At 43.8% G+C, this 144,179-nt stretch overlaps 2 protein-coding genes across 2 annotated transcripts in view; one reads left to right on the top strand and one right to left on the bottom strand.

The window, feature by feature from the left end:
• Positions 1-55,904: 55,904 nt before the first annotated feature.
• SLC7A14 (solute carrier family 7 member 14) lies at positions 55,905-110,978 on the top strand. The gene is made up of 7 exons (XM_045788634.2): positions 55,905-56,208; positions 75,182-75,418; positions 77,101-77,318; positions 85,945-86,091; positions 88,674-88,882; positions 91,174-92,051; positions 103,803-110,978. The coding sequence occupies exons 1-7, from the start codon at positions 55,905-55,907 to the stop codon at positions 104,123-104,125; spliced, it is 2,316 nt and encodes a 771-aa protein (XP_045644590.1). The 3' UTR covers positions 104,126-110,978.
• A 22,947-nt stretch (positions 110,979-133,925) lies between these two features.
• CLDN11 (claudin 11) overlaps positions 133,926-144,179 on the bottom strand; it is a 15,687-nt gene continuing 5,433 nt past the window's right edge. The window contains exon 3 of the mRNA XM_045788632.2: positions 133,926-135,185. Within this exon, the coding sequence (XP_045644588.1) occupies positions 134,953-135,185 (233 nt within the window). The 3' untranslated portion in view covers positions 133,926-134,952. The remainder of the gene's footprint in view (positions 135,186-144,179) is intronic.

Raw genomic sequence — 144,179 nt, 5'->3', positions numbered from 1 at the left:
CCCGCTAATGACACAGAATTTTGGCAAAAAGCTCCTACATAAGAGGGTACTGCCCCTTTCTTGCAGAGTAATCATGTTTATGTCTGGGCCCCTCCTTTTGCCTTTGTCAGTTTTCCACCATTCAATACAGTGGTGTCCCCCACTCCTTATTATAACACTCCATTTTGTTTTCATCATGGTATTTATCTCTACTTCTTTGTTTTCTCGCTTAGAGTCTGACTCCCTCCCCTAGATTGTAAGCTAAAGGAGAGCAGGAATCATCTCCGTATCATTTGTGGCTATATCTCAAGTCTAGAATATGTTGAATAAATGATTCAAAGCCTCTCATATTCCAATTGGAACAAAAAAACAAGGATATGTACTTTTAAGGTCTAATTAGCGTCATTCTTGCTTAACCCTGGAACTCAGATATGCATCAATTTTTCCTGCTATGTGTGACTCTAAATGCTCAACTACATTTTTATCTACTGCCTTTCTATTTGTTGGCTCATTTATGCTCTGCGAACAGCTGAAAAAGTGTCTGCTGGCTTATAAAGGCAACAGTCAACAGGCAAAAGCTAAGAGCTTATAAGTAAAGGAGTAGGACCCAAGAGAAACCTTATCAGGAAATCACTGCTAAGGTGTAACTTTCTATTGCAATCAATCCAAATCTGTCTCCCAAGTTCCCTTTTCTGCCCTTAGTTAGGTAAAGTTGACTTGGGCACTCAAAACTGGTTCAAAAAAATTATTCGGGGGGCGCCTGGGTGGCTCAGTTGTTAACCGTCTGCCTTCGGCTCAGGGCATGATCCCAGGGTCCTGGGATTGAGCCCCACATCAGGCTCCCTGCTCCACTGGGAGCCTGCTTCTTCCTCTCCCACTCCCCCTGCTTGTGTTCCCTCTCTCTCTGGCTGTCTCTCTCTCTGTTAAATAAATAAATAAATAAATAAATAAATAAATAAATAAATAAATAAAATCTTTGAAAAAAAAATTATTCAGAGTCCCAGAGCAATTTCTGGCAACACTATCCAAAATTCTCTAAAATTTACACTCATCTAAGTAGCTGCTTATAAAGGCACCATTTTTGAGGCAAATTATTTCATGCTTATTCTTCCATCTCTCATGTTTTGTCATGACAACACAGAAGTGGGTAGGAGTCAGAGGCAGCATTTTACCTAGCCTGGACAATATTTTTAAATGATATGTTTAGAAGCACAAGTTGACACCTTCTGGTCTTTTGATCTCTCTAAATATGAAGAGGTCTAGATTGATAACTTTCTAAGGAATATTAAAAGGAAATAAACCAGAAAACTGGACTAGAGTCTGCTTAAAGGTAAAGGAGCTACCTTGAAGTTTCTGGTTTGTGTGAGGATTTTATTGGATTTGTTGGCAGTGGATTAGAGATTCATATCATCATTTAGGTACTGATGAATAACCAGAAATTGCTCTTGGGTATTGAATATTTTTTATTTTGAAATCAAACCCATTTTGAATTTCTAACCCAAATCAATTTTACCTAGCAAAGGCAGAAAATTCTAAACTCTGCTGTCCTGAAATACAGGCACAAACTTATCTCAGATATTAAATACTCATAACCCCTGTGATTGCTGCTAGTGTTGTTCTAAAAATGAAAGGCCAGGGGGAAAATGAGATTTAATCCAGCAATCCATCACAGAGAGTGAAAATGAAAAAACACAATGCTCAAAACACCACACCCCTTGAGTTACATGCACATACACAGACTTACAGAAAGACATTGACATTTTAGAAGCTGCCCATCTTCTGACAAATCCTATCTTCCCATCATGCCCATAATGCATCTAGAACAAATTCAGGGTTTTATTCAGTCCATAATATTAAAGCTTGCATTTGTTCACTTTTTTACCTTTCACAGTGTGTCTTCTCACACATTATCCCATCGTAGCATTACAACGATCTCATGGAGAAGGCAGATAAACATTCTATTCCCATTTGTTTAAAGATTTTATTTATTTATTTATTTATTTGAGAGAGAGAGTGAGAATGAGCAGTGGGGAAAGGCAGAGAGAGAAAGAGAAGCAGACTCCCTACCGAGCAGGAAGCCCTATGCGGGGCTTGATCCCAGGACCTGAATGAAGATCATGACCTGAGCCAAAGACAGACGTTTAACCAACTGAGCCACCCAGGCGCCCCTCTATTTCCATGTTAAAGGTGAAACTCTGAAAGCTTGAGTGATTTGCCAAAGATCATACAATAAGTAAGGCCAGAATCTGCACTAAGACTCAAAATTTCTGATTCTTTAACTCTATGCCTTTCCTGCAATATTTCAGACCTTCTTGGGTTTCCCAGGTGGTCTCACATACCCTACAGGACTCTCACAACCTTAAATTACGGGGATGTCTCAAGACTTCAGACCTGGATGCTGGTCCAAGACAGTAATGACAAGTAATGACAAGACAGTCAGTTTTCTGGGGAGAACCAGAGCCTCTGAACTAGAATCCACAACCTAAAGGTAGATTTGAACTGCTCCATCCTAGGGAGGGGCTATCAGCCAACTAATATTCTTCTTAAACACAAGCCCAGTGAATTTGTTTCCGAGGGTAGAGTGTTACATTTCATTAGCTTCCATGTATTTTGAGGGCTTAGATCAAAGATGCAGGAATTCATGTAGGTACTTTCTATCTATATCAGTCTACTCAATGCATATTTAGTAATTCTTTCTCTGATGAGACCAAACATGCCTGGGTTGGTATGATCTAGTCCTCATCCTTTTGAGTCATAACATAGTTATGGGATACTTACTATAATGGAACCAATGAAAAATATAAGCCTTGTGTCTCTCCTGTCCCATTTCAGACTGGTTATCTCTCTAGCTTAACTTCACAGATGACCCTCCCAATTTTATAGAATATATTGCTTTCTACTGGCACAAATCGCAGTCTTCTTGTTTTCTGAAACTTATTTTAATAGAGACAGGGGAAGAAGTCTTATTTATTGAGTTACAAATATGTGTCCAGCACTGGGGTAAGCAATTTCAAGAACATTATCATTTAGAATTCTCATAACAGTCCTATGAGGTGATCATTTCATTGACGAGAGAAGAAAGAATAAGAGTTAAATAACCCAAGGTCACACAGACTAGAATTCCTGATGGGTCTTCAAATCTCAAACCCACAGTCTTTCCACTCATAAGATGCTGAGAACCAAAAGATAAATTTGACCTACTTGAGCTTTGGAGAAGGAGGAGGGTTTTGTCTTTTTTAGGAAGAGAGAAGAAATCAACCTCTCCCATCCTTTCTTTCCAGTAATGCTGGGGAAGTGGAAGAAATTTAAGAGTAGCAAGGCTCAGCAAAGGAGGAGGAAAGCTTTCAGAGGGTAGGAAGCAGGTCTGGAGAGCCTGCGTTGTTCAGCGCCAAGTCCAGCAAAGGTGGAGCTGCCTGAGGATGCCTTCTCAACACATCGACACTGCAGGCATCTGCCTGGTCCTGCTTTCTCAGGGCAGGGAACGGGCAAGGGGCCCCCTAAGCCTTAGGACAACCTGAGATACTGGAAGCAGCTCCCGGAGGCTCCGTAGGCCATAGCGGAGTTGAGAGTGGCATATGGCTGAGTGTGTGTGTGTGTGTGTGTGTGTGCGCGCGCGCGCGCGCGCCAGAGTGTGCGTGTGTGCGCGCTGGGAGGCGGGGGCGTCTGGAGAGAGGCCTCAGCTCAATAATGTAAGGGGTTGGGCCGCCCACGTGACTCCAGGAAGGCGGAGACAGGCGAGCTGGAAAGAGGACTGACAGGCCGCCTGGAGCGAGGTGGGGAGGGGGGCGAACTGAATAATTGAGGAGCTGTTCAGCAGCAGCGGCTGCCTCCTGCCTTCCTTTGCCACCACCACTCCGCATCACAGTAGGAGAGACAGACTCTGGCGCTGTAAGTGGAGACGGCTAGCGACCAGTCCCTGCAGCCAGTTAATTGCTCCAGCCCTCCGGTGAGTGAACGTCCCCCTTCGCCGCAGTCTGTCCCTCTCCGCAACCCCTGCACCCAAACTGGACCTCCGCGAATAGGATGGTAGCCTCTTGTTGAATGAACCAGGGAGCCGGAGCCACAGGGAGGAGGGTAACAGGAACATGGCGCGGAGGCTGAGGGCGCCCTCCGGGAAGGGGTCCCTTGGAAGAAGGAAGGAGCTGGGTTGGGGTCTCTCCGTGTGTGCCCCGGAATGGGGCCTGGACAGTGTTCGGGGTCAGGGGACGCCAGGCTCGGACTCATGGGAGCGGTCAGGCGGGGTTGGGGCAAATGCAGCCCGGGCGCGGCTGGAGTGAGGGGCAGAGAAGGGAGCCTCAAGCAGTGTCCGGGTCGCCTGGGTCTCCACAGATGCCGGGCCTGTCCTTTCCTCCCTGCCTTGTCTCACACCCGGCTCCCGCAGCTAGATTCTCGGCCTCGGACTGAGCCCACGGAAAGGAAGGGACGCTTTTCCGGCCGTAGCCTGAGGGAAGGGCGGGGACAACGGCTGTCCTTTTACCGGGGAGCAAACTCTTCAAAAGGGCTCCAGCTGAGCCCGATACCCTGTCCAGGCTGGTGCGCTGCGAGGGGCATCTGTCCCCAGAGAGTGGTGATACGCGGCAGGGCAGCAAGAAGGACGTGATGGCAGAAATGTCCAGGGAAGCTCTCTAACCAGAGGGGGCAAGCCCCGAGGAGAGGATTCTCGCCCGCACTTATTCACCCCGTCTGAGCCTCCTCTCTTCCCCCATCCCAAATACATCAGTTTCTTACAAATCCGGTGGAAAAGAGAGTAGGGCAGTGTGGCCTCGCGCGATGCAGCCGCAAACCTCCTTCTCCCACCAGAGTCACCCCCCCACACACACGTGTATTTTATATTGTGATCGAAAAGTAAGATAGAAGTCGCCAAATGACTAAAAGCAAAGGGAAAGCAGAGGAGAGATGGAAGGAAACCTGGAACAGCAGGGCTCTCGCACCTGCTCCTGGTATTCCTCACCCCACTACCTGTGCGAGGCTCCATTCAGAGTCCTGCCTGAACTGAGAGTCTTGAACTGGATGCAAATTCAGAGGAAAAACTTGGGAGGGGGAGCAGGTGGGATCTCGTCGGAGTGGCGGGGCCAGTCACTGGAAGGAGTTGGCCAAGGACCACAGAGTGTAACCCGCCTTCAGGGGTCCTGAAGAACATCCTAGGCAGCATAGAAGCAGGCATGAGCCTGGGCCGCAGAGCGTACTGCCGTAAGCGGCGCTGTCCGCGGTGCTGAAAGTTCGGCGAGGCCGGGAGCTAATACCGCGGGGGAACTGGCGGCTGGCTCACTGCTTGCCAGCATTTCCTGAAAGCAGAAACTGCGTTAGAACCATGTAAGGGGGATCAGGGGGAATAAGCGAGCCGGAGGGACAGGTATAGGTGCTCTGCGTTCCGCAGTTCTCTGCCTTCCCCCAGACTCCTCTTGGAAGGAGGTTTTCCGGACTCCTGGGTAGAGGAGCAAGGAGCGGTGTCACTCCAGAATCCAGCTTTGCTAACTTTAGGTGGCAATAAGACGTGTGGCTCCGCTTTCTATGTCCTCTGTCTGTGTGGTGAATCTTCCCACTGGTGAAGTGTTGGAAAAGCAGTTAGGGTTGTTATTCTGATAAACACTTCCGTGGCTTTCAGGAACCAGAGAACTGTGAGGCTACCAAAAGAAGAGGTTTCATTAATGGAGAAGCTGGGCTGTCTATTCCTGGCTATGGTTTTTTCTCTCTTCAGCGCCCTTCTTCCCCACCACAGATTGTTTACATCTTCTAGACATGGCCCTGCATGGTTGTTTCTTTGACTAGTCTTTTATATCATGGGTAAAATGGGGAAGAATTGAGCCGATTTGGGGAGGCCAAGTTAAGAAAATATTTACTGAACATCTACTACCTCCTGGGTAATATTATCTCATTTAATCTTCATAATAGCTACTAAATATAAATATCACAAAGATTAGAAAACTGAAGTTAGATGTCTTGAATCCAGAGCTTAGATTCACCTTCAGGTCTGCTTAACTCTAAACTCCAAACAATTTTTATGCCCTCACTTTGGCATTTGGCTTTGGATAGCTGTTATTGGAGAATATAGCAAAAGAATGCCAAAAGAGAAAGGTCTACTTTCTTTTTCACGCATGCTACTCTCTTCCAACCCTTTCCTCTTTAATCTGTTCACCCACCCACTGTCACTCACTCCCACAATACCAACTGCTTTTGTGCATGCTGATTGAGATACCACTGTTCACACAACTTGAGCTTTAGGATTACAGAAACAAGTTAGAGGACTAAAACAACAGGCTTTCCTGAAAGAGCAGCAGGGCTTCATGGGATCTGGAGGACTAGGGCTTCATGGGATCTGGAGGACTAGAGCCCACATGTGCTTTCATATTTAGGATTATAGTCTTGAGTTTAAGGGTTGGAATAACCTTAACGATCATTCAGCACCAGGCAGATCATTGTTTTACAAGAAGGAGAATTTGGGGACCAAAAGACGATTATTAATCTAAGTCTCATGATTGGAAAGTTACCATTGGAACCCCATTAACTCGATTCCAAGGACAGTGTCCTTTCCACTACCCTCATGGTGACTTGAATATTCTTCCCTGCTTCTTTCTTTGGTTATCTTTGACAAGAACATCAGCATCAGTAAACTGAATTCAATAAAAACCACAAATACAAACACCTAAAATACAAACACTCGTGTTGCCTACATTTTCTTCCTATTCTTTTCCCCTCTGGTCTCACTGTTTCAGTGTTGTCTGACCCAACACACCTGACCCACCTTCCTCAGCAACAGTTATCCCTATGGTAGCAATTTGCAAATGGGGATGGGGCTATGGCACTTCTCTACTTGCCTTTGTGTTGCCTGTATTTCTTCTTCTATGGTCTCTACCCAAAAAAATAATTTTTCCAAAATAAATTATCCTAAGCATCTTCCTATGTTCTCACAGGTACTTGGAAGAGGCCTTAAAAAGATCTAGGCAGAATTAAATGATCATTATAAGTGCTAATATCAATCAAGTGTGAGGCACTATCCTAGGTCCTTTCATAAATAATTTCATTGAATCTTCACAATTCTGTCAAGTAGATAATTCCATTAGAGGTGGTCCTAGAGTTCTAGTCCACTCTAACATGCAGCAGATCTGATGTTCTATGTATTTCTTCTTGCTTCTCTTTCAGCCCCTAATAAAATCTCAACTTTATTAATTGGATTCTTGTAACCTTAATAATTGCATTGGCATGGAGGAAATTTTTATATTGAATTGAATTGTTCTATCCTGCTTCAATACGTAAATTCAAATTCAAATTCAGTTCGAAAGATAATGTTCTGTTCTTTTATCTCAATATTTACCACAACATATTCTCCCTTCATTTGTTATCCTTTACTTAAAGATCCCTATATACCTTCTTAATTTAATATTAATGTTCTGCTTCAAACCCCATCTAGAAGCGACTAAGGCACAACTCATAACTAAATATATAACTTCTATTGTACCCTCACAGAGTGCTCCTGCAAGGTTGTTATTGCTGGGATGCTCTGGGCCCTGTAAACCATAATCTTAAACTGTCTAGAACCACTCTGCCCAATATGGTATCACTAGCCACATGCACCTATTTAAATTTTAATCAATTAACATTAACATTTAATTAACATTAAAATCTTTAATTTTTTAATCACACTAGCCATATTTCAAGTGCCCAATAACCGTATGTGACTAATGGCTACTTAACTGAACAGTACAGATATAGAACATTTCCAGCATTGCAGAAGGTTCTATTGGACAATGCTGCTTCAGAAAGTGCTAAAAACATCCTCACTGCAACTGAGAACTTGGAACTGGGAAGAGGAACTGGAGACTCTGGTTTGAAACTTCTGCCAAGAAAGGAGGAAAAGCTACTTGTGGCCTAGGACACCCCCAAAAGCCCAAATAGGCTCAAGACAATAAGGCTAGCAAGGAAAGTACATGTCTCACTAAAGGAGCTGGCAACCATGGGATTTGCTTCATATGGATTCCATTTTACCGTGGAGTAAAACCATGAATGGGTCTTGCTGGTTTCCTGGATTCCAGCTTAGAAATAACCTGGAAGTTCTAATTCAAAATTCCAATTTTATACATTATATATATATATATATATATATATATATATATATATATATATATATATATATATCACATATACATGTAACAACATGTATGTGTGTGTGTGTGTGTGTGTGTTTATCTATGTGCATTTTGTCTTAGTAAGAATACTATGATAAATATAGAAAGAATACAGGACTTGGAGATAGTAGTAAGTGTGTCACTTACTACTTGGTAACATTATAAGGCCCTCTAGAGCTCCATTCCTTCATTTGTAAAATGGTGATGAGAATTGCTACACCCATCTCAAAGGGTTATTGTGAGACTCAAAGTATAGGTAAATGAAAGTACTTTGCAGAGAACATAATTGATAGGTAATGATTGATAATCTCATGTAGATATAATATAGTATATAAACAAATAGGGTAATTTAAACTGAATGCATTTCTGAACATTTTTAATCCCAGATAAATATATTTTGCTTTTGTTGTCACTTTTCCCTGAAAAGTAGAATGCTGAAGAAAAATCCTTTTGGTTTTTGAGATTTCTTCTTGGTTAATTTCTGTGAATTGAAATACTGTTTATTGCTCCTGGTTTATTTTATATCACTCTGAAAATTTTCCTTTTTCCAGGAAAAAAAAATACCTAGGAAGTCTCAGTGGTTCTGAAACAGCTTTTACCCTTTCACTAAAATAAATAATTGTCAGTAATTAACCTGTCATGACAATAGTAGTTCAGAAAACAGAAAAAGTATTATTGATATTCTTCAGCATGGGTGGGTGAAGGAGATGATTTAATGAACCACTACCCATCTCATGAATTGATGAGAACAAAAATAATTCTATTTCATGCATTGATTAACCCAAAATAAAAGTAAAGACTATGAGTTTGACTGAATTCTTAAAGTTACATTAGGAATTCTGACCTTAAATAAAGGGTCTTTACACTATCCTTTCTCTAAGGTAAAATCCACTGGGGGTCATAAGTGGAACCTTAACTTACTGACAGGGGGATTGGGAGGCCAGAAGATGCAGGGCACTATGCAGCTATTCTCCACCTCCTCTGATCCTTAATCCACACCTTTTATAGAACAAGGGGCATTGTGGTGAGGTCAAAGGGTAGTTACATAAAGTGACACCACCTGTGTGCCAGTCATCTCTACTAGTCATGTAAAGTGGAGACTTCTGTGTGCCACTTTAGGGGAGGTCAGAAGAAGCCTTCCCATATTCTGACCAAGGCCCACATTAACCTCCATGGGGCCTGGAACATTTAGCCCCAAGGTAGGTCACTGCATGGGCATGAAAAAGATGGAAGGCCAAAGATGGAGTCAATGTTGACAGCACTCCTATGATTTAGCTAACATTTACTCCCAAACCTGACATCTATTCCTTATTCCTAAACCCTGATCTACGGTGTTTATAACTCAAGGAGGAGTGCTTTTTTATATCCCTGACTCGGTCAGGAAATCACAAACACAAACGCAGTTGTGCTTTCTTTAATAGATCACTATTTTGATGCTTAAATGTTTTTCTCTTACAACACAAAAGTTAACACAATGCTCAGGCATTATAGAAAATGAGCCTGCAAAGGAAGCTATCCCATTAGCTTAACTGTATTACATTGCTATTAAATCCTGAAAACTCAATGAAGTAATAATTTTATTTATTAGAGGAGAGGGGCAAAAGCACCCAAGAAATCAAGCTGAGTACAGCTAAAGGCTCTAGATTCTATCTCTGATTCCAGGAGCTCTGGCAAGTTACTTCCTTTTAGAACCTAGTTTACCTTTGTTCAGACTTTGTTAAGGCATGAATGGTAATTTATAAGATGCTCTGCCGGAGAAATAACTGAAACATACTCTCAGTCCCTAATGCTGGCCAAGCATGCCATTCTCAGGCCTTTGTTGCATATGAAATTATATTACTACAGCGAAAATCAGTGAGATTGTCAACTCTGGTCTCTAGTAGCTCATGCTGGCTTTTATAATAGACACCTTTAGTTGGGAATCGTGGTTTATTCATTTCATTGGAATTGTTTGTGTCTCGGAAGGGCTTGGACTTTGGAAGGAGGAAAACACAGTACCTTGGAGCTGAAAAGAGTTTACTTTTCACTGTCTTTAGCTTGGGGGATTTCAGTAATTTTATATCCCAGGAAAGAAAGAGAATTAACAATATAGCTTTGAAACTTGTGCTGGTAGCAAGCAATCATTCACTTAATAAAGTAAGTGAGGCTTGCCTTATATTGGTCGTCAAGGGTGTTTGGAACTCCTATAGCCTAGCACATGAATGCTCAATAAATATTTGTTGAATTCAGGCCATTGTTTCAGGTCAGTTCATGGCATACACTCATCTAGCCAAGAAATGAGTATAGCCTGTAGCATTTTCCTTTAGCAAATAAAATAGGAGACAAGCACAGAACATCAAATCTTACCCTGACAACCACACTTAATAACCCTTCTGGGAGCCTAGGTAGTGAGCGGTGGGCCAAGACAGACTGCTCCTGAGAATTGGGTCTTGCTGCCTTCCTCCAGGAAACAGCAGACACATTAGCCCAAGGGTCTCGCATTTCACTGTGATGAGGCAACTCCATAGAGTCAAAACTTAAATAGAGTTGTATGCTATTTTCCACTTTACTTTAAAGTGATATTTATTATTTCCTTGAGAAAGTATTTGACTGGCCTTGATGATTGTTGCAGGCAATTACTATTGTTCCTAAATTCAGAAGGAGCTTAGTTTAGAATTAAAGCCCATACATTAATTAGAGAGCTGTGACATCACAGTCTGGAAGATCACAAATATTATCCTTTCCCAGGAATAATTGGGCCTTCCTCTAAGAGTTTTAACTGGACATTACTGACCAAAATGAAAGAAAAATAGATCATTCTATTCTAGCAAATCAGTAAGTAAATGCCTAGAATTAACTGATTCTCATTTGCCAAAGGCAAAATATTCCAACCCAATAAACTGTCCTACAAATGAGCAAGCTGGCTTCCATGGCCTGTTCATGTATTGAATTGTTATTTTTCTTTGTTTTTTAAATAATCAGCAAATTAAAAAAAAAACAATTGCATCCAGGTGTTCGAACATTCTGATGACAAAATGGTCTTCATAATTATAAAGACTTCATTGTTCATTAGAGATTATATTTATACAATATATTATTGTGCCAATGTTTTGCAATGATCACATAACCCAACTCTCTCATTTGACAGGGAAATTGAGGCTGAGAACAGTCACCCAAGTTAATAGCGAAGGCAGAAGTAAAATTTGAGCCTCCCCTCTCCTGATCCACTACTCTTTGCATCTTTCAACCTCAGGCATCTTTTCATTAGTCATGAAAACCTCTTTAGTCAATGAGTTTAGCCACCAAAAATTACCAGGGCTACTAGGAATGGGAAAGTATATGTATTTGGATTTCATAGTATTTCCATTTGCACCTCCAGGTAAAAGAACTTCTGAGTCAAGGATAGTCAACAAGTAGAAATTTCATGGGTGGAACTATGAGCCAGAAGAAAAGCATCAAAATCCCAGAATCCTTGTGAGAATCTGGGCAAGGATTTAAGGGATACATTAGCCCTTAAATTAGCCATTATCTTTATCGTCTTCATCTCTAAAACAAGAGGTTTGAATCAAGTAATTTCAGATCCTGCAAGCTTTAACATTCTATGGTTCTGTGAAATGAGGCCAAGGCTTTGAATTATCCATATTCTGTCTCATTCAGCCCATATAATAAAAAAGAAATCAAAATTCTTATTTTTATACCATTATTTATTGGAGGCTCACATTTCATGCTAGTACTTTACTCAGTAACAATAATAATAACAGCACTAATGACCATAGCTAGCAATTATTGACTTATTTACATTTACTATGAGCCTATAATGTTGGTAATGCTAGTATTCCCATTTTATGGATAAGAAACCTGGGTCTCAAAGTAGTTAAATAATCTGCCCAAATTGACAGAGCTTTATGCTCTTAGCCACCATGCATGCTACCTCTTTGAAAAGCACTGGTCTCTCAAATAACTGATGGGCATCATTTATAAGCCACTTAACACACAAGACCCTTTTCTAGGGGAATTTCCATTTTACGTATATTTTCTGGCTAGAAGAGCAATTAAGAGAGTAAATAGAACTTCAGGTCTCTGAATCTGATGAAGCTGTATAGTGATCTGCATTGTCTTTTTGCAAGATGGTTCTTGCCCTTTTGCAATTGATGCCATTGATCCATTGTTTCAATGGGGTTTAGTATTGAATGTTGGTGCTTTGCAAGCTGCTGCATGCATTGAGGATCATTCTGCTGTGTTTTTCCCAGAACGTGTGAACAGCTTGCATTGCCACAGACGATGGTTGCTGGTGCAGGATTCAGCACCTTCTAAGGCCACAGAAGTCACCCTACCACGTCTTCATTTTGAATGGCATCTTCTGGCTTTTGTCTCCACTTTTTGACTCAAAGTAACAACCTAGACAGTTTTTAAGGTAGAGGAAGAGAGAGTTTCCAGAGTGTCATTTCCTGGTGGTGGGATTCAGTCAAAAAAAAAAAGACTAAAACTTCCAAAATCATGTGTGAAACTCATTTTCTTCTCATTAAACCTACCTTACCAAATTAGTCATACTACAATACACCACAGTACCCATCTATTTCACTATATTTCATATTATTTCATACATAAAGGAAGTACAATGGACTTGTACTTTGAATGATATGCAATATTTTCTCATGTGGGTAAATAGAGGGAAAGCCATTGTAGAAATGGGAACAGCATAAGCAAATGCTGGAAATGTGAATATAAATGACATATGTGCAGGCTGATGTGGTTAGTAAGAGACCTGGCTGGGAATGGTGGAAGGTCATATCAGAAGGACTCTGAAGAAACTTGAATGCAGCTGGGTGGATGTATTTATTCAGTCTGAAGTTTATCCTTTGAACAGAGTTTTTTATGAATATTTTAGAAATACCACTGAATTCAGGGTTGGTTCATCGCCAACACCGAAATCATCGAAGTCTGATTTCATGGCTAGAAGGAACCTCAGAAATCATCCTAGCCTTCCCCTTTCTCTATATTTTACAGTTGAAGTAATTAAAACCCAGAAATGCCAAGTGACTTGCCCAAGGTCAGCAGCAAATTAGTGGCAGGACAAAGACTAGAGCCTAATCCATCCTCTTAGCTCATAGCATTTTGTCCTGCTCTGTGTTGCCTTCGGGGATTTTATTCATCTTCTGAACATAATCCAATGCAACACACAATGTGATTATTAAGTATTTATGAAGCTCCAAGTTTCCCATTGCTCACTATTAAGATATAGTTCCTTCATTACAGCCAGATGATAGATAAGACCCTGGGATGCTTCTGCATGAGAGCATTCTCCCAGAAACACAGACAAACATCACACCAAACACATGAGCATGACATTCTTCCCCCGCCTCACACACCCTCCCCTGCCTCCTCATTTCAAACTGCCAGAGATTATAGAGGCACAGTCTGAGCAGAAGGCATCTTAATCTCTGGTGGTTCTGTAAATAATATGCTGTTCAAGCTTGCACATAAATGATCACAGCCTCTCTATTTTCTAGATGAGGTATCCTTCAGAAAAATGAAGTTGCTTGCATACACAGCACATCAGATAAGATTTTAGATCCCAGAGCACCAGACCTGTTTGTAACAGGTTTGAATTTTTCACCCATCTGCACACTCCTCGTAATTTATCCAGGCTTGTGGTCTTAAATTTTATTTCATAGTCTACTTAGTCTGTGCATATTTAGGTTCTGAGATTGGTTATTCCCCACTTCTTTTTCTCTGGCCACCTTTTCTCCACCTCGTATTCAATATACGTTCAATAGAAATCATCTAAATTGACCCACTCATTTTACAGAGTGGACACTGAGAGCCAAAGAGGTGAAGCCACTTGCTCAAGGTTGCACAGTCAAACTGTGGCTAGCTTCTCTGACTCCTAATCTCATGCTATTCTCTCTACACCAAGCTGATGCTTTCTAAGGGTAGATAACACAGCATTTTCCCACTCTCCACCACCCCTGTCCCCCACCCTGTTCATTGCATAACTCCCTAAGGATAGATGGAAATGACTAATTGCACTGCCCGGAATTTCATTCCAAAACCTTATTTAGAATACCCACAACTTATCATTTCCCATGCTATACTGGTCCATCTATCATAGTAAGAAGCTGGTTATGGAGGAGCTTGACACACTTCCTAGTCTAGAGGGTATATATACAATCATTGCAATTGCCCAAGTAAAGATTATCACAGAGAACAGCATGCCCAAGAGGAAAGAGGACAGGGTCCATGGCTCTCATCATTTGATAATAGAGCAAAGTTCATCCAAAATTCATTGTAAGTGGCAGGTTATTAGATTCATAATCCCAGAGACCAGACAGTTGGTTAATTAGATGGAGTTAAGCAATATTGGTAGCAGCCAAGAAAGTGGCTCCCACAACTCCCACGTCATTTCTTCTTTAAGGGTGAGGTGTTTTGCCTGAATTGATCAGCATGGTATGCTTAGTTTAGCATACATAAAGTTTACAATGATAAGTTTTTTGTTTTTAGAAAATCGATGGAATTCACACTTTCTGTTTAAATTCCTTCTGATGAATCATTTTAAGACCAAAAAACAGGTGGTGTTTGAGTAAAGAGCATATTGAAAATAGAAGCAGAGAAGAGGGAAGAGAAATCCAAGAACTGGCTTCTCAGGGAGGGCTTCATAAGCTTATGATTGTCTCACAGTCTGACCAGGAATATTACGTACAGAAACTCAGTTTTATCAGTTCTATCAAAAGTCATCTAGCTCATCAGAAAGAACGAGTTCTCAACATTTGCTACAACATGGACGGCACTTAGCACTTTAATGCTAAGTGAAATAAGTCAAGCAGAGAAAGACAACTATCATATGATTTCTCTCATCTATGGAACATAAGAACTAGGATGATCCGTAGGGGAAGAAAGGGATAAAGAAAGGGTGGGGTAAACAGAAGGGGGAATGAAGCATGAGAGACTATGGACTATGAGAAACAAACTGAGGGCCTCAGAGGGGAGGGGGGTGAGGGAATGGGATAGGCCGGTGATGGGTAGTAAGGAGGGCACGTATTGCATGGTGCACTGGGTGTTATACGCAACTAATGAATCATCGAGCCTTACATCGGAAACCGGGGATGTACTGTATGGTGACTAACATAATATAATAAAAAATCATTATTAAAAAAAAAAGTCATCTAGCTCTGCAGAATCAAGCTATGCCCCCCAAATCCCAAGAGGCTGATTTGTAAGCTAGACGCAATATAGTTACGTGCGATGGGGGAAAGCTATAGAGTGTTGCCCAGGTCATTCCCTTCCTGGTATTAGGATAGCAAGAAAACCAAATGAGCGATCAAAGATAAGCTGTATGTACAAGATAAGGATCAATGGCATTAGACAGTCCCATAAAAGGTGCTATCCAGGCTGCAACAGAGACAAAATTCTTTCAGAGTCCTCCCCAGAACACCTTTCAGATTACTGGAACAGTTGTACCCTTCAAGCTGACCCTCACGAGAGGGTTTTGTTTCCATTTTCCCTAGTGTTGGGGAAACTTTGGTGAATACTTTCAGTAGAAGACAGAGACTTTAGTCTCTATGCAGTCCTCATCTTCTGTTAGGGTATTATTTCAGACACGTTAGAGCTCGTTAATTCATAGCCTATCTCTTAGTAGTTACATGCTAGTCTCCTTCAGGGAGTTCTGGTAGATGTCCCAGTTTAACCACCAATCATGAGTAAACTGCCCTAGGTTTTTTCCGTAAGGTTAGGTTAGGTTATTTCTGTAACAGGCAAATCTCTTGCACTTTGTGCTGGTTCTGTTTATTCTGCTTCAGAGGGTACCATGATCTGACCTTGCTCTGAGGGCACTGGGGTCTGCTTTATCCTTGTCAGTAATCTCCGTGTATGGACCCTGACATTTGAAACTGTATCTGTTCCTCACCCTCAATGCAGAAAACATTCATGGGTGACGATGACTCATCCATAAAATGCCGAAGGAATCAACTCTTGAAAGGTTCTTTGGGTTTTTTTTTTTTTTTCTTAAATCAGACAATTACCTCTGAAAGAGGCCAAATAACCATTTTAACTATTTTTATTCTCCCCTTGACCTGACTGGTTACCCTGCTTCCAAGCAGGCACAAACTACACAGTTTGGGATTCACTTTAAATTCGTTCCTAGTCATACAGACTTTTGACACACTTTCTATTCCAGCATCAGAATACAGAGGAAAAAATATCTGAATGAGTATAGACTGTTGTGCCAGAAATAAATTCCTAATATAGACAACTAAAATATGCCTCTATAGAACTTAGCTGTCAAAATAGAAACAAAGCTTCTCTGTTTCAATACTATCTTAGTGACTACCCCCTAGTTACTGTTACATAGATACTATTGTGCCGTCGCAGTACATTAAGAATCTGGGGAGAACTTGTCCATTGAGCATTATGATGTTATCTCTTTACATATGTGATTCCAATATGGCAAATTATTGAGTGTTCTTCTTAAAGTCAAGGATAACAAGATAGCTACATCATAATTTTTCTGAACAGAATAACTCACATTTACTACTCATTTAATCTTATGAAGTAGGTGTGATTATCCCAATTCTACATATAATGATTATCAAATTTAAACGACTTGCCTGAGTCATTTATGGACAAAGAGGGTTACGGTTGAGATTTGAATGCTATGCCACCTGACACCAGAATCCTCCCCACTGTCCAACCACAATTTAAAAATTCTCTCTGAAAGAGACCAATCTTAATGTGTCTCATATGAGCGGATGGGTAATAAGAATGATTTTGCAGGTCTACATTCATGGTCTTTCAGAGGATTAGACTCAGGGGTCCAAAGATTTGGCATGGGACTTTGGGCAACTCATATCTTTTCTAGGCCTCAGTCATTCCATCTAAGAAAGAGAAAAATAGTGGCTTTTTCGTTAGTTAGTTAGTTAGTTAGTTAGTTAGTTAATTATCCACTTATTCAACAAATATGCTAAACACTGAAGCTACATTGGGAAAAAAACACAGACCAGGAGCTGTTAGTAAAAATAGGAACCACTGTTTAGAATGCTTACTAAAGTAAAAACAATACCAAGTCCCCATTGCTCGTGGCATGGGGATCTTAGGATTGCATCCAAGATTGATTGTTTGAAAAAAAAAAGATTGGTTGTTTGTTTTTTTAAAAGATTTTATTTATTTATTTATTTGACAGTAAGAAAGAGAGCACAAGCAGAGGGAGGGGCAGAGGGAGAGAGAGAAGCAGACTCCCCACTGAGCAGGGAGCCTGATGTGGGGCTCGATACCAGGACCTTGAGATCATGATCTAAGCTGAAGGCAGACGCTTAACCACTGAGTCACACAAGCCCCAAGGACTGGTTGTTTTGCTTTAGTTTTCACAATCAGTGAAGTGATTTGAATTCTTTGTATGTAATTGTCAAATAAACAATATTACAGGCCCAACTAACCTAGTGCTAGTTATTACTTATAAAAACAGAAGCCTCAGCATTCCTGTGGATGGTTTCTGGAAGATAGATTTGCCCTAAACTATCAGTGATGTACATTGCATCTATAGACTTAATAAATTCGTATTCTAGAAATTCAAAGTCTGTTTTCATTGCCTACAGGAACTCATTCCTCTCAGCAATGGCTGAGATTATTTGAGGCCCCAAAGCAAGAACATAGTACAGGAAGACTAATAAGCTGTAATGGGAGACTGACAGCAGAAGGGATATTTATTAAACAAATCAGAATGGGGGATTTGAAAGGAAGAAAAATAATTTGAAAGGCAATTTTCAGTTTAAGAGAATTCTAAAGTTTAATATGTTAATGGACTAGAGTATATTAAAGAAATGTTGAATGAGAGAGTAAAAAAGAAAAGTCAGGGGCGTCTGGGTGGCACAGCGGTTGATCGTCTGCCTTCCGCTCGGGGCGTGATCCCGGCGTTACGGGATCGAGTCCCACATCAGGCTCCTCCGCTATGAGCCTGCTTCTTCCTCTCCCACTCCCCCTGCTTGTGTTCCCTCTCTCGCTGGCTGTCTCTATCTCTGTTGAATAAATAAATAAAATCTTTAAAAAAAAAAAAAAGAAAGAAAAGTCAACAAAAAAAAGGAGAGGGAAAGAAATTATATTCATTCTAAGGCACTTTTCCTTAAAATTATATTTTTTTAAGTACTTCCTCTTTAAAAGTCATGTGGAGTCATTTGCTGGGCAGTGAGAAGGGAAGAGACATTTCATTCCCCCTAATCAAAACATTTGCCAGTATCCCAGACTTGAAAGTAAAAGGTACATCCCACACATGAACAGACAATTGGCTCTTTCTCAGTTCTGCATTATTCAATTTGTCACCAATTTTCAGAAGCCACTTGCAAGAGCCATCATCACAAAGCTATTATCTAATGACCCCAAATGTACCAAGCCAAGAGGCCTAATTTATACACGGGAAACTATTTGGACTTTCAAGGTGATTTTTTCCCTTAAAACATGGAACATCGAATATTTCCCAGCATAAGACGAGAGAAAGAAAGAGAAAGAAGAAAGAAAGAAAGAAAGAAAGAAAGAAAGAAAGAAAGAAAGAAAGAAGAAAGAAAAGAAAAGAAAAGAAAAGAAAAGAAAAGAAAAGAAAAGAAAAAAAAATCAAGGGGAAATCACTGTCGTTAGAAAATGAAGTAAATTTGCCAGCCTAATCTCACAGTTCAGCTTGTAACAGGGCCAGTTTCTAGTCAAAAAGTAAGATAATACCCACTGTAAATGTGTAACTCTGGAAATGACTGCATCACATCACTTGGGGTGGTCTATTTTAACTTTACTTTTAATATTAAAGCAAAGGTTTCAGTCCTGGCTTTTTCGGATTTCTTTTAATAAACTATAAAGTGATCCTCACCAAAATTTGTTTGGGGCTCAGCTGCTTGGGTTTTTTAGAGAAGCATTTCATTACAAATTTCTTGCTCTCAGATGAGTAAAACTCATCTCTCCTGGATCTTGATGCAACACTAAAAAAATTAGGCTTTAAGCCACAGTCCGTGGGAGCCACCAAAGGTTTCGTTGCAGAGGCATTGTGACCGGAGGAGTGACGGGAGGTTCTGACAATGTGAGTGGGATAGATCAGGGAAACACAGAGAGAGGGTCAGGAGATTAAACGGCGAAAAAATGTGCAAGAGAAAAAAAAAACATTCCATAGCTGTAGAATCAGGGGCCATTGCTGCTTTTTCTTGGCTGGTATTGAACCATATAACCCAAATCTTGTTTGAGAGGAGCGCGGCTCTGAGGGGACTGAGGAGAGAGCGCCCCTCTCTCCTTGGCTTCACACCTGACATTGGTGGTCCCGCTTTCTCTGGGCAGACTGGAGCCACTCTCCACACGTGGCGAAAGAGTCGGGAGGGGTGGGCAGCCGTGCAGACAAGGGGGAAGCCACATAAGCTTTTCATGCCTGGAACCAAAACAAAGCTGAGTGAAGAAGCAGAACTGGGTAGTGGTTTCACACCCTCTCCAGCTGCGTGTGCCTCAGGTCACACAGGTCCCTTTGCTTTGGGGGCCCAAGACGCCTCATCTACAAGACAGAAAGGCTGCCACAGGTGATTGCCGTGGTTCTTACCAGCTGGAAAATTTATAACTTCAGCAGCACATTATTCATTTAAACATGCATTTCATGGCTCATATTCCACTCAATTCAATTCCAGGGTGGATCACGGTACCAAATTCCAAAGCTCCTATGGGCTGGATTTTCTCACTTTATTTTTCTGCCCTCCATTTCTTGTTTTTTTCCATTACTTCTCTAAGGCAGGATTTTTCCCTCTTCCATTTTTTTTCCTTCTGGTGACAGCAGGGAAGGGCCTGTTTCAATAAGACAAGAAGCTGAGGTCATCTATTTATCCACAAGACAAGGAGGACCCAGGGCCTAAGCAGCCATTTCTTTTCCACACCATTCTGCTGCTGAACCTCAGTCTTCACCAGCAAAAAAAATAGTCTTACTCAGCCTCCCTTCTGACTTCCTTTTTTTTTTTTTTTTTTTTTTTTAATCACTGCTTTCTCTGCCAAACTGCAGGCTTGCAGATGTCCTAGGCAGCTCTTGTTCTCACTGCCGGCAGGCCAAGCCAGGTGATTGTGGTCACCGCCTTCTCCTAGGAGAAGTATTACGGAGGGAGGCGATTTGCACCAGTCTCGGTGTAGTTTTAGCCTGGTGCTAACCATGTGAGATGCCATGCACACATACACACCCAGGGCCAGGGTCCCATCGCAACCGCCTCTATTTAAACTTGGTCTGCTCAAATCCAGCAGCTCAGCAGAGCCATGGAAGTCATGTTTCCCAAGAAAGAACTGGACCTTGAATTAGTGACCTTCTATTCCCCCGAACTACACCTCCTTGCCTTGCTCATCTCAGCAAAGGCTGAGCTCAGGTAGGGTCTCCCTTACCTTGTTACCTTACTTCACCCCCACCTCCAGCCCAGAGCTTCTGCTTGAGTGACTCACTTCCTGTACTAGTCTGGTTCTCTCTCTTTGGAGACAACTGAAGCTGCCCTTGAAATACGGTGAAGAACACAGAATCTCTTTCTGCTGGTCCTCGGAGCCCGCAGAGGCTGGAGATTTCCTGCTAATAACACAAGAACCAGATTATTGATTGCCAGAATCCTTTAAAAAATAAAACACTTGATTCCCAAGAGAGGCAATAATCCTACAAGGTGGACATTATCATCCCCATTTTTTAGATGAAGAAACCAAGGCTCAGAAAGACTATAAAGGTGTAAGAGGCAGAGTGGGGACTCTAACACAGATCCATCTGACGTCAGAGGCCAGAGCCCTATTACTTCTGTGAAATGGTAAACCACTAAAACTTAATAAAATAAAAACCAAACCCAGAGAACCAAAGGCAGACCTCTTGAGTTGTGGAACTACTGCCCTTCACTAGCAGCGTGACCCTGTGCACATCTTTTGGGTTTCACTTCCTTTGTCTGTGAATTGAGAGTGCTCGATCCAATTATTTCTTCCAGCTCCAGCACCTGGGAGTGTGCTTTCTAGTCCCCGTGTCTCTTCCACGGGAGCCAGCAGCTAAAATCTTACCTCAGCATAATAGACTTCTAACGACAGGAAGTGCCACTTCAGAAGCTCTGGAAATGACTCAGATAATAATTCTGTTCTCCAGAGAGAACCTATAATTTATATGACTTCAATTACCCACTGGTCAGGGCTGGCGTAGGTAACAGTCACAGCTGTTTATTCTGCCAGTAGGAGTGCACCATGGCATTCTCTGCCGACACTGAAGCTGGGCTTGATATTTGCTATCCCCTGTTTAAGGAGGTAGTGATTCAAAAGTGAAACGGAGAAAAAAATATATTGCACACACTTTTTTTTAAGATTTATTTACTTATTTTGAGAGAAAGAGAGCACGTGCAAGCATGAGGAGGAGGGGAGGGGCAGAGGGAGGGAGAGAATCCCAAGCAGACTCCCCACTGAGTGGGGGGTCTAATGTGGGGCTCGATCCCAGGACCCCAAGATCATGACCTGAGCTGAAACCCAGAGTCTGATGCTCAACCAACTGAGCCCCCCGGGCGCCCCCACTCCTACTTCTTATGTGAAAACCCATTATAAGAATGCGGTAAAGGTGGATAGAATTATTTACCAGCAAAGATTCTTCATTTAATAAAAGGAATCACCAGGATTCCTCAATAGTGTATATTTAGTCTACTAGAGACTGAATTTGACGGAGAAAGAGATATTAAATCCAATGCTGACTGAATGCAGATCATAATCAAAGGGGGGGAAATGTGTTGTTTAAAGTGAGAAAATGATATCCTGTTTGCAACCGTTTGCTTTACACACAATGCATAGGAACCAGTGTTTGTTAAATTGATGTGAATGTATCTTTTACGTGGCAGGAGGCCCACTGGTGAACATCTACACAGGGGATCTGGGTGGACATTGATAAGGGAGAAGAAAAGGCAGTGGAGACCAGATGTGAGTGAACACCATTTCTGCCTAGAAAAGCATCATGGTGGCAAATAGTGTACTGGCTTAAAAAAAAAAAAAAGGACTGGAACGATGTTGTTAAAAGGGATGATGACATTTGATGCAATTCTTTGCATTAAACAGCCAAAAATGAAGCTTTTTCTAAGCCATCTAGAATAACAATAAGACTCCTGTGGTCAGCATATTAACCATTAAAGAAATTTTGACAAGCGAAAATAGTATTTCTGTAGCACAGCCAGAAATAAAACAATGCCAGAATAAGCAATACTTCCCAGGAGGAATCAGGAAATCTTATTATTGCCTCCACAGTTTACCATGTCCTGACGCACAAACAACAATATAATAGCAACAACATCCATGGATAGACTTTTAAAATTTCTACCATTTTTCACATGGCATTTCTCATTGAATCCACATCTCAGTCCTGTGGGGTAAGCAGAGCAGATATACTATCTTCATTTCATAGACAAAACACATGAGGTCCAGAAAGGAAAAATTGTGTGTCTGCTGTACTAGATCCGTCTAAAACCCTGGCCTTCTGCTTCCTTGTCTGGGGATCTCTCCAAACACCCCAATAGGATCTGAGGCTTCGGACACCCTTAACTTTTATCAGTTTAATTGGAAAACAGCTTATATATTTTATATGAAGTTACCCACACAGCAATTGCCCAGACTGGTGAGCTTGTGGATCAATGAACAAATATTTGTTATAAGAAGCTTGTTAGGTTTTAGATTAACCCCAAAAAAGACTAAAACATGGCTGATGTGCTCAGCAGGCTGACAGTTGTAAGGTCTAGACTGTGAAGGGACTGATGGCCATAAGATGTATTATCAGAAGAAATATTAGTACAAATTGAGGCTCAGAGAATGAAGAGACAGAAGAGTCAGAAGAAAGAAGTGAGAGCATGTTCTCGCAGGTAAGGATGAGAGGAGGGAGAGTTACAATACCCAAGAACAGATCCTAATGCTAAGGGCTTGGATTTGAAGGCCCAAGACAGCAGATTTATGCTCCCAGGAAGAAGGGAGTTGGAACTGAGACCCTACATGCAGCTAGGACCCTCAAAGGACCTCAGTCTCAGTGAAAAGAAGGACTAGAGAAATACCCACTGCATCCCTGCTCACCAAGGAAGCGTGTCCCTGGCCAAAGTTCTGAGTAGAGGGCAAAACATGTCTTGCACAAGAAACCAAAACTTTAAACCTTTCCATGTAAGGGTTTAGAGTCCCGGTTCACACTACTCACATGGTATGAGAATCCTAAGGCTGAGAATTTAACTTAAAAATTGGGCATGGTTACCTGTGAAGCACCAGGCAGAAGAAAAATGAAGAACAACCCTGAGAAATGTACTTCCACAACCCAGGCTAGACAGGATACCCCAGAGAAAACAAACACCACTGAAGTTAGCTCACACACAAAAATCAAAAAACATATAAAGAATACTCCCCCAAGAATCAGAATGAGTAAAAACAAAGAACTAGAGGTTCACATTCCAAGGACCTGATATAACAGAAAATGTGAAGGAGACTCTGAAATAAATGAGTTTGAAATAATTAAAGAGCTGAAAGAAAGGGGGCAGGGAACCACAAAGAAAAAATACGATGGCATGAGAAAAAAGTAAACTGGTTTGAAAAAGAACCAATTGAATATTTAGAAATAAAAAATATGGTCTTGACATTTAAAGCTTAAGCAGATTACACCTAATTAGAAAGAGACCTGGTGAACTGATAGATTTTAAGGCAATTGCTCGAGATGCATTAGAGAAAGATTAAAAAGCTAAATACATGAAAATACCGTTAAGAGACAAGAATGAAATGAGAAGACCAAGTATTTATCAAGTATGCATTTCAGAAAAAGAGTTTAGAGAAAATGTATAGGCAGCAATGTTTGAAAACATAATGTCCGAGAATTTTCCAGAATTCTTCAGAACGCTTAATGAAAGTACAATTAAAGAATATTCTTAGGGAAGAAGGAGACTGAACCCAAAGGAGTAATGAGCAAAGAAAGAAATTGGGAAACTTGTACATAAACCTAAGGAAACATCTACCTGTTAAAAATGAATGAATGAATGAATGAAAATAAAGGATAATTATCAAGGCAGTGGAGTCTTAAAAACAAGGTGGGAATAAAATAGAAAGCAGTGATAATATTGAAGGATAGGGGAAATTAATAAGAGTGAAAGGAGTTAAATCACGTGTTTTATGCAGAAAGTAGGCAAAGATACTGACCGGCTTCAGATTTTTAGTCAATATTTAATCAAATATTTAGTCAATATTTAGTCAATATATTTACAAATATTTAAGTTAATATTTGTAACTTACAAAAATAATATATTCTATAACAATAAAATGAGTAGAAGGGAAAACTTATTCAGTCTAGAGAAAAAGAAAGGGAAGGGGCCAGAGGATGCAGCAAAGAAAAGGCACAGTAAATACACAACACAGTTCAATGGATATAAATCTATTCCAGCAATCCAATAAATATAAACAGGTTAAATGTGCAAATTTAAGGTTCTAAGAGATTTTTAATATTTTATTTATGAGACATACTTGAAAAACATAAAGACACAGTAAGGTTTAACATAAAGGGATAAAAAAATACAATCAACATTTTTCAAATACTGATTAAAAGAGGCTATTGTGGGGCAACTGGGTGGCTCAGCCAGTTAAGCATCTGTCTCTGCTCAGGTCATGATCCCAGGGTGCTGGGATCGAGCCCTGCATCAGGCTCCCAGCTCAGAGGGGAACCTGCTTCTCCCTCTCCCTCTGCCTGCTGCTCCCCCTGCTTGTGCTCTCTCTCTCTGTATCGGATAAAGACATATAATCTTAATATCAGACCAAATAATTATAGGATAAAAACATGATTATTATAAATAAAAAATGGTAATAACATAATAAAAAAGGAAAAATTTACCAGGAATATATCATAAATCTGAGCCTCTATACCCCTAACAACACAGCCTCGAAATACATAAAGCAAAAATTGCCAAATAGATAAAATTCCCAAATGTGAAAAAGTAAATTTTAAAACTTCTGGATCAGTAGATAAGATAAAATCTTTATGACATCAGAATAAAAAGGATTTCTTAAACAAATCACAGACACACACAAAAAACAGTAAATCACAAAGTAAAATATTTAATGACTACATTAAAATCAAAGATTTCTATTTAAGACACTACTTAAAAAAAAAAAAAGAGATGCCACAGACTCATCATAAAATGCTGAGTAAATGCTAAAATAGAAAATAAGACTAGCTCCCACAGCTCATTTCTTCCTTATATATGTAAGAATTAAAAAAAAAAAATGGAGGCAACTGGCTGGCACTATTTTTTACAGGTCAACACTGGCGTTAAATGTGCGTGCGTGCGTGCATGTGTGTGTGTGTGTGTGTGTGTGTGTGTGTGTGGTGATGGTGTTTATATATGTGACCGAGGCAATTTCAGTGTATAGGCCAAAATAATATAAGTCGAACAGATTAGTTGAATATAATTTTTATCAAAAAAATTATAATTTTTATTGTCCAACTGTGCTCAGGATTTTCTTGAAAAAACTTATTGCTATTTTTGAGAAAAATTATCGTTATTGAGAAGAGCTGCAAATGCCGAGCCACTTTCTGATCATGCTATTGTCTTCCGTGAACCAAAATCTCGGTCCATTATGTGCAGATTATGTGGGGCTCTGTAGAGAGGAAGTGCTTGCTTTGTCTCTGGGGAAAGAGGCTCATCTCCCGGTTAAATGATTTCTTTCGGCTTTAGAACATAGGTGTCATTTTAACCAAAAAAAAATTTGCAAGACTCAGGCTGTTTTGAATAAAGAAAATCCAATCCCCATCCCCACAGCTCCATTTTTTTTTTTTTTGTAAAATTTCTCTCCTCAATGACTTGAAAAAGTGGGACTAAAGCGTTATCCCAACTAAATTCTCTTTTAAAGCAAATTTGACATTAGCTATCAAAAGTGGTAGGAAACAGCACTGGAGGTCTACAAGGTCTTATATAATTTTAGCATCTTTCATTTTAGGTTCTGAAAACCAAGCTTCATCAGAAAGAAAAATCTCTTTTAAATTTTTAGGATTCTGTCAGCAAAATAAGTGCATTAGTTGTAAGTCTCCTTGACACCATAATAAAAATAAACTTAAAAAGGACAAGAAAAGAAAGAAAGAAAAGCCGAAGACCTGGGGAAGATATATTTGATCCCCGTAACTAAGAAAAAATTAGTAGAAATCACATGCATTTTTAAATTCCTACAGATATATAAGAAATAACGTAGAAGAAAATGAACAATGATGTGGACAAGCAGTTCACAGAGAAGGAAACTCAGATGGTCAAAACTCGTGAAAAGACCCATTTGATCAAAGGAATAATTAGAGAAACACAAATGAGACCATGGAAGCCATTTCACACCGATCGTATAAGCAACAGTTTGAAAGTCCAGAAACACTAGGTGTTGGTGAGGTTCCACATTGCTGGTGGAAGTACAATTTCACTTAATTTTTTTTAAAGATTTTATTTATTTATTTGTCAGAGAAAGAGAAAGGGAGAGCACGAGCAAGGAGAGTAGCAGGCAGAGCAGGAGAGGGAGAAGCAGGAGAGGGAGAAGCAGACTCCCCACTGAGCAAGGAGCCAGATGCAGGACTTGACCCCAAGACCCTGGGATCATGACCTGAGCCAAAGGCCCACGCTTAACCTACTGAGCCACCCAGGCATCCCTCTGCCCCCACTTTAAAGAACAGTTTGCAAAATCTAGTCAAGTTAAAGGTCCCCCCACCTTAAAGCCCAGCCACTCCAACCACACGTGTCAGGAGACACACACTGCAAGGATATTCACTGCAGTTTTGTGTGTATTCGTGGTGAAAAGAGAAGCAACCAAACTCCCAGCACTAAGAGAATGAAATCAATAAACTAGTGTATACATACAGTGAGATATTGTATCTGAATTACAATAGATTATCCAGACCAAGAGACAGGTAAATCTCAAAAAGTAAAATTTGAGTGAAAAACCTAGTATATACTAGCTAGTATAAACATTTGAGACATTTACGAACCATAATCTATATGGATACGACTTATGTGATTAAAAAAAAAAAGTGTTAAACATCCATAGGAATGAGGCGTAGGGTCTCTAGGATAGTGGCTGTCTGTATGGAGGGAAGATTTGAAATAGGGGGTCCTTAGATATTTTACTGCTACCTTATTTTTTTTTTTCAGAAAGAGATCTAAAGCAAGATTGTTAAATAGGACTGGTTATGATATTGCTCTCTATACTTTCATATACGTGTGAAATATTCATAATTTGTACTAATGTTATTTTCATGTATTTGTTTTCAAAATTTCGTTTCTCAAGGAGAGGCACCGTGCTTGGCCCCACATCAGAGCAGGATGGTGTCAGTGAGGTTGGCGGGATTATAGAAAAGTCTTCCTAAAAATTCACGAGAGTGCAGTTTTGGAAGGCACAGAACCACGGAGACAGATGGGGATGGTAAGAGCCTCGGGCACCCCAGGGGGGCTCTTGCAGACTTCCATCAGCCCAGTCCTGGTGGTGCTTGTTTCTTCCGAGACTTGGGGTCCTGGCAGCATCAGCCACAGGTGCTGCATGCATAATAGAAGGAAGTTCTTCCTCCCGGTGCTACTGATCCAGATGGATGAGTCAGCCAGGCCAAAGGGGTGGCAACAACTGACCGGCCCTTCTCGTCTCTGAAATGCCGGTGGACTGAAAGGGTGCAGTTCTGTTTGCTTGTTAATGACACATTGTGTGAGACCGGAATCCTAGTAATAATAAAGTCAACCCCAGGGTGGCCTCCCAAATTCAAGAAAGAGAGAGCTAAAGAGGGAGGGAGAGGGTGAGGGAGAGAGAGAGATGGAGGATGCCAGTTTAATCCATTTGCTTGTTTTTTAACTCAGGTATTCGAATTTGTATTTTTTTCAAAATCTGTGGCATTTAGTTAGGACATAGAGTAATCAGTGTTAATGAATGGATTAATCCTTTCCTTGAATAATGCAAACTACTGAGTACTCAGGGATTAAAAAAAAAAAAAAGATTTGCCAGAGAAAATGAAAGGAACAAAAAATTACTCTGTGAATGTTGCATGTCTTACATAAAAATAATTTAAAAACTGTTGACAGTAGTCATGTTAAAGTGATGACTATAGGTTTTTTCCTACTTTCTAAATTTTCTATAGTGACAATTATTACTTTTATAGTAACAAACTTTTTAAGAAAAAGGGGTAGCCTTGCATTTCTGACACCAATTAGTTCTACTGATTAAAAGGAATATATCTTTTCTGCTATCCAGAAGACAATTTTATAATTGCTTAAGGAATTGGTTTTAATTTAATAACTACCTTTCCAAAAGAGAAAAGAATCACATTCTATATTCTACCCCAGCGCAAATTTAAACCCTTTGAAACTACTAATGTGGTGTTTAAATAGGTCCTTTATCAGTATCAATAGTTGCAATTGGTAAGAACATATTAATTAGTATTTTGTGAAGTACAAGTTTAGAAAGCCCTGTCTGTCATTTGTGGGTTTTGTGAACAGACTTGCGTGCATTGGAACTCCTATATAAGCCTCCGAGACAGTCACTTGGCCTGGCAGCTACTAACATGAAAACCAACAGTTCACATCCTTCAGCTCAGCGGGGCCACACACAGGGAAAACTATTTATAACAGGAAGAAATTGCCACCCCTCAGTTTAAGGTGTAAGGAGAAGCTGAAACCAGCCGTTCTCAAACTATAACCTTATACTTATAGCCAACGAAAAAGCCCCGTCATTGAAATTCAACTTTGTAATTCCCATTCAGAATGACATTGTAGGAAAAACATCATGTTTAACTCTGTCATTTGACATTTTTCATACGAAGTGGGTGTGTTTCCTATTTGAATTTCAGCCACGCAGCCTTATTACTGAGCTACTCACATCTACCACGGTGATCTGAAAATTAAACTGGCTATTTGCCCAGATACCTCCGTGTACAAAACACAGCAAGTTAGAAGTAGAATGGGGATTTAGAACTTAAGAATTGTAAATCTGAAAGGGAATTTAAGCAGTTAATCCCTCCCACCAGGCTTTTTCCTAAATTGAAAATAGAGAACTCCTGCCTCAATCAGGTTGTCGAGGTTCCCCATTGACATTGACCACGGGACAGGGGACACTGAAGTGCGCTGGGGGGGCTCCTGGATTCCCAATGCATCCTTCTTACCCCCGGTGTGTCATACAACCCAGTTTCTCCTTGACAATCAGGTCCAATCAGCTCAGTCAAGATAATAACCCCCTTCTTTCCCTTTCGATTCAGAGGCATGAGTCTTGCCTGAGATTAGGAGACTATTCAGTGGGAAAGAGAGGACTAGAATTCAGGGCTCTTGCCTCTCAACAGTTGATAATAAACAATATTTCCTGATGCTCTACATTTTCTAAGCAAGTTCCATGGAGTATCTCATATAATCCTCATAATAATACTTCTAGGGAAGATGCTGTTATTATCCCCATTTTACAAAAGGAAGATCTCAAACTGAGATGTGACGAGTTCAGGTTACAAGATCACAACAGCCGGTCAGTGACAGAGCTGGGATTCGAATGGAGGTAGTTGGAGCCACATCTCTGCTCTCCTCCACTAGGTCAGATGCTCTCTTTCGGTCCACGTCCCCCAGTCCAATGACATTTCCACCACACAGGCTAGAAGCCTGTGTACAGTCCCCTTCACCGCCTGCGCCAGCACCCAGCTGACACAAATCAGTGCTTGTTAAGAGTTTGGTAAATGGGATTGAACTCTAGGTGACAAAATGGGGCAACTCCAGACGCCTGTTCTTAAAATCAATATGGAATGACATAACTCAGAGAGAGTCACAAATGAAGGCTGAGTGCAAACTTCCTGACCTGAAACCATGAGATTTTAAATAATAAGAAGGTTGGTTTGTGGGTTTATTTGGGTTTGGTTCTTTAGCACTTCCACTGCTCTGGGACCGTACTAAGCACTCCAGGTAACTTATCCCATATTAATTGCTCACAACTACCCTGCAAGACGGGTGCTATTATCCTCTCAATTTACACACCAGAAAACTCAATCTTGGGGGGCTGGAGTAACTTGCCCAAGACCACCCAGCTAGTAAATGGCAAAGACAGACTTTTAACACAGGACTATCTTATTCCAATGCGTGCACTTTACTACTGTAAATATAAGATCTGTGTAAACCCAGCCACTTTGACTTTTTTCCCAAAACTCTCTTTATCAGTCTGTGAATATAAAGATTCATGTTGGGCACTCCCATCCCCAATCCAACTGTTCAGAGGGGTCTTTGGGGCCCAGGGGCTAGAAAGAGGAAGCCACAAGGACAGTGACAAGCTCCCTCTCCAGAGCGTGGTTGGGCTCTTTCCTCCGAGGTACAAACAGGACGGATGTAGGCAATGCCCGGGCAGCAAGCATTGACGTTGCTTCTGACTTGGCCCTAGACCTCCTTAGCCACGCTTTCCTCCCTTCCTGGGCCCAGCCCAGCCAGTCTGCCTCTGCTGGTAGGGTGCCTACGTCACCCCACCCTGTTCCCTGTGCACTTGGGCTTAGCTGGGCAATAGACTGCCTGCCATTGCGTGGCTTCTGGGAAAGTGGGCTCCATGTTCCAGAGGATAAGCTTACCAGTGAACCCCCATCACACATCACATAAGAAAGTTTAGTGTGGCCTACGCTCAGGAAGGAGAAAAACCAATTCACCCCTGAAAAAGCAGGGAGTTAGCACAGAATGCGCTTAACAGAACTGTGCTCCGAATCTACCTGGAAGCCACTGGAAAGAACAGGCAGTGAGAACTCACAGGAAGCCTGACCCGTCTCTCCAACTGATTAGGATGGAGAGACAGGTGAACAGACAGGATTCCTTGAGGGACCAGAAAGATCTCATGAACACTGTTTTTAAATGAGACTCCCATTTTTTCACGTATTCCTCTGGGCTCTTATAGGACCTTCCTCTTGTTTTTCTCCCCAGTGCCTCAGTGGTTTTAATTTTACTTTTGTTACAAAGGTTGTGACGGGAGTGGGGGAGAGCCTGGTAAGCTATATTTCAGCAAGAATCATGTGGTTCTTTAAATTATTTACCTGAAATACCAATGAACTGGTTTCCTTTGGTGTGTCTGTGTCTGTCTATGGTGGGGCAAAATCAAAACCTGGTTCCTCCGCATTTTCTGGGGAGTGCCCAAATAGCCCCGTGTTCAGATTCTGCTATTAAAAATACACATGCAGGAAACAGGCTTAGAGGGTGACTCACCATTTAGTGTGCTGTTATTGAAAAAGAGGATTAATGCCTTCTTTGAAGAATAACCCTGGTATATCAAACTTTAGTGTCACCATCCAGAGCACATGATGCCTACATGATTTATTAAAATGTGTATTGCAATAATAGCTATGACAATTAAAACCCTCTATTACAGTATCCCATTTGGTTTTTCCGTCAACCTGCAAAGTAGGCATGATTAATAGTGTTTACAGAAGACCTGAAATCCAGAGAGGCTAAGGTACTTTGCCCAAGGTCATATAAAGGAGAAATTGAGGCGAGGGCTGATGGAATGCAAACCCCGTGGACTTCCCAACTTGTCATACTGCCTCTCAACAGCTAGACCCCGTCTTCATACAGGTTGCAAGCCATCCTGAGCCCCATGGGAAACTAGCTAGCCATACCAAAAAGAGAGAGAGAGAGAGATCTGTGATCACAGCTATTTGTGTATATGGTATCTTAGATAAGTGTTATTAGCTCAAGTCTGAAGGTACAAAAACCATGGCATGTCATTGCTAAGAGGTAACATAGTTCAGTGCTTCATTTTACAAGCAAAGGAAACTAGTGAGGAAAACTGAGACCCAGAAGGTGAACTGCCTTTTACTTCAGCCAACATTTGTGGTGCACCTGCTCCAGACAGACCTTCGTGCCACTTTACACAGGCGAGGCACACGTTTAGTAGGAGAGATAAAGCAAATATGCCAATTATTAGATAATAGGTAACAGAAATGTAAGGTGTCATCTTTTTGGAATCTCTTCTAAACAAACATCAGAAATTTATACTCATCAAAGAATTTGTATGCAAGCAAATCCATTGTACCATTATTTACAATGATGATGATAAAAATTGATGGAAACCTAAACGTCTAACAACACCCGACAACAGATGGGTGATTAAATAAATTATGGCACAACTATATAATGGAACACTGAACAATGATTCAAATCACATTTTATAAGAATGTTTGAATAATCTGAGCAAATGTCCAGGACATAGTAATAAGTAAAAACACAAGACTAAGATATTGTATATACAGTTCAAACATAATTTTGGACCATTTGCACCAAAATGTTAACAGTGGCTAATTCTAGGCAGTGGGATATGGGTGATTATTTGCTTCTTTATACTCCCTGCATTTTCCAAATTGTCTACAATGAATATTATGAAAGCGTAACTTTCATAATTAGCTAACCAAACAATATATTTTTCAAAGGGCTTGGCAGCCTCTTCAGACATTACTTTCCAACTGGAGACATCTGAGAGTAATAGAATATAAGACTGGAAAGGCACTGGGGCAAATAACCTGCTAAGGGCATGAAGTTCAGTCTTTTCACATCAAAGGAACCGTTGAAGGTTTCTGAGCACAGAGGTGATAACCAGGGCTGGGCTTTGGGAGCAGTGTCTGTGCTGGGGCCGAGGGTGGGGAGGGGAGAACTGAAAGCAAAAGCTGATCTCACTTGCTGTTAGAAGCGGTTGGAATAGCCGTGGCTCATGAAAGCTGGCATGATGAGGGCTGTGGCAAGAAAGGAGAGGGCCATGCCAGGGACACCGCACAGGCCTAGTGCAGCTAAAGGAAAAGCGCCCGCAGCGAGGAGAAGGAAATGATGACTATCAGTTAAGGTACATTTTCAACATGGCACCTTGGATTTCGTACTGGACAAATGAAATGTAGACACAGAGGAGAATACGTTGAATTAATAACCTTTACAAAAATCATTTCTCCTCAGTTTAAGAAGCCAGGAGCTGCCATCTGACTCGGTTAATTTTGTTCTGGTCATTCTGAATTGCATTACTGACGTCAAGCCTGGGCAATGCCAGCTGTAATAGAATCAGGACTGTAATCACTCCTAGCCATGCCCAGCACAGTCCCAGATGGAGAAGAGCCGACAAACTCTGCAACATTCTTTGTTTATACTTTTCATGATCTTGCTTTTCTTTTCTTTTTCAGCTTTGAAATTCACAGTTTTCCCCAATGATTGACTATCAGAGTCACACCAAGGAGGGGTTAAAAAAAACTAGAGAGAAAAAAAAAGTTACCGAAAGCATGTACGCCAGAATATTCACAGTGCCATCTGTAGGCAGTAGAATTCATGATGATGGTGTTGCTTCGTTTTATTTAGCCATATTTTTAAAGACTTTTTCAATTATTGTGTATTAATTTTGGAAAGAAAAAAATAATTTAAAGTGTCGAGTCATGCAAAAAAAAAAAAAAAAGTTTAACAGTGGCTTAGGCATCAGAGCTGGTGCAGGGGGATTGGTGTCCAAGGTTGACTCCAGGGCCAATGTTTGCAAACAAGTCACTTAAACACAGCAGCTGCCACTTCAGACAAACTTAGTCTTCCAACTGTTTCTTCGTAGGGACCTCCGCACTATGGCTCCTTTTGGATCCCCAGGGCCTCCTTATCTCTCCATGGCCTCTGCTCATCTTCCATCAGACATTTCCACTGTCCTTGAATATCTTACATGAGGCATTTGGGTTTTAAACTGCCTCTTTCCTTTATAAAACAAAAAGGCTTTACTCTGTTAGAGAATTTCTAGTATTTAAAAGACTTTCTGTTGTTCATGATGATAATGATAAGGCAGGGGGTGGAGAATGTTGATGTTTTGAACCAGGAGCGTCCTTCCCTACCACATGAAATCACACATAAAGACTCCCATCTATCTTCTCAAATAAAGGCAGGCACATGATATAAATAAATGGCCATAAGTCTTCATGAGCTGCAGAGCTAATCAATATCTCAGGAGACCTGGGGCCATAAGAACTTATGGAAGCACGGCAGATTCATTCTTTCAGTCAAAGTTCACTGACCCCAACAATATGCCAGGCAGTGCGCTCGGCATTGAGGTGGACCCAGGGTTGCCAAGACGAGCAAGGCAGGGCACTTACAGCCAGCAGCAGAAAGAGAATCCAGCTCTTGCATTTCAGAATGATAAACGCCAGAATGGAAGTCTCTCAAAGGCATTTTTGGAGCTCAAGGCAGGGAAGCACCAGCCGGAGTGAAGACCCACAAGTCTTCCAGGGGAGCTGATGAAGCTGGTCCCAAAGAATGAATGTGATTTCCAAAGAGCTGCCGGTGTGCCCAATAGAGGGGCAGTGTCTAGTGGCCAAGCCGGTTCCAGAGGCCAGGGGCATGCCGGGTTGAGCATTTGAAGGGTAATGGAGCCAACGGGCCAGGTTGAACAGCTTGAACTTCACCTCACGGGGCATAAGGAGTCACTGAAACTTTCAAGGAAGGACTAACCTGGAAAGACTCATATTTTAGGTGTGTAGGAGATGGGCTGAAGAGGCAGAGAAAGAAAGATCCTGAGGAGTGCAGAAGGTGACTTTAAAGAAGTGGCTCTCAAAAGTGGCATTACCTTTTGAGGGTTGTTCTAGATATTTACGAGACCTTTTAACTGTCAAAATGGTTGGGGGCGCGCTGACGTTTTGTTAGATTCTAGATGTATTGCAATGGGCAGCACAACCCCACACAAGGAAGAATTGCCTTGCCTCCCACATGACTTTCAAATGTTCCACAAAACCATCATACAGGTGAAAACCTGTTAATAATTGTCCGAATCCGAACATAATTCCATTATATATGTAAATGTGTGTGCAAATTTTATATGTGCTATAGATGTATAGATCAATAGAATAGAATTGTGAGTTCAGAAATAAACCCTCACGCTTACGGACAATTGATTTTGTCAAGGGCACCAAGGCAATTCAAAGCGGTAAAAATAGTCTTTTCAACAAACGGTACTGGGGCAACTGGATATCCACATGCAAAAAAATGAAGTTGGACTCCTCTCAGATCATATACAATAATTAATGCAGAATGTATCAAAGACCTTTAGTTTTAAACTATAAAACTCTTAGAAGAAAACATAAGCAAAAATCTTTGTGACCTTGAATTAGGCAATAGTTTCTTAGATATGACACCAAAAGTATAAGCAATAAAAGGAAAAAAGAGGTGATTAGACTACATTAAAATCAAAAACTTTTGCAATGCAAATGACATTATCAACAGTGTGAAAAGACAGCCCATGGAATGGAAGAAAATATTTGCAAATCATATATCTGATAAGCGTCTAGTATCCAGAATATATAAAGAACTCTTATGATTCAATAATAAAAAGACAAATGACCCAATTTTAAAAATGAGCAAAGGATTTGAATAGACATTTCTTTAAAGGAGATACACAAATGGCCAACAAGCCTGTGAAAAGATGCTCACTATTTACTAGGGAAATGAAAATCTAAACCACAATGAGATATCACTTCACACTCACTAAGACGATTACAGTAAAAAAGATAGACAATAACAAGTGTTGATGAAGATGGAGAGAAATTGAAACCTTCAAATATTGCTGATGAGACCATAAAATACTGTTGCTGCCTTGGAACACGGTCTGGCAGGTCCTCAAAATGTTAAACATAGAGTCGCCATAGGACCCAGAAATCCCACTCCTACTATACAGCCAGCAGACTTGAAACCATACATTCATACAAAAATCTGTGCACAAATTCTCATTGCAGCATTATTCATAATAGCCAAAAACTGGAGATGACCCAAATAACATCAAGTAATGAGTGGATAAACAGAACGTGGTATAGCAATGCCACGGAATTTAATACAGCCATAAAAAGAAATGAATTTCTGATACGTGATACAATATGGATGAACTTTGAAAACATTATAAGCGAAAGAAGCCAGACACAAAAGGCCACATATTAGAATATTGTATTTATACGAAATGTTCAAAATAAGCAACTCCATTGAGACAGAAAGTAGATTAGTGTTTTCCAGGAGTTGGGGGAAGGAGCGATAGGGAGTAACTGCTAATGGACATGGATTTCCTTTGGAGGAGGGGTGATGAAAGTGCTCTGAAATTAGGTCATTGCGATGGTCCTACAACTCTGTGAATATGCTAACAATTGCTGCATTAGACCCTTTGAGAGGATGAATTTTGTGGCATGAGCATTCTACCTCAATTTTCAAAACTTGTATGTGCTGAATTTTTCAGAAAAGCGACTAACGTACAAATTAAGGAAAGATGGCATTAAGTTTAATCTGGAATTTTACATGAGCTGTTCTCCATTTTACAAAATCACTTCACGCCTAAGCGCTCGTCAGTAGCCTTTGAATCACCAACACTCCCCCTTGATCACGTGTGGCTGTTGAGATCACAGGGACTCTAACGCATGGCTGCAAGTGTGAGCACTTCATTATGGAGTGTGGAGCATTTACAGTCGGCAGAGCATTTTTCTTATAAATTAATTGCCCTCCAGGCCTTCTTCATATTACAAGTGCACTGTACTGATTTGTCTTACATAATACCTGTGGACTGATTATATTATCTATGAATCTCATGGCAGGATAGGCATAGATGTAATGCCCCGTCGCGTTCCCGTGGGATGTCTGCTGTAGTAAAAGGTGGCAGTGGGGCGAATCAAATAGACGTCCGTTGACCCATTTTCAGATCAACCCCTCATTCAACGCAGCAGTCGCAAATATCATTTAATTACAGCCCCAGGTCTTCCTCTTTTCCCCTCTGCACAAAAAATCACCAACAAGTAAAACCACAGCAAGCCCAGCTTTGGCATTTCCCTAGAATGAAGCTTTCACCCATCAGGTCTCTGCCCCCGAAATTATAAAGATTTCCTTGTAAAGGGCTTAAATTGCTTTCCTGTCTTCACTCTCGTTCAGATTCCCCACCCCACCTCCGTGAGTTTGGGAGTAAGCTGCTTTTTGCTGATTGGACTACATATATTTTATCTGCCTGCTCACATTTAAAAAGTAAAACATGGAAGTGACTGGGGTAACCACTGTGTATTCTCGGAGGATGCGATCTTCATGTCACTGTTCAAACTAAGTGCCTCTTTCTAGGACGTCAGGTGAGGGTAACTGTCAGGAAAATTTCTGAAATCATACTAAGTGTCACACTGGGGACACTTAAACAAATGTCCTTCATGTGGGCTGAGAATAAAAGCTGTAGAGGAGGAGTCTGGATAGGTAGGGGGGCTGGCCTGCTGTCCTGAAGGCCAGGGCCAGGTCTACCTCAAGCTGTGTCAACACTGAATGAGTCACTTTCTCTCTCCAAACTGTTGTCTTTTCATTTGCGAGATGGGGAGGTGCCTGCACTCCTTGCCCTATGGCCTTGGGACAACTGAATGTGAAAATATTTACGAAGTGTCTTAGAAGGCATGTCTACTCATTCATTCTTACCTGTGTCCTGAGTGCCACCTGCTTGCCAGCAGCCCCTGAGCACCCAAGACAGACACAGCCCTGCCTTCCTGGAACTCAGAGACTAAAAGGGCCACAGACTCTAATGAACAAGGACACAATTCATGTATTACAAGGAGTGCTCGCTGCAAAGGAGAAGTGCAGAGTGCTACAGAAGTTTATAGTGGGGGGAGAGAGTCCGAATTCACTCCTAGATCGGAAGTGACGTGCAGGGTGAGGCCTGGGCATCAGCAGGAACAACCTAACCAGCAGTTCCAGTCTGGTCTATGATTTTGTTTAAAATAGTGATTCTTGGAGCCCACTCCCAGAGATATGGATTCAGTAACTCCATAGATACGGCTGAGGAGCCGCGTTCGTGCTTTTGCTTTTCGAAGTTTCCTACGTGATTCTCATGTGCAGCCAGGTATAGGACAACTGAGCTAGGCAAAGAAGGGGAAGAGCAAAACAGGCAAAGGGAACAGCTAGTGCAAAGGCCCAGAGGTAGGACGGAGCCTTGCTGCTAGATGCAGACCAACTGTACAGGCACAGGCATCTTCTGGAAGCTTCTTAGCAATGCAGAATTGCAAGGCGTCTGGGTGGCTCAGTCGGTTAAGCATCCAACTCCTGGTTTCAGCTCAGGTCTTGATCTCATGGGTCATGGGATGGAGCCCTCTGTCTGAGCAGGGGCTCAGTGGGGAGTCTGCTTGGGGATTCTATCCCTCTGCCCTCCCCCCTCCCCCGCTCTCTTTCTCAAATAAATAAATAAATCCTTAAAAAAGAAGAAGAAGAAATGCAGAATTGCAGGCCCCATCTCAGACTTACAGAAGCAGAAACTGCATTTTAACAAGAGTTCAGGTGATATTTGCGTACATTAAAGTACCCAGAGGCACTAGCTAGAAGAAGGCAAGAGCTCTGGCTTATATGTCTTGGTATTCTTAGCACCCAGCACATCTTAGGCCCTCTGTAAATGCAGCTTGAATCAAGTTTTACAGGTGCAAATTTTTATTTTATGGTATCTACCCATTCAGAGGCCGTTAAGACTGATGGGAAATGGGCACAGGTGTATTATCCTGGGAGCATGTCAACTGGTGCAATCTTTTGAGAGGACAGTTTGGCAAAGGCACCAGAACACCAAAGATGCACACCTATTAACTTGATAACCCCACTCTTAGGAACTGAGAGTGAGGGTCATACAAAAATGGCTGCAAAATGTATGTCCACTGAGGCATTGTTTATGAGAGCAACGTAATGAGAAGATCTTCGATTTCCAGTTAAAAAAGATTAAACTAAGTATTGAATATACCTAAAATGAGCAACTCTTACAGCTCTATAAAGTGGCACTTATCTGCATTTACTGTCATAGAATGATACTTCTGATACACTAATGAAAAAAAGAAAGAACATAAAATAGTGTCTCAATTTTGTAAAACTGTGTGTGTGTGTGTGTGTGTGTGTGTGTGTATTAAAAAGAAAAATACTTATGTCTAGAAAACATTCTAGAAAGTCATATACCAAAATAGAGTTCTTATCTCTAGTGGAAGGTAATGAGTGGTTTTAACTTCTTTTTTAGACCTCTCCAAATTGTCTGAAATTATTTACAATAGGTATAGATTGTTTTGTTTATGAACATTTTCCTGTTCATAAAAGAAAACAAACACCCCCCCAACACACACACACACACACACACACACACACACACTTCAAAAAGTAGAAGCTACTCTATTGGGCTCATTGAGTCACTGCCGAAGACAGCGAGGAGGAGCGGGAGGGGGAGGGTAGGGGACTCCTGACAGCCTGAGGCTGCTGCTTGCTCTATATGGTGGCCTCAGCCCTGGCTGCGCGCTGGGATCGTCTGGGAACTCTCCAACATCACCAGTGCCAGGTTCCCACCTCAGACCAATTAAATGTAAATCTCTTGGAAGTGAGACTGGACATGTTATTTTTAGAAGCTGCCCAGGTGACTCAAATCCTTCTAAATGATTCTAAAGAGTCACGAACCCTTGGGCGTCCAGCTTGACGACCGAGGAGATGTGTGCATCACCCACCCGCATGCGATAGTACTCTTAGTGCTATGGCTCTCACCGGCAATATTAGCTCAAGTCCAGCCTTTACGGTGAAAAAGAAAAATGATTGCACTCGTGAGAAACTGATCCAAATCACCTTCTAGAGTCGACTGTCCATCTGCCTGGGGGGCCTCCCCTCTGATTGCTTTCTAGGTGGAGGCATAAGGAAATAGCCCAGCTTGGCAGTGGGATTGCTCCAAGAAGTGGCTTGCAGGTCTGAGCGGAGTAGAAAGAGCCTCTGTTTAAATAAACTAGTGCTGGATGTCATATCTTGAGAAATTATAAAATGCCTTCTTATTTTTCTCTTCTGTTGTATTACCATATGAACAAGTTCCCTCTAAATGAGTCAGTGGAAATGAGAACACTAATTTACATTAATGTTCTGGATTTCTAAGTGCCATCAGGTTGGCTGCACTGGCATAGCTCAATCATCATTTGAGATTCCCCCAAGTCCAGGGTATGTCACAGGGGAGTTAGAAGTATCAGGGAGACCCAAATACAGGTGCCCTTTCGCCCCATTTTTATAATGTCCTGAAAGAGTCCTGCCTCTGTCTCTTCTCAAGCTGCTTTCCAACGGACTCCGACTTTCCAGGTCATTGGAAATACTGGTGTGCTCCTCCCCACCAGGAAACACTAGATTCTGCCTCCTTCTGTCTGGGACCTGGGTGAGTCTTTGTTTCCAGATAAGGCAGTGATCACATCTTGTGATCAGATGGGCAGGCTGCTATCTGACAAGTGACAACATTTCTTCTCTTTTGAAGCCAAAAAGGATTGTCTGGGTGCACCAGTATTTGAATTTGCTTTTTCTTTGTTAAACAGAGTTCTGTTTTCTGTGTTCACGCCCAATGGTTAAAGTGGGGTTTCCTATTCAGATAATTCCTAAGTCACTAATGGAAGGTAGATAAAGGCAAATCAATGAAATGTTAATCTTTGTTGAGAGACTACTGGGTACAAGACACTATGCTTGGCTCACCACAAGATACCATAAGGTTGGTTTATTCAAAAGCACGCTTAAAAGAAAGTGACAATCTTCTAAATTGTATTATTTTTCTTTAATGATTGTATTTTTTTTCTTTAATGATAATATTAGCCAACCTAATTGGAAGAAGTTTGGGGAGTAGGAGAGTAAATAGCAAAGCTTCAAGTAGATAAAACTTTAGTACTTGTAACCAAAGGCTGTTTGATTCTGCAACGTATATTTTGTTACCAGTGATGGGAGAATTGGGGTGGGTTGGAGAGAAGAATACGAGAGAAGAAAAAGACAACAAAAGAATAGCTTGGGATAATAAGCCTTCAAGAATGTTAAGAATGAATACACCGCTTACTAACAAGTTAAGCTATTCCACTTGGGCCAATTAGACTGCATGGGGCCACGCCAGCCCCACCCTGCGCATGTTGCATGACGTTCTGCCGCCACGTGCTACTTGTCTACTGTTACTGCATTCATAATAGAGGAAGGGAAAAAGACTTCGATAAGGGTGAAGGAAGAAAGATAGGCTTTCGGACCCTATTTGGAAAGAGATGCAGAGCCAGAGGCTGGGGTGTGCGTCTCTGGTGACCAGACCATGTGCATTAGAGGCTGGCATCCTGGCTTTTCCACATTCTAGCTTGGGTAAATGCCCTAATTTCTGACACTCAGTGTCCTCTTCTATAAAGGATACCACTACCTTTCTGATGTTATTTTGGAAGTTATCAAGTGCAGACTCTATAGCTTCTAGCCACATGTGGCCATTTAAAGTTAAATTAATTAAAAGTAAATACAACTTAAAATTCATTCCGTCAGTTGCATTAGGCACATGTCAAGTGCCTGATAGACACTTGTGGTTGGTGGCTAGCAGATAGCACACGGAGCAGACAGCACAAAGAACATTCCGTCATCACAGAGCTCTACTGAAGAGGGCCACTCTAGGTGGTCCACAGCTCCGAGCTACACCGCCTGCACTCAGAGCTCAGCTCTGCCATTTAGTAGCTGCATTCATTGCTCTGTGCCTTAGTTTCCCCATCTTTAATGTGGAGGTGGCTAAAGATATTAGTGAGAGTAGTGTTGTTATAAAAGTAGTATAAGGGAGACTAGGTGACTCAGTCAGGTAAGCGTCTGACTCTTGATTTTGGCTCAGGTCATGATCTCGGGGTCTGTGGGATCGAGCCTCGCATTGAGCTCTGTGCTGGGCATGGAGCCTGCTTGAGATTCTCTCTCTCCCTCTGACCCTACCCCACTTGCACTCGCTCGTTCTCACACTCTTTCTAAAACAATAAATAAATCTTTTTTTTTAAAGTAATATATATAAGTGTGTGTATATATACATATAAATATGAACGACATGTGATGCTATTATTTAGGTGAGGGTTACCCAAGACAAGGCATGGGCGGTATCTGGCTCGTAGGAGGAATGGGCAGATATTCCCACCTGGGGCGCGAACACAGAAGGCAGAGAAGGAAGACACCCGTATTTAAGTACTGCGATTTGTATTTTACGTACATGACCACTAAACCTCTCCGTTTTTAGCATCACAATAAGAAACTTTTTTTTTGTCTATTTAAGCCTTTCTCTACTGGAAACAGAATGAGACTCAGAATCCAAAATAATAATGGAAGCTGTTTCAAACCTTTGACGTGTCTGAGGGTAGTTCACCCCTTTCTACTTGGAGATTCCTCACTAACTGAATGGAATGGGGGTTCCGGTCAGACCCAAACCACAGGCAGGAAGGACTTACGTGCTCAACCCTTGCCTATGGCAGGCGGAACCAGTTAAGCATTCTCGATACCAGGCTCTGAATGCAGAGGCTCACTTGTTGGCATACTCCTCAGCTGTCAAAATATAAAACGCAATTTGGTATCTCTCTTTCCCCTTGGTTCTGGAGAGACTGTGCTTCTTACAGATAGAGGACCACGGGCTCACGGACCTCAATGATGCAGAGCATAGTGCAGCGGCCTCTTCTCGGGCTGACTCTAAACAGCAGGCATCATGGCCTTCTCCAGGCATAAAAGAATAGGTCAGATTGGGCGGGTGTCTTCTCGGGGAAGGAAAGAGGTCAAAGACACCAGAGCAGCAGGTGCACCAGCCTAGCTTGGCAAGGGGACTGTACGCTTTCAACCTGAGCTGCAATCTCAGGGAGGGTAACAGCCTCAGACAGGTCAGCGCCACGCGCGGGTCAGGTGCAGAGATGGCCCAACAGTCCAGGAGGACCTGAAAGTCTGCAAACCATCGGACACTCTACCTCAAGGAACATTTGTGTTCTTGTTCATATTTGTCAAGCAAATCCTCACATTGCTTTTTCAAGTCTCTTGAACCTTTGGGACCACTCTTTCAGCAAAGACAGTCCAGGCAACAAGGCACAATGGTTTCTTGATATTGACTCACACTGACCAATACATAGTCACAGCGGAATCTCATTCTGTGATTCCATGTACTAGTAGACACCGTATTGAGAACTAAAAACGTACCAGTTTAAGGGTATTCTGGGGGATGTGTTCTTCCTTTTAAAATCCCGTTACATTGAAGAAAAAAAAAATCACAAGAGCTTATTCCTAGAAGAATGATAGGAAGCCACTGTCCAGCTTGCATGTGACACACCCATACACACACACACACACACACACACACACACACACACACACACACACCACACATAGCTCTCAATGCTATAAGATGAAATCCAAATCTCTTAGTGATGAAATGAGAGTGTTTTGAGAAGGGGGACGTAAACAACTGTGTTGAATGCCTCTGACAGCTCAGGTGAGAGGGATGAGGGCTAAAATATATTCGTTGGATTTAGCACCATGGAAGCCATTGATGACCTCAGCAAAAGCAGTTTTGGTGGCAAGACAAATGGGTAAGGCAGAATGGAGGGGCTCAATGGCTGACAGATATAAAGAAGTTGAGATAGCCCCGGGGACAGGAGCTTAGGTATGGCCATAGCTAGAGAACGCATGGTGTTTGGATGAAGAAGACTGTTTTTACTTGTTTGTTTTATAAGATGAACATAGTAGAAATAATTAGAATTTTAACAATAGCCCATGAAATTATCAGAATTAGTTGCTTTTGGGGAATGATCAACCTGGAAAGAAAGAAAACCAAGCTATGAGAGGGGCGCCTGGGTGGCGCAGTCGTTAAGCGTCTGCCTTCTGCTCAGGGCGTGATCCCGGCGTTGTGGGATCGAGCCCCACGTCAGGCTCCTCCGCTATGAGCCTGCTTCTTCCTCTCCCACTCCCCCTGCTTGTGTTCCCTCTCTCGCTGGCTGTCTCTCTCTCTGTCAAATAAATAAATAAAATCTTTAGAAAGAAAGAAAGAAAGAAAGAAAGAAAGAAAGAAAGAAAGAAAGAAAGAAAGAAAGAGAGAAGGAAAGAAAAGAAAGAAAGAAAAGAAAACCAAGCTAAGAGAAAGCAAAGTCTTAGGACTGAGGTATTTGCCTTAGGGGTGGATTCTATCTTCCCAGCAGGGAGGCTGGCCTGAGCTTTGGGTAGCAACTGGGGGAATCCCCCCTCCAGGTTTCTGGTGATCCAGACTTGCTGTGTGAAGCTGATTCTGTAACCAAGTCCCAGCTTTCCCTGGGCCTGAAAATTCTATCTCCGAAGCGAAAAGAATGGTAATGATAATGGCGAATCTAATTTTATGAAAGGAACAGATCCTAAAACAGTTTTCCATAATAAAGATGCATAGACACGAAGCGTAACTACAGAAATCAAGGGTATCTCTTCAGGGCCAGAAATAGGAGCACACGCATGGTTCTGGAATCTTCTGTGTTCTGTTTTGCTTTTTAATTAGGTATTTCTTTTCTGATTTTAGAGGAATACATGCTGCCCACAGAAAAAAAATGAAATAGAAATCATTCCTCTAGAAATCATTCCTACCACCACAGTTAGGTCCATGTTTTTAACATTTTGGCACACTGCCTTCAGAAGGAGAGAATGAAATTGGATCTCACACAGTACTCAGTTCTATATCCTTTATTTATAGCAGCTTTTATTTAATATATCCGGAGTAATTTTTGTGTCATTAAGTATTTACAATCATATTTTAATTTTGCTTCATATTTTATTCTTTGAATAGCTCATAATTGAACCCTATCCTTAGTTTTGGGCATTTAGATTGTCTCCAGTTTTTACGACTATACATACTATTGCAATAGATGCCCTTGAAAAAATATTTGCACCTGAATATTTCCACATGATAAATTTACTTTCCAAAAACATTTATGACAGTTTACACTCCCATCATCAGTGTATGGAAGCATCCCAACATCAGCAATGAGTAGGGATTTTTTTAACCTTTGCCGTGTTAATAAATGAAAATGTCTCCCTTTTTTGGCATTTTTTTTGAATACTTGTGATAATGGACATATTGTCTCCTATTGTTGAACATTCATATTTGCATGAACGGTTGGTCTTTACTGTGCTCTGCAAGGACTGCATTCAAACTCCAGAACTTGCGGTCTGGAAAAATTTGAACTCAACAGTTTGGTAGCAAGCACTTTTCAGCTGAATAACTGGTAGGTTGGAAATTCATTTCAAAGTCCGCAAATGAAAGCTGGCATTTTTCTGTGAATCAGTGCTGTTGGCATTGAAAGATGCGCTCCCTGCATTCAGGTTTCCTAAGGAAATGACTGAGAACAGTCAGGAAAAGACCCCCCCCCACCCCCGGGCTGTGGATCCAGAACGTACCCGGTGGGCTACAGACTAACCAACACTGTGCAGGCACCATTCTCAAAAGAGGCTCAGAAGTTAGACACGAATAGTACACCCACAGGGCAAAGCACATCTCTATTTTTCAAAAACATGTTAAATTCCCAGGCTATCAAAAGTCTCAACTATTTTCCTCCCAGATGGAGAAAAAAAAAAAAAGCAATGAAGCAAACTAAAAAGTATACTTCTCTTCTATGGTGCATACTCTATAATTTAGGAAGTTTTTGCTGCTCTGATTGGGTAAAAGACGGAGGTCTGCCAGTTGCTGCATGGAACGTCTGTATCAAAAAGTGCAACTCTAACCTTAAGTGGTTTTTAATATTTTAATATCGTGTGTGTTTCATTTGGTTTTCTCTTGCCTTAATGAATATAAAAGAATCAAAAACATAGAGAGATAATTTATTTATAATTAGACATACTTACTTATAGATAATATAGAGAAGGGATTTGTGAAGGCATTTAACAAAAAGAGAATTTTCTCATTTGTAAAATTTGAGACTTGGACTAATTGATTTCTCAAGTTTTGTGTTCTGTGATTTTATGCACAAAGAGTAATTAATAAAGAAAATCATTTTACGTTGCAATAGATATCTCAAGATCGTGAGGATTATTACAAACTACTATTATAAATTATATCTTTTATTAGGAAATACTTTGTGCCCAACAGTTGTTTAAGCACTGTGGAGGAATCTTTTTTCTACAAATATTTATTGATTACCCGCCATGTGCCAGTCCCTGCTGTGGTCACTACGGATTCAGCAAAGAACAAAATGGACAAAATCCCTAGCTTCAAGGAGTTTACAGAGGGAGAATACAGACAATGAAAACAGAACAACAGAAATATCAAATAGAGATAAATTACTCAAAAATAAGTAGATAAAAGGACAGATGGATGGATAGATAGACAGGAAGAAGAACACAAGGGAAAGAGTACAAAAAACAGGGCTACTTTTAGCTCAGCTAGTTCGGGAGGGCCCCTCCCTGCAGGGCGACATCCCAGCTGAGACTGGAATCACGAGAAGGACAGGGCCTTGCAAAGACCTGGGGCAAGAAATCGCAGGCAGAGGAAGAAGTACAACCCGTGAAGTTACAGGCAGTTTGCTGTGTCTCAAGAGCAGAAAGGAGGACAGCATGGCTACCCCGAGGAGAAGGCTGGCAGAGACGAATGCAGGGGTGAAGTAGACACCAGACTGTGTAGGGCCCTGGAGGCCATCGTAGGGGGTTTGGATATCATCTTCTTTCAAAATTGGAGGGTTTTAGGGAGACCCTCGTCCTCAAGTGTGTGACAGTCTGTGCAAAGCAACTGAAAAATACATGCTGACTTGGGGGTTCCGTGGGAAATCAGAGAAGAGGAGGCCCAAGTGGTGAGCACACATTTCATGACAGATGGAGTATGAGCTGGGTTCCAAAAGAACACGAAAATGTGGATGGCTGTGAGGGAAGGTGAAAACACAGCAAAAAGAAAGGCTGAGAAGTAAAATCATTGTAATCAGTGGGGAGACTTACTGTATCACACTAGCTGGTCACTTCCGTGGCAGGCCCACCTTCCCGGCCAACTCAGGAGCTCCTGGAGGAATAGGGCCATCTTCTTCCTCCTTCTGTCCCTGCATCTTGCACACATGGTGCCAGACATTGACTACCTGCTCCGAGCCCATCAAAGCAGATGGTGTGTATTGAGAGCAGTAGAAACGAAGAGTCGAGTGGGGCTGAGCGTGCGGAGTCAGGCTTTGTGAAGAGCTGGAAGTTGATGGAGCGTGGAAAATGACCTACATCGATTAAAATTCAGATTCTGCCCACTTGTCTGTTTGTGCCTGTATCACATAAAAATGGCCATTATCAAAACTTGAACGGTCCACTTGAAATTATCTGACAAAATGCAGACTCTTTAGAAGAGTAGAAATGTCCTTTGGGGACCGTGAAGGGAATCTTAAAGAGACAGGTGACTGGCCTCCAGAAGAACTGAATCCACAGGACGAAAGAGTCCTGGGTATCGTGAATGGAGAACAAAACAGTTTCAAATGTGAGCTCCACCCCCAAAGGCGCCAAGTCCGTGATCCGGTTATTGATTGGTGTTTAGGGGAGAGCAGCTGCAGGGATGTACTTACGGAAGGATTTTCCTGAGCAACCCTGGGGACGCGAGCTGGTTCATCACGTGAGCTACAGCGTTTGGGAGACTCCTACCAGAGCCATGCTCCTCCAAACTGGGGTGAGCAAATGCCCACTGCGGCCAAGCCCCCAGGAAGAGTTCTGAGGTACATTAAGCACCCCTGTCCATTCCCTTAGCGCTTGGAAAGAAAAATATATTTTAAAGGAACATTACCACATAAAAAATTGGACAAATGCCTGATTTTCCTTTGGGGATCATCCCAAGCCTAGCATGGAAGTGATATCAGACAAAGAAAATGTAGGTAGCTCCATTCACCTTTTTTTTTAATTTAACTTAATTTTATTTAAATTCAATTAATTAAGATATAGTGTATTATTAGTTTCTTAAATACAGAGCAGTAGGGAGGGCCTGGGGTGGAGGAAGGGAGACCCACATCACCACGTTACCTGGTGTGTGGCCTTGGGATAAGTCCCTTCAGTGCTCGGGCCCGGAGCTCCTCATCGGAGAGTAGCTGGGTGAATTACGCTACTAAGGGTATTGAGGAACAGTGGGCAAGTGTACTTTCGGTTAAGTTTTTGTTGGTAAGAAGGAGAGAAGATGCTATGCTGCTGGCTTTGAAGATGGAGGCTGGGCGCCCAATTCCTGATACTCTGTGCCTTGTAGTAATTTCTTTCATGGCCACAACAGCTACCATTGACTTAAGCGCATAGTAGAGACTCATTAAATACTTTTGGCAATGATTAATTTAATGCAATTTCTTAAATCTTTCCTAATGGCATGGAAAAATTAACTGATTTTCTTGTGTGATTTGTCCCTTCAGAAAGAAGTGTTCTCCCAATAAAATCTGATTAGTGCAGAGTTTTGCATTTCCCTGGATTCTGGTTTTGTTCAAACCGCCATATGTACAATGAGTAACACAGGACCCCGCACAGAGACTGGAGCCTCTGGGCGTGGGATCAGTGGGAGGAAAGAGTGGAAGGTGACATCAGGCTGTGATATCCTCTCTGACTGGGGTGTTGGAGGAGAGATGTGGTATCGCAGTGCTGAATAATCGGATCTCCAAACAAGCTTCTCAATTCTCCCACTAAGTAGATGCCAGGCATTTCCCTGAGAGTGTTTTCACGGCGGTTTCTGCCAAATATGTACACAGATAATATTCTCAACCCCTGAAGTGTTGACAAACAGAGAAGCAGAATGGGACACTTTTTAAGCAGAAATGTTGTCCCAGACCAGGTAAAAATCAATTATCTTCATAAGGTTAAACACATATATATGTTTATTTCTAGCAAATAAGGTTAGAATGACTTCCTATTGTTTTGTTGTGCTTGGTGTCAAAAGCAGATGAATATTGTATTTATCCTGGTCACTAAAGGAAATCAATATTCATACCTTTACAGAATTAATTGTGGAAGTACAGGAATGAGCACATCAAGTCTCTAAGTTTACCTATCAGGTGCACAGGCTTCTGCCCATTTCAGAAAAACCAGCCTCAAAAAAAAATTGTAATACAATTGCTTTGCCTAGTACATAGTAGTACATAGTGAGAGAAGTTAGACTCTTGTCACAGGTTTTCATATCCTCCTTTATAAGAAAAGTATGCAACCTCACCCTTTGCCACGTGACTTACCTGTCCTCAATGAAAGGACTATACATCCCACCCCATTAACTGAGCTTGGTCATGTGCCTCACCTTAACCAGTAGAAAATCTGTGGAATTCCAGTTCCAACCAGAAGCAGAAGAGGCATCATACATTTCCACCAGTCCCCTGTCCTTGGCCTGTGCCACAAAAGAACAGCCTGTGTCAGGTGGCGATTGCTCCTTTAGCCTGAATCTCATGTCTGAGAAGACATGTGGAGACTCACCGTCCACAGTGAAGAAAAACCTTGAAGCCAATCCACAGACTGGAGTAGAATCATAGCAAGAGATAAATGTCATTGTTGTAACATATTGAGATTTGATGTCATTTGTTACTGCGGCAAAAGCTGATTAATGCACTCAATGACATTTTGGAAACAGAGAAAGAAACAACAAGATTTGAAAAGGATGCTGAATTAGAACAACCTTTCTGCTTAGCTACTCATTTATCAAAGATCCAGACTCCCCTTTAGAAACATTCCAAGCGAAACAAAGCCAGCTATGCCTCAGATTCTGCATACAATATGAATGGGGTTACGTGTTGTAAAGTAATATGGTAGGTGACCATAAAATACTGGAAGTGGGTTCAATCAATCCAACATTTCACAAAGACTAACTGGGAAGATTAGCGATCTGAAAGTCAGGAACCCTACTTTTGAAGTCAACAGTACCTCTGAGTCAATTTGTCAGGAACCCCATTATATAACTTAGGACACACACACACACACACACACACACACACACACACACACAGAGCTAGACTGATCAAAAACATCTTCTTTACTGCTTTGTCATGGTCCCAAAATGTCAACGACGATAAACTGCAGCCTGCCCGAGAAGGATAAATCAAAACGTGCTTGATCTGGAAGCTGTACCATGTGAGACACGGCTGATCACTGAAGAAATCGAAGATGCTTGGTCGGGGGCTGCTAAGACAATGTTAGTTGTCTTCGAGAGCATGAAGACTTCCTGTTAGCAGATTCACCCTAATCTGTATACAAACAGAGAGCAAACTGGGGACGACAGGAGAAAGGTCTCAATTCCATTTACTAGGATGTTCTGTTAGGGTGGGGCAGACCCTGGGACTCAGACACCAGCATAAAGTTTTAGTGACTGACGGCAAGCGAATCCACAGTCAGGGCGCAAACATAGAGCCGTTATCTGGCAAGCTGGGAAGGAATAGAAGAACAACAGAAGCGAGGACCTCAGCAGAAATTCCACCGTCCAAGACTCCGGCTGTGTGAGCCGCGTAAGTGGTGGGCGTGAAGGTCAGAAGTGGAGCATGTTTTCAGGGATAGGCTGGTGACTGCAGGTGAACCCACCACGTCCTAGCCACCTCACGGCGTGTGTGCATCCTGCCGAGAAAAGTCAAGGGCGTAAAAGAATGAGAAGAGGTGTAACACCCAAAGGCCCAAGCAAATCTGCTAAGAAGCCCATTTAGATAATGAAATACAGGAAAGGAGAAAGCCATTCTCTACAAGCATGAGAAAGACAAGCACAAATCCTTGGAAGGAAAGTACAGGGCATACGGTCGGCAGCCAGAAGAAACCCAAGGGAGTTTCAGCAGAGAAAAGCTCTGGGTGAGGACTGGGCAGCAGGCCAAGAGTCTTCTGAAAACTGCCTAGCGAGGTGGAAGTGGTGGAGGGGGTGTCAGCAGTAGGGGACAAAAAGTCCTGGTCAGGGAGCAGGGTGATGCCAGCTAGTGCCCCCATGGCCCACACGCTGTGCCAGGCTGCGCTAAAGGCTTCCCACTTGTTAACTCCTATGTTCCTCGCCACAACCCTATGAGCTAGTACCATTATTATCCCATTTTACAGATGGCAAAACTGAAGCACAGAAAGTCTCCACCCAAGGTCACTTAGCTAGTAAGGGCAGAGCCAGAATTTGAACCCAAATGACTTGACTCCTGAATTATGCTCTTAACCAGGAACCAGAAGCTCAGCCCAGAGGAGAAGAAGTAGGTGGCTAATGGGGAGGAGGGTTAGCGCTGGACCCCACGATACGGGGGGGCCTCAGAAGGCTCCTCCAGATCCTGCAGTCACCAGGTGGGGCTCATCAAACCAGGCACCTTTTAGTCTAACTGTAAGCTCGTTTTGCCAGGGGACATTGATTAGAAGACGCTTGCAGCAATCCTAACTGTCCACCTCTGTGAAGCGGCTGCTTCTATCAGCCCATGTTCCCTGCTGTTCCAGATGTTCCAGCAAACGCTGGACAGCTATTCTCGGGATGTCACGGAGGGATTTTTGTAATCCCTTGGTGTATTTGCAAAATCAAGCCGGAATGATTTTGGGCTGTTTACTGTTTTGTTAGCCTTCGTTTCCTTCCTCTCCTCACCTTCAAAGGCAGGCTCCAACGTAATTCGATAATCCTACCTATTCAGTGACTTCTAAACCATGGTTATTTTCACCCTGACACAAACCTGCTTTTACCATCATGACACTTGGAGTCCGCTGAACCCTCAAGCACACTGGCAAACACCACAATGATGACTCGCCCCTCCCAGAGGCCCTGGAAGCCTTTCTTAGTTATAGCTGTGAAGTATTTTGAGAAACTTGAATTCAAGTGCTAGAGAAAGCACAACACACATTTATTGCTCATCTTGGAAAGACAAGAGCAAAGAGCTTCCAAAACTATCTTTGATTAACATAATCCGAGGGTAATGAATATGGATATTGTCAATAGTCACTTAGAAGCATGTTTTCTCGTACATTTTGTTCTCTCCAGTAAATTTCCAACCAAGAAAGAAAATGCCCCAAGTCCCTGTTTGCTTCAATAAAGCAAACACTCAGAGGAATTACCCAGAGGGAATAGAGCCAGGAAGGAACGCTCACCACCCTCAACTGTGTTCCAGTTGGTTCTCTGTTTTCACCACGCTTCTGCTTACCTACCAAATAAAAGCCAGCACCGCCCTAACAAGCCTGGTTCATTTCTCAGCGTCCTTGTGACAGTTTCTGATGAAGGCTGGTCAGACAAGTATCCCAAAGGGGGCACCACACAGCATCCCCGGTCACAGCTTGCAGGAGACAGCTGCCAAGAGGCCCAGCAGCCAGCCCAAAGAGAGAAATAGGAAGTACCTGCCAGACTTGCGGCCCCATGTGGGAAACGACAATGTAGGAAGGTTCTCCAGAGAAACAGAACTAATAGGACATCTGCAGATACATATGAAGATCCGGATTTCTTACAGGAATTGGCTCCCATGTTATGAAGGCCAAGAAGTTCCAGAGTCTGCTGTCTTCAAGCTGGAGACCCAGAAAAGCCAGTGGGGTAATTAAGGCCAAGTCTGAAGGCCCAAGAATCAGGGTGGAGGAGCCAATAGTATAAATCCCAGTCTTCGTCCAAAAGCTCAAGAACCAGGAGCACCAATGTGCGAGGATCGAAGCTGGGTGTCCGCCCCAGCACAGTGAATCCACCCTTCCTCTTTCTGTTCTGTTCCGGCGCTCGGGGGACCAGAGCACGCTCACCTACAAGAGCAAGGAGGATCTTCTTTCCTCAGTCTACAGATTCAAATGCTCATCTCCTCCAGAAACCCTGTCGCAGACACACCCCGCAAGAGCGTTTCACGAGCTAGCTGCGCATCCCTCAGCCCAGTCAAGTTAGCACCTAAAATCAACCATCGCGGGAAATACCTGGTTTTCCACACCCAGCGCTTTAGTCGTCACTGGTGGCGTGTGGACCCAACAGTGCCTTGCTAGAACCTCTGGGGGAGCCTTAAAGAATCCTTATCTCTGGGCCACACCTCAGGCCAATTAAACTGGAATTTCTGGGGTGGGAGCCAGGCAGCAGTGTTTCTGGAAGAACCTGGGCGATACTGGTGTGCAACCAAGATGGAGAACCAGTCACTGCAAAGGGACCAGGAGATCAGAAAACCCTGTGACCATCCCCAGGAAGCCGACGGTAAGGCCCCCACATGTACCACTGCCCTGCCCTGACACGGGCCCACTCTCTTCATTTCTGACACAGGTGACCTGCGAGGCTCTCCCTGGCCCCCTGACAGTTGTCCCCCTGCCCCCGTGTCCCCTGTCCTCGAGCACAGGCCCTGACACAGGCTGCTGCGTAACTGCCTTAGTGACAGTTCTCCGCTGGCTTGTCTGTCTCCGCAGTGGCGGGTCCACCCCACATGCACCTTTTTACTCCATCCTGGAACTAACTTATCTTTAGGACGTGATTCTTCGGTCAACTTCACAGCAGCTAAAATGAGCTTTTTAAAATGTAATTCACATCATGTCACTCACTTGAATAAAACCTTCCAATGGCTTCTCACTGGGCTCAGAGTGACTCAAGCCCTGTCTTGGCTTGCAAGTCCCCTGCAGGCCAACGCTGCACACCTCAGGCAAGAGGGTCAGGAGGAAGGACACCAGCTCCGCAAGCAGGTGTCCCAGGGTCAAGTGCTGGCGCTGTGGGCTCCTCGACTCTGGAGAAGTTACTGGACCTCTCCCAGCCTCATCTCTAAAGGCGGATTTGTTGTGAGGATAAGATTAGGGGGCACACAATATTATAGTCTTTCTTCACTGAACATCACTGTGTATGTTGTCTGATTTTTCTGCAGTAGACATGTTATCCTTTATAATAAGAAAAACAATAAAAGATAAGCTGTTTTTAAGATTTTATTTATTTATTTATTTATTTATTTATTTATTTATTTGACAGAGAAAGAGAGCACGAGCAGGGGGAGCAGCAGGCACGGGGAGAGGGAGAAGCAGGCTCCCCGCTGAGCTGACAGCCCAATGTGGGGCTCCATCCCAGAACCCTGGGATCATGACCTGAGCTGAAGGCAGACCCTTAGTGACTGAGCCACCCAGGTGCCCCCAAAAGATAAGCTTTTCAGGAAAAAAGCAAAAACAAACCTTATTCCTTCCATTTAGATGTTCATCACCTCCCATTCTAGACTGAAAGCTCCATGCGAGCAGGAACCATGTCTTTGCACCCCCACGCCTAAGAGCATGCCTGGCATATAACAGATGCTTGGTATACGCTGGCTGAGTTGAAATTAAACAGATATGTACATTAATTTATCACAAGACCTCAAGAGCTCAGGCAAAGCAATTGTTCTTGCAGCCTCCCTCCTATATATGTGATACATTGTCTCACAAATCTGGAAATCTTACAAAAAAAAAAAAAGGAAAGAAAGAAAAGATAAAAGCCTGCTGACGCTCTAAACTTTTAAATAACTCTGCCATATACAATGGCACTATCCAGCTGTCCTGACAGTTAAGGTGTTACCAAGAATTAAAACACAGCATGAAGCAACACTGTCAAATCTAGGAGGAAATTAAACCAGTAGGTCCATCACCCAAACCCTGTGACCCAAACTGCTTCCTTTCGCCTGATTCTTCTAATTAGGTTGTGTTTGCAAAGCCTTTAGAAGCAGACAAGTGCAACATTAAGTGCTAAGTAGTATCAATTAATAATATTGGTAGATTTCATGGGCTGGTATTTCTTGTAAATGTAAACATCCTAGGCTTGTTAGCACAGTAGTTGGAATCAAAGTTCAGCTATACCTTAGAAGGTCTTTATAGAATTGAATAAAGCTCCTGACTTCCAAAGAAAGTAGCTTCGTATCATCTTTGCATTCTCCAGCTTGTCGAAACTTTGGAGATCATCTAATATAGTTCTCAGCTCTATCAAGCCCAGCACCTCTTTTCCGTAATAAAGGTTTTGTTAGACCCCTCCTTTAAAACCTTGAAGCAAAAGGCATGAATAACCTACCTGTATATAACGTACTTGGGTATGTAAAGACTCAGGCGAGCACACAGGGAGCTGTCAGACGCTTTTACAGTTTAAAGAATCATGGTCAGTGTACCAGTTCCAAACGGCAGGCCGTCACAGGTGTGCTGCATGGGAGATGCTGTACCATGGGTGGCGTTGAAAGGGGGATTGAGTTTCTGAAGCAGTGAAGAATTCCTTTTTGGTTCCAAACTAAAGAATTTACAATCATCCTTCCATTTACTCTACAGTTTCATTCCTGGAAAAGTCGATGTACTTGTATATTAAAACCATCCCTGAAAATCCCGTGTGTTTATACATAAAACAATTAGGTTTTAGGTTTAGATCATCATAAGCAGAATTTTCATCTACAAGAATGTCTGTGAGATCATTGAAAATTGGATGACACCATCCCACCCAGTTATCATCTCTGGGTCTTACCCACCAAATGCCAGGAACACCTCGTCTTCCTCAGTCTTTGAGAGGAAAAAAAAAAAAACACTCAAGACACTTTTCATTTTATTTGAGAGCAAAGTTCCAAAACAACCCCATGGGGTGGGATTGTCCCTCTTAAAAGTCATAAATCTAATTTTACATCTTTGTATTTTAAAAATGAGGATGTTGTATCCCCAAAGTATATGCCCCAAAATCACAGATCGAGTCTTCTAAGAAGAAGCCAGGTAAGTCTGGGCAGAGCCAGGCCAGGTGAGCATTTTCCATGTGCCAGGCATTGTCTTAAGCTCTTTTTAGACAATAATCTAATTTTCACGTCAATACCAGGTAGAAGGCTTTTTTAACCCCATTATACAGTTGAAACAGAAGCACAGAGAAGTGAGGTAACTTACCCAAGGTCCCACAGCAGTAAGTGGCAGACCCTGATTCAGACCATCTTCAGAACAACTCGGGGACAAAGCGCAAAGGACAGAAGGTTATTTAGGACTGGAGGTAACACAAAGGGGGGAAACGCAACCCTCCTGCATTGTGAATGCACAAGATAGACCTGTTCAACCAATTCAGTATATTGACCTCCAACCACGCCTCCAAGCGATCATTTGTTCCTGCCTGGTCTCATCTTCTCCTTTCTTGTGTTTTTCCTGCAGACATTCATGCCCAGGAGAAGGCTGCTTTGGGTCCCGCTGGACCTTTTCTAAAAAGGAGATCCCTATTCACTAGATGAGTTCCAGAAGCATCCATTAAGGCGCCCATAGAACCTCTTCCATCAGTTGACCTTCACCGTAACCCCTATCACACAGGATGAGTGGCTTCCTTGCCTCCCTGGACCCCCGGCGGGTGCAGTGGGGGGCCGCCTGGTACGCCATGCACTCCAGAATCTTGCGCACCAAACCAGTGGAGTCCATGCTGGAGGGAACAGGGGCCACCACGGCCCATGGCACCAAGCTAGCCCAGGTGCTCACCACCATGGACCTCATCTCACTTGGCGTCGGCAGCTGCGTGGGCACGGGGATGTACGTGGTGTCTGGTCTGGTGGCCAAGGAAATGGCAGGACCTGGTGTCATCGTGTCCTTCATCATTGCAGCCGTTGCGTCCATATTATCAGGTAAGTGTCTCAGTACAGTGGAAGGCCTGTGGACAGTGCACTGCCGGTCTGTTCCAGCTCATGCTGCTTCTCTAGAATATTCAGTGGTGAGACGGGTGAAGGGTCGGCAAAGGGGTCATCGGGCTCCTTTCTTGCCCTGACTTCCAGGGAGTTCAACACTCAACTGTAGTCGCCTCCTTTTCCTTTGGTTTTTCCATACAAATAATTATTCTGGTGTCTGACCACCTCCCAACTTCTCATTCCTTGTCACGTCCTAATGGCGCCATTTTTATCATAACTCTCCCTTTCAACGGAAGATAGGTCAATCCCTTTGTGGGAAGGTGGCTATAGCTAGGATTATAAATAATACAGAAAGGCTGGGCAGAGTAGCAAAATGACAAGTCACTAAATCTGATATGATTGGGATTTGATGAGCCCAAAACTGGCATTGTGACCCCCAAGCAGGAGGAAACCAAGGTAGGAAACGTAAAGCCATCTTGAGAATCACAAAGCACCATCTGCCGCAAGCACTCCGACAGACTGTATTCTACAGGGAAGTCCAACCAGTGCCATCTCTCTCCTTGGGAAAGAATCATAAAACTCATTTTTTAAATAAGGTACCAGGACTTACATATTGATAATTTGTGAAACGGCCCTCTTATTTTCCTTTTCCTCTTCCCTCCTTTTCTCTTGAGCTGTGATCCACAGTATCTTCCCAGGAATAGGTCAATAGACAATAACTTGAAAAAGAAGGAAAAAGAACACATCTTGTTTCTTAGCGTTGTATTGCAAAAGCATGAAGTTTTGCTGGGTTTTAGGTGGCAGGTCACGTGGGTCAGCTCATGTCCTGGCAGGGAATGTCATGGCCTCATCCAGTGCTTCAGAAGCAAGAATGCTAGCCTGTGTCGGGATTCCTGTGTAGGAACGCACACCTTCACGAGAAAAGTTCTGCACGAATATTGCCTACAGACTAGCCGTCATCCACGGGGGACGCACAGCCCGTGAGCACACAGCCAGCAAGTGCCCTAGTTTATATCTGACATCTTTTTAACTTAATGAGGGAAGTCATTCCAGACGGATTTTATTTTATCTCTTGTCAAGGTTTACTTCCCTGTTGGTTGTACAACTATCCCTTTTCCTGAAGTCGTCTCTAAGATGACTTTGTGACTGAGGCCAGCCAGAATTCTCCAATAGCCCCAACCAGAGCCCAGGCCAAAATAACTTGTGCTGAAGTTAGCATATCTATAACAGAAGCCTCCAACCAGGCCTCTCATTCTGTGATCCTTTGTCACTAAACTAAGGGACGTCCGCCTCTGCTGTCTTCTCTCCATTCCCGTATCATCATGCGGGTATTGCACCTCCCCTGACAAACTTCCCACCACTCCTCCGTATCACGATAACCAAACTCCCCTCTACCTTCAGACTTTTTAATACGTGCTCCTTTCTCCTTCTGGCCTTACGAAACCTGGCTCAACCCTGAGGACACCATTGAAAGTATTGAGAAAATGCACTAGGGCCATACATGTGAAGCCAATGGGCAGGATGTTTGAGATGGAGGTGAGATTTCAGAAGTGCTACAGTAATCAGCGATCTTAAGATGAGACTTGGAACCTGGCTCTGCCACTGACTGGGTGTGAGACCTTGAGCGAGGTCCATAACTTCTCTAAGCCTCCGTTTCTCCACCTTGAAAATGGTCATCATAATATCTCCTTTGCAGATGCCTGGGTGCTGCAGTGTCTGGCACATAGCGCTGCGTGAGTGGTTGTGATTATTGTGTGCCAAACCCTGCAATCGGAGCTTGTCTAACATTACCACATTTAAGACTCGTAACATCTTCGTGCCACGCCTGGGTGGTGCAGTCGGTTGAGCGTCAGACTCTTGGTTTTGGCTCAGATCATGATCTCAGGGTTGTGAGATCAAGCCCCATGTCGTGTCGCGTCGGGCTCCATGCTCAGTGTGGAGTTGGCTTGAGATTCTCTCTCCCTCTCCCTCTGCCCCTCCCACTGGTCCTCTTTCTCTCTCTCTAAAATAAATAAATAAATATTTAAAATAAAAAAATAGATTCATAATATCTCTTCAAGGTAGGTTTTATTATCTCCAGTTTTATATATAAGAAAACTGAAATTTAATTACCAGAACTTAGATTCAAATTTGTTATACCAACAACATCTTTCAACGTTGACTATGAATTTAAATCACTTAGGGAAATTTTTTTTTCTGAAGAATGGTTTGGGGGAAGGGAGTCAGCTTTATTGAGTTATAATTACATACAGTAAAATGTATCCTTTTAAATATACAACTCCACGAGCTTGACCAACACATACAATTACGTAACTTCCACCACAATCAAGATACAGAAGAGTTCCATCCACCCCAAATAATTCCTTCATGTTACCTTTTTCAATTTTCCTCTCCTCCACTCCCACCCCCTGGCACCCACTAAACTGCTTTCTGTCCCTTTACTTTTGCCTTTTCCGGAATGTTATATAAATGGAATCATTCAGTGTATAACCTTTTGAGTTTGGTTTCTTTCACTTAGTATGATGCATTTAAGATTGATTCATATTATGTATATCGGTGGGTTGTTCCATTTTATTTTTTTTTAAGATTTTATTTATTCATTTGACATAGAGACAGCCAGCAAGAGAGGGAACACAAGCAGGGGGAGTGGGAGAGGACGAAGCACGCTCCCAGCAGAGGAGCCTGATACGAGGCTCGATCCCAGAACGCTGGGATCACGCCCTGAGCCGAAGGCAGACGCTTAACGACTGCGCCACCCAGGCGCCCCGTTCCGTTTTATTTTTGAGTAATATCCCGCTGCACGGATATACTGCAGTTTATTTATCCATCTATTAGCTGAATGTTGAATTGAATTGGTTCCAGTCTGGGGCATTATAAATAAGCCATTACAAATATTTATGTACAGGTTTTTGTGTGAACACGAGCTGTAAGTTCTCTTGAGTAAATATCTAGGAATGTAGGTTTAACTTTATAATAAACTGCTAACTCTTTTCCAAAGTGACTGTATTATTTTTCATTCCCACCAGTCACACCTGAGAATTCCAGTTGCTCTGTTCCTTGCTAGCCTTCAGAATTGTCAGGTGTTGCTTTTTGTTGTTGCTTTGTTTGTTTGCCATTTTCAAAGGTGTATAATGATATTTCAATGTGGTTTTCATTTGCATTTCCTAATTGTTATTTTGAGCATCTTTTTACGTGTTTATTTGCCATCCATCTTCTTTAGTGAAGTGTTCAAATCTTTTGCCCATTCTTTAATTGGGTTCTTCATTTTCTTATTATTAACTTTTAAGATTTTCTTATATATTCCGGATACAATTCCTTTATTACATATATGATTTTGTAAACATTTTCTCTCACTTTGTGGCTCGTCCTTTAGTTTTCTTTTAATTCCTGTATATTTCCTTTTAAAAATGCTGATGTCCTGGCTCCATCCCCAGAGATTCTAATTCAGTTGGACTGGGGTGAAACCCAAGGAATGGTACTTTGTTAAGAGCCTCAGAGGATTCGAATGTGCAGCCAGGGTTAAGAACTACTCTATCATTGGGACCAAAACTCAACTCCTGCTCCAGCTATGATCTACAAAAAGAGAAAGCATATGTTAGGATATAAATTATTTGGTCAGCAGATTCTTAAGATTTTCTTGGCCCCATGGCATCATCCCCTGTGCCATGCAAACCAGCTTATACCATGAAACAAATCTCACTAAGAGAGAGAGAGCCACACCCTCTACAATTTGACAAGAGCCAAAGTTACAAGGACCTCCCAAGCCCCTCCTACCAGTCATGCCTCAACACCATAAACGCCCACAGCCCTATTGCAGGTGGAGGGAAACTTATCAGAGAAAGCAGCCTGTGCAGTAACCTTTACCCTCTGCCCATAAGGTCTTATCTACTCTTTAATAGTTCAGCAGGCCACAACCAGACCCCATGCCCATACCAAACCTAAAAATCTCTTTGAATACACCAGATTAAATAAACAAGATAGGGCAAATAGTTTTTCTTCCTGATTCCCACCTACAACCATGCTGAGAGACTGAGGGACGGAAGCCGTTTGGCTTCCAGAGGTTGTCTAATTCTCTTGACTCAGGATGAAACACAGAGCAAAGCCACCATGCTAGTGACATCTGGCCACTCCAAGTTTATTTCCAGTTCTCTTTTAATATTATCAAATTTGAACCTTACATAGAATGTAGGTCTGAGTGACTCCTAAGGTCATGCACATCCTACAATAGCCCTTTTGGCTTGTATCTCAAATGGTTTTGGTAGGGATGAAGAGACACTGTGCTTACAGGGCATCAGTCCCCAGTCTGATGCCAATACCAGTAAGTTTTATCATCTACCCATGAGAAATAGTTGACAAAAATCTAATAAGATGTGCTTCAGTAAAGACGTATTGTGTACCCACCATCTACCAGTTCTGGGGCAGTACCAAAAACACATAAGAAATTGTTTCTACTCTAAAGGACCCATTGCTTATGGGTGGAGATGAACACCCAATCTGGTGGGTAAGTATGGCAATAATAGTAGTAATAATAGTAATAATAGCAGCAGCAGCTACCATTTACTGAGCACTTACTGTGTACCAAAAGAGTTCTGAGTGCTTAACACATTATGTTACTTAATCCTCACGTCAACTCTATGTGGTAAGTGGTGTCATTATCCTCACATTACAGATGAGAAAACAGAGGCTTGTGAAAAGTTTGGTAACTTGCTTAAGGCACCTGATTGCGAGGCAACAGAGCAGGGAATGGGGTGAAAGCAGTCTGACTCCAGAGCCCACATGGGAATCACTTTGCTCATCTGCTGCTGTATTAGCAGATTAGGGTCAGATTCAATCGCACGCAACAGAAAACCAAATACAACAGACGATTTCACTTCTTTCTTGTGTAGAAAGAATCTGGGGGGAGGCTGTTATTGTGGCTCTGCAGTTTTGGGGACTCGGGCCCTTCCTCTTTGTGCTCTACCATGGAGGATGCTTGGCTTCCATCCTTAAGGTGACTTCAAGATCCAAGATGGCTGCTGGAGCTCCAGTCAGTGCATCTGAGTTCCAGAAGGCAGGAACAGAAAGTTGAAGCAGGTCATTTCCCATATTTCTGTCCCCTTTTTACGAAACTTTTTCATAAGTCCTTCTCTAGAACTTACATGTAAGTTATCTCTATAGATCCTTCTCTATAACTTACCTTGGTTGAAACTGGAACACTTGGCCACAGCAAGTGAGGATATGAAGTGTCGTCTTCTGATTGGGTACATTGTCAACTCCAGTATTACAGGAGCTCTGTTGACGGGAAAGAAAAGGAAAACTGGCTGTCACTGCCACATTGATAGTGGATGCACTGCCCCGAGCCCTCCAGCTTGCTGAGGTCAACTTGTTCTGAAATATTGAAGTAAAATTGGTTCTGATTGCCCGTAATGTACAACTGGAGAATCTAGAGTCTCCCTCAACAACTGAATAGGGAACTTTTCCTAGTTCTGCCAACGCTGAGTCGCTGCTCCCATGAGTCTCTGTCTCCAACTCTCTACAATTTCATCCCGGTTATTCTCCAAAGACTATTGTCCCCTAGCTATAACGGTCCATCAGGATCATTCATTAAACAAAGTAGGTTCTTAGAGGAGGGACTTGGGGGCCAAGCGGGAAGGTCTGTCCAAGGGGACAGGCCAAGAGATCATTCTGCCAGCAGAGAAGTTCAGCGACATAACCAGATCCGTACTGTAGTAACATGGTGGGGAGAGAGTAGAGGTGGAGACACTGGTTATGCACGTATTGCACAGAACAGGCAAGAGGTTAAGATTGGAGATCAGAAGGAAGCTTAGGATGGAGAGGGTGTGGGCACAGGTGGGCGAGGGAGGATGTGGCAGAGGGATAAATGCTCTCTAGCTGAGAAAAGACAGAACAAACGCAAGTGTTTTTGAAATAATGTCATTAGAATAACGGATTTACAACACAGTTCCGGTGACAGAAAGTGAAAGTAGAAGCAGAAAACCCTAGGAAAGGGAAGGGCCATCCTCATTTGCTCGTTGGCATCATCAGGTGAGACCATGGGAGCTGCATCTCTGGGGAGGTGGTGAGGGGAGTAGTGCTCTGCCAAGCCGCAGGCGGGGCTCCCCAACCTCCTCCCTGGGCTGGATCTTCACAAAGCCTAAGCAGGATCTCCCCATTGCAGTATTCATCTCAGGTTGGATTTTCATGACCGAGGAAGATTTCTAAAGATTGAGTCTATTTAGATAGTCTGCTGAGTTCCCTTGTTCTGTTTTTCAGAATAGACCATTTCCCCTCCTCAAACTGAAGCCAGACTCAAGAGATGAACACAGGAGTGTTGACCCTTTTGCATCGCTGGTCGTTCTCAGTGATCTAGGATCACTCATTCATTCCACAAGCTTGCCTCCCTTTGTTCGCCCAAACGTATCTGAGCACTGCTCTAAACCACACTGGCGGTGGGAGAGGCAGAAACACTGGAAGTGTAGAGAGGAAATGCAAAGATGAACAGATGCATGCCCATCTTCAAGCCTCTGGAAAACTAGCTCTCCCAAAATATTGTCCAAACTCACAGCTCTATGTCGAAATAGCCATAATGATAGCAGCTACCCTCAATGCTTGTAAAGTCTCTAAGACATAACCTAATAAGCACTTGATAAATGTTAGTCATTATTATTGTTGTTGTTATTATTATTACTAATCCAATACTGTGCCCCAAGCACTGTGCATTTAATGCTCTCAACCTCCCTACTGGGTGACTATTAGTGTCTGCATTCTATTAATCACAACAGCTAGACCACTGGGGACTTCTGATGTGCCCGGCACCAGCCACACCAGCTGCACACCGCTGCATAATCCACCCAGCAAATCCTACAAGAGAAGGGCCATTATATACTGATTTTGTAGGTGATAAAACTGAGGCTCAGAGAGGCAAAGTGACTTATCCAGGCCCTCAAGGCAGTCAGCGGCCAAGGTTGAACCTAACTTTGATTCTGCCTGGCTCCAGAGGCTATTACCGCCAAGCTGCCTCATGCAGACACATGCCCCCAAATTTAAGAATTCATCAAAGAGAGTCAAGTGAATCAAGAAACCCTTCACTCTTATTGGGCTTTCAAAAAAGCCTGTAGCTCACTCTATTTTATTGATGGGTTGAGCACTTTTCTAGATCATAACTTCTGTAACCCAGGTCATGAAAATGCCTTCTAAGCTCAGTGCCTTTCTGTCACCTGTCAGCAGTGAGAAGGGTGATGTGCAGTTCATGTAAGTCTTCCATATAGAGCTGGGTTGACAGCCCTGTAGGAAGGATGTCAGTCACCAGTTCAGAGAAGGTGAGCTCATGTTAATAAAACTTTACAAGTCTCTTAATTGCTGATTCTGAAATGAGCTTCCTCCGGCAAACCAAGGAGAACCTGGGCTCCTTTGACGTCTTCTACAGCACCTGGTAGAGTAGACAGGGCATGCAAGTGCAGCTAGCATGGGGGGGGGGGCGCCCAGCCACCTGCTCCGGGCTCAGCATCAGGGCAGATGTACTGCAGAACCCACGAGAGAACTCTGAGACATCCATGCAAAGAAACCAGACAGGCACGCGTGAGATCGTCTTGCGCACTGCAAGAGACCCCAGGGCCGGGGACAGAAGTCGGGACACCGGAGCCCTTGTTCCAGCTCTGTTCCTCGGCAGCTCAGGACACTTAGGCAAGTGGCTCACCTCTTGACTTCAGTTGCTTTTTCTGCAAAATGAACAGTTCAAATTCGATTGCCTGTAGGAGGGTAAAAAAAGAACCCAGGGAGGGGAAAGATTTGTATAGAAAGGTCCAGTGTCTCAACATTCCACACACACACACTTTCCAACCCCGGTAGCATCCGGGCGCCAGGGGCAGTCAGCCCCCAGAATAGATCCACCCCATTCAAGCCCTGCTCTGCCATTTACAACTTGCACGACTTGGGAACTGTACTTAACCTAGACCTTCCCAAACAGGTTGCCAAAAGTTACGGGTGTGCCACGGTATTGATCCCTCAGCCCTCAGCACAGCTGGGAGGTGGCAGAGGCCCAGGCCATCACGGCCACCTGTGAAGGGCCTCCCCCTTGTGCATATTGACCTGCTTCTCGTAGCCATACAAATGTGACCATTCTCTGGGTGTGTTCTGTCAGGCGGGAAGGACTGGGAAGTCCCAATAGCCCGTCTAGATCTTGGATTCATCATCTGTAAATGGAAATAATAAGTTTTGCATCATAAGCATCTCGTGAAAAGTGTGTATGTAAAGGGCTCAGGAGAGCCGGCGCCCATGGCATAATGCTCAGCACCGTCTCCTCGTGTTCTTGTCAGCACTGCCGCACTGTCGGCCAGGTCTCCAACCTAACCAGCCTCGATTTGTTCTCAATGCGAATGAGTGTCCATGCTTCAGATTCCGAAGCCCCTTGGTGCATACCTAGCAAAAGACCCAGCGGGCCTGCCCCCTACTCACCCTTTCACCAGACGACCTTTGCACAAAGAGTATTCTTTAGGGTCTGAAGGTATTGTCCCTAGAGGAATTCTCACCTCTACCAGAATAGCCCCCTTCAAAATGATTGTGCTTTTGTGCAAAATGATTGCACAAAAAAACGTGCAAGGAGGCTACGCCTCAGAACACAGGTAAATGAATAGATCTAACCACACATTGTGGTGAGTGCTGTAAGGACATTAACCAGGCTCCCATGACAAAGTGCTCCTTCTGGAGAAGTGATATTCAAGCAGCCTCAGCTCTGTGCACTGAAAAAGGTGCTCGAAATGAGTAAGGCATGACCGCCATGAGATAAAAGCCCATGAAGAGGAGTGATGTCCTCACCCTCGGGGGCCCGGTACGAAGCCGACTTGTGCACGGCGGCTCAGGAGCCTTGCACTTGCCCAGCATCCGCTCTGCACACTCAGTGCCCCTCCTCATGTTGCCCTCCCTGCACGTTGGCCCTGTTTGGGGAAAAAGTTGAGATGGCACCCCTCTTCTATGCGGGCTGTCTCGTGTCTCTAGGAAGGTCCTCCACAGAGAACAGATCCAGGCCCATGAGAGATTCGCCGTGTCTCACGCCCCAGGCATCTGCTGGGAAGGCAGCCCATCCCAGGGGAACCCGGATCCACCTGTCCGTCAGACCGGCTGCGTAGCCACAGAGGGCTGGAGCGTGCTCTCTCAGCATTCACCTTTAACCCCAGCCACAAAATCCTCAGGGCAGGAGGGATGGCTTGGTCCCCTCACAGGAGCTTCTTAGGTCTGTCCTTGTTGGCCCCCCTTTCATCGGCTTTAGAATTGGGGGCACTGGCTACTCCTGGAGAGTGGTGAGCTGAAAAATATCTGGGTGCACGAGAATTGGCAGCTGTCACTTTACTCCTGTTCTGTCCTCTCTGCACAAAGCCTTTCTAGCCCAGCTGTCAGAGTCATCTGAACGAGGGGCTGGAGGCCTCCTGAAGAAAGGTTGAGCAAGAAAACGGGAAATTTCTCTCCACCCTCCCATTTCTAACTGGACCTGCAGAAGAGAACATATGTTTCCAGATTAAAGATTTCAAACCTAAGAAGGAACTTTCCCGGGTTCTGATTTAGAAGGGAATTGGGCACACCTGGGGCTTGGTCTAGACTCCAGATGATTTCTGATATCCCTGCCAATGCTGAGCCTCTAAAACCTTCCACCAACAATTCTTGCTTCCAACCCCTTTGCTCCCACCCACAAGGCAAATGCTCCGACATAAACCCTCGGGAGGCTACTGCTACGAAAGCCTGTGCGATTCCCTTACTTCCTCTGTACTAATCACCATCGCTCCCGGTGGAGGAGTGCCCACTGCATGTCAGAGCCGTGCATGTGTTCCCTCACTGACCCACAGCAACCCCCAGCAGAGATCACCGTCGCCACTTTCCAGATGGGGAAACTAAATCTGTGAATCAGATGCCTTACTCAAGGCCACAGTTAGTACTAATTGTAGCTGTCATTTATTAAACACTTGCTGTGTGCCAGGCACTGGGCAAAGTGATCTGTGTGCAATATGTCACTTAGTTGTCACAACCACTCTCTAGACCTCTCTCCAGAGGCTGGGTGGCTCCCATGACACTCACTGCTTCTCCTAAAGCAGAGACGGCCTGCTGATGGTGCCCTCAGCGTTCGCAGACAGCTGACCTGAGCATGAGGTGAGAAAATGTATACAATGGGCCTAGCATGGATAGATGCCCCCAAAACAGGTGCTTTTCTCTTTTGTAACATCTCCCTCCCTCCAAGACTGCCTTTGACATTGACCTGAGATCACCTACATGAAAATGTTGGGAGCAGAGCAAAGGGCACCCCCAGCCCACCTGTCACCACAGCGAGGAAGAGGGACCAATCTAGGTCAGGTGGACTCCGGGAACAGCGAACCCTGTGTGTCATTTAGTTGAAAGCAACTGCATGAGCATGATTATTGGTACGTCCTCATCACCATTTGATAAAGCAATAAGATAAACTAGGGAACACTAACGAGGACATTAACAATAGCATCAGCAAACGATAGAAGACTGTAATTCATCATGCTGTGGGAATCGTTCCTTCGACAAGCTCTGAAATGCTTTCACAGAAGGAGATCTAGAGAAGAAAGTAAGCAGACAGGCTGGTCACATTTAATGAGTAAATTATTAAACTTCCTTGACCTGTCTCGGGGTCCCTTCCCCTTCCTTCCCGTGCATGTGTTGATACGTCGGTGCTCTGGTTTGGGGACCTTGCGAGCCCTCTGTTCCCTACCCAACTCAATTGGAGCCCTGTCAGGTTCAGTAACGAATAGTGTCACACACACACCCTGATTGCTGATGCCGCCCGTCCCCTAAATGCAGGCTCTAACTGTCCACCCAGGGCCTGCTTTGGCAGAAAAATTATAAGTCTCTTCTTAGATGCAAAGAAACAGGTGTTGCCAGACAAATTGCTTTTCTTCCAGACGCATTTGTTAAAAGTGCCTAGGCTTCACTGGCAGGTGATGGGGTGACCAAGCTGACTCAGGTAGACGAGACAGGGAGCAGGGAAGGGAGCAGGAGAGAGAGCCTGATGGATTCCTCCTGGGGAAAGAAACGCCCAATTTTCTTGGCTAATCAAGAGCATTGGGAAGAGGACACTGGTGCAAGATGGCAGGCTCCCACGTGCCAGGGGGCTGAATAGAGGGTTCTGAGAACCCACAACCTGCTTCTCAGGGGGGCCAGCAGTGATGGGGTTACTTCATTACTCACCATCTGGAATTCAGTGTCGCAAACAAAACAAATGTTTCCGAGAGAATTCACACTCTATTTCTCCCTGAGGCCCTGTAATTTCTCCTTACAGCCCACTCCCAGTCCACATTTAAGCAGTGCCACCAACCACAGCAGTATAGACAACGTGTCTTAGCCCTGCTGTGAACTTATAAACAGAACAAAGATGTTTTATGAAAACTAATAAAATGAAAAGGAAAGGAGTAACAACCATCTCAGCAAAATGCTCTTTGATGAGGACTTTCTTAAAGACATGTTTGGGCCTAATTGGTGGGGTGCCCTGGTTCAGTCCGATGGCTGATTCCATCCTAGTCTGGGAGATGGCAGATCATTGGCATTCAGGAGTAACTGACCTCATGACTGAGAATCACTGATAGATACAGTATGTTTGAAGTAACTGCTCAGGCCTGCTCTCTGTGACCTATGGCCAGTCACCCAAGACAGCCCGATTGACCCCCTGAGCAGCACTCCTGATGTTACTGATCCCAGAGGCCTGAATGAAGCTGCAGTGTTGGCAAACTGTCCTCTTGGAGACCCCCCTCCACCCCTTCCCATATCTCCTGATACGCTCTTTCCCTAGGGAAGTCCTTCTGGCTGTCCTAAGACCTTACTTCAGAACCCAACTTTGCAGCTCTTTAAAGCAATTTGTGTATTTTCCCCCCACCCCCTGCAGCTAATATCTCCTTTGTTATTTTATTGTAATTGTTGGTTTTCTTGTCTGTCTTCTCCACTGGACTATAAGACCCACAACAAAGGAACTGTGTTCTTCCTCTTCACCTTTAAATCTCTGAAAGCTAACATAGGTGCGTAGAGATGGAACCTGATAAGTGTTTTGGATGAATGAATGAGTTGGAAAGCTCCCAGAACTGCGTCTCAGAAGGCTTTGATTCTAGCCATTAATCTCTGTCATTAATCAAAGGGGCAGCTTCAGGTCTGGGGCTCCGGAGCATCAACCACCAAGAGAACATCCCCACCGGCAGCTGACACCCGTCCCCACACCATGCTCAGTGCAGCCCCATGAGTCCACAGAGGAAGGTCGGAGCTTTGGGGAGAATATGGGCTGAGAGGGATCCCGAGCCTCAGGCCTCCCACCCACTCCTCAGATAGAGCCACCTTGCTTCTGCTTATTTATGTATGAAAGTCTCAAATAACACTACGTGTGCAAAAAAGGGTTTTACAACCAAGACAAAGCTTTAAAACTATAGAGGTAGATGAACCAGATGGGTTTTTTCAGCTAGATTTCCCCAATTTATTAAAAAGGTTCCACTTCTTTAATCACTTGATCCCAGTTCACCTCTGCAGACTCATCCTCCTCGATCCAAAACAGCCCACATGTACCACTCCAGCTACCCCTCCACCTGCCTGATATCACCCTTTCCCATTTTGTTTTACTTGGAAAAACCCAGCTCACTCTTCAATGTGCGATCAGAAGCTTACCCCTTCATCCCTACTTCCCAGGAAACAAGGACCGTGCTATCTAAAAACTGCTCACCCCACTGGGCTCCCAGAGCACCTCATAAATACTATATAGTATTAGATACTGGCTATGTGGAATCTGTTTATTAAACTCTTTCCTGATTGGAATATAGACGCTTCAAGGTTAGATCTTTGTCTCTGGTATTCACTTCAGTGCCTAACATAGTAGGCACTTAACAATGTGCGTCACTTAGGGGTGTCTGGTGGCTCTGTTGATTAAGCATCTGACTCTTGATTTTGGCTCGGGTCATGATCTCAGGGTCATACGATCGAGCCCCGCATCAGCGTGATATCTACTCGAGATTCTCTCTCCCTCTCCCTCTGCCCCTCACTACACTTCCATGCTCTCTCTCTCTCTCTAAAATATAATAAAATAAATAAAATATTTTACAAAAACAACAACAATGGGTGTCACTTTAAGAAAAGAAATTAGGAAGTCAGAAGTTATTGTAAGAAATTGGTATGTTAGTTGATAGGTTAAGGACTTAGTAAGTTAAACTACACGTTAATGGAAAAACCTCTATTTAAGTAGAATAACTGGCATTCAAGTGTGAATAACCTCTAGATTTAATCTTTCCAGGTGGAAGTACACTTTTAGAAAGTACTTGGATATCTAATGGCTTTCTTGAGTGGAATGTGCAGGGAAATGCATTTCTTGAGTGGAGAATCCTTCTGTTTCACCTCCTCCCAGGTGGATCTTTCTCTTTTACACCCTCTCAGGGGTGGAGGAGATGGTTCTAAGAGAGTAGAGAGCGCCGGGGCAGGCCATGAGCGGAGGAAGGCACAAACGGTGATGATCTTGACTATCAGAGGCACCGTACTGGGCACAGTTTGGAAAGTTCAACGTCACATGTGGGTCTCTGGGAGCATTTAATGTAAGGCTGGCTGATTACACCTGTATGTGATAGAACCACAGACTCCCGGAGTTGGAAAGAAATTCACACTGAAAAGGACCAAATTTCTCTGAGCTCCAAATCGTACATCATTTAAGGTACACAAGAGGAGATCGATAGAGAATATTTCAATATGGAATCCCCTTGGTATCTTATACCGACCCTCTTTTCAATGTGTAAATCCTAAGTTTGACTGCTCTTTAGGCTGGCAGTTTGTCAATTTAACCAAAAACAGTTCTGGGTATAGAAATAAACAAAACACTACGGATGTGACAAAATGAAAAGAAAGGTATGTTTACAATATACCTAAAGAGTGGATAATTTGAAAAGGATATCTGAGTTGCAGGCTATGAGAAATCACTCCATTCCCTCTTGTTCTGCTCCAGTGAATCCTCTGTATTTCTCAAGGATCTGGGCTTACGATCTCCGAACAACTCCACTGGAAAACTTCCACGCCATGGTCTCAGCAGGCAGTCACTCATGGTGGCCACCTGTACCCCGACATTGCACTTCATAGTGATTTTCTCCAGCTCTGCAGTTGTACTTTTGGAATCAGTATGTCTCTCCCTCTCCAGTCACTTGATGGTTAGCCAAGGAATGCAGAATCTCTTTGATAATAGCATAAGGAAAATATGACTAGGAAGATAACCCCAGGGAAAGAAATTTTTTAAATTGAGTAGAGGCTATTTATAAATTTTTCTCTCGTTCAGAATAGTGATTCTCCGCCCTGGTACACCAAATCAACTTTAGGTAATAAATACTTTGAAATTCTTCCTTTGCTACACTTAAGTGCAAATGAGATAGTGCTACCTTCCTACACACTTAATTTGGTGGTTTTTTTATAGTCATTAAAATTATATTTTATTTTTTTAAGTTTTTATTTAAATTCCAGTTAGTTAACATACCAGTGTAGGGGGGCCTGGGTGGCTCAGTTGGTTAAGCATCTGCTTTCGGCTCAGGTCATGATCCTGGGGTCCTGGGATGGAGCCCCACATCTGGCTCTCTGCTCAACAGGGAGCCCCCTTCTCCTTCTCGCACTGCCTGCTGCTCCCCTTGCTTGTGCCCTCCCCCCGTGTCAAATAAATAAAATCTTTAAGAAAAAAACATACAGTGTAATATTAGTCTCAGGTGTACAATATGGTGACTCAACACTTCCATACGTCACCCGGTGCTCATCACAACTGCCCTCCTTAATCCATCACCTATTTCCCCCATCCCTCCACCCAACTCCCCTCTAGTAACCCTCAATTTATTCTCTATAGGTAAGAGTCTGTTTCTTGGTTTGCTTCTCTCTCTCTCTTTTTTTCCCCTTTGCTCATTTGTGTTGTTTCTTGAATTCCACATATGAGTGAAATTATATGGTATTTGTCTTTCTCTGACTGACTTATTTCACTTAACATAATATTCTCTAGTTCCACTCATGTCATTGCAAATGGCAAGATTTCATTCTTTTTTATGACTAATATTCTTCTTTGCCCACTCATCAGTCGATGGACACTTATACTGTTTCCATAATTTGGCTATTGTTGATAACGCTGCTATAAACATTGGGGTGCATGTATCCCTTCGAATGCATGTTCTTGTATTCTTTGGGTAAATACCTATTAGTGCAATTGCTGGATCATAGGGTAGTTCTATTTTTAACTTTTTGAGGAAACCTCCACTCTCTTCCAGAGCTACGCACTTAATTTTTTAAAAAATCAATATGCCCTGAGTATGGAAGGTAAATGAAAGAAAGGTCACTTCTGGTAAAAATAATATTTCAGTGTGTGGAAACTGGGACATAAGTGCAATAGGAGATACAATGAAGTCGTCAGAAGTCTGCTGTCGCTTCCAGACCTGCTGTGAGTGCAAACTCACACAGGTGTGCCGTTTGATGTTCAGAGACCATGAGCCATGTTGCTCCTGATGATATGGGTTTCCAAAATAATGGCCAGCTCTTGGTAAATTCCAAACAAAACAAATTGCAAACGTCCCTCAATTTACCCAGTTGTTGCAGCCTTGGAAAATTCAATGTATATGAAATCATGAAAAAAAAAGGGTTAATATATAAAATGGAGATAGACTCAGGCCCAGAAATTATAAACAGGTCTTTATAATGTATAAACCTGTTCTTATAAACAGGTCCACTGGGACCCTCAGAAGTTATGGAAGACATAGGACAATGCCTCATTCTGTGGGACAGCCCACACGGCAGAACGTCTAACAGTAGAGGCTCCTACCCGCGTAATGCCTCAAGTGCCCACAATCATCACGAGAACGATGGACACCCCCACAGATTTCCAAAATTCCCCCGAGGCGACAGCACTACTCTTGCTGAGAACCACTGGTTTGCAGCATTTTCTCCATGGCTGCCCCACTGATTCAAATGACTGAGAGTTGATTCTAACTCTGGAACCAAAAAATGATAGCACTAGAAGGGACCCTAAACTTTATGTATCTGGACCCCCCCCCTTTATCCATGTTAGGTAAGTAACTTGCCCTTAGACCTCAGTTGTAACATGACGGAGGGTAAAAACCATGGTTTCCCTTTCTTTGGTTTTTGTTTCTTATTGAAATTAGAAAGATACCTTTGAATACGTCTCTCTTATACACCAGACATTAGGAAAAAGTTGAGTGATTGGCATTTTCCGGTTTTTCTCAGGACCTATGGGGTTGAAGTCTCTTACCCCTTACCACGGGGCTTCAGCGCCAGGCTGCATACTCTCTAGTGCCCACTAAAAGCCTGGATTCTTGCATACAAATAAATCAGAAAGATCCAAAAATAAAATCCTTTACAAAGTGTCCAAAAAATGGTCTCTAGGAGCAGAAATTGTCTTACCTGGTTAGTGTCTAACTGATTTTCCCACTATTCTTCCCAAACTCCTGCTACCAGAATCCAAGCAGGACCTTGCAAACTAAATGACTGACTTCACAGCTCCTGCACGGTGCCCAGCTCAGGGCCTCTGGCTCTGCCTCAGGACAGCATGCACGGGTTCCTTCACCAGACCTCAGGAAGACTTGGCTATTTGCCAATTTCCCTGGGGGAGTGGGTTCTGATGGTGAATTGGGTATTTTTGCATCTAATTTGGCAAATCAAATATTGAGGAGAGAACCATGGATTGCCCAAATTTCATAATACTGACTCTCCAAATCAAATTTACAATCAAATTTAATGCCAACTTCAAAAACATTGGCTGAGAAACTTCGATTTACAAGCCTCGTGCATTATCAGAAGTAAAGAGGTGACGAGAAGAAACTCATAGGATATAAGAATTTTGGGGTAAAGCTGTGGATCCTACACCAAAGAGTAGAATTAGAATTGCCTCCTAATCCCTTCGTCATACCCACTAGAAGGGCACTAGTGTGTATCTGCGAACCCAGCTCTCTCTAGGAGATGAGAGCACGAAAGTCCTTCAAGTTCTCAGGTCCTCATACTCGGGGCTTAGACACTCTACACCTTCCTCACGGAAAAATTCTCCAGCCCTTCCTTCAGAGACCACTTCCTCTTAATTTTAGACTCACTCTAACAATTTAAACATCAGGTGTTGAAAGCAGAGATTTAGAAAAGGAAGTGGTCTGCCTGTTCGAGGTAATCCCTGTGGCAGCAACAAAAAGAAACAACTGGCAGTCTGACCTCCAGGAAGGAGATGGAAAACTGTTTTACAAAGGGGTAGGGGGGCTGACATAGGAACTCAAAATAAATGGTGGCCTAGGTTATTCAGTGCAGAGACGAATGGCTTCGCTAACCCTGAGAATGTCTCCGTATATGGAACAATATAGTAATTGATGTAAAAGAAAAGTAAACTATGCCCAATATATCTAGCAGCAAAATTCATAAAAGTCAATGAAACAGATAGAATCCTAGAGTGTCAGAATAGGAAGACCCTTAAGAGAGCATCCCTAATTTCTTTATTTTACAAAGAAGGAAACTGAATATAAAGGAATGAACAAGGTCAAGGCAGAGTTGAGACAAGAGCACAGCCCCGCTGGCCCAGTGCTCCTTCCACACAGACACCCTGAGAGCTGACAGCACGAAGGGGTGGCAAAAGAGATATTGCCTCACCTTTAATCATTCATGGTGTCCTGGCTTCTGACATCTCTGCTTTTGCTTCCTCGCACTGATTCTACTCCTTGATTTGTGATGAGAAAACCTCAGGATTGGCCCTTAAAACTGGGGACTGAAGGCAAAGTTTACTTTGAAATCCTTCCTACATCCCATTCTTGGTGTGTTTCCTCCAAGCGGTTCTGTTTGTCATCCTACTTGGCACCCGACCCAATGGCCTCACACCCAGAGTCCCCAGCATGACGTAGGAAATGCTCCCAACTCCCAGAAGTTTGGCATATTCCCAGTCTCTTTCTAATTTGATCTATGATTCCATCAAGGAAGGAGGGAGTACACTAGTGTTTTTCAATTGTAAGTGGAGAGCTCGTGAAAATGTAGATTCCTGGTCCTTACCCCTGAAATTATGATTTAATAGATGATTGTAGTGGAAGTGGGTCTTGACCCACTTTGGAAAACACATGGCTTCTACTTACCTCTCCAGGCTCGTCTGCCCCCAGTCACTTCAACGCCCACCCCCCTCCACTCAAATACTCCAGACTGCCTACCCACCACGTTTTTGCTTCATGTTCCACCTTCTTTGTGCAGTTAATTTCTCCATATACCTCAAAACCAGCTGATGCACGTGTCTCTCCTCCCTGCTTTCTCTCTTCCTATATATCCCCGCATTATTGAATTTATACAGCCCATGACGGACACTGATTTCTTGGTATATCTCCCCTTGAGGTCAGGGTCATATCTCACTTGCTTTTTTATTCCCAGCACTTAGCACCCTGCCAAGCACATAGTGGACACTCTATAGTGTTCATTAAATTATCTTTTCCCCATGCTAAATTTCCTTGTAAAAACTAGTCGCTTACTTACATATGTATTTTTTATCTACCCCACCCCCCATATATAGTACAAAATCTTCACAGATCACTTGAACTATCATCCCCAAATGGGGAGCAACTTCCAGAATATGTACAAATGAAAGAGAAGAATGTTAACATAACATAACCCTGGTGCCATCAGGTGTGGGGTCACAATGACGTAGGCCCACTAGGTCATTCAGGATCTCTGACACCTAAGGAACATCACAGAGTCACATACAACAAATAGGAATTTTTCTAAATAAAGAGCAGTTTCCAATCGTTCATTAGAATTAGCTCTGATTTCCTTCCCAGCCAATCAGGTTAAAAGTTTTTCAGAACGGACATTGAAAGATATTAGAATTGGCCTTGAATTTATTCAGATATATAAAATCTCATGTGTTTGTTCTAAGATCGCAGAGATTCCGGTACTTTGTACCCAAGATTGTTACACCTCTCGGTGAAGGGGTTAGCTCCTCTCCTGAAGCCCCCCACCCATGTGTGCTTGTCCCACGCAGGCGTCTGCTACGCCGAGTTCGGAGTCCGCGTCCCCAAGACCACGGGCTCCGCCTACACCTACAGCTACGTCACTGTGGGGGAATTTGTGGCGTTTTTCATCGGCTGGAACCTGATCCTGGAGTACCTGATTGGCACCGCGGCCGGTGCCAGTGCTCTGAGCAGCATGTTTGACTCGTTAGCAAACCACACCATCAGCCGCTGGATGGTAGACAGCGTGGGAACCCTCAACGGCCTGGGTGAGACCGCCATATCCTCTTACCCCAACAAACAGACTTACCCCAACGAATAAATGGGCTCCCCTTTCAGGATTCAATGTGGCAAAATGTATCAAGAGCCTTAAATATGTCTTTTGTGGGGGGCGGGGGGGCGAGTAGTTCTCCTGTGAATCTATCTTAAGGAAGTCATTCTAATTTCTATAAAAGCTTTATATGAAAAGATATTCATCACAGCCTTATTTATAAAAAAAAAAAAAAAAAAAGCCTAGAAACAGCCTGAGTATTCTACAGTGGAGCAAATGGTTGAGTAAGTTGTGGAAGCATATTATGTAGCGATTAAAAGGATGATTGGGAAGACTGTCGTAGTAACATGGAATATGTTCTTGATGTGACAAAGGGTACAAGCTGTATATGCATCACGTTAATAACTACATAAAAATAAAGCCAACGCAGGAAAAATAACTCTAATGAACTTCTCCAGTGGTTTCATCAGATATTTTTAATTTTCATAAATAAGCATGTGTTAATTTTTAAATGATAAAATATATTTTTAAAAGGGACAAAATGGATTCCAGTATGGAAGAAGCCAAGGAGGAATAATATAATTGGGTGAATACTAAATAATCAGAACTTCACGTAACAAATACCAGGAGCTCCATCCATCGCTTGCTCCTGCTTTCCATCCTGATGTCTGACTTTACCCTCTCATATTCATGGGAAGCCAGACAATAGTGGAGGAAGCTGGGGGGTCTTGACCCAGAACTTCCAAGTACAGCTTCTGTGGCTGCATGCTACTCATATGACTTTGGTGTCCCTATCTCAGAAGAACTGATAAAAATGCTGAGCATTCAGATACCATGAGAAGATAATAAGTATGAAGACCACATCTCCATAGTATACAGATTTCACAGAATTTTTAGATCTGGAAAGGCCTCCAAAATCAGGTAGTACAAACCCTTCACTTTACAGATGAGGTCCAGGGAAATGAGGCATTTGCCCAAGGCCGCACAGCTGGTCATGGGCAAAGAGTGCAGCTGAAATTCAGAAGCCTGACAGCTGAGGCAATGCCTTTTCCCCTCTATAGAGGGCAGGAGTCCACTGGCCAACAGACCAGACCAAACGGGTGGGGTGTGTTCACTGCTTCTTTTCTCTGCAACCACATACGCATAAATACAAAGCACACCCTTCTTCCAACAGTTTCCAAAGACATGCATTTTAAAAGTTTCTAAAAATGAAAGATTGCTAGAACGGAATGGAAAATTTATGGACTATAAAGTGAACAACGGTGAAGATAAACCAGTTTTCAAGTAACATGTTAAACCCGTATATACACCATGAATGTCTTAGGACCGTTCTGACTTCAAATGTTCTTTGCCATGGTTCCATAGGTGGTAGTGTCATTGCCATGTCATGTAGACCAATTTTGGGTCCAGGTAATCAGGTCATCTTACCTATATACCAAAAACTTCCCATTTGCAAAGAGACACTTGTGGACCACAGTGTAGGCACACGTGCACACACTTACACACACTTGCACACAAGCACACGTGTGGACACACATGCCCGCACACACTTGTTTCTCCTCCCCCATGACGAACTGATCACCCTTGCCAGAGCTGAGTGCGAATGCCTGATGGGGTGCTGGGAGTCTGCATGGCCCTTTTTCCCTCCGGACAATATTAACTCATGTCTTTGCCACCTAGGGAAAGGTGAAGAGTCATACCCCGACCTTCTGGCTCTAGTGATTGCGATCATAGTCACCATTATTGTCGCGCTGGGGGTCAAGAATTCCGTGGGCTTCAACAACGTCCTCAACGTGCTGAACCTGGCAGTCTGGGTGTTCATCATGATCGCGGGCCTCTTCTTCATCAACGGGAAATACTGGGCTGAGGGCCAGTTCTTGCCCCATGGCTGGTCAGGGGTGAGTCCCTCTCTAAGGCCTCCTAAGGCCCTTGCACATTCTGCCTTCCACCCTGTGGCTGGTCTGAGACATATTTTCAAAAAATGCTGCTGTGTCCCATAGTCTGCATGGCATCTCTTTCATCACTTTTCATCTTAATTTAATTGGAATGCTCTGAAGTGGTTCCTATTTCTTTTTTTTTTTTTTTACTTATTTTACAAACATTTATTGAGACTCTATTTCATACAAATAACCATAACAGATTTGATGTTTTGGCCATCTGAAATCTGCCTGATCCTTTGCTAAGTGCTCTGTATGTAATATTAAGTGTTCGATAACCTTGCTAGCAAGATACTTACATTCTGGTCTTGCATATGAAAAACTCACACTCAGAGACGTCAGGGGACTCACTATTTTTTTTTTAAAGATTTTATTTATTTATTTGACAGAGATAGAGACAGCCAGCGAGAGAGGGAACACAAGCAGGGGGAGTGGGAGAGGAAGAAGCAGGCTCCTAGCGGAGGAGCCTGATGTGGGGCTCGATCCCACAATGCCGGGATCACGCCCTGAGCCAAAGGCAGACGCTTAACCGCTGTGCCACCCAGGCGCCCCTAAGGGGACTCACTATTAAGCACACGATATAAGTGGCAGAGTCAAGACCCAAAGCCAGGACTGTCTAACTCTAAAGCCTGTATATAGGAACAGTTTGGTCCTAGAGAATCCCTCTCGAGTATTTTCAGAGACAGATAGCCCTGGATAGACAAGGCAGTAAAGAAGCCAGAAGAGCAAGTAGGTAGGTAAGGGATGAGTGTCGCCTGAGTATAGAACTAGGGAAACAACAGTTTTTAAATTTAATCGCAGTGTCTGACCCAATGTAGAGAGCCCCACTGAGGTCTAGGTGCAGCTAAGTGGGCACAGTGAGGGCTGGTCATAAATCCCACTCCAGTCGCATGGTTCATGGCAGAGGAGTCCACCTAGTATGGTCTGGGAGTTGGCCAGAGAGTGGGCTGGACCAAAAGGACATTTTCAGATCTCATCCCCTGATCTGCGTGATGAGATTTACACTAAAGAAAAATGGGAAGGTCAGAGTGGCAAAGTCTTAATACTGACAGGTAGTTCTAAATTGTGCCTGGATCGTTTTTCTAGTATGACTAAAATACCTGATGAGTTCATTGAGAACACAATTCAGAAAATTTTGAGCTGGAAGAGATCTTAGACATCACCTGCTTCAACCTCTCATCTGGCAGGTGAAGAAACTGAGGCCAAGGGAGGCACACCTGCCTAGCGCTGGCAGAGAGCAAGTCTGGGACGCCACCAGATTTGCTTTTGCAAAAAGCTCTTCCTTAGACTGGTTTTCCCCCAAGATGTCCAGGGACCAGAAATCCCTCTTGGAGAACACTCAAAATAACTCCTGTCTCTTCTGAACCGTGCCACACAGTTCGATTCAGAGAAATAAGCAAGAGAGCAATTTAAGCCAAGATTTCTAGTCTTCTGCTTATCTGGAAGAATTCCACGGTATCACAAAGTTCATCCCTCCTCCTTGAAATGCATAAATCCTGAAACTGGTCAAAACCAGAAGAGACAAAGAAGCACTGTTGACCCCGTTCTGGATCCTCGAGTCGACATTTTCTTACAATACAAATCGTTCCTTTCCTATCAAATAAAAGAAACAACAAATTACAAGAGTGGCAAAGAAAAAAGTGTTTTTCCGGAACACACTGCATTTTCATCCTAGCACACAAAAATGTTCTCACCATTTTTTTCACAATCTAAGAAATTTGGGGGTCATGGACTTACTGTTAAGACTCTGGCCAACAGCTAACTTCTGTGCTTTCAGGTTTCTCATTCATCAACTGGGAAAACTAACTGCACCAAATGTTTGCCGAAAAGAATAACATCTTGGATGGGTTTTTTTGGTACACATTGTGTGGCTAACAATAGCGATAATTACAGGAGGGAAGAGTTAGAGTTTATCCACTACCTGTTAGGTGCCCGGCATTGTGCCCTGTGAATATTATTTCACTCTTATAACAAAATTTTAAAGCTGCTGCATCCAACTTAACAGGAGAATCTAAGGCTCAGAGAGGCTGGGGAGCTTACCTGGAGTCACTTAGTCAGCGCCAGGACTGAAATTCCTAGTCGGGTCTCTGTGACCCCAGAGCGCTTTCTATTGCGTGGGGTACCTTGTGCGTGATCGCCCCTTACTTCTGCTCTTCTCGAAACCATGTTACATTTTCATTTCCTTTAAGCTTTCACAAAGTCCTAGAGTTTTAGAGCTAGGAGGAGCGCTAGGACATGGTCTAGCCTCTCTTCTTACCTTCAGAGGGGAGTGTAAACCGGCCCAGGCCAAAGGACATTGTTTACTAAGACATCATAGCAAAACAATTTGAAAACATTTTGTAATTACTCAGTTCGTGTCTAATTTTCAAAAATCTCTTAAGGGCTCGCCCAAAGGCACACATTATGGTCTAGGCCCCGTGTAAAGACTAGAAGCAGTTAATCTCTTCTGGGCAAATCCCCTTTGCCCAGGCTGATGATGAACAAGCCTTGGAACCTGTCGCTCTGTGCTTTGTTCTGGGGGCTTTATTCTCTCTGGGGGTCTCCTCTTCCCACTCAAGGGCCCCACATGCCTCTTCAGGATAGTCAGGAATCCACCCCATCGAGGAAGGAACTAATCAAGCCAGCCCTAGGGGCTCCCATTTATACAGCCAGGTTCTCACTAGCTTTTGTAGCAAGAAAAGAAGATCAGAAGTCAGGCATAAACAAAAGAAAGGAAGGATGCTATTCTTAACGTACCATTTGCTTTGTGACGCACTCTTTTACATACACTTTTCACGTAATCTTCACGATGGCCCTAATCTCTACTTTTTTTTTTTTATAATGATTTTTTATTATATTATGTTAGTCACCATACAGTACATCCCCGGTTTCCTAATCTCTACTTTTATATCAAAATATCTTAAGTTGAGAAAAGTTAAGGCTACAGACCTAGGTCGTAATAGAACTGAAATTCAATTCTAGTCCTGGTTGAGTCAAAGTCCTTATTTACTCCACTACGCCCCCCCCCCACCTGGGTTTGGACATACGGGAACAATTGTCTCTTTTAGCACCTTTGGCCTCACTAACCTCACTGCAACCCAACCCTACTGTCTTGAGGTGGTTTGTCACTGGCCACCAAGAAGGTTTGGCCGGGATTTTGCATTTTTCACCGCAAATTCATTATTCCTGCAGAGAATTCAGATATCTGTTCTAGTGGCTGTGACTGAAAGCATCAGCTGAACACAAAGGACAGCCCAGTTTGAGGATGGTGCTGACTCATCGTCTTTCCTCTTTCCTATCTGCCTGGCCTTGGGTTTCAGCACAGTACATTTCCTCCCTAGCAAACTGGCCTGGACCTGTTCTTTCTCAACTTTGTTTTCTGGTCACTTTTCCAGTCCAGCAAGGCCACTTTGTTTTTGGTTCAGTTTTGTTTTTAAGTCAGCTCTATGCCCAGCATGGAACTGGAACTCATGACCCCAGGATCAAGAGTTTATGTTGTACCGACTGAGCCACTCAGGCGCCCCTAGCAAGACCACTTTGAATACGGATCCTAATTTTTTGGGTCTAACGCCCTCTCGTGAACATATCTTCCACCAAGTTAATAAACACACTCCCTACTCTCTTACCTAACGATTGTCAACAAAAGTAAGTTGCCTACGTGGCGGCTGCATGGTCTTCTCCTTAGGGAAAACCTGACCCCTACCCCTGACAAGGGACCTAGTTCAGAGTTCTAATCCCCTTCAGGTAGGATGGGATGAAGAAGATCTTCGTGTAAGAGACGGTTTATAAGGACACCATTACATGACTTGAAACACAATTCTCAAATACTTTGAAAGGGTTAATAATGAACAATCTGTCCTCTGGCCATGGACCCCTCATAAGCTTACTCTTTCCCTGTTCCGACCACATCCTTCCAAAGAAAATAGCTTAAGGAATGGTTTACTCACTTATAGGTTCTGGGTCAAATGCTTCTTTGGTCCTGAAGAGCTCAAGAACAACAAACATTTTTCTCTAGATCAAGTAACTGCTGGCCCTCAGCTGAACCCCTGCTACCCTCTACAGTTCCCCAGCCCCTGAACACTGCTGGCTGTGGAGTCCCTGTATGCTATTTGTCCTTGATGCTATCTTGCGGTTTTTCTTTACCCAAATAAGACACTCTACCCGCACAAATAGCTCCCAGGAAAATGGTCCGTAACAAGTATTTGTGGGGAATGCCGACTGCCTCCAAACAAAGGGAAAGCTGTTTTTCTTGTTCTCCACGTTGTAATTCATCTGCTGGAACCTATTAGCACATTCCACTGTCACTGTGGACAGCTGCTAATAGACCTGGAGCATGAGGGTGGTAGAAAATGCTATAAAAGTTGGAGTTTTGTCTTGTTACCTTGGGAGTGAATTATATAAAGGTGGCTAATTAGCTCTGAGGCATCTGGCAGACTGGCCAAGGCAGAATACAGAGCATTGCCTCACGAATATCAGTAACACATAGGGGGCCAGCTTTTAAGGACTCCACACGCCGACTAGTACCAGCACGCCACTAATGGCAGTGCTTTTGCCAACTAAATAAGCAGCAGTCAGCCCTCCAGCAGCTGAGGCCCATGCTGCTTCCCCACAGAAGCTCTCTAGAGGGACGGGCTGACCTGGATCTGGATCTGGACCAGCTTTACTTTGGAAAACTATTTCTGCTTATGTCATCCAATTAAAAAGTCAATACTATTTTTTATTTATGTAAAACATTTTTTGAAAGTTGGAATAAAATACTAATGAACCTTGAAACACACACGTACACACACTTCACCAATCAATTTCATTCACAGACGCTCCCTCCTAAGTACACACGCATTCTTTCACACACGGAAGGGAATCCTCATCACTAATCCCCGTGGCCAGATCTGAGGTCTGGATAGAGCGAAGTTCAAAGTAGTTTTAGTGGTTGTTAGGGTAGAGACACACCCCACACACAGTCTCATTTCCTGACCCTTTTGTAGTCATCACTCAGGGATCATTTGCTTGCAAGGAAGAAAAACTCATTCATACTAACTTAATTAAGTAAAAAGGTGACCCTATTTGCTAATTTTATTATCTTCTCTTCGATAATCTGTGTATTTGTTCTATATCTTATTAGACCAGGATCTGTTTAATCTTGGCAGGTGTGCTGGGTGTTTTCTATGTGCCCCCACCCCCCCAGATCCATTATCCACCCTTCATACTCTGTTCTATGCTCGAAAAGGCCCCTCACTAGTTGATCCCTGTTGGACTTAGCCAATGGGGCCTTCACTGAAATAATTTCATTTAAACCATCTGAGTTAAATTCTGTTTCCTACCTAATGCAGGGGAACTTCTAAACGCTCTTCCTTTGATCTGTCCTGTCGTCCTTCAACCAGAATAGCTCCCTACTTCTACACAGCGAAGACAGCCTAACAGACACTCTCTTTGCAAACTTTTCCTCTCTATTCCTAACTTGACCATAGTCCATATTCTGGTATCTCATAATTATCAGTAATTGCCATCTGTTCTTTCAGTTGTTCGGAAAACAGTAGCATTTATGCCTTACAAATAATACAGACCCCTATTAATCTTGTTCAGTTTATTACCACAGTCAAGCTTGCATTTTGGGTCTTGCAGTGTCCTCTAGACTCCAAGCCCCAGAGAGTTAAGCTCAAGGTACTTTTGCTCACAACTGTATCCCTATCAGTCGTGGTGCCTGGTACAGGCGAGCAGGTAATAAAGTACATGTCCCGTTCTAAAAAAAGAAACAAGGAGAAGGAGGAATTTCTTTATCCCTTTGGGTTTCATCTGTTCTAGAAAACTTACTATAGTAATAAAAATACTGCTAGTAAGAGCTAATATTTATTAAGCACCTACTATAGTTCGTGACTGCAATTCACTCTATTATCTCATTTAATCCTTGTAACCACACCATGAACTAAATACTATTTTCATCTCCATTTAAGAAAATGAGGTTCCAAGAGGTTAGGAACTTGTTCCAGGTCACCAAGCCTGTATGTGACAGAACCACCCTAAGTCTGATAATCGACCAAATCTGCTCTCCTAACCAAATCCAATGCCTGTCCCCCTCACCCCCCCCCCATATGGCTTTGCGATTCCCTCTGGAGCCCACAGTATACTTCTCCTCCAACTGCTTCATGCTCAGGACGTCAAAATTGGAAGGTGTCCTCCGTGTCTTCCTCTGAGTCTTCTTTCCTTCGAGTTACACATCCCTAGGTCCCCAGTGATTCCTCACACGGCATGGCTTACAGACCTCTCATCTTGTTCTAGTGTAGATATGCCCCAAAGTACTTATTTAAGACACGTCCACCTCCCCCCTTCCTCAGCAGTAAGGGCTGGCAACACCTATGAACTTTCCATCCAGAACTCACCACACTAAATAGGCATAGCGCTGTCTCCCTGGGACATCCTAACTGGGAGTGATACACCATGAGACTGATTGTCATAACAGATCCGTACGATTTACAGGAGTTGTGTGTGTGTGCGTGTGCATGTATGTGTAAGGGAAGAGAAAGCAGAACCGGTTTTCTGGAAGCTGTCTTAAAGCAATACTTTCCTGGATGGGGGCAGTTTAGGGAGTCTGCAATCCCAGCATCTGTTCATCCCTGAAGACCAAAAACGTTCTCAGCAACTGAAAGCAAGCACGTTTCCAGACCTATGAACCTCCGTGAACAATTAAGTGAAATCTGTTTTCTCTCATTGACTGGAGGCCCAAACACTTTCCATTCCCGGAAATGAAGGACTTCACTGAAGTGAAATTGGGAGTTAACTCCCCTCCCAGAAAGTAGCCCTCCAACAACAACTGCTTGTTTGAGAAGTTTTTTTCTACCTGAGTTATTAGAATAGACCAGGAGTTCTTCGATTGTTTTGTGTCATGTGCTCCTTGGCAGTCTGGTGAAGACTCTGAAACCCTTCTAAGGATCGTGTTTATAAATGAATAACCTAATTACATAGGAATTCAAAAGAAATCAAATGTATGTAAATATAGTTATAAAATATTTTTAAGTTATGACATAATAACAATGTGTTTCTTTAATAGTGTGTTAAATACTGGTATCTATGTCTAATAACTACCATAATTTGGAAGTAGCGACAAGCACAAGCAATATTTCAACATCCCTGCAACAATCTAGTATGGAAAAAATATCTGATCGCTGTGAGTGACAAAGTCACAGGTACTGTTCATTACCTTCATCCGTTACTAAAAGAAATGTATGTTCAGTCAGAGGTTAGTAAAGATAAAGATGTAATCTCTTCCCAGCAAAAGTCATAGACCCCCTGAGTTGAATGGACCCCAAGAGAAGAACCCCCAATCAGGGAAATGAAACTTTAGCAACCTAGGGGGGAGACTTGTGAGCAAAACTTTCTTTTGAGGTGTGAGATCTTCAGTTTGTAATATAGCTGGTAGGTTCCAGTACTTAGTACACTTTGTCTTTTACTTATTGAGAAACCAGTGAGAAAGGTTAAGAGTGAAAATTTGGGCACAGGTTATGTGCTTGACACATGTATTGAATTTCATCATTTACAAGCTGTATGCGGAGAAAAGGGGGGAAATGGTCCATTCTACAATGAATCTCATTCCTGGAGCCCTGGCTAGAGCTTTCATACTGCCAAGGCCCTTCACCCTCTACACACAAGTCTAGAAAAAGCTCTCTCACCCTCCCCTAAAAGGACATTACCCAAGCATTCGAAGAGGCACACTTCTTACTTTCAGCTGACACTGAGAATGCTAAGGTGGGGAAACTTTAGTTGATTCTTTGGAAGAAACTAACACACTCTTCAAGGGAAGAGTCTCACTGACATCTTGACTTATCAAGTCCCAACCACTCTTGGAGCCATGCAGGCTTCTGTCCAGCAGACATCCACAGATGTCACTGGATACCACCTCCACAGGCCTTCACCACACATCTTCTCCTGCCTTAGAGCCCAACTAGGTCACTCAAACCTCCAAAGGAGCAGAAAAATCCAACCGTCTCTACCTGTCTTCCCATGAAAGACAATAGGATATCTGAAGATCTGAACATCTTTTATATCATTTCAGATCTAGAAGTTACAGCAGAGAATATCTTTCAGGGGCACTAATGCTAATTTGGGCAGGACAACTTTTTGTGCAGAAGCATTTGAGCCCCGTACACTAAATGCTGAAAATGCATGCCCCACGTCTCTGTGACCATCACAAGTAGCTCCTCCCATTGCCAAACATCCCCTAAGGGAGGTGATACTGGGCCTGGTTGTGGATGAGAACCACTGAATGAAAATGAAGCACAGAGAGGTTAATGAGTTCCCCCAAGACATAGGGAAAGCCAACTTATTGACTTGCTTATAACCCCACTTTTACCAAAAATGATTTGAATGTGTTGAACAACCCAGTTTTCATTTGGCCAAAATTCTCCCTATCTCCATTTTACACATGAGGGAATTGCCCAGGGTGGCACAGCTAGAAAGTACTGGAGATCAGAACCAAATGTTGAGCACAAGTTCCTCCATGTTACTCTCTGCTGCTCAGGAATGTCGCCAGGCACTGGGCAGTTGTCGGTACCACATGTTAGGCCCTGGTGTTGCCCTGACACTCTGAGTCTGAGAAATGCCATTGTCTCACCAGGTGCTGCAAGGAGCAGCCACGTGTTTCTATGCTTTCATTGGCTTTGACATCATCGCCACCACTGGAGAGGAAGCCAAGAATCCAAACACGTCCATCCCTTACGCAATCACCGCCTCCCTGGTCATCTGCCTCACAGCATATGTATCTGTAAGTATTACATCCTTTCAGGACCATCCTGATGGTCTTTTCGTATTTGACCTTAAAATGTAGCTCTGGGACTGGGTCACCTTCTCTCAGGAAGTGGTCCCTTCCTTACACTATCTTGGTGTCTTTATGTACGTGTCCAGGCACCCTCTATCCCCACCCATCCATAACAAGAAGAAAATCAGGACTTCAGACTGGAGACAGGAGCAGCCCAGACCCTCACTTCAGCCTTGGCCTCTGAGTCTCCATCCTCGTTGCCCCCCACACACAGGCTCTGGGAATCTGCCGCTGCCCAGGGGATGGTATACAGGGCGTGGGCTGCTGTCCAAGGAGCTCAGATCATAGGCTGGCAGTAACGGGTGGGTGTGCAAGCAGAAGCATTGTGGACCTCTGTGCACCCTCCTCAATGCTCTTCTGTCTTCTGGGAGCTTCCCGGCAGCGAGAGGCAAGGCTCTCCCGGAGTGGGGAGAGAGAGTACGTCATCCTCTAGAGACACTCTTCCCCTTAAATCTCGGGGGAGATTTCTTTCTGCTGTGGCTCCCTCTTTTTATTCTGGTCCAAGCTTCTTTTTAAGGTTTTCCTCCTAAAGGGAATCCTCAGAAGGAAGCCTTCAGCCTTGTCTTCTCAGGATCACCTCCCTGAGACGATCTTCACACTTGTGATGTGTCGTTTCTCAGCTCCCATCCCAGAATTTCTATCACAGAAATAGTTCCCTCACAGTCAACATTCCCCCCCACCACCAGCCCCTGGCAATGAAAAGAACCAGGTGACAAGCCAATAGGCACATGATTACACAAATGCCCCAGGCCCTAAGGGTCCCACTCACTTCAGTTACCACAAATAGGAAAGAGCCGGCAGCTGGGGACATGCCCTGTCAGCGCTGCTATCCTGGCAGAATAGCATAGGAAAAGCACCTCCTTCCCCAAAACTAAAACAAAACAAAACATCTTTAGCAACTGAGGAAGCCAGACCAGTGCTGGCTTGATCATTAGGGCAAGCTGCAAAAGAAGATTGTCCTGGACACCAAAGGAAAACAAAAGAGCAGCCTTGGATGTGGTTTATGGGAACTCGGCTGTGCCTCACAACTGTTTTATGTGCAGGTCAATTATCACCTCTCCCTATGCACACACGGGCAAGGGGCTTCCTCTTATCCACACCCCAGTTATCCCTGCAGACAGAGTGTTCAGAGGATAGGGGTGGTGCGGGGAGCGCAGCAGAGACACTCTGCTCTGCGTTTTCCCTCTTATTCCTCCCTCACGTAGCTCCCCCACCTCCAGGGGTCAACCCATGGGCACACACAATAAAGTTAATAATCACGATTCCTTTCTTAGGCTAGCGCTTTATAGACTACAGAGTACTTCTGTGCATCTGTCAACTTTTGACCCACCCTGGTCTAACGTGAGCAGCAGACTTAACGCAAATTGCTGTAGGAATCAGTGCCACTCTCCTCCAGCCCACCCCCAAAGGGGATGTTGCAAGGGGTGAAGTTGCTGGGAAACATTCTCTTCTAGAACACATGGCCCTTACCCCTGCCTCAGGGGCTGTATGGTGTTGTGCTGGTCAGCAGGCTGCCATTCCACCATCAGAAGAGCCAAACTGTGGGGCTGTGGTGGTCCATCCTCCCGTCCTCCCTAGCCACCCATGGCTTCGCTGGACGATTTTGGCTCCTGAGGAACATGAGAAGAAGTGGTCTAGAAATGCCTGACCCTCTTCCTTTCAGGCTCTGAACTCCCTTCTTGATGCCCGCACTGGCCTCTGCAGGCTAGGGGAAGCCCAGCCTTATGACCGGTGGCTTCGTTGCCCGGGACCATGAGGAAAGGATGTTATGGCAGATTTATGACATTACGAAGGAAGATAGGTCCTGGGAGCCAAGTGATACCTGGCTCAGCAAAGCCACAGTAGTCTTATAACCCCAGAGTAGAACTGAGTTCCATCCTGATGCCATAATTTGTTTGTTGGTCTGCCTGGCTCCTGGCACTGAGCTACAGAGAAGAAATGGAAATGTGAGTCCTTATCTTGTTCCCATCTGTTAACTGGCTATGGACCTCTGATCACTTATCGCTATCCTCTGATCACTGTTAACTGGCTATAGACCTCTGATCACCTATCTAAACAGCGTTTCCATCTCTGGTCTTTAGGGTGAAAGAGAGCATATAGTTAAGACTGTATGGGACTCTAAAAGTATAAAAGAAATGAGAGTCTCACCCATGTGGGCAGGGTGTCCATGGTCACTGCTAGGCCCTGGCTCCAGGGCCTTGGGCTGTCATTCCTTCTACCTGGTGATATCTGCCCTTCATTGAACTGTCAATGTAGTTCTGCTGTTGGGGGGCTTAAATACCTGCATACTTATTCCTCAGATATGAAAGGGCCAGAGAGAGCTACTGGGGATCATCTGGCCAAGTCCACTAAATTCTAATGGGAGGAGAAGATACTGAGAGCTCTGGAGCCCAAATGACTGGTTAAATTAGGGGCACATGCCAGGAAGTGGCTAATCCAATATCCAGGCCTCTTTGCTCTCCTGTGGGACATCCATCCATGCTGACCGCCCTCTCTCCCTCCAGCCGTGTTTTCTCTTATTTTAACAGGTGAGCATGATCTTAACTCTGATGGTGCCATGCAATGCCATCGACACAGAATCCCCGCTCATGGAGATGTTTGTGGCTCATGGGTTCTATGCTGCAAAATTCGTAGTAGCCATTGGGTCCGTTGCAGGACTGACCGTCAGCTTGCTGGGCTCCCTCTTCCCAATGCCAAGGGTCATTTATGCCATGGCTGGTGATGGGCTCCTTTTCAGGTAAGGGCTATGCTCCATGAAATGTATTCTATTCTGCCATGCTTGTCAAAGGAGAAGGTCAACCTGACTATAATTTTGATGTGAGCGTATGTCACATAGACTATGGAACTTGTCATATATCCTAACAAAGAATTTGAGTGAAAGGAGCGTAAGCCCTGAAAGAGTCCCTCAGTTTGACTCTGGGTCCCTTGATCTAGCACAAACCGATAAGTTCCCCTAACTGCCCCACCCCTCCTGTTAGGCATTGTGTGTTCCTTTGTAAAGATTATGGGTGTCCAACCGTCATGCCAGGTAGCTCCCAGAAGGAAGGACCCATCCCAGGAACATCTTAGGCCTGCCCTCATGTTGAGGCCTGGTAGTGCCCATCTCTCCACAGGCCTTCTGTAGCTGAAAACATTCAAAGCTACCATCACAGGGAGGATAAGACCATCTGAACAGAGCCTAATAACAGTAGCAACAAAGGCTATAATTTATTGAACATTTGTGTATCCTGGGTGCTTTGTATACAGTATCCCAGTTAGTTGTCACAATAACCCTGTTTTGCAGATGAATATAGTAGATGTGTATACTTAGGTGAAAAAAACTTGCCCCGATCCCTCAGCTGCTAAGTGGTGGGGGGGCAGGATTTGAACTCATGACTGACTCCAAAGACCAGATATTTAACCACGCCAATATATGGACTTCCAGCCCCCTACATTGGCCACGAAGTGGTCAACCTGCTCATGGACACAAATGGAATGTGGCCCACCTCTTGGTTCCCAGTGCCCACCATATGAGGGTCTCACAGCAAAGGCATTCTTCAAGTTCACAAAGCAAGGAGTAAAGCATAGAGGTGAAGGAGCTCTCAGTGGTATGGAGGGAACCCCCTCAGGGACTTTCTCTCTACTATCAGCTGTCATCTTACATTTCATTTCCTCTGTATACCCTCCAAGTCAGCACCAGGTCAGAGCTTCCATGTTCGGGAGCTGGACGAGTGGATAAGAGGCTGATTATCATAGAGATGTGACAACTTCACATCCAAAAGATTTTTCTGCTGTCCAAGAAAACTAAGAGGAAAGATCCCCAAGCACAGCTGACAGTCATGTGTAAAACATGAAAATAAAGGAAGGGGACCTGGGTGGCTCAGTCGGTTAAGCGGCCGACTCTCAATTTCAGCTCAGGTCATGATCTCAGGGTCGTGGGATCGAACCCCACATCGGGCTCCATGCTGGGCATGGAGTCTGCTTAAGATTCTCCCTCTCTCCCTCCCCCTCTGCCCCTCCCCCACCTCCACACATCCTCTCTCTTTCTCTCTCTTGAAAAAAAAAAAAGAAAAGGAAAAGAAGGGGGAAATGGAAGAGAGGGGAGGAGGGAGGATTAGGAGAGCAGGAAGCTACTTAGGGCCCTTGGGAACTGCTAAGGAGGCACTTGCCATTCGTTCACGTTGGCTGGTCTTCTCCAGTTGGTAATTGGCTGGCTTTGCCTGCATCTACGAGCACACGTTCTGCATTGTTGTGCTATTTTCCACCTAAGCCCCTGCACTTTTGCTGTAGAGCAGTGCTTCTCAAGTTTTGGAATTCATCGGAATCCTCTGGAGGTTTCCTGAAGCATACTCTGCTAGGCCCCATGCCCAGGGATTCTGATGTAGTAGGTCTCTGGTGAAACCTGAAAATAGGTATTTCCAATAAGTTCCGAGGTGATACTGATGCTGCTGACCCGCGGACCGACCGCTGTTTGGGTGACACAGGTCTAAACCCCAAGCAGGTATATGAATTCTCTGCTCCTAACGTTTTCCCAGCAAAGTTTGCACTTCCATCCAGGTTTCTGACATATTTCCCAAATTCAATCAACCCTTCACGTCATGTAATGAAGTAGGAACTTTAATAAAGAAGTTTGCCTCAAAACCAAGGCGTTAAAATTCTTTTTAAATCATATTCCAGGAACCAAATCCCGCAGTAGGAATAGCAGCTGTAGGGGCGCCTGGGTGGCACAGCGGTTAAAGCGTCTGCCTTCGGCTCAGGGCGTGATCCTGGAGTTCCGGGATCGAGCCCCACATCAGGCTCCTCTGCTATGAGCCTGCTTCTTCCTCTCCCACTCCCCCTGCTTGTGTTCCCTCTCTCGCTGGCTGTCTCTATCTCTGTCAAATAAATAAATAAAATCTTTAAAAAAAAAAAAAAAAGGAATAGCAGCTGTATTGAAAGCAATGAATCCAGAAGTAAACTGGAGGAGCAGGACCTGGAGAAGTTAAGCCATGTTAGAGTCAGTCACCATCTGTAGCTCACTGCTAACCCTCTGCTTGCCTCTCCTTCCAGGTTCCTGGCTCACGTGAGCTCCTACACAGAGACGCCAGTGGTGGCCTGCATTGTGTCGGGGTTCCTGGCAGCTCTCCTCTCGCTGTTAGTCAGCCTGAGAGACCTGATAGAGATGATGTCCATTGGCACACTCCTTGCCTACACCTTGGTTTCTGTCTGCGTCTTGCTTCTTCGATACCAACCAGAGAGTGACATTGATGGTTTTGTCAAGTTCTTGTCCCAGGAACACACAAAGAAGAAGGAGGGCATCCTGGCAGACTGTGAGAAGGAAGTTTGTTCTCCTGTGAGTGAGGGGGAAGAGTTTTCTGGCCCAGCCACCAACACATGTGGGGCCAAAAACCTACCATCTCTGGGAGACAATGAGATGCTCATAGGCAAATCGGACAAGTCAACCTACAGCGTGAACCACCCCAACTATGGCACTGTGGACGTGACCACAGGCATAGAAGCCGACGAATCTGAAAACATTTATCTTATCAAGTTAAAGAAGCTGATTGGGCCCCGTTACTACACCATGAGGATCCGGCTGGGCCTTCCAGGCAAGATGGACCGGCCCACGGCCGCTACAGGGCACACGGTGACCACCTGCGTGCTCCTGCTCTTCATCCTCATGTTCGTCTTCTGCTCCTTCATCATCTTTGGTTCCGACTACATCTCAGAGCAGAGCTGGTGGGCCATCCTCCTGGTTGTTCTGATGGTGCTGCTGATCAGTGCCCTGGTGTTCGTGATCCTGCAGCAGCCAGAGAACCCCAAAAAGCTGCCCTATATGGCCCCCTGCCTCCCCTTCGTGCCTGCCTTTGCCATGCTGGTGAACATTTATCTCATGCTAAAGCTCTCCACCATCACATGGATCCGGTTTGCAGTCTGGTGCTTTGTGGGTAAGCAACTTCCTTTGGAGCCTCGAGAGTTCCCTCCCAAGGCCTTGAACAGCCTTATCCCAAAATTGCCTCCTAGCTAGACTAGGCCTCTCCATTGCAAGAGAAATCTGGCTGGTTCTGTGGACCCTGGCTTTCTTCATTAGAGTCAGTAAAGCCAGTTGTGCCCTTTCTGGCTCTTATGGTCCTGGTCGTTGGTTCTGAAGAATGATGCTAATCAATCCATCACTTCACTGAATACTATTACTGGACATTCTTTTTTTGGATAATTAATTCCATAAAAAAGTCCATGTAAAATGAATCCACGTAATAAAGGGACAAAAATAGCACAGTAAAAGTGAGAGTGGAAAAGTTCAACTGGAATTCTATCTTAGAAACTAAAAATTATGAAACTAAAAGTTACGGGAAAAAAAGTATTTTTCTTACATTTGACAAAATTAAATTAAAATACCAATCATGCCCTGATTTTTTTAATGAGCAAAGTATGAAATAAGTGTGGATTTTTTGGCATAATTTTTCTGACCCAATTATACCATTTAACATCCCCACTTCGTATTGACTTTATAAAATAGTCAAGGTTTTTTCATTTTTTCCCAAGATTCTTTGTTCATCCTTCAATATTCCAGTCATTCTCTTGGGAAGCACCCATCACACCATCAGTCTTACTGATCTTCTCTTCTTCTGTTGATAACTGATATAACTTTGCCAGCCCCTCACCTGTCCACAGCTTTGGGTGTAAATCAGAGATGCTCTCTCTAAATTCACTTTTATTGCCTTCAAACAGTCCTGCACCCTTCCCGAGATTTTTAATTTTCCTTCGTGATCAACTTATATTATTCCATGTTTCTCACACCCAACAAGCCCTGAGTTCATGAGATGGCTGCGGACTGGTGCTCATGAGAACTTGAGAGGGAGGCTGAAGTGAAGCCTAATTTTAAAATTCCTCATCACTATCTTGATGTGCCCTATACAAATTGGTGGCCCTGAAGTCCCATCTACTCCTCGAGGTCAGGAATATGGGTGTTCAGCACAGCGTCCTCTGTGCCTGGAACACAGCATGTGATTAATAAACCTTCCTCTCTGACTACGGTTCAGATGAGAAAAAAGGAAGAGCTGGAAAGGAACATGAGGAGGTGGAATTTAAACTGCAAGCCTATAAGATAAGATTTACATAGAGGAAAGTAAGGGGAAAACAGCGCTCAAAGAAAAGGGCCTGCGTCTTCCAGCAGATTCCTCACTGCTAAAGGCCAGCCTGTGTCTTCTTGTTAACATCCCATTCCAATTTTTCACGACTCTAGAGCTCCTTTGTTAGACTTTCGGGGGAGTTCTTGAGAGAACCCCACTAACTCGTCAAGGTTTTAACTACTTACATGATTTATTCACAATCTCTCTTCTCCATTTAAACATGTTTCCACTGGAACATGTAACCAATGGAAAGGTTCAACCAAAGAAGGGAGAACTACGTATTTGTCAATTGACTGATGGCATAGACACAAAGACAGGCAATTATTCATTCATTCCTCAAGTCTTAAGGCTGGAAGGGACCTTCAATATCTAGTACATGTTACCCACAGTGTGGTGACCATTCCATCAGTAATATTTGGGCTGATTTTAGAGAGTCTAGGAATGAATTTTTTTGAACTTTCAAAAGGATTACATAGTTATTTTACATTTTCACACATACTAGAAAAAATATATATGCTCGCATGAATCTAGTGATTAGTCTTAAATTTAAAAAGTGAGTCAAATTAAAGAAAAAAAAAACATCAGGACTAGTACAGGTGCCATGACTCATAGTCATAATTAACTTAATATAGCCCTTGGCACATACGAGCCATTAGGCAAGGGCTTTCCTCACATGAACGCATGTAACCCTCGCAGTGACCTTCATTTTACAGATGAGGAAGCTGAGGCACTTGATCGAGGTCACATAGCTAGAACTGGGAGAGCCAAAGTTAGAAGTCAGGTAGTGTGGGCCCGGGGACCGTGACCGTGGCCACTACACTAAATACGTGGTATAGAAATAACGGAAGTTGGAGGAACGCTAGCATCATCTAGCCCTCCCCACTTCTCCCTCTCTCAGCTTTACAGATGACAAAACTGAGCCTCTGAAAGGTCAAATAACACGCTCAAGGTCAACAGGAATAACGGGAAGGTCGTCACAGGGCTACTATTAAAACCCAGGGTCTCCACGCTCAGCTCTGCAGCTGGTACCTCCCCACCAGGGTGCCCCTGAGCTCTTCTTATTGCATAGGAAGGTTTGAGATGCACTTTGTGCAGATTAACGCCTAACGTCGGGGCTGGCTCCACGCGTGCACAGCCTCTGCCGTCACACAGGGCCCCACGTTTGGTCGAATGCTCCGCTGCTGCTTCCTTGAATTCTTAACAACTTTTTTGTTTCTTAACAACTTTTTAACAAGAGGCTCTATGGTTTCATTTTGCACTGGGGCCCAAAATTATGTCCCCAGTTCTGCATTATATCTGTGGTTTCTGGAGCATCAGGGGCATTTTGCAAAAGTGGTAAGGTGGCAAGGACCCTTGCCTTTGGAGTCAAACAGCCCAGGTTCAAATCACAGCTCTGCCACCCGCACGTCTTGTGACTTAGCTCCTTTGCATCTCAGTTTACTCATCTGTAAAAATGCAAATAATTCTACTGGTCTTGATCTGGTTGCTCTTTGGGGCTTCAATAAGAAAAGGGGTGCCTGGATGGCTCAGTTGGCTCAGCATCCGACTCTTGATTGCAGCCGAGGTCATGATCTCAGGGTTGTGAGGTCGAGCCCCGTGCTGGGTCGTGCTGGGCTTGGAACGGGCTTGGGATTCTCTCTCTCTCTCTCTCTCCCTCTCCCTCTGCCCCTTCCCCCTTCTCTCCCCCCCAATCAAAAATAAATAAATAAATAAATAAATAAATAAATAAATAAATAAATATTTAAAAAGAAAATACTGGGGAAAATAACATGAATTATTTCTTTCCTGCCTTTCTTTTTAAAATCTAAAATGATCCATTGTCCCCCAGACTAGCTATCACATGCCAAAGCACAGCACGAACCTGTTCTGACTCCGGCTGCCCTCCCGGTTATCAGGCAGAAGAAAACTCCCTGAGAGCCTTTTGTCATCTTGCTGATGGCATAAACTGCAAAGTCGTTCCAGAAACGGAGCCTCCCTGATATGGGAGATGTCACCCTGCAGCCTGGGGCTGGCCAGACAGAGGGCACGGGAGCCCGCAGCTCAACACGCACCCAGCTGCTAGGCACTCACTAATTGCATTGGCGTCACGGTCTTTGAAGACTGGTACGCGAGTGAGCTTTGCCCAGAACGAAGATTCTCAATCTTGACTACGCAGCAGAATCATCTGACTGCTTCTGAAATATTCTGTGCCCAGGATCCCCCCTCAGAGATTTTCTGAATAAATGAGTCCGGTGTGGCCAAGTACTGGGTATTTTTTAAGCCTCCCCAGGTAATTTTAATGGGTGGTCGGGTTTAAAATGATGTAGTGGTTCTCAAACTGTGGTCCCAGACCAGCAGCATCAGTATTACATGGGAACTAGTGAGAAATGCAATTTTTGAACCCCACCCCAGAGTCTCTTGAGAACGATTTAGGTTTTAACAAACCCTACAGATTATTCTGATGCATGCTCAAATGTGAGAACCACTGACCTAGAGAGAAAAATAAGAAGATAATTTGTAAGCAGGGTAAATAATTTAATTACAAGAACTCCATGTTTTCCAAAAACAATTTTTTGCTCATATAAAATGTATCCATCCCACAACCCCAAACTGGCTTATAAAATTTTCAGTGCTTTCATAGAACAAAGATCCCACCTCTAAGCTTCTGCGTCTCCAAAATGTCAGATTTTTCTTCTAAATTTCTCTATTCATAGTATAACTTTCCTGGGGAGAACAGTAGAGATATTTTTAAGTGGAACTTCTTATGAAACATCAGCTACTTTTTAAAAAGATTTACATAGTTAAGCTGAGTCATAACTTGATAATCATCTTGGGCACATTTTTTTAAACCAGGCTTCTCTAAATGAATCTTAATTACAGCATTTTTCTAACAATGTTTGGCTAAGCTTTTGACCTTCAGATGAGCACGACTCAGAGTAAAATAAGGCACAAGTCCCAACAAGATTACTCAGCGCTTGTCTCTTTTCCTTCAGACAAGAGAAATAACACGCATAGCAAGTGTCTGATAATCCCAACAAAACGAGCACAGAGCAGCTTGTTTTCCTTTTCTCTTAGCTGGTTTTGTAAGCTATGGGGTTGGGCAGAGTCTCAGGGAGTCTGAAAGTAACAATGACCAGTGATGACACTACTCAGTGTCACTTTCCAGCTCGACTGTCCCTGTGGGACTTTATTAGAAAGGAATCATCTGGTAGACCAGCTCATGGGCCCCCTCACCCCAGGGGCTACCAAGTAAGGAACAGAGAGTGATCTGGCAATTAGCTTCATAAATCTTCTACTAAAACATAATTTCCAAAGAGAAGACACACCTACGGTCTTTACCTGCACTACCATTTGAAAATCCTTTTGGAAATGGACTCAAAGCAGCCATTGTCATGAAGGAAAGAGGAGGGAAGGAAGGGGGCCATGAATTGGGGGCAGAGAGGGCATCAAGATAAGTCAACTCCTGAGGATATGTCCCATAAATAAGCTTGAAATTCTCTTGTAGGCAGAGGAGAAAACAACTGGCAACTCCATCAAATCAATCATGCTCAAAGGGGCCAAAAAAAAAAAAAAAAATGATGAAGGCCAGGATGAGGATGGCAACAGGGCCAGGGCAATTCCAAGAAAGAGGGGATCACACTACAGTCAAGGCTGCATGCTGGACAGGGGCTGTGCATGGAGAAGATGGCCTGGTGATTCCCGGGGTTCTACGCCCAGCGGCCCCTGCAGTATTGGCTCTCCTTTGAGACAAAAGAATGAAGGGAAAGGGGGCCATGGCAGAGAAAAAGTCCCCAGAACAGGTGTGTGCAATGCTCCTGGAACACACTCAGAGCCATGACAGAGGGAGCACTGCGCATCCTTCCCTCAACATTACATTTCTAAGATTCATCCAAGCTGTTGCTTGCGGTTTTAAGTTGTTCATTCTCCTTGCCCGGCTAGCCTTCCACCGTGATAATAATATACCATTCCAGTGCCCATGGACATTTAGCTGGCTTCCAGTCTGGGACTGCTACAAAGAGAGCTGCTATGATTCTTAATCGTGGTTTTCGGTGGACACATGGACACATTTCCCCGGGGTTTCTGTGGAGTTAGAAGTAGAATCGCTGGCTTAGATTATTGGATTTTTTAAAAATTCCTTTACAAGATTGCCTTCTGTCTCCTGGCAATTATAACCACTCAAATAAAATAAGGGTCCCCAGTTCCATTTTGCAGATGGGAAACTGAGGCATAAAGTAATGTGACTTTATATTTGATCAGTCGGAGAGCCAGGGAGAGAATCTCCACCACCCCCCAACTCCCCATTCAATTCGAGCCTGCTCTTCCTGGCCACACCAGATTAAACAAACCCTAATTGTTATTATAACCAACAGGGCTTGCGGCGGTATTTTAAAAACTAACCAGCAAAGGGGGAGTTGGTAGGGATTGCAGTGGGTGGGAGGACACCTTCTCATTACCATCCAGTCTTCCTTTCTGCATTGGCAAATGTCTGTTTTGGAAAGCTGATCCCGGGGTAGTAAAAATAAAAAAGCCTCTGGGCATAACAAAGTGCCTCAGTTATCTGCGGCGGGCAGGGCTTCCTGCTGGAAAGCGAGCCCCAGGAAGGGTTGCTCCACCCAGCCTGAGGTCAGGTGGCCCACCGCCTCTGGCCCGGAGCCTGTGACTGCCTACAGAGGACAGGAAGCTCCCAGGGGACGCTAGAGATCCGGCAGCCGCTCCTCAGCCAGAGTCCCCACCAGTGGGGTCAGAAATCTGCTGGTACTGTCTGTCTCCAGGTCACCCGGGCTCTTTTTCCGAGTGGGGTTTTTGTTCAAGGTTTTCCCCCATAAGATCCAGAGACACCTCCCCCCCCTCCCTCCCCTCTCGCTTGTAGGTTTGGGGTCATTGACTTAATTTGCACAGATGGACCCACACAAGAAGAGGTAATGGGTGTTTTGCCCACTGACGCTCAGGTGACCCAGCATCTGAAAGCAAGCCTGGCGTTGCTAACCCTTCCCTGGAGGTGCCCGGGTGGGTGGGAACGGCCATCCGTTAAGACTCAGTATATGTAAGTTGAAGCGCCGTTTCAATCACTGATTTATTAAGCAGGTCTTAACCTCTCTGGGATGACGGACGAGAAAGCACTTTTTACAAAGGGTCTTACGTTCACAGAATGTTCTACATAAAGAAAGCCCGTGAAATTGCCAAAGGCATGATTCTTCATCTTGTCTAGCCTCTCTTGGGCACATTCTCCATCAGGGAATTTCTGTCTGGAAGAAAAGCCAATGCCTCCTTTCAAATATTTCCCTTTGCTGCAAACATCCTTTCACAGGACTCACTGCCACTACCTTTGAGCGGGGCTGGCATTCGGCCCGTGTGCCGGCTACAGCCATGTCTGTTTTGCAAATATTGAAACACTTCTGTGCCTACCGCTAACTAGTTGCTGCCCTGACTGTCTCCTCTCCTTAAGATCCATCAACTCAAAAAAATAACTCCAGCCCAGCAGGAGAGTCTCCGAGACGCTGCTGCAACACGAAAGCGAATTCCCTTCTGATTTCGAACACCACATCCGCCTTTCACGCATGACAGCTAGAAGATGTATAACTACAACGCAATGGATCTACATTTTTTTTTTAAAGATTTTCTTTATTTGACAGAGAGAGTACAAACAGGGGGAGTGGCAGGGAGAGGGAGAAGCAGACTCCCACTGAGCAGGACCCCAGGATCATGACCTGAGCCGAAGGCAGATGCTTAACCCACTGAGCCACCTACGTGCCCCTGGACCTAAATTATTAAGGAACAGCAGGATTAAATATGCAAATATCAATTAGCCGTCTCATTCTTGAGGCTTGGTTCCAAATGACTTCTGTCTTCGGCGGAAAACAAATCCTCTCTCAAAAGATAAAACTGCCATCTGTAAGAGTTTACGGAAGAATATGATGCCAGTCCCAGGGACGAATAACAGTGCCCGAAAGCTACCAGGCAGTAATAGCCTCCCTGGAGCGAGTCTACAGCCTCATAAGGTGAAGAGTTCTTCCCCATATGCTTCATAATTCAGGGAAATTTTAATACTTCTGGATATCAGATAATATTAAGGAGTTATTCTTAGTTTTTAGATGCGATAATGATACTAAGTTTTTTTAAGTCTATTTTAAAGATACATACTTAATTATTTACAGATGAAGCACAGGGTGGAAGGGATTTGCTTCAAAATCATCTAAAGAGCAGGGCTCAGGGGAGTGCGTGTCAGGAGGGAGCTAGCGATGAGTATATGGGGTTCTTTATACTATTCTCTCCACTTTGTTATATGTGTGGAATTCTTTAAAACTAAAAAGCTAAGCAACATTGTTTTCAGTCTATGCCCCCGAGCCACTCCTGGTAGGTGAGATACACCCTGGATCAGGACATGGAGAGCCCCTGAAGGATTCACAGTCCCACCACTAACCGTGTTGCTGTGGAAAATCTCTTATTTTGTCTTATGCCCCAGTTTCCTGTCTGTGAGATGCACGTAATCCTAACCTTCCTGCTCCCTGCCCCCCCTCCACACACACACACACTCTCTCTCACTCTCTCTCTCTCTCTCTCTCTCTCTCACACACACACACATTCCCAAACAGGCTGGGAGGAATCTAAACAAGATAACATGTATAACATTTTGAACTCCTTGGGAGAAAGGTACAACGTAAATAATGCATCAGTAGGACTTCAGCACCCAGAAGTGTTGTGTGAAGTTCAGTTTAGATGATTCAGAATTCCCAGAATCCCCACAGATTTTTCAGAAACTACCTCATGCTTAGTTTTCTAAGCCAGCTGGAAAAAAAGAAGCAGAAACAAAACACCCCGCTTCTACACAGGAGGCTTTTAGCAGCTCTGTTTACTCCTCCACACAAAGCCTTTGTTTATGTGTGACAGATGGTAGTAAATGCTTCTCTCCTCTCTCTCTCTACCTCCCTTCTACCCTCCCTCCCTCACTTCATTTGACCCCCTCTGTTTCTTTGTCCCCCTCCATTTTTCCTTTTCTCCAATCCTTGGTGCCTTACACCACTTGCCTTGAACTTACTCAAGGGCCAGCAGGAAGGGTCAGGCAGAACGCCAGACCTTTGCCCCAGCTGACCATTTATTCCATCAGGCCACATGCGAGTCACTTCTTGCTTCAGAGCACTCATATTTGAAATATAATTATTTTTAGGAGCACCTGGGTGGCTCAGTCAGTTAAGTGTCTGACTCTTGATCTCAGCTCAGGTCTTGATCTCAGTGGTGAGTTCGAGCCCCACATTGAAGTCCATGCTAGGCATGGAGCCTACTTAAAAAATAATAGTAATAAAATAATAAAATAATTTTAAAAAGAAATATATATATTTTTAAGCTTCTTTATTTGAGAGAGAGAGAGAGAGCATGGCAGGGAGGGGCAGAGGGAAAGACAGTCTCAAGCAGACTCCCCGCTGAGCTCAGAGCCCAACTCGGGGCTCCATCTCACGACGTTGAGATCACGACCTGAGCCAAAACCAAGAGTCGGATGCTCAGTGGACTGCGCCACCCAGGCACAGCGAAATATATTTTTGAAGACAAAATAACACACCTTTGAAATTATAAGGAGCTCAGAGCAAACATTAAAAGGCCCATAAATATTTACATGGCAGATTTCCATGGGTTGCTTTCTCAAAGTAATCGTACTTAATGCATTCATGCAGACACATGTTCCTTCAGACGCAGTCATTCCCAAAGAACAAACGTAGACATAACCTCTTACTCAATACATACTGTGATAAGCATAGTCTATAAACCAGCCTGCAGGGGGGAAGGGGGCAGATGTGAAGGACGGGGTATGCAAGAGACTTCTCTCTATCCACATGGAATGCTGTTGGCTGCCCGCGGCCCGTTTCCCAACCTGTTACTTTTTTTGTAAAACGATGGTACTCAAACAGATCTATAGACTCTTTCCAGCTCTAAATATCTAGGATTCTATGAGGCTCTTGGAGAATTTCCATAAATCAATCTGCCTGACACCACCACACCTGGTGCGGGCAGGGGAAGGTCTGTCAGAATAGACGTCAAACCAGTGCTTGAGTGATGACCTGTGTGATGGCTGAGCAGAGAGCTTAGGGACAAAGGGAAAAGGAAAATGAATGATATGAAGTTCAGTAGGGAAATAACTCACTTATAAATAGGGTCTGAAAAGGGGATCAGGTGGAAAGAATTGATGTAAAAGATACCAAGCAGGAATAGGAAGCAAGATTTGACACCTGCCTCAATGTGAAAGAGAAAAGATAGCAAAAAAGCAGAAAGGGGCAAAAAGAGGTGTGTGCCTGTTGATCCCACCTGCCTCCTGAAATTTATTCTCGGGTCTCAAGCATGCTTCCAATGGAGGCATTCTCCAAGAAGCAGCACACTGGCCCTTTTAGAAGGGGCCTTAACTCGGTGCCTTGTCCTACACTAGGGTACTTGGCTACTCCCCACTCCCCCCCCCCCAAGAAAGAGTAGAGATCCATGTTCAGAAAAATGAAGTCGCTATTTGAGAGTAGCTACATCTGCAAATGATTAACTCTAGGATTTATTACCAATTAGGGCTATAAATCTCTGCTTACTTTGGCTCCTGGAAAGTTGATTTCACTGGGGGATGGGGCAGGGGGTGAGTAGCAAGTCATTTGAGACAAAGAGGGAGAAATCCAAGCTTAAAAAGACACACTTCAAATTCAAAAGGAGCAGGATTTCTCAAGCACCAAAGAGGAAAGCAGAACTTGACCTTGTGGTTCTAAGCAAACAGCTGTGCAGATGCCTGCAGGGTTAGCAAAGTCAAACGGACTAGTGCCACTCAGAAGAGGGCGTCTGAGGTCTGGAAGGGGGTTGCATAACTGAGTGGCATCTGGTGGACAAGCCCTAACACGACTGGTGTTGGCAACAGAGTACGTGGCTCGGGGGCTTCATGTTCCTGATCTCAGGGATTCCCAGTCTTGGCTGACCATTGGACTCACCTGCGAAGCTTTAAAACATACCTATGCTTTGATCACACTGCAGACCAATTAAATCAGAATCTCTAGGGGGGAGCCTTGGGTGCAAGGGCGGTTCAACAGCTCCCCAGGTGGGGCGCCTGGGTGGCTCAGTCAGTCAGTTAAGCGGCTGCCTTCGGCTCGGGTCATGATCCCAGAGTCCTGGGATCGAGCCCCGCGTCGGCTTCTTGCTCAGTGGGGAGTCTGCTTCTCCCTCTGCGTGCCACTCTTCCGGCTTGTGCTCTCTCTCTGTCAAATAAATAAATAAAAATCTTAAAAAAAAAAAAAAAAACTCCCCAGGTGGCCCTCCAGCTGAAGCCAGGGTTGAAAGCCACTGCTTTTCTCATTTCATCCTCATGGCAGCCCCGTGTTATAGGTACCCTGACTATCATGAAGAGAAAATGAGGCACAAAGAAGCTAAGGAACTGGTCCAGGGCTCCACGGCTAATAGTGATGGAGGCAGGATTTGAATCCAGGCCTCATGCTCTTAATCATCGTGCCCTATGACCCCCCCCCAAGGCTATGGTTCTCAGCTATTCCAAGCCTTGAGCCTCCATGAGCTTTTCAAGACAGAAAATGTGGGTTCTAAAACTATTTTTTCATATTTATTTATTAATATTGAGAGAGAGAGAGAGCATACATGAGCAGGGGGGCAGAGGGAGAGAGAACCCCAAGCACTGAGCAGACCCTGAGATCACAACCTGAGCCAAAACCAAGAGTCAGATGCTTAACCAACTGAGCCACCCAGGTGCCCCCAAACTATTTTTATATGTAATTTCAAAAAAATTATAATAGAAATGAAACATTAGCCCTTATTAATGCTCCATATTAACTAGGAAAACAAGTTTCTTCCCTGTGCTTGGAATGACATCAACTAAGGAGGTTGCACTGGAAATTTCACGCTCATCAGGAGTTCTCATTCATTCATTCAACAAACATTAAGCGCCAGTTTTCTGCAGAGTCTCTAAAATAGAACCACCCCGTGCAGATAAATCATTCAGTAGACATGCTAAGGGCCGTAACAGTGGCAGGGACCACTCCGAGAGCCCACAGATGAAAGTGAACAGCTCTGGGTAGCGGTAATATAACACTCCTTTGGTGAGTGAAAAAAGGCAAAGTAAACCATAGGACAGTGTATGCGCATTGCTCAGTGGTGAAATACAGATGGCATCCCTAACCGGGGGTGTGGGGATAAGAAAATGCTACAAGAAGGTTGGGGACCCACTATGGGTGATGCACAAATATTTAAGTCAGGGCAGAAAATGCAAATTCCTAGTTGGCACCTACCTGAGTGTAGTGAACAGGGAGGTGGGGACAGAGGTGACTAGAGAGCCCATATTCTATCTAAACAGGACACTAGTGCTCACCTCCAGCCACGACTGCCAGATAGGAAATTGGGAGTAGTGTCATCACGTCTGACGTTTTTAGGGGAAGCTGTAATTACAGGTTGCTTAATGCAAGATATCCCAATTTTTAAATGACGTCTAATTCGCGTCTTTTCCAGACACGGTGTAGACCAAAGAAAACACACCCCCCGCTAGCTCTGTCTTCACCCCTGAGCATCTCCCCGCTGGCCCCTGGGTCCCAGAGCAACTGCTTATCCGCCTGTGCCCTTCCCTCCCTGCAGGAATGCTCATTTACTTTGGGTACGGAATCTGGAACAGCACCCTGGAAATCAGCGCCCGAGAAGAAGCCCTGCACCAAAGCATGTACCAGCGCTACGACGTGGATGACCCTTTCTCGGCGGAGGAGGGTTTCTCCTACGCCACGGAAGGCGAGAGCCAGGAGAACTGGGGCGGCCCGGCCGAAGACAAAGGCTTCTATTACCAGCAGATGTCAGAGGCGAAGGCCAGCACCCGGACAAGTAGCAAAGCGAAGGGCAAAAGCAAACACAAACAGAACTCAGAGGCCCTGATTGCAAATGATGAGTTAGATTACTCTCCAGAGTAGGAGTGAACACCCAGGAAATGTGTAGAAGTGGTGGTGATTTCTTTTCAGTAACTTAACCCGTGGGCTAGAGGGTGAAAACATTTTTGGCTCTCATTTCAAAAGTCCAGCCTTCCCCCAGAGTCAGTCCCCAGTCATAGCCTGTCATTTGCTACTTCGCTCTGCAGGATAGTTCTGTCGAAGGGTTTAACCTGGGTTTCATCACGGATCCCCTTGTAAAAAAAAAAAAAAAAAAAAAAAAACTAAATCAGAGGCTGCACGAAACTCTGTCTACCATCAGAGCTGATGGCAGCAAATGTCTCCTGGCCTTTGCTTTGCTGGTTGAATCCTTTTGCTTCTTATGGAGACCCCAGGAGCAAGGGGCTCACTTTTGGGGCCACACTGAGGCTGCAGCTCCTCCTGGAGATGTGCCAAAGCAGGGGGGTGTGGGCACGAGGCAGCATTTCCGCCACCGGGGCCACACGGGCAAAGATGCTCCGAGCACGCCCTGCTGAGAGCTGCTCCCTGAGGACGTGGGCAGGTGGACATTGGCACTTCCTCAGCAAGCAGCGCTGGGTCCGGAAATCTCACAAAAACGAATTCATGCAGAAGACACAGGTTTCTTTTTATTCACCAAGGTTCTCACAGTCTCCAAACTATAACTTCAGGATCCAGCAAAGGTTAAGGACTCTGAGACCATTTCCCCAGGGGTCTCAGATTTACCATAAAGCAGTCTTGCAGACCCAACAATATGGTAAGAAGCACCATCAAAGCGCTACTTTAATGCCCAGAAAAAAAACTGAATAACCATCTCTTGCCGTGAAGGCCGGAAGGGCATTGGCAGAAATTAACTCTCTGTCATACCTTTCCTTTTACCAGCCTCTAAGCTCCTGCTGAGAAAATGAAAGGGGGCAAAGCTGGAGCATGATTTCATGGCATTAATATGCCTTGAAGAAGCAGGCCGTTTGTTTTCTAATCGGATAAAAATCTTTACAAGGAGAAGTGACCCAGCCACTGAGATCACATTGCAAACTCTATTTCAGATTTCCAAAATTATACATTGTGTAGTTTGTTGAGATTTGCTGCCCCTGGAGCGGTAGGGGCTCCTCTGAAAACGTAACCGTGGAAGCTCAGCTACTTAGGTCATGGCATTCCGAGAGATCACGTTGCACTTCGGAACCTTACTCCTCCCGAGTAGCTCGCTTTCAGATACGTGTTTTGTCTGTTATTTCCCAGGGCAGGTCACCGAAGCCCAGAGAAATACCCACCCGGTAAGGTCTCCATCAGGCCCTATGAGGGGCTCTTAAAGGCATTTTCTCAGAAATAACCTAGATGACAGAATGTACGGCAGGAAAATCACATGGCTTATCAATTCTAACTCTTGGGTCCCGGGGATTCCCGGCTGCCCTGACACGTGCACTGGAGAACGTGGAGGCGCAGTTTCCATCCAAGCTACAGTCTTTGTGGGGGTTTCCTGAAAGGGGGGGCAACATAGCCAATTTCTTGCCTCTCCCTCCCGGATCTAGCATTATGCCAAACGTTTTCCAGCATACGCCGACTAATGCAAAGTCTAGTCTTTGTTCCGGGTTGAGGTTCACGCCATCGTGGCATGCCTTAGGGTTACGGAGAAGGCGAAAGTCCATTTTCTTCACTCAGCGAACACTGGCTGAGACTGGACCAAGTGCTAAACGATGGGGATAGAACCAAGTGTAACGTTCCGCCCTTGGGGGCTCCCAGAGCAGGGAATGAGCAGCACCGGCGCCTGACAAACACAGATAAAACCACTGAGGCTGACAAGTCCTCCTGGCGATGCACTGGGCTTTACTCTAAAAAAAATAAAAGGTCAGTTGAAACTTGTTTAAAAAAAAAAAAATGCTTGTAAGTAAATTGCATATCACCCCCACGGCCAATGAATGCCAGTAAATTCAAGTAACTCCTATTTTCCAGAACTTCTTTTTCCTGGGCTCGTTTTGTCATTTTACTGTAATGCATGGCAATGCTGTGTTTTCTCTTCCCTAAATTTAACCCTAAAGCTACAGTGCTGGTCTGTGAAATATATCTTTGGGGATGAGATGTGGACTGATGATCAGTAATTTTTTGTGTGACTACAAAGTTTTGAACTAGTTTTGAGACCCAACAAATCTGCCTAAACTAAATATAATGTGTGAAGCCTGAGATATCCAGAGAGATGGGGTGGGGCTATAGTCATTAAAAATGTCCAAGAAGAAATATGGGTGTAAAATAACAAAATCTGAATGTGGGTGAAAGAGCTCCCTTTCAGTAGTGAGGGTGAAGTTTTAAAGTAACAATAGTTGGGTGGCGGATGTATGAAATTTCTGTAGCATGAGGAGAGAGAACACAGTATAAACACCACTGGTATCGATTCTGTGAAGACCCTATGAACCGCTCTGGTTCTGGAGACATTACTCCCAAGTAGTATCTTCTTCTTCTTATCATCTTGGTCTCTTTATTTCTCTGAAGTTAGTCATCTCCCTAGCAATCTTGGTTTTAAAAAAAAAAAGTATGATTGGGAAATATTTTTAAGGTAAATTGACATGTTTTTGCTCATGTTTCCCAGCCTCTGTGAAATGGTCCCAGATTTCACAATGCAGTTTCAAATACCATCAATTACTAGAATGATTATATTAGTGTCTCCTAGCAATTTTCTCAAGACCGCATTAGTGGAATTGCGTTAAAAGTAAGATCACCTTATAATTACCATAGAAACTTAGCCTTCTTGAATGGAGTCCAGGGAAGACCTACAGTCTATTGAATTCTTTTCCAGGGAGGTTTCACTGTGTGAATTAGTAGTGTGGAACCAATAACTTGATTTTTCTTTTTGGTGATTGTATTCTATTTATTGGTACTCTGCTTCCTTTCAGAAGGATTTCAAGGTGGCTATTAAATTCATATAATGCAAAAATAAGTGAGGAGCTTGGGTAAATAAAAACAGAAATAGAAAGGATAAGACGAAGCTAGAAGTCTGTTTAGTGCACATATGCAAAATCTTGGTATGCATTGCGAAATTTGCCAGTGAGGGGGAACTTGAAAAATAATGGAATTGTTGGTAACGACAAGAAGAAATACTCCTATGATAAGAACAAATCTTTCCCCATGAGGGCAGAGAATAGCATAGATCACTGAAACCCACATATAAGCCCCAGACTTAGATTTTGCCAGCTACGTGTGCCCGGCATATAGAGAACGTTCAATAAATATCTGATGATCGGATGGATGGCTGAATAGACAGATGAAAAGAAAATGAAATATCATTTACTCAGTAATTTTTTGGGGAGTCCTTATCTGTGCTATGGCCTAAGACATGGGGGAAACAGGATATATAAGACATATAAATAAAAACCATAACGAAGTTGACATGTGAGATGAGGGAGTTACAATGTGCAACGAGAGTTCAAATATGGAAAAGACCTCCTTCCATTGGGAAAAATGATAGAGAATGCAGTCCTTGTGTCGATCCTGTGGAATGGGCAGAGCATCTCCCCCAGGTCGAAATGGGGGAAAGGCTTGCCAAGTGGAGAATCAGCATGAGTGAGGTGGAGACAGGCCGACAGCTGTCTCTGACTAATAATGTGGGAAATTGCTTTCAAGGGAAAGCAAGAAGCTGCTAGTTCGACGGGAGCTTAGGATGAATGCATGAGTGATCTATGGAACAGTAAGAAATAATGCCGAGACGGTGGTGAGGGCTTATTCACAGATAGACTTGAACAGCGAACTAAGCTGGCTGGCTCCCCTTGGGTGGGGAGGCACCGGGAAATGATGACCGTATGAATCAGGGAGGGCTATGCTTTAAGAAGCTGAGGCAGTGGCTTCATCCACCTGTGTAAGGAGCCAACAGATCACATACACATTTCGAACTGATTTAATATGTTGAAGGGAAAAAATATCCAAATTAAAGCAATGTATGATTGATTCTTTTTTTGAATCCTGTCTGATTTCATCATTAACCTAGGAGAAGGATAGCCATTTAACATGGAGACAGAGAACACGAAGTTATCCACAGCCGCTTTAAAACTTTCTACAGTAGGTTTAAGCAACCAAACCTAAAAATTTTTCCTGTCTAACTCATCTAAAAAGTAAGACCTCAGCTCCAGATTTTACTCAGCTTGAGCGCAAGGCCACGTTGAACTGGTGAAAGGAAATCAGATGATAGAATTAGGTGAAGAATCCAATTCCACTGCTTAGTAACAAACTAACAGCTAATCAAATGTCTACGTAATGGCCATGATGTTAGATATACAAGGGGGGGAAAGTTGGTGAATTTAACAACACATTTGTGTAGATATAAACCCAGCAATTATTGGGAAACAAAACACGAGCTCCTTCAAAGCCAAGTGTCTTTCCCCTATTCTCCTGAAAAGGACTGATAGACCTGACCTCCTTCACATCACATTTGTTGGAAGTCTATAAGGGGATACCTTTTCTCTGCATTATAAACAGAAGCTACAGGAGTTTGAGAATTGGCCCACGAGACTAGAAGAAATGGCTGTCCCCTCTCCCCAGTTTTTACCAGGGACTGAGATGTCCGTGGAAGCCCATGGAGGGTCAGCCGCAGGTTCACCTAATTTTGTATCTCAGAGTGGAGAAGTCAGAATTCAGGGAGCATGTCCTAAGCCAGAGCTAGGACACCAACTCACTGAACCCAGGCAGAGTTAATGGCCCCCTCTTGGAGGTAAGCTTTCAGGCTATCGAAGAATCCAGAGATGGCCTTAATTTCTGATGCTGGCAGGGAGGCAGGGGAGAGAAGGAAACACACACTCCAAAGCTTGCCACTAGGCCTGCATGAGAGCACCCCATCTTTATGCCATGTGGAACAAGACTAGTCAAAGAAGGTGTTTCTAACCAAAATGTTCAGGGTGCCTCGGTTTCTTCCGCATGCTTGTATCTCCCTGACACCGAGGACCCGTTTGTCTTCAAGGGCCCTTTGAAGTCCCTAAGAGAGAGAGGCACCAGCTGATAACCACTGACGGTCTGGCCGTGAAAGAGCTGATACTTGTAATTAAACGGCGGGCAAAGCCAGAAACCGCATCCCAAACCACAAGCCCCGCAGCAAGCAGGAACCCGGATGCTGTTCATCAGAGTGGACTCTGAATTTCTCAGTTGGAATGGTGATGGGGAGCAAAAAGCCCCTTTCGTGTACATAACCGTTAGTCTCGTGTCCACTTTTTTTCTCTGCGACTTCAGAGGAGAAGCTATTGTCATCTCTTTTCCTCCTCAGGAGCTAGGGCTTGCTAAATTGCTTTCCTCTTCTCGCTCGGCTTGAGAAACACACGCATCATTCTGAAATACCGAGGCAGCTGCCTTTTGTCAAAATTCTCACTCTAAGAAAATGTTTTTTTCTCTTTTAGGACTTAAAGCCCAAAAGGGATTAGTGGAAGTTTTGCAGCCCATCACAAGTGAACATAATTTTGCAGTATCAACTAAAATAGGGTTAGAAACCATTGAACAGTATTCTATATGCATGGAATTACGAAATTCATAGAGGACTTTCACAAAATCAGCTTTGGGCTTGACGTCTTCTGAAAGCAGGTAGCTGTAATTTCTTACCCCCGGAGAACATTATTTGTACATTCTGGTACAATAAGGAGAGAAAATGGCTTTGTGTAAGAATTAGGAAACAGAGGCAGCCTGGATTTTCTCATCAGGGACTCCTCTGTGCTATTTTTTTTTCCCCTACGACGCTTTCCTAGCACTGACATCGGTGACATTGGCGAAAGAGAATTGTGGGTCACGTACATTTCCCAGGAAGCGCAGACGCTGAAGGACCGTGTTCCTTCGGAGAGCGAGATGAGGAGAGTGCCCCCTGCACGTCTCCTCTCCTCGTGACTGGTGTTGGCAGTTGTCAGTTCACTGGCCTCACTCCCTCGTGCTCCTGGAGGCGAGCATCTACACCAGAAATCGCCAGCTCCCCAAAGCAAAGACATGCTATGTGAATGCTCTGGTAGCACAAAAATACCTCCACTGTCTGGGCTGATAGAGGGGCTGCAGGTTTTAAGAGAGCAGATATTGTCCTCCTCCATGTACTTATACCATCTAACGACAGCACTCGACATTCTAGCTTTTCTCACTGTGGAAAAGAAACATTGCTGTTTAATCCATATCCAAAGTTATAAATACAGCTTGTAAATTTTACTAACTTGTTACCTTTTTGTTGGGTCCTTGAGAAGTACAACTTGCTTTTTGCAGATGGTAATTTCTAGTGTCTTTCTCTGCTATTTTTTTTTGTATGAAATTGCTGTATTTGTTAGAGTTTGTTCGTTTTGTGGTTCTTAATTCCCATTGGTGCACTGTACAATGGGGTGTTGTAGTGTATCGTTGAGAAAGAAATACTATGCCGATACGTTATGAAGTGTGTTTTATTTTCAAATGACTGTGGTGTTGACAATATATTGATTTATCAAGATACTAAGGGAAAATTCTAAATTTACCAAAATGTGTATATTTTAATAAATGCATAAAGCTTTATTGTGTGCCTTTAAATTTAAAAATGGGTTATAAAGAAAGTCAGAAACAAAAGTGTCTTACTATAAAATATCCATAGTAATGTAAAGCTTTTACACGAAGACTACCAAAAGAAAAAAAAGAAAGAAAGAAAGAAAGAAAGAAAGAAAGAAAGAAAGAAAGAAAGAAAGAAAGAAAGAAAAGAAAAGGAGCTTTCCCGTATTTTGTTAACCTTAACCAGTACCTGAAATCTGATACTTTCTTTCCATTCTAAAATGGAGATGAATAAGTGAATCTTGCCTTAAATGTTTCAATTGTCCTTTGTAGAAAAGCCAGATAAATGAGCTCATTTCTTTTGGAACTAATTGCATTATTGTGGAACATTCGTTTTCAGAATAAAAATATTTTAAAAATTACAGCTAATCGACTATTAAAATTTAAATTTGAAGAAAGTCAGTGCCATCCTACCTTTTTAAATTCACTTTATTTCCATGAAGAGAAAAGAAGTTCTTCTTTAGTGCGCTCTTGGGAGAACAAGTGACCCAATCTCCCTTTGACCATTTTCTCCTGGACTCTGTCCGGGACCCCCACTACACTGCCTCCTGAGCTACCCTATTCCCAGGACCGGCTCCTACCCACAGCCGCAGCCTGGCCCTCCACCCTCAGCACCGACCAGCATTCCGATTCATTGCCCCCATTCATTTTAAGGGCAAATCGGAGGGACATTTCCGCCTACAGAGAGCATCTGTGGTGGCTTATTTTGACTTTTTGGCAGTACAGTAGCGACATCTGGAGAAAAGGTGAAGTTGGTAGAGCTGGGTCACATAATGTCACACCCCGTGAGCTCCGAAGAAACTGCCGTGTCTTTATTTTCTACAACGCGTTGATCTCCCTTGCAAAGGTCTACCTGCCTGAGTAGCAGGGAGAGAAAAACAAACTAAATATATTAATTTGCAGAATCACAGTCATCTTCCAGTTTTAGTCTCTTTTTAGATGATTGAGTCTGTTTGGGATAAATGCTCAGTCTTTTGGATTTCCTCCCTTCGCCCTTGCTTCTCTCCAAAATGGCATTTGGGAACAGAGCCTATAGAATCTCAAAGAAGTTGGGGGGGGGGTGAGTAGAGGGGAGGTTAGGGGAGCAGATGAGAACTAGGGTGCTGTGGGCCCTCCACTGCTGCAGAATGGCCATGTGGACTGCTCCCTACACAGGGCACCACCGAAGAACTGACCCATCCAGCCATGTGCGTTTCAGGATGACATTCACTTCTAAAATCCACAAGTCTGGCATTTAACCCCAGTTGTGAAGTTCCTTGCACACAGATGCTCCTTTGTATGATTCCGGGCCCCTGCTGGTCCACCAAGCCCTCAGCACTTTTGCTTCAAAACCCACTGCATCCCTTCTGAGACTGGGCAACCAGCAGCACCACGTCAGGCAAAAGTATCCAGCTACTTCCTTCACGAATGATATACGGTCATTTCTGGACTCATCTCATTGATGCTTACAGCCCATGATCGTGGCTTACAGCCTGTGGGTGCGGCAGCCTGCTCCCGAGAACAGCTGCTAACTTCCCGTAACTTTTGTGAGTTATACGCCTTGTCATTCATTCTTACTGGTGGAAGAGTTGCCCATTTGCCTATTGACAAACAGTATCCAAGGGGAGCCACAGGACAACCTGGAACGGGGGATTACCAGGATCAAAAGTAATTGGATTCATATTCCAAAATACAACCTCATTACACGGGTCTTGATGTTGAAAGGTTACTTAATAACAAGTGTTAGTGAAGAAGTGGAGAAATTGGAACCCTTACACACTCTTAGTGGGAATGTAAAATGATGCAGCCCCTGTGGGAGACAGTGTGGCTATTCCTCAAAAAATAAAAATAGCATTACCATATGATCCAACAATTCCACTCTGGCTCTGTCTCCAGAAGAATTGAAAGCAGGGTCTCCAAGGCATTTGTTCACAGCAGCATTACTCACAGTGGCTAAAACTTGAAAGCAACCCAAGTGTCCAACAATGAATGAATAGATAAGGAAAATGTGATATATATGTGTGTGTGTGTGTGTGTGTGTGTGTGTGTATACACACACAATGGAATATTATTCAACCTTAAAAAGGAAGGAAATCCTGGGTGGCTCAGTTGGTTAAGTGCCTGACTTCAGTTCAGGTCATGATCTCAGGGTCCTGGGATTGAGCCCCATGTCAGGCTCCATGCTCAGTGGGAAGTCTGCTTGTCCCTCTGCCCTTCCTCCCCCCCCCAATCATGCTCTCTCTCTCTTGCATGTGCACGCTCTCTCTCTCGCTCATTAATAAGAAAAATTTTTATTAAAAAAAGGAAGGAAATCCTGACATATGCTACATCATGGATAAACTTTGAGGACTTTGACAAAAAGGCAAAGACTGTATGACTCCACTTATATGGGGTACCTAGAGTAATCAAAATCATAGAGGCAGTAAGAAGCGCAGTAGTTGCCAGGGGCTGGGGGGGTGGGGAGAGTGGGGAGTTATTGTTTGATGGGTATACAGCTTCAGTTTTGCAAGATATAAGAGTTTGCAAGATGGGGCGCCTGGGTGGCTCAGTCTGTTAAGCGTCCCACTCTTGATTTCGGCTCAGGTCACGATCTCAGGGTGGTGAGATCGAGCCTGGCATCAGGTTCTGTGGTAGGGGGAGTTTGCTTGAGGTTCTCTCTCTCTCTCCCTCTCCCTCTGCCCTCCCCATTCTCTCTCTTTCTCTCTCTCTCTCTCAGATAAATAATCTCTTTAAAAAAAGAGTTCACAAGAGAATGGAGTAATGTTTATGCAACAATATGAATGTACTTAACACCACTGAGCTATACACTTAAAAACGGTTAAGACGATACATGTCATGTATATTTTACCACAATTTTTAAGATTGAAAACAATTCAAAGGTTATTCAGACTATCAAAGCTACTTTACAGGAATTTTCTCCTTAGGCCATAACTCGAAACCATTTTAAAAATTAAATACCCCATTGGAAATGTAAGGGGGGCACCTGGGTGGCTCTGTCACTTAAACGTCTGCCTTCGGCTCAGGTCCTGGGATGGAGCCCTGCATCGGGCTCCCTGCTCAGTGGGGAGCCTGCTTCTCCCTCTCTGCCCCACTCATGCTATCTGTCTCTCTCTCTCAAATAAATTAAAAAAAAAAAAGGAAATGTAAGGGACCCCCGTATCCCAAACATGAAGCTGACAGGTCTTCTACATTTTATTTCCGCCGGGCAGTGAGAGCCCTTTCTGTGTCCAGCCCCCTTCCTCTCCTTTGCCCACATGCCTCTCTTCCCTTACCTGAAGATAGGTGTTTTCCATTCTCACGCTGGCCTCAATCCAATCAAGAAAAACTCACAGCTATGAGGCTCAGAAAGGAAACCACACACACACACCCCATTTCTATGACCTAGAAATTTGAATTCTCCAAGCTTTTATTACATCTATGTGTAAGCCTGACGCTTACCCACCAGAGCCGTTTAGAGTGTTTTCAGAAATGGGCGAGCCCTCTATAAGTCAGTTAACTGGCTGGGATAAGTACAGTGGCAGGCTTTCCTTCAGAGAAGGGAAATACAAATGATTTGTGACTCTAATTAACTTCAAACACAGCAGCAGGAATACAATTTGGCACGGAATCCGAAGAGGAAATAGTCCATCTACATTCAATTCTGGTGGTTGGAAGACCGTAATTGAATTTCCTTCCTAGCAGAGACACTCCTCACAGGGCAGGTGCGGCGGGGGAACGGGGTTTCCTAGCACTGGGGTTTCCCTGTTCTACGAAGCTCTGTATCCAAAGCAGCCCCTTGAATGTCCTGGAAACGGTTCAAGGTGTGGATACAATGTCCTCAACTCTCTCGCCCGGCCTTGTCAATCTTGTGCAAAAAGGTGGAGATTGGGCTCACCAACCCCATGAAAGGGCGTGGGAAGGAGATAGGCTGTGAGCCTTGAGGACCAGCAGAGGGAGGGCACCCCTGCCCCTATCTGCTCCCTGACACCAAATGCTTCCACTGGAAACAAAGTCTGACATTCCTCAGTAAGAAAGAGCTCTTTCAGTTAACTCCCCTGGAAGAAGGAACACAATGTCTTAACTCCATCAGGTTGAGATATGAATGACCGATATTAGTTCCTTCTCAGAAAGTGAATTTTCACTAGTCGTGAGAAAAGACTGTGGGGTATCTGGGTGACTGACACGGGGTTGGGAGATGCCAAGAGGCGAAATGGCACAGATGGGAGACACCAGGGTCCCAAAGACACACTTGGCCCCATTCGCTTCACAGCCTTGCTGGCAGCTAGATCTAAACACATCAAGGGCAGGAGATACCCTAAACCCGCCCTGAACTGATGTCCCCAAGATCACTAAGACAGGACAGATGGCAGGTGGGGTGCAAAGAGGCTTGGACTGCCAGAGACCTTATTCCGGTCCTGGCCCTCCATGGCTGGCTCTGTAAACTCTCTTTTCTCATCTGTAAACAAGAAGTTGACCCGTAAACAAGAAGAGTGAACAGCCCTCTCTTGCCTCCTGCTGCGCCTTGGCCCCTAGGGCAGAGCCTGGGATGCAGGAGGCGTTCAAAGAATATTTGTTGAGGGACTAAATGAATAGAAGTTGAGTTTTCCTTCACCCTCCGGAAGCCCTCCCTACACTTTTGCCAAAGTGGAGAACAATTTCCAATCACCGGATTTAAATATTTGACAGTTCACCTCTCCGACGGAGTTGAGATCCTTTAACTCAATTTTTTAGAAATTGATCCTAAGAAAATAAATCATCAGAGCTATGGTCAAAGGTTTATGCCAAAGAATATATCTATAATTACAGGGAGAAAATACCTAAAAATCAGGGGCGCCTGGGTGGCACAGCGGTTAAGCGCCTGCCTTCGGCTCAGGGCGTGATCCTGGCGTTCTGGGATCGAGCCCCACATCAGGCTCTTCCGCTATGAGCCTGCTTCTTCCTCTCCCGCTCCCCCTGCTTGTGTTCCCTCTCTCGCTGGCTGTTTCTGTCTCTGTCAAATAAATAAATAAAATCTTTAAAAAAAAAAAAAAAGAAAAGAAAAGAAAATACCTAAAAATCAAAGTTAACTTAATGTCCCCAAACAGGAGGTTGTTTAAATAGTCTGTAATTGTAGAACTCAGTACCATACAGCCAACTAAAAATGTGCTCAGAATGTTTCATGACATGAGAATCTTCATTAATTGTTGAATTTTAAAAGTCGGATGCAAAGGTTGTGTGTAGTATGTCTTTAGTTTTGAAAATATATGTATTTTATACACGCATAGCAGAAGATTTAGGAGATTATATGACGTGTTGACCATTGTTACCTCTGAGAAGTCTGATGTGGGGTAATTTTGTATTTTCTTTTTTATACTTCCTCTGTTTTTTTCCAAATGTTCCTTAAAAAATATTTTACTTTTATTTGCAGAAATAAATTTTATTTCCTATGAGGGCTTTTCCAAATATTTGCCAAGTCCTAGATGGCAAACCAAGAAAGGACCCTGACTAGCTTTCCCCCAAGCAATGACACAAATAATAGAAGCTATCCTCTGACTGCATTTCTCTCTCTGCACTGGCATGGATATTGAGGATGCTTCTATTTCTTTAGCAGAGGGGAGCCATACTCAAGTAGAGTTCATTAGCTTGGGTACTTGGCTCACATATAAATTGTTAAGAATTAAACACTAGTGCTAATTGGTTCCACATTTCAAGAATATTAAAAGACATCATAATTTTGAAGGACAAATGCAGATATTTGCATATGTCGTTGTAAATATTCAGTTCAATCCTTTTACCAAGTAAAATGTGTGCCAATATAACTTTGTGTTGCCTTGGGGATACTGCCTGTCACACAGAAAATGATCAATAATTATTTGTTAAACTCGATTGAACAGAATTTCACCCACACCTGCCAAAAATATGCTTATTTTCAAAATGTCCATACTGTTCATAATTTATAAATGAAATGTATCTTTCTCTAAAGTCAATCCTCTACTTAAAATCTCCACTGGCTCCCATTTGCCAATGGAATGCAGCCCCTCCCAGGCAATACCTCATCCCTATCTCCAGGCTCATGTCTAACCCTCCCCCAAACGTGCTGTATTCTGACCCCAATAGACTCCTGAACGTGTTTCTAGGCACATTCTCTTGCCCTCTTGTGTCTTTCTGAATGTCCTTGACCCCCCTGTCCACTCAGCAAACGCCCATTCGCCCATTCGTCCTTCAGCTTCTCTCAAGTGTATCCCCTCCCTGAATTTCTGGAATTTAACCCCTGCCTTACTCACTCATCCCCCAAGCACACATTCCTGTAGCATTCTTTTTTTCTTAATGTATATAGCATTTTACATGTTGAATACAGTTCTTTGTTTATATGTCTCTTTCCTACTATAGATCAGAAGCATCCCAAAAAAATATAAAAAAGACAATGTTAGAACTATTTTTCCAAAATTTTTAATCTAAAAAATAAGAACAAGAACAAAATTAAGCCTTATATTCAATATGATTATAATGTATAGTAATAAACAGTAATAATATATTCAATGTGTGGGACATAAGGCTTAATTTTATTTGTGTTATATTGTGTAGGGTGGCTTACTGTGGATTGTGTTGAACCCCATATTCATCAGGCCATCCCTCTGAGGGTCTAATTGTCATCTGGGTCCCTAAAAGTTTCCAGGACAGAGGACCCTCTTCAGTGAGCAGGGGGGGACAGTACTGCCCTCACCCCCTCATCGTTTCATTCAGGTTATGATATTTTGTTTATTACAAACACCCATTTAGGTGGGTTTATAGATTGCATTATCTATTTTTATTGAACTGACCCCACAAAAAGAGCTAGTCATTTAAAAAGATTCCTACAAAGAAACCATAGAAGAGTCAATTGGAGCAAAAACAGTGAAGCCAAAAGTACAAAAGTTTGCTATCTAACAAGAATTTAAAAACAAAATGCAGGGCTCCTGGGCGGCTCTATCGGTTGGGCATCTGCCTTCGGCTCATGATCCCAGGGTCCTGGGATGGAGCCCCACATCAGGCTCCCAGGGTCCTGGGATGGAGCCCCACATCTGCCTTCGGCTCATGATCCCAGGGTCCTGGGATGGAGCCCCACATCATGATCCCAGGGTCCTGGGATGGAGCCCCACATCAGGCTCCCCGCTCAGAGGGAGTCTACTTCTTCCTCTCCCTCTCCCCCCGGCCCCGCCCCAGTTGTGCTCTCGCTCTCAAATAAATAAATAAAATCTTTAAAAAATAATAAAAAACAAATAAAAACAAAATAAACATTGTTACTCTGTGATCCTATAACAATTCATGAAGAACAATTGCTTTCAAAGGAAATTAGTGCAATGGAGTGACTATTTTGAAAAGAGATATTTGGACATGTATATAATTTTATTACTGAAAATAATAGGTCTTACTAGACATATAGACAACTTAAAATTTTTAAATCTGTTTCAGAAATCTTACAAATGAAAAACCTCTATGGGTTTTCAAACAATTTCTTAGAAATCTAGGAATGCAACCTATCTCATTAGTTTGAGAAAACTACTGAAATACATCAAGGAAGATGGAAAACTGCAACTTTTAATGGAATCTTTGCAAAATTGATGGAGGAGATTGACACAAGAGTATAATTATTGAGGGGCGCCTGGGTGGCGCAGCGGTTAAGCGTCTGCCTTCGGCTCAGGGCGTGATCCCGGTGTTATGGGATCGAGCCCCACATCAGGCTCCTCCGCTAGTAGCCTGCTTCTTCCTCTCCCACTCCCCCTGCTTGTGTTCCCTCTCTCGCTGGCTGTGTCTCTCTGTCAAATAAATAAATAATATCTTTTTAAAAAAAGAGTATAATTATTGAGGAAGACAGTCAATGATATACTTTTCCTATATTATTCTGTGTCCTTATATGAGGTATATTTTTCAGCCAAAGCAGCTATTAAAACCAAACAGTAAAATTAACTGAAGAATCAGACTTTTGAATATTCTTATCCCAGTATTAAATAATGAAGTAGGTTCAAACTCATTGCTCTCATAAATTATTGTTACTAATTTGAAGAGAAGAAAAAGTTCACATCGTTAATAAATAATACAAAATAAAATTAAAATGTTATTTCATTTTTTCCCATTCTTTGAAGATTTTTGTGTACATTTTATACTGTACATAATACCTTAGTACAATTATATGAAATATAATTATATGAAATAATATGAAATAAAATTAAAATATTATTTCCTTTTTTCCCATTCTTTGAAGATTTTTGTCTACAATTCATACTGTACATAGTATGTTAATACAAGAGATGAGTATGTAAACATATGTATCTCTAGAAACAGAGAAGACAGTTAATAAATTTTGCAGAATGAAAATCTTTGTATAAGATTTAATAGCAGGACATAAAGAGTGCCCACAAATCCTGTGCATAAAATGTGAAGAAATGAACAAAGGGGTGGGGCTCCTAGGTAAGCCATGCTCTGTTTATTTTACAATAATCAAAGGGACAAAGTCTCTAAAAATTTTGCTGTCCTACAATTTAGGCTACACCACTGAGTAAGATAATAATGTGGCATTAGATATCCAGCTACAAAAATGTATTAGAGAGGAATTAAATATTGAAGAGTAGTGGCATTTTCTGGCAAACTCTCAAGATATAATCATGAAATTCACTTGACCAAACAAAGGCACATTCTAGTATCTTTCCTACGAACACATTAATTCGAATTCAAGAATATGATGAAATTTTCCCATCTCCAGAAAATGCCCAGCCAGTTAGTGAAAAGAACATAGAGGGAATTAGAGGCATTTTGAGGGAATTAGAGGCATTTTTATCACTTACATTATAGAGCGATATAGTGCTTTAAAAATGAGATTGAAACGTACTTCGTTTTCTTCTCTCAAATTCTGGAAACCTTTCGTTTCCACTGAACGGATTAGTACATGGATGCATCTGAAGTTCATTCACTTGTAACTATGCCCAGATCTTCAGCTGCTGCGGAACGTTGACCAACCTGCTTGTGCAAAACGTGCCCCTCGAAAGCTGCTCCTTCTCAGGTGCTGAGGTCAGGTATGGAGCTATGAGGTGAGGTGAGCCAGCAAGATGGCGACCGCCGGCCTACTGTATGGATGAGACAAAGCAAGCCGCTTACAGGAGACAAGTTGAGGACAGATGAGAGGAATCACTACTCTCCCCATGGGGGGCAAACATATGGACCACATCAACTCTAAGTGACAGTGCTAACCGAGGCGGAAATGGGTTCAAGGAGGGTTCTGACATGTTCATGGAGAAAGCTCTCTAATGAAAGTTAGGTTGGCGCAGGGAAAACTCCCGGGTTTGGAGATGGACCCCAAGGAGGACACAAACCCCACTCCTCGCCTTCGGGAGCCCTGCAGCCACTCCAGCCTGACACAGAGCCAGATTCTTTTGTTCTTATCATGACATCAGAAATACATTCCAAATCCGAACACACAGAGGGAGGCTTTGATAGCCTCCTGGTCTTGGCATAGCCCCCCAACGCCACTCCTTGGGCTAGGAGGAGAGGTACAGGACTGAAGAATCAGGACCCTGGCCCTCTCTGCCATCTGAAACCCAATTTTTTTTTAAAACAAAAGTGAGGCCCTACTTCCCTTTTAGGCATCTTGCTGGATTGAAAGTAGCTCAGAATGACCTCCTGACCTAGAGTGCTCTCTTCTTTTATTTTCAAATTTTAAGCCCAAACCGGTTAACTTCAAAAGGGCTCTGTAAAAAATCTTGTTGTTTTCCCAACGAGGTCTTATTGAGTGATTGATATTTCGAGGGCTTCCCAGCCCAGTGATTTCTTGGCTAAAAACAGAGTGTACTCACTCATTTTGGTATTCGTTTGCAAACCAAACCCACAGTCTGAACACTGTCCATATCCCCTCCACCACCTCCACACTCCCGGTCTGCCCCATCCCCTGCCAACCAGTGGTGACCAGCGTGACCCATACCTAGCAAAGGGCGCTCCCGTGTGACTTTACCTTTTACATACAGAGTACGATCCATCATTCATTAGGACTTCAAAGCCTACAAGAGAGTTGACTCCCTTCAGTAGCTAACTCCCCTTACTTCTTGAAAATCCATGTGTGGCGTGGTGGAGAACACAAGTCTACTTTCCTCTTTCCAGAAATACAAATATTCAATAGCCCTTACACCACAGAGAAGCTTGAGTTCCCTTTATTTTCCAGATGGCTACAGATAAACAATCCCTATCTAAGAATATTTGCTTTGAAAACAGGTCCAGAATTTAGCTCTATTCCCAAACTAACATTTTTAGTAAGGAGAGTTTTTATGTTAAAGAATCCTAGGCTAATTTTGAATCCGTCCTTTCAGTAAATGGCTTTCCATAGTAATTCACTCCACTTTCTCAGGAGGTAAATGCACTGGAGGGCTAGAACAGTGGTTAATACTTCAGGCTTTATAGTCATACTACAAAGGTTAGAATCTTGGCTCTGGAACCTGACGCAATTTACTTAACCTCTCCGTGCCTCTGTTTTCTCTTCTGTAAAATGGGTATATGAGAGCCCCTAACTCATGGAATTGTTGTAAGAATTAAATGAACAAAACATGTATGGCTGCACTCTGTTACTATTTTAAGTAAAATTTATTCCTCTCTTTAACGTCCTATGAGATAGATGGGTATCTTTGACATTTTAATTCTGCTCTATCTTGTTAAACATAGTTTAACTTCATTTCATAAACCCCGAGTATGCTGTAGCAGTCTGAGAACTGGCCTTAGCTTTCGAACGCCTGGGTTCAGACCTTGATACTTACTAGCTCTGTGGCCTTGGCTCATTACTTCATCTCCCTGAGCCCTGGTTTCTTCACACGGGAGAAAGGGGATGATACTGATTGTTGAAGAGACTGAATGTTTGTGTGCCCTGCGAATTCATATGTTGAAGGACTGCCCCCCAACGTGATGATGTTCGGAGGGGGCGCCTTTCAGAGGTAATTCGGTTTAGATGAGGCCATGACAGTGGAGCCCCACGGTGGCATTTGTGTTTTTACAAGAAGAAGGGAAGTCTAGGGGTGTCTAGATGTGCTCAGTCAGTTGAGCAACTGGTTTCAGCTCAGGTCACGGTCTCATGGGTCATGAGACTGACCCTGCATCGGGCTCCCCGCTCAGTGGGGAGTCTACTTGAAGATTCTCTCCCTCTGCACCTCCCCCTACTCTCTCTCTTTCTCTGTCTCTCTAAAAAAGAAATTTTTTAAAAAAAAAGAAGAAGAGGGGCGCCTGGGTGGCACAGCGGTTAAGCGTCTGCCTTCGGCTCAGGGCGTGATCCCGGCGTTATGGGATCGAGCCCCACATCAGGCTCTTCCACTATGAGCCTGCTTCTTCCTCTCCCACTCCCTCTGCTTGTGTTCCCTCTCTCGCTGGCTGTCTCTATCTCTGTCGAATAAATAAATAAAATCTTTAAAAAAAAAAAAAAAGAAGAAGAAGAAGAAGAAGAAGAGGAAGGAGGAGGAAAGTCTAGAGCTCTCTCGCTTACTCGCTCTCTCTTCCTACCCCGTCAGGACACAGCAAGAGAGCAGCCATCCACAAACGAGGAAGAGAGAACTCACCAGACCCTGGATCTGCTGGCACCTTGATCTTAGACTTCCCAGCCTCCAGAACTGTGAGAAATTAGTGTTTATTACTTAAGCCACTGAGTCTATGTATTTTTGTTACAACAGTCTGAACTAAGACAGACACCCTTCTCATAGAATTGTTGAAAGATACAACATAGGTTTCCCTCAAAATCCGTTTTCTTCTTACAAACTTAATCAAAAACTTAGCTAGGTACACAGCCAGTTAGAATAAAAGCCAGGGCCAGCTTCGTGGGCACGTGACCTGTGTGGGCTCACAGGCCCTAAAAGCAGGAGGACCCTACACTGGGTTCAATTCTCTGCTGCTGCCATCTTGAAATTCTTGATGATTTTACCATTGAACTTGCGTTTTATAAGTGAAGTCTAACAGAACAACGGAGCATGCATGTGAGCAGGGAAAATATGTGCAACACACGCATACCCCATTTCTTGCCACCATATTTCATGCAACATTCATGATGCCCCATGGGCACAGCACTCCAAGGGACCCATGGTGTATGGGAGGTCAGCAAGACTCAAAGCAAGTTCAAGGGCGAGAGTGTGTTATGTCTACTACTGAATGCCATGGTGTGAATGATTGTGTACCCCAAAAATTCAGATGTTGAAATCCTAATCACTTAATACCTAAGTGATGGTATGAGGAGGTGGAGCTCTCATGGAATTTATGCTTTTATAAAGGAGGCCCCCGGGGGCTCCCTCCCCCTTCCACCATGTGAGACAGCAGCAAGAGGGCACTAGGCTGTGAACCAGGAGGAGGGCTTTTATCAGAACACCCCCATGCTAGTGCCTTAATCTGGGGCTGCCAGCCTCCCAAACTGTGAGAAATAGACTTCTGTTGTTTCTAAGCTGCCCAGTCTGCGGTATTGTGTTACAGCTGCCCGAACGCACTAGAACACGGAGGAAACAGGTGCACTGACACCAGAGGCCGCGTTTACCATTTAAACCACAACTCACTTCAAACAGAAGGCAATGGAGTTCTGAGAAACACAAATGACCCAAGAACCCTATCATATCGCTGTGTTAGTTCCCTGTATTCACCAACCACTTTACACCGAACACGATGACAGAGCAGGAAGGGGAAACATAGGGCGACTTACTGGTCCTTCTCATTTCAGCCCTTCCTTACTCGTCAGGAAGCCAAAGGTAGAGAGTGTTGGTAGACGATGTGCACATCGGGAAGTAGAATAAAAGACAACCGAGTTGGCTTTGTGCAATGCCTCCACAGTTCTAATAAGAATTAAAAACTAGGGGCGCCTGGGTGGCACAGTGGTTAAGCGTCTGCCTTCGGCTCAGGGCGTGATCCCGGCGTTATGGGATCGAGTCCCGCATCAGGCTCTTCCGCTATGAGCCTGCTTCTTCCTCTCCCACTGCCCCTGCTTGTGTTCCCTCTCTCACTGGCTGTCTCTATCTCTGTCAAATAAATAAATAAAATCTTAAAAAAAAAAAAAAAGAATTAAAAACTAATATGGGGAGCTACCAAATACAAATTGTGGAATTTTGAAGTTTCTTCATAAAAGTGAAATGTTCTTTTTATTTTATTTTATTTATTTGAGAGAAAGAGAACACGAGTGGGGGGGCAGAGGGAGAGGGAGAAGAAGGCTCCCCGCTGAGTGGGGAGCCCAATATGGAGCTCTATCCCAGGACCCTGGGATCAGGACCTGAGCTGAAGGCAGACACTTAAACAACTGAGCCACCCAGGTGCCCCAAAAGTGAAACGTTCTTATATTTGCCTTTAAAACAGACATTGCACAGCATAAAGAATAGTAAGGGGTACCTGGGTGGCTCAGTGGGTTAAGCATCTGCCTTCAGCTCAGGTCATGATCTCAGGACCATGGAATCCAGCCCCACGTCAGGCTCAGCGGGGAGTCTGCTTCTCCCCCTCCCTCTGCCCTTCCCCCGCTTGTGCTTTCTCTCTCTCTCAAATAAATAATCTTTTTTAAAAAGAATACTAAAATTCATTCTAGTAATTAAAAATTTTAATTTTTCTTTACCAAGAACATTAAATAAAAAAAAACAAAAACCATCACTAAGAGTCAAAAGAGAGACCACAGAAAAAGGAAAAAGCTTTATGTTTAGTTTTAACACTTTTTTCCTGCTTTTTCTAAAAAAAGCTCCACATTTTCATTTTACACTGGGCACTGCCAATGACGTAGCCGGCCCGAAAGAAGATTCTACTTCCCAGCATCTCCTGCAGCTAGATGTGGCCATATGACTGACTACAGTCACATTCCCATGGCAGCTTCAGGGAACTCTCCTAGGACATAGTGGGCATGGACCTCTGCTCCTTTTCTTTGATCCTTTTTCCATCTGCCATGTAGATGCTGACATCTGGGACCATGAGTTCCAGGCCACCACTAGGACTGATAAAGAAGTGTGCTGGGAAGCGCCGGGGGCCCTGGTGGCTCTGTGAGGAGGAACCACCAAACTGGGCCAAGACGATGGCTTGCCAGACTTTGACAGTTGGCGAGATGGATTTCATGAAATGACTCATGTGGTAGCATATTGCCTGTATGAGTCACTCGATCCATGCCTAGATTTTCGTTTTTATTATTTGTTTTCTCATTGACTATGAAAAGAAACATCGTTCTTCATATTTGGGGGGGGGGGAACTGCTCAGCACCCTCAGACCACCTACAGTTTCCAGCACGGAGGTCAGTGTCTCCACGTCACTCTGCCCGTGGTACCTGGTCACGCTCTTCATGGCCACGTCCGTGCCAGCTGACGCAGCTGCTTCTGTGCTACCTATCCCGATGCAAACCGAGTCCCAACACCTGGGAGGAAGTTTTTAAATCAGGCAGACTAGTGAAGAGTAACGCCTTCCACCAAATTCTAGCCCTAAGAAGAAACAGCATGCTCCTCAACGGGACATGGTGCGGGGACCGGGGAGGCACTTCCTGCCAATCCCTCACTATTCTGCTCATAACGAAATCAACACACTTGATGTAGCTGAGGGACTGGCTGACTTCCGGCCCCCATAAAAAAAGGTGCAAGGTTGAGAGAAAACCTAGTCCAGACGCCTTTACATATCAGATATTCTGCAAACTCTTATCTTTAATTTGCGCTAATGTGCTTCTGTTGGCATTTTATTTTCCCCTTTCAGGCAGGGTGTCAGTTTCCAAAGTAGATTACAGATGACCATGATAAGAAGCTAACAGCATCCTCATTCACGATGTACCAGACCATGCCCCTCGCCGGTGAGTTATCTGAGGACTGGGACTGTCTCTGTGCTTGTTTTTTATATCTGGTGGCTGATGCGTGGCTGGCACATAGCGAATGCTCATTAAATGCTTAAGTAATTAACTAATTAACTGAATCAACGTTTGAATAAATAAGTAATATACTTTCAGCAGATGTTCTTAAAATCTCTTTTAAATGATCAAAATTCTAAGAGTTTGTAAATTTTTTTCAAATAAGAAGCAAGCTTTCAAATCTTCATGTCAGTAAGCTCTACGGAAGCCCAGATGTTAACACCTGTGAATTACGTAGCTAGCATCATACCCTGAAGGCCAGCTGATGCAGAATTCTGTTCTGTTCTGAGCAAAACTGAGGGAGATATTTTAATTAATAATAGCTTCATAGATTCACTGAAAATATAGATAGCCCTAGGGAACAAGTTTAAAATTTGTAATAATTAATCTTCCAGGAGATTGTTCCTATAAATGGCCCCTTGTTTCATGGTGATTGATTCCTTCCAAAAGATTCTCTAGACGAGATCACAAGGCAATAAGGCGGGGCGGGCCGAATGATTGAATTAAACTTTTTGGTAAGTGTGACGGACTTATATTATTTTGGATCCTTTCAGCATCTCTGTGCCCTTTTCTGGTAAAAGCACCTTAACTTCCTTTGGGGAAACCACGCTCTTTCTCATCCAACGGGAAAAGAAATAGACACGGAGCATACCCCCCAGGCCTGCCCCAATTCCCCTAGCTTCAGTGACGGGCTCCCAAGCAGACACATAACCTTTGTAACCCGATCACATGCTCCCTTCCTGGTATTTGAATCTTCAGCTGAGTGACAAAAAAACAAACGTAATTGTAGTTCCTTCACCCTAGCAACAGAGCCCCTGTGAAACTGTCCTCGCGCTTGCCCTTCTCGAAGTTTGGTTTTCCTGAAAAATTAAGTCTTGTTCTCCAAAAACCTTTTTCTCCACCCCAACCTTTTTGTCTGTTTGTTTCATCTATCCAGAGTCTGTTTCTCTTACCCATATCCAAAGACCTTCACCTAAATCTTTTTAATAAAAGGGGCATCCTAGGGGCATGTTGTGAAGACTTGCATGCTAAACTGAGGCATTTGTGCTTTATCCAGTGGGCAAAGGGGACACATCAAGGACGTCAAGCCAGAGATTCGTGTATAGATGTGAAGCAGAAGATGGATAGAAGGAAGAGAGGAAGGAGTCATCCAGGAAAGAGATGATACAGTCTTAAGGCAATAAGGAGACAGTGAGAATGGACAGGTGGAAGGGCCCCCAGGGGTACGGCCAATGTAATATCAATGGGAAAGGACTGGTCCAGAACCCAAGTTCTGGTTTTGGTTCTAGGGAACACAGTAAGAGAAGCAAGTTTGTGTCTGAACCTGAGCAGAACTGTAGGACATCCTGAATGCTATCGAGAATATAACTGGCTCCAGTGGGGAAGGTGGATTTGGGAATCTGTTTTGAATCAGTACCTTAAATGAACCTGGAAGTACTTCTTTGTGAGGTACTCACAGGCAGCCTCTCAGAGAATGCCTTCCCACCCACCCCCTGCACCCTCTTTGCCCTCAGCAGTTTCCAGATTTTGAGGCTCCCTGATCCTTGGACCTGCTCCACCATGTTCAGATTCAACTGCCCGTGTGCTCTGAGAACCATTTGCTGCCCTTCTCTTACTACGTACATTTTCCAGGCTCCCTTGACCTCTGCTGACTTCTGGCAAGTTCTGCCAAAGGGAGGCACTGTCAGAAGGCTGGAGGGTAGGAAGAGGGGGGTAAGAAGACTGGAGGGGTAGGAAGAAAACCAGAGTATTTCTCCTTCTTTCACTCGGCTTTGGTGGCTTTTGAGCAGAGGTTTTGAGTCTCCTCCATGGTCCCAGATCCCACAGGACAGCCCCTCCGTCTCAGCCCTTTCTAGCCACACACCGTGCTCCCAGCCCTAACTAGATGGCCCCAGCTTCTGGGGTCTGGTCGCATGGCCTCCTCCCACGGCTTCTCCATCCCCTGCCGGTGGCTTCCTTCTACTACCCGCTCTGTGTGACCTCATCATCCCGTTTGGCTTTTCAGCTGTTCCATATCTACAACCAATTCCTTGTATTAACATTTGTTTGTACTCCTAAAGTGGTTTCCGTTTTCCTGGACCATGACTTAGCAGCTGGTGGGGGGGGGGGCGGCACGGGGGGAATGGTGGTGGCTGTGAGGAGGGTGCCTGTGGGTTTCAGTTAGTGATCGTCACTCCCCAGCCGTGCACCCTGCAAAAACCCACCACAAGCAGCAGCCCAAACAGACTGCCTCAGGCTCCAGGTCTAAGTCAAACCATTCACGGGGCCTCTATTAGAGAGGACTTGTTTTAAATTACAAACGACGGCACCCCAGCTCAGATTAGCTTTAACCAAACACGATGGTGGTGGCTCCCAGGTCCCCTGGAAGCAGACACCTGAATGTTGCTGGGCTCTCTGCTCTCCATCTCCCACTTCCGCTCTTTCTCTCCACTCCCACAGACAAGGTGCTTCACAAAGTTGATGGACGCTATGGAGACTGGAGACTCTCCTAGCTGGGGAAGGAAGATCCCCTCTTCTAATTTCAGTTTGAAAAATTCCAGGAGAGAACTGAGAACATGATCGGCTTGACTTGGGTCACACATCCGTCTTCTGGACATTTCATCGTGCCAACGGAGTCCCGTGCAGTCCACGCAGCTAGTGAAAGAGAAGGCCCAGGGCCCAGAGGAAGAGGCGGAAACAAGCATGGGCATCGTGGGAAATTTGCCTGTAACTACAGCCTCTGTCTCGTCAGAATTCCTTTGGTTGCAACTGACAGACTTCAATTAAGAAAAGTAAAGGGGCGAATGGAGGTACCGGCTTGTGTAACCGGAGAGCGTTTGTAACGCTGGCATCAGAACCATGGAACCGAGCCCCCTTACGCACTACTTCCCTCTGCATTTGGCCTCATTTTCCCAGGTTCACTTTTTCCACGAGGCTGGAAGCACAGCGCTGAGAACCTGCAGTCTCACATCTTCCCACTCCGGCTGTCAGAGAGGAATGCGCTCTGACCCACGGCTCCATCCAGTAAAGGATGGGCTCCGGTTTGGGATGGGCCATCCTGTCCTCTCAAGCCAGTGAGGTACCGTGACTGAGCCTGAGTCAGGTGCTTGCTCCAAGACCAGGGAGGAAGGGTCAGGTAAGACAAGGGAAGACCTCATTCTGATAGAATGGCTGCAACAGTTCTGGGGCACCTGGGTGCCTCAGACGGTTAAGCCTCCAACTCTTAGTTTCGGCTCAGGTTATGATCTCAGGGTCATGAGATCGAGTCCCACATTAGGGCTCTGCACTCAGTGGGGAGTCTGCTTGAAGCTTCTCTCCCTCTGCCCCTCCCCCAACATGCAGGCATGCGCTCTCTCTCTCTCTCTTTCAAGTAAATCTTCAAAAAAATAGGAGCAGTTCCCCCAAACCACAACCCCATTGTTTTACAGTCCTCGGAAATGAGAAATGACTCCCTAGAATATGGCCTTGGGTAAATCACCAACGTTTCTGGCTTCTGGTTTCTTCATCCGACCAGATATTCTTCCAGTACTTACATTCACTGAAGCTCTTTCAATTGTTCTCAAACTTTGGGGTACATCAGAATCACCTGCGGAATCATTTAAAATGCAGATTCCTAGGGGGCATCTGGCTGGCTCAGTCAGTAGAGCATGCGACTCTCGTTCTCCGGGTTGTAAGTTCAAGCCCTGCGTTGGGTGTAGAGATTACTTAAAAATAAAATTTAAGGGGCGCCTGGGTGACTAGGTCAGTTAAGCATCTGACTCTTGGTTTCAGCTCAGGTCATGATCTCAGGGTCCTGGGATCAAGCCCCACATCAGGCTCCATGCTCAGTGCAGTCTGCTTGACCCTCTCTCTCCCTCTTCTCCTCCCCACCTCTTCTCTCTCTCAAATAAATAAATAAAATCTTTTTTTAAAAATTTAAAAATAAATAAAGTAAAATTAAAAAAATAATAGCAAATGTTAAAAATAAAATGCAGATTCCTGGACTTCACCCCAGACACTGTCTCTGTAGGTCCAGGATAGGACCCACGAGTCTGCATTTACTGACTGAGTCTTGGGCTGGTGACCCCATGCCATACTTTAGAAATAATGAATGGAATGGTTTAGATCCTTGCTTAGACAGTCTCTGATGGAGGCAAATATGAGCTGTGTTCTGGTTCAGACCAACATGGGAGGGGAGGGGTTTGGCATAGCCCAGAACTGAAGGAAAGAGCAGTACCCCCAGGTCAGCCTGTGGGCTGGAATGGGCGAGCGAGGCCTCCTAAGTGTGCGCTGAGAAGATTCTGTTCTGCACCTGGAAGCCAAAGCAGGACCAGGGGAAACACCCGAAGGTCCCTGGCTGCCTTCATCCCCAACAGTCCTGGGCCTTTTCACGCCTCTAGAAACTCTGCTTTATGTGCATTTTTTCTGACCCTTTGTTGAAACATAAATAAATAAAAGCAGTCGGCAAGAGAACCCAGGTCAAGTCTCTCTCTAGCATATGCACGGGATTAACATTTAGAAAGTTTGGGGCAAGAGTAAGTGATTCATTTTTACCATGCTTTCTGTCTCATGTTTAATAGATTATGGGGGGGGGCGGCAAATAAAACAAGGAATAATGATTCAGTTAGCCATGCTCCCAGAGTTTCCCACTCCTAACCAGGGCTATCGGGGTCAGAGAGGTCCCGACACAGGGTCTCCTGAAGAGAAATGCTCACGTTTGGACCCCTTTTAGACCCGAGTCAAGGGAAGCAGAATTATAATGCAGAGAAATCTCCCCTCTCACACCTTTTCTTCTATCGCGATCTGGAATTTTTCCATTGACTGTTTATTACAAGTATTTCTTTGTATAATTCCATAGCAACATAACTGAAATGTTAACTATTTCAAATAATTTTTTCTAAAACAGCACATTAATTTGATACATTGCAACCTATTATAAGAGCTGGGGGAAGCAAGGCACGCCTTTATCACACACAAAAAAACCTGTTCCTAAAACACGTCTGGAATATGTGACCCAGCAATTTCTTTCTGAGAATCGATCTTAAAGGATCTCATCATGTGTATGTGTGAGACTTCCCTATACGGATGTTCGTGGCAAAGTTGCTTTGAAGAGTTAGAAAGGAACCAAGAGACCCAACATATTCTTGGGAACTCCTTGAGTCAATTACGGTACATCCAAACAATGGAAGATTGTGGAGATATTAAGATTTTTGTTTTAGAAAAACACTTAATGATGTAAGAAAATGTTCTCTACATATTACGTTTTTTTTAAAGTAGATTACAAACCATATGTATGGTATGGTAGAGGTTTTTGTTTTACAATAAAACAATGACCGAATACGTACAAAAGAAATTGCTGTCATGATGAAATGATGGGTAATTTGTTATTTTCGTATTTCATTTTTCTACAGTGTTCAGATGTTCTTTAATGAGTACATATTCCTCCAGGTGTGTCTTCCCCAGCATCAGCATCTCCTGAGAGCTTGTTAGAAATGCAGAGTCCCAGGCCCCACCCCAGACCTGCTGGCTCAGAATCTGCATTTTAACAAGACTTCTCACACCCCCGACTCCTGTGATCTGTATGCACGTTGTGGTTGGAAAAGCAAAGCTCTATGTAACTCAACACAAGAGGGAAAAAAAACAAAAAACAAAAACCTGTTTTTAATCAAGAAAGCCCCAGGCCATGACAACTGGGTGCCCTTTACCATTTGGGATTAATTCTGATGTAGAGCATAGCAATTCTTACCTTCCAAAATCTAAAATCCTTGAGAAATGGCTTAACATTTCCAGTTTTTTATTTCAACAATGGGGAATGGAGCAGTGACAAGTCCCTCCATCTCCATTCCCTCCCCCGGCCACAGGGCCACAAAGCCTGAGCTCTGAGACTCTGCGTGAGGGAGAGAAACATAGATTCCTCAAGAGCTGCTATTCAAGCCATTAAGCAGCATGTGCCAATGTTCCCCCCACAATTCTGGGTCAGTCTCCATTAAGCCGCACATCTGGCTGTCACACACTCTTTTGTGGGCACATCTCAATGGCGGCACTGATGCGGCCTCTCCCCAAGGCCAGCCCTACAGTGGCCTCCCTGTCCTCCCAGCATGTGATGTCATGAGCATGAATGTCCTGCCAAACATCTAAGATGTTGCAGCTCACATTGTGTACATTGTCCAGCGAAACACTGACGGGCAGATTGGAAATTGTAAAAAAACCACACACGCAGGGCAAGATACAACCAAACCTTGTTCTGTTGTTATTCCAAACCACCAATTCAGCACAAATATGTAACTTGTATTCCTTAAGTACACAATCTTCTCTCTTTTGTTGCTGTTGTTGTAACCAGCGTCCCTAGATGCAGAGATTCCTTGAAACATTCTTTCTTAATTTGGTTGCTATCAAATTCTTGGAAAGCATGAACAGAACCTGTTCGTTTCAACCCAAAGATCCCCTGCATGTGGTCTCTTCAGAAAAGGCCAAAAAGGGACAAAGCTGGATGGACTCTCAAAGTCATCTCTCCTCCAAGAACCATCAAAGCGGGATGGGGGGTGGTCAGCTGCGTGACCGAAAGGCATGAGAAAGAGGCCTTTCCCTTCACTGTTGCTCGACGTGTGGCATGAGGACCGGCTCATCAGAATCAACGGGTGTGCGATTAAAAGACCGATTCCTGGGTACCAGCCCAGAATGACTGAGGGGTCGCTGGGGGCGAGGAGAATGAATCTGCATTGTACCTGACTTCCTAGCAGGGATTCGTATATGAGAGTACGAGGGCTTCAGAATTAGACTTAAACCCAATCTTACGCCTCTCTAGTGGCCGTCCAAACCTGATGAATAACCTGAACTCTGCGCGTCCCATTGTCCTCTCTATACCCTGAGGACTGTGGGCAGGATGAAAAGCATGAAGTCCCTGACGCAAACGGGTCCTGAGAGCTTGAATTCCCTTTTCCCTGTTACTCAGGTAGAGCGCTTTGGGTCTGCTATCTTACCTGTGATGGGGGGAGGGGGTCCCCAGGTGACAATTACCATCACTGTACTGCCAGGTTCCAATGGAACTCTACCGAGAGCAGACAAAATCAAGAGTGAATCCCTCTTGATGATTGCTGGAACTGAATTTGTTGTTCTATAGCTGTGCTGTCCAATCCAATAGCCACTAGCCCATGTGTCCCTGAAGGTGTGACTAGTACAAATGGAGACGTGCTGTAAGTGGAAAATACACACTGGAATCCAAAAGAGGTAATACGAAAAGAAGGACATAAAATATCCCATTAGTAGTTGATTACATATTGAAATGACAATATTCTGGGTATATTGGATTAAATAGAATACATTAAAATTAATTTCACTTGCTCATTGTTAGCTTTTTAATGTCGCTTCTAGAAAATTCTAAATTACGTATGTGGCTATATTTCTACTGGACAGTGAGTGATTCTGATGAGACAGTCCTCATATATTTCTGGAGGAACAGCTACCCCTCCCTAGCACTAATAATAAAATCCAGTCCTGTCGTCATGACCTACAAAATGGGATTTCCTAACTAGGCAGGCAACGATCAGCCAGGAGAGATTTGGGGTGTTTCTTCTCTTGCTGCAGGGAGAAGTGGGCTCATGTAGTGTGCACCCTCAGGTGAGACAGCAAGCAGCAGCCGAGCGAGTACGTACATCCTTACAAGAAGAGGAGAACCACTTGAACACTGTGATTCAAACCAGCAGTGCTGAGGAGAGGGTATGTGAGCCTTACTTGTCCATACCCGCTGGATGTCTTTTTCTCCATTCAAGCTCACAGTCATTACACCCTCACAAGTTTTTATTGGAGAAAGTCTTCTAATACAATTACGTGACTTGTATCCTCATAAAACCTCATCATAACGAAGCAAATATTTTGGTCAACATGAAGACTGTCTCTTCTGCATAAGTAATTTAGAAATTGTTATAATCTCCTAACGTACACAAATATCTACCAAAATGACTAGCCCAAATGGATATTTCCAAAGAGGAAATGTTTGCCTATTATATGATCAGCTAACAAAATTAATATTTTTGGAAAAACACTGCCAAAGTAGATTGTAATCTGTGTTTTTTAGAGCAGATTCATAACTTGACAGTTTCTGGAACAGAAAACAAACAAGAATCAACTCGATCTTTGTCCAAAATTTCCAAACACCTGTGTGCTTATGTTTAAGGAAACTGCATTTAGATATTATCACCGAAATATCCAATATAGGGGGTTTGTTTTATACTTCCCTTTATACCTACCCAGTGTCTTTCCTAGGTGTTCAAAGCAGAGGAAGGCATTTATCTGTGTAATGCTAGGGACTTGGTTTCTGATTGCTGCCCATTTATGTATGACTCAAATTTGCTGCGATGTCAGTCCACTAAGGAAACCTACAGAGCACCAAGGTTTCACTTTTACGACCACACAGGACCACCGTGGTACAGTGAACAAGACAGAACGTTTTCATTATTCAGGGCAGTGCAGAATGCCTTGTTCCTGGGTCACGACCACGTTCCCTAGAAATTACTAGTAGAGAGTGAGATCGGTGACAAGCAATAGATGGCACCCCTGGACACGACAGAATATCGAGGCCACTTTGCACACAGTCTGTTATTTTATTGCACGGGTTTCACTGAAAGAACAAAATGCACCATCAATGTTTGGAGAGTCTGGGGTCTCAGATACTGATACACCATCAGTGTTTACACCCGTAAAGCCAAACTCAACAGCATGATTTATGTTAAACACACCACTTCAAGATGGCTAACAAAATGAAAATAGAGAACGGGGGAAAAGCTTTAAAAATGTGTTAAGTTGAAGCATCTGCAAGTGTAGGATTAAAAGCTACAGCATTCAACCCTGGAAATCAAAAATATTTTGTGGCATGCCAGTTAGAGTTATATTCACTTGGACTGTTATTTATCATACCATTAAAGCCTATTTGGTTCATTTCCTTCATACTGATGAATTGAGAATTTCAGGAAAACCATGGTTATAAAAATGATCCGTCTTGAAAAAGTATGTACAGATAACTGTAAAATCACAAACTAAAAAATATCCCCACCCCTTGCCCTCGACTTACAAAAGGGAAAGTTTCCCATGGAGGGAAAGTTCCACAATCCCCTCCCTCCCCACCCCCATGTCCCCAGTTCTATTTTTTTCTATCGCTTATAACTAAATGACCTTGGAGCCGAAGAGGAGGGAGCGAACAGAGAGACATCTTTATGAGGCTCCCATTGTCATCTGTAACAGTTTGAAAAGTGTCTTTTATTTCTCTCCCCGCACCCAACTCAGCAATGTTTGCAAGATATTTAAAATTTAAAGAGAGAGAAGAAAATATATACATATACATACCGGTGAACAAAGGAATGCCCAAGAAAAGAGCTAACAATGGGCAAAACCATGAGAAAAGTGTGTGGGCATTTTCTGAGCTGAAGATTTCTTTTAAGACAACAAATGGGGAGAGGAGTATTAAGACTAAAAAATGCCAGACAGGATGCTTTTCTAGAACTTTGGCTTTGGAGCCTGGCAGCGGAGTGGGCTTCCCCCGCCTGTGGCAAGCAAACCCAGGGCCACGGGCCCAGCATCTGCAGCACCTCGGTGGGCGGGCTTAGCAGCCCTCTTATACGTGGGCACTCTTGGCATGAGTGGGGGAGCTGGAGCCCGAGGAGTAGTAGAAACGGTTTTCGCCGAACGACTGGGCGTCTCCAGCACAGCAGACGATGACGCAGCCGCCCACGAGGCACAGCACGGCGCCGATCCAGCCCGCGTACAGGGAGTAGCCGAAGCTCACGATGGTGGTCTCGCGGTGGGCGCACACGGGGAACCAGATGGTCGCGACCATGGCACAGAGCGCTGGGGGGACAAGAGAGACCTGTGACCAGGCATGCCCGTCGCACACCAAGCGCAGCGGGCAGCCTCCCCTTCACTCCACAGACATGCTCTTCTAGCTTCCGACCAATTCCGAAAAGCTCGATACACACAGCTCTGCTCCCCGGCAACCCACACGTAAAGGTTTGCGTCTACGGAATAAGTCGGTACAAAGCGGTGTCAAACTGCTAGGTCCGGTGGCTCAGTCATTAAGCGTCTGCCTTCGGCTCAGGTCATGATCCCGGGGGCCTGGGATCGAGGCCCACATGGGGCTCTCTGCTCGGCGGGAAGCCTGCTTCTCCCTCTCCCACCCCCCTGCTTCTGTTCCCTCTCTTGCTGTCTCTCTCTCTGTGTCAAATAAATAAAATCTTTGAAAAAAAAAAAAAAAACTGCTAGCTCCTTATTTTTTCAACAGGTGGCAGACACCAAAGAACTCCAAAGTAAAAGTCCAGAAATGAATCACTGAAGCCAAAAAACAGGTATTTGTGTTTACATACATGTCTGCACTTTATACATCTACACTTAGAATTCTAAGATTACGCTTACCTAATTGTATTACAATTACCTCTGCCACGTCTACTTCCCATTCCAAGTTCTGAGTTCCTGGAAGGCAGGGGCCATGTCCTACTTAGGTTTGCAAAGTCAGTGTGCAACTCACCAAGAGGCACCTAGTATGTGCTCAGTGTATATCAGCTGAATGACTAGACGGCCTCATGTTTTCGGAAATGAGAAACAAAATGATGCCCATCTCATTTTTCCATTTCGTCAATTCACATCACAAAGACCCTGAAGAAGCTCTGAGAACTCTCTTGCTGTGGCGGACATTGCTAGACTTCAGTCGAGTATCAGCTAAGCGTCTGAGACTGTATTCCGCTGTTCACAATCACACTAACGAACATTGCTTGGAGTAAAAGAATTGACCCAGGCAAGGATTTTACAGTGATGATGTCTGTTGTGATGGGTCACAACAGTAGAATTTCATGGTCTTCCACCAACCAATCTAACTTTCAGACTTGGTTTAGATTTTGAAGAGTAGGACAAGAAATAGCTTCTGTAGCATTTAGCTCTTCCCCTCCTCCTAAGCAAAGTAGCAAGACCAGGACAGGCAGGAGCCTACGAAAACTTCAAAAAAATGTTTAGACCTCTACATCAGCATTGTCAAATAGGGTAGTCACAAGCAACAGGGGCTTTTAAATGTTTCTCATGAGGCTAGTGTGATCAAAACACCGTGTTTTGAATTTTAATTAATTAAAATTTAAATAAGCGTGTGGCTGGTGGCTCATGTGCTGACCAACACAAGTCCAGATAGGTAACTTCCTATCATTTGATTTCTCACAACTACAAGCAGGAAAGAAATTTTAGTTGAAGCTTTAAATTGGGATGACACATTCAAGTGGGCAGATCAAGAAAATAATAATAACGAGGTTGCCAATCATTAGCCATAAAGCCTTCAATAAATTCAAGGCAGGGCACTGCGATGTTTGCCACCTGGAGCACCCTTGTCGCTTTGTACTCAGCAAGCGTTTCTGTTTTCTACTCACACTGAGTGATTTTCTGACTTACCTCCATGCTCACAGAGAAGAAATGTAATTTTTCTTTACACATAAGCACTCAAATCTAACAGCCTCATACATTAATTCTAAACTGAAGAAAAGACTTAAGTCTCATCCAATTTGAAAGACCCCGTCAGCCACCTCCCTGCATTTATGTAGCTTATGTCAGCTCTTGCTGACAAGAGACTAAGCCCACCCCACAAGCTGGGTATAAATACACATAAATAGATGTGATTCCTATTATAAAAAAGCATAGATCCCTACTAGAAGTCAGAGGGAAGAAAGCTAATTTGGGGGTTTGGAGTTGTTCAAATAGGCTTCCTAACAGCCTGAATTCACTCCATTAATTGTGAACTATTCACATATTTCAGGAGCTTTTATAGATTATCTAAGAAACCAAAATCTATCCATATGTGAAATGGCTTCATTTTTTCTTAAAGAGTAAGAACGATCATGCCCGTTTCTGTCCCAAGATGATATCCTGTCCTTCCGTGAATACAGTGCTCTCAAGAAGACCAGTGCCAATCGAAACTTCCCCTTCCAGCCCAGGGCCTCGAACACCTGAGATACAGGGAAAAAGTCTTTTTCTCTCTTCCTCCAGCCACACATTCCAAATGCAGCCCTCAGCGAGAATGGCTTGGCTACTGTCAGAGTCATACCCTCAGCAAGACACAGAGAAAGAGAGAAGAAAAGGAGAGTCTTTTTCTGTGTCAGGACAAGACAGAAACTCTTCCGGAGTGTTTCAGCCAGAGAGAACTGCTCTACATTCTTCATATCAATACACGATCCAGCTACCCCTCCCAGACCCCCAAAGTGGGCACTCGTTCTGCTTGAGCAAAACAGCAACCTAGCAAGGGCTTCCAAATACCCAAGCTTGATTAGAAGGAAAAGGTGGGGAGGGAATAGCTGAATTCCATAGGAAAAAAAAATATTTGATTTCCCAAACAACTGATCTGGTTCAATTCGACCAATCTTTCCCATAAACAATTAGCCTGGTTTCAAGACAGCTCACAGTTCAAAGTAAGTTTTATATTTTTCAGTCACTTCCTATTTATACATACAACACACACACACACACACACACACAAGCATTCCCCACACTTCATGTAAACCTAACTCAAATGCAGATTTGGTGTAGATTTTATAAAATAAAGATATATATTTATATACATATATATAAACATATACATAATTAAATAAGAAATCGCCTAGTTCTTCCTCTTTTCCTAAGCAAAATAATAAGAGTATCTTCACATGGGGAAAGAATCAGGCTCAATATTCCAAAAATAATCGTCTTGATTTCAATATTTTTAGGGATTTTGTTGGATTTTATTCCACTGTAATTCACTAGAAAAAGGAAACATCAGGAAAATGTCCAAATGCTTAAATAATGAACCTAGAGGACTGGATAACTGGATGAGTGGATGGATGGATGAGGGACAGTCTCATTTCAAGTCTACTTTCCACTTCAAACACATCAAAACCACTTCCCAAATCATAAAACTGTAACATGACTTTAACACGCTTGAAGTTACAAGCTCATGACTGACCTCATTAAAGATTTCCTTCTTTTATAATCCATGCAAAACAAGGTGAACGTGCGCCAGCAGGGTCACGTTATTTCCTAGCAGATAAATGAACCCTGGTGGAATTCCTGTGGCGCATCAAAGATGGACCACATCAAAACCACTAAAGGATGACGGGCCGCCGCACAACGCGGACGGGAGGGAGAGGTTCGCTGGGAACCGTGACCTTCAAGAGAACTCAGAATGAAGAATGTTCTAACCATTTACTCACTTTCAGCCTGGTTTGAAGGGAAAGGGAGATATTTTCATCAATAAAGTTAAAATGCAAGTTAAATCATTACTTAACTAAAAGATGTGAAATATTAATAAAACTGGCGATAATTTTTGGCTTTCTTAATGACATAGAAGGCCTGCTAGATGTATTTCTATTTGCAGACACACACACACACACACACACACACACACACACACACACACAGAGTTTATAATGGTTCTCCCAATTATTTGGAGAAAATAAAGAAAATGCTTTTCTAAAAAAAGTCACAGTTACCCATAAGGTAAAGAAAATTGAAGAAAGAAAAAGAGAATTTTCATTGCTTTTCTTTTCATGTCATCAGAATGTTTTGTTTTTTCTTTTTAAAGATTCCATTATTTACTTGACAGAGATAGAGACAGCCAGCGAGAGAGGGAACACAAGCAGGGGGAGTGGGAGAGGAAGAAGCAGGCTCCCAGCGGAGGAGCCTTGATGTGGGGCTCGATCCCAGAACACCAGGATCACGCCCTGAGCCGAAGGCAGATGCCCAACGACGGGGCCACCCAGGCACCCCCAGAATGTATTTTTAAAGTAAGTCTCTATCGGAAGAATTTTAACACTCAGATTTTTCAGTCTATTTCTCCTCCTCTACCTTCCTAAGTGCAATAGTTAACTGCATACGGGGGGCAGGAATCTGTCATTTGGGGGGGAGCAGAAAGTGAAAAATGGGGACATACTTTGCTAAAAAAGAAAGAAAGAAAGAAAGAAAGAAAGAAAGAAAGAAAGAAAGAAAGAAGAAAGAGAAAGAAAGAAAGAAAAGAAAAAGGAAAGGAGGAGGAGGTGGAGGAGAGCAGGGAAAAAGAAGGCTGCGCTGTGTAGATAAAGATTTTCCGGACTTGGTACTCTCACAAGTAGAACTCCCTGCTCTTGATGGAGTAAAATTGTTTGCCTCTTTTGATAAGTTTCAAATAATGAAATACAATGTGTTCATTAGTTGAGAGAATACAGCCTCATTAAAAGTTAACAATGCTCCCGGTGTAGCCAAACACAGAAAATAGCTGGAGAGGCAATCTTAGGGCAATGAAAGTACATGCCGCTTTTAATTTCTTTAGGGTGTAGATGACACATGGTAACATAGTTAAACAAATGTGACGAACTTAAATAAAATTAGTACCTGTGTGTTTGACTTTGAAGGTAACAATTGAGAAAGAGCAGGAAAGACAGACAAAGAGGCCCAAGAAGGCAGAAGAGCACCAGACTCTGACATTTCTTCCTTCCTCCAACGAACACCTCTGTTTTCAGGCTTTGTCGCTTTCAGAACTAAGAACGGACAGTACTTTTAAGAGCACCATTTCTAGCACAAAACAATATTTCCATTAAAATCACATAAATTACTCTGAATGATATAAGTAATACTGGAAAAAATCTTCCTTGCTATTTATCTGAGATTTGCTTCAAAAAAATTCTGGGGACTGGAAGAAAAGAAGTACATAGATGAAATAGATGGACCATGAGTTCATCATTATTGAGCACGAGTTTGGGTTAGGCTATTTTTTCTACTTCTGTGTATATATGAAATTTCCCACAATAAAAACTATTTTTTAAATCCCCCTCCATTTGAACATTTTACAATGCACTGAATGCTGCCTTCTACGAGTGGTGCTATCATAACATACGATCTATATAGCAACTAACTCTAGCTTTGTACCAATGAACTCAAGGCAACAAGGAAGGAGATTTCTAATGAGCTACTGAGTCATATGGATTTGTTGTTTCCTTATAATTTGAATCTAAAAAAATTTTAGTTTTTCTTTTTTTAAATTCATGATTCTCTAAATTTTGACTTAAAACATAGCTGCCAAAGGACATACTCCTCTTACACAAGGACTTTTATGAAAATCTAATATTTAAAACAATCATCAAGTCAATGGAATATCTGACTACATTATTTTCCTGGCCCGTTTTCAACATTTTTTCCTTTTATTTCTATTTCACACAACATTATCTTTTTTTTTCCATAACCTTTTTCAAAAGCCAGTCTCATGGTTATTTATTTTTTTTTTTTAATCACAGAACTTAGAGATAGGAGAGACCTCATAAAGCAGTTAATTCCTCCAAGTTTACTGATAAGGTCATTTTAAGTCACACCATACTAAAGATGCCACAACCTTTCCACTACCCATATGAAATTTGATTTACATTATGGGCTTGTTTGTATCAAGCTAATGAGTTTAGAGGAAGACTTTTTCCATCTCTTCTCTTGAGACCCCAGGATTAAGGACATCACTGTTTACTCCACACCCAAGGGTGACCTTCCCTAGGACATCGGATTCTGCGTGCATGACAAGCACACAGCTGCACACACCCTTTATTGTACTGCAATTCCATTATTAACCTCTAACTTCCAAGTTAAAGCAACATTTTCCCAATACAAATACGATTCCTGGGGCCATATTTTTAAGAAGGAGGAGAAAAAAATGAGGGGATCCCACTTTGGAAGGAATATACACTTCCTCTCCTTCCATTCCCTACTCTGTCTCCCCAAGAAACACCCAAATCAAGTACTTTCTAAGTCACAGTGAGGTGAGAATGAGACCTGATCAGAGCTAAGTCTGACCATTTTTAGTTGGGTAGTTTAATGTGGCTTCTTATAATGGGACAGGCAACAAACTCCAACTATTCATGAGCTACACTCTGGTTTTTACAAAGTAAACAATGGAAAAGTCTCCATTAGACCAGGATGCGACCTGGCGTTTCTAGGAACAGCTCACTCTCTCTCTTGACCAGTGCCTGGTGCGGAGATTACCCGCAGGAATGAGACAGGATCCAAAGAATACCCAGCCGCCCTCTAGGTTGGCTCTTTCCTCTAACCAACAACAGCAATGATAATAGCAAGCATTTGTTGAGCACTTACTATGTGCCAGACCCCAGGCTAAATAACTCGCATACCTCCTTTCACTATTCTTACCAACCTCAGACATAAGCCTTATCGCCTCATCTCATATAAAGGCTCAGAGACATTAAGTAACTGCCCCAGGTCACACAGCTGGAAAGCGGTAGATCCGAGCTTCGGTACCATTGGTCTAACTCCCAACGGTAAAACAAAGCAGCTCGGGGCATGGGCACCCCCTGCCTGGGTAGGGGCTCTTGACAAGCCACAGATGCGATTCACCTGGCTCCATCCTCGATCTGAAGAGTCGGCTACATCGGGCTTCCATTCCTTCCCCCAAAGCAGGACCGAATCCTCACACCGTTAAACTTCAGACTACTGAGAAGACAAAGCTGTCGTACAACAGACACGATTTTTGGAACAATAAAAATGTTCAGGGTCAGGTAGAACTGACTTGACTTAACAGTGTTTACAGTTTGCATGTCCAGAGTAGCTGTAGTATTGTTTCCAGTTCCCAGGCCCCAAACCCCAGTGCTGCCCGGTGCCCTTCGGTCAGCGACCACACATCACCGGTGACCCCTCGGATCCGGCAGGAGCCCAGCACTGGCTTCTCCAGGGAGAGCGTCAGACGCCACCCCGAGCAACACAAAGGGAGCCTTCACCCGCTCTAGCTCCTCCCACCCACCGCCAACAGGGGAGCCGAGGCACTGGGCTCCGGAGAAGACCCAGAGGGGACCGGCAGGTGCCACAACTGAGACAATGAGCGTCGCACTTCCAGAGCCAGCTCGTCCCAGTCAAAACAACACCCAGCCTGAAGGCAAGCAGCGACCCGCTGAGAAATAAATCCGACAGGAGCGTCAAAGAGGCTGCGGGGACACTGGAAATTCAAAGCTCCAAGAGGGCGAGGGGCGGCGTCCTCACTGCAACCTAACAGCTTCAGCGGCTCTGACGGAGGCCGATCCCTCAAGCCCTCCGTGTTCTCACTCCAGGCAGTAACCGCGGATGAGGAACTCACACGACCACCGGCCCCACTCACGGTCCTCTCTGCGATTCTGTCCAGATACCCACCAACCCGCTCGAAAAAGATCCAGAAAAGCTTTAATTCAGCTAGGAAGTTTCAACCAACTGGCTGCTGTTGTTCTTTTAGTAACCCTTTTACTCACCTGGATGATTCAGGTGTTTTTAGGGCCTTTTAAATACGAATTTGTCTGTATACACTTGCTTTTATATCTTTATTTTCCACAGGGTTTGGTTTTTTTTTTAATGTATTCTCTTAGTGGCTATTCCAGGAGTCTCATATGAAAGGCCAGAATTTCTAAAACTGAACACCTAACACAACAGATTGACCCGTTGGGTCTGGCATCCTCGGGGACAGACCTTCTGGGGCTTCTGTAAGAATGTGAGGCAGGTGACAATGGCAACTGCCTGGGATGGGAAGGGTTTCCACCTGGATTCCGCACACCCATTTACCTGTAGAGCTTTGGTCTAACTGTTGGAAAGGGAATGTGAACGTAAAGCTCTGACCTCCTGTACCAGACGGCCCTGTGAGGAACATGACTCTCCTGACACCGATTCTGTGTTCTAGGTGGTACTCCCACACAGATTCTCTGGCCTGGAACCAAAATGTCCACGCCCAGATTCTTCTCCGGAAAGGACAGCGGCCCTCTGGTCTTTCCGCTCCCGTTACCCAACCCCCCACACCCACACAAGCCCCTCCTCCGAATTCTCCGTGGCTCCCCAAGTCCCTGAAAACCTCCATCCCTTTGCAGTCTTGTGAAATAGCACCCCTACCTCTCATGTCCCCTTACCTCACTGATGTCACTGCATTGACTCACACAGAACCCTGACCCTCCCCTTCCCCTTCAACATAGAGTCTGACACCAGTTTGGAGATGGAAATTCCTTGTCTCAGGAGAACCTGACTCTCTGTCTAACCCACAGGCAGACCAGCCGCTGCTCAGCAGTGTATCCGTGCACTTCGCGACAAGAGCTGTTGTTCTCAAAATTCGTGTCTTCTATTAGGATTTAGAACGTGCTGATGGAATTAGCATTCAAGAAACAAAGTAGAGAGAAATGAAATCACTGAAGAGAGCAGAGCTAGAAGGATCCTCCCTAGGTTGTGAAATCAAACCCTCCGTATGCAGGTGAAACCAGGAAAACTGAACGAGCTCGGGCCATTTCCTTGGCCTAAGCTGTCCCCACAATCCAGGATCTGACTGGATCCTTCTCTTCAACTCTCAACACTCATCACTGGGGTCCTCAGCTCTGGGAAACGCCTCCGGTCTGGCTTAGCTTCCTTCCTATGGATGCACGCCCCGTGCGCCTTTTTTAGACGAGCCCATGCCACACTGCATCGGGATGTCCAAGTACACTCAGAGCAGAGACTGCCTTTCTCCCCCAGGGTCCCCAGTGCCGACCGCGGTGCCTGGCTCTCGGCAGATGCTCCATGAATGCTTACTGAACAAAAAATTAAGGTACACCTGGCAGGCTCAGGCGGGAGAGCATGCGACTCTTGATCTTGGGGTTGTGAGTTTGAACCCCACATTGGGTGTAGAGATAACTTAAAAATAAAATCTTCAAATACTATACTATACAATACGATACAACAATATACAATAATTGAATCATCACTGGTGATCTACCACCCTCAACATCTTACTTTTCTCTTGCACTCCTCTTTCTCTACTCTTTCTTCATACATTAAATGAAGTTCTCAATTGTAGCTACACATAAGAATCACCTGGAAGCTTTTAAAAAA

The sequence above is a fragment of the Ursus americanus genome, chromosome 4, assembly GCF_024610735.1.
Source record: "Ursus americanus isolate L20-20 chromosome 4, mUrsAme1.1.p, whole genome shotgun sequence".
NCBI classification, from domain to species: domain Eukaryota; kingdom Metazoa; phylum Chordata; class Mammalia; order Carnivora; family Ursidae; genus Ursus; species Ursus americanus.
The sequence above is the reverse complement of the archived record's forward strand: the minus strand, read 5'-3'. Positions and strand labels throughout refer to the sequence as shown.

What these genes read in the sequence shown, in the direction of transcription:
- SLC7A14 (XM_045788634.2), top strand. Translation starts at nt 55,905, where the DNA reads ATGAGTGGCTTCCTTGCCTCCCTGGACCCCCGGCGGGTGCAGTGGGGG. An exon ending in GGGAACCCTCAACGGCCTGG is followed by an intron (nt 75,419 to 77,100) that starts GTGAGACCGCCA and finishes TTTGCCACCTAG; the next exon opens with GGAAAGGTGAAGAGTCATAC. An exon ending in TGCAGTCTGGTGCTTTGTGG is followed by an intron (nt 92,052 to 103,802) that starts GTAAGCAACTTC and finishes CCCTCCCTGCAG; the next exon opens with GAATGCTCATTTACTTTGGG.